At 41.3% G+C, this 144179-nt stretch overlaps 4 protein-coding genes across 4 annotated transcripts; 3 read left to right on the top strand and 1 right to left on the bottom strand.

Annotated features, from left to right (window-relative positions):
* Nucleotides 1-31920: 31920 nt before the first annotated feature.
* LOC310945886 (uncharacterized protein) lies at nt 31921-41614 on the top strand (the record flags this gene model as incomplete). Its single annotated transcript, XM_083912144.1, is given in 7 exon segments — nt 31921-31939; nt 34999-35637; nt 35729-35773; nt 35854-35910; nt 37284-38480; nt 39029-39329; nt 39331-41614. Coding segments are annotated over 7 exon segments (3522 nt in total). The 3' UTR covers nt 40595-41614.
* Nucleotides 41615-62499: 20885 nt separating this feature from the next.
* On the top strand, nt 62500-71379 carry LOC310946202 (GTPase IMAP family member 8-like). Its single transcript, XM_083912592.1, has 5 exons — nt 62500-62629; nt 64561-64640; nt 65117-65176; nt 67635-67694; nt 67886-71379. Exons 2-5 carry the CDS (start codon nt 64625-64627, stop codon nt 69709-69711), a joined length of 1962 nt encoding a protein of 653 aa, XP_083768718.1. The 5' UTR covers nt 62500-62629; nt 64561-64624; the 3' UTR covers nt 69712-71379.
* Nucleotides 71380-72367: 988 nt separating this feature from the next.
* Nucleotides 72368-77112, bottom strand: LOC310946059 (actin, non-muscle 6.2). The gene is made up of 9 exons (XM_083912347.1): nt 76995-77112; nt 75498-75622; nt 75258-75386; nt 74329-74439; nt 74144-74228; nt 73771-73932; nt 73465-73656; nt 73107-73288; nt 72368-72811 (listed from the first exon to the last, which is right to left on the bottom strand). Exons 2-9 carry the CDS (start codon nt 75618-75620, stop codon nt 72668-72670), a joined length of 1128 nt encoding a protein of 375 aa, XP_083768473.1. The 5' UTR covers nt 75621-75622; nt 76995-77112; the 3' UTR covers nt 72368-72667.
* An 18584-nt stretch (nt 77113-95696) lies between these two features.
* On the top strand, nt 95697-140989 carry LOC310945805 (multiple epidermal growth factor-like domains protein 9). The gene is made up of 6 exons (XM_083912017.1): nt 95697-96349; nt 105314-105518; nt 122469-122608; nt 126692-126841; nt 136592-136861; nt 138926-140989. The coding sequence occupies exons 1-6, from the start codon at nt 95809-95811 to the stop codon at nt 139447-139449; spliced, it is 1830 nt and encodes a 609-aa protein (XP_083768143.1). The 5' UTR covers nt 95697-95808; the 3' UTR covers nt 139450-140989.
* Nucleotides 140990-144179: the final 3190 nt, after the last annotated feature.

Here is a 144179-nt window from a genome sequence, read left to right as displayed (position 1 = left end):
TTTTGGCTCTACTTTTGAAGCACCGTCATTTAACGTTAAGCAAATGCCGAAAGGGTGCATTCTTTAGCGTAACTCGGGTTTAAAATCGGGTTCCACCGAGACTTGAACTCGGATCACTGGATTCAGAGTCCAAAGTGCTAACCATTACACCATGGAACCACAGAAAAATGTTCTTGACATGGTTGCCGAACAATGTCTGACATGATATCACCATGTGCATCATCAGTCCATGGAATGGTACATAAACGGCATACAATACCAATGACAAAAGAGATAACATGAATTAGCAACATTCACAGCCTACGTGGGAGCGAATCTTTCACGTAGGCTGTGGGGAATGGTAAGTCAGGAAATCGTTATTTTAAGAGACTTTTCATGATCAATGAACCAAGCAACAGATAGGTCCATTGTGTACAAACACACAGAAAGTTTCCACTGGTTGACAATGTACAGACTTACAAAGGTTACTGCGGTTACTGCTGTACTCCTTATCCTATATTTGGCATATATGCCTGTCTCGTACCATAAAAACATTTCTTTGCAAAATTCATGTTCATTCATCCGGACTCAAGTAACCCTACATTTTGTAGACATTTTGATCAATATCACCATTCATTCGTCACGGTATAGCACAGACATCTTGGCTCAACTTTTGACGCATTGCACCGTCATTTAGTAATCTGCCGAATAACCTTTCCCCCCGTCATTTAACGTTAAGAAAATGCCGAAAGCTTGCATTCTTTAGCGTAACTCCGGTTTAAAATCAGGTTCCACCGAGATTTGAATTCAGATCGCTGGATTCAGAGACCAGAGTGCTAATCATTACAACTTGGAACCAAAGGACCACATATTACACATAGTTGCCAGACAATGTGTGACATGATATCACCCTGTGCATTATCTATACACGGAATGGTACATCAAAAGCATTCAATACCTATGAAAAAAGACATAACATGGATTAGGCCATCCTGACTCAATAAACACTATGTTTAGTAGACTTTTTGATCCATATCATGATTCTTTGGTGATGATATAGTACAGAAGGGCACAAGAGAGGTGCATTTCCATTAGGGTAAACAACCGAAATGATGCGGGTCTTTCTCGCCTAAACGTCCCTAATGTGCACGTGAGTTGCTCGAACGTTTGTTGGCCCCATAGGAGAGCAGGGCACACTATGACCAAGACATCTTGGCTCAACTTTTGACGCAATGCACCGTCATTTGGGTCATGTGACCAAGAACCTTTTTCCCGTTATTTAACGTTAAGCAAATGCCGAAAGCTTGCATTCTTTAGCGTAACTCCGGTTTAAAATCAGGATCCACCGATATTTGAATTCAGATCGCTGGATTCAGAGACCAGAGTGCTTCTGTAGATTAGGAGGCTCATCTTTCACGTAGGCTGTGGGGAATGGTAGGTTAAGAAATTGTTATTTTAAGAGACTTTTTATAAACAATGAACCAAGCAACAGATAGGTCCATTGTGTACAAACACAAAGAAAGTTTCCACTGGTTGACAATGTACAGACTTACAAAGGTTTTTCAGTTACTGCGCTTACTGCTGTACTCCTTATCCTATATTGGGCATATATGCCTGTCTCATGACACAAAAACATTTCTTTGCAAAAATCATGATATGGGCAACGGTTCCAGTCAAAAACACTGTCTGTATGAAGTGGAATTTTAACCCACGCTTCTAGTGGAGAATGCAACCTGAAAGCAGCCCCTTGGAGCGCTCGGCCATCGTGTCTTAAGAAATCAACAGTGTAATGTTAGCACTCTAGAAACTAAATCCAGCTATCAAAGTCCAAATCTTTGTGGAACTCAAAAGCTTTTCTGAGTCAACATTGTGATGTGAGCAAAGGCTCACATAGAAAGCACTTGTTGTCAGAAGTAGGATTCGACCCACGCCTCCAGTGGAGACTGCGACCTGAACACAGCGCCTTGGACAGCTCGGCCATCTTGACTCCAAAAACACTAACACTATACTATATTTTGATCAATATCATGATTCTTTGGTGACGATATACTACAGAAGAGCACAAGAAAGGTACATTTCCATTAGGGTCAAACGACCGAAATGGTGCGGGTCTTTCTCGCCTAAACGTCCGTAATGTGCACCTGAGTCGCTCGAACATTTGTTTGCCCGATAGGAGAGCAGGGCACACTATGACCAAGACATCTTGGCTCAACTTTTGACGCAATGCACCGTCATTTGGGTCATGTGACCAAGAACCTTTTTCCCCGTTATTTAACGTTAAGCAAATGCCGAAAGCTTGCATTCTTTAGCGTAACTCCGGTTTCAAATCAGGATCCACCGAGATTTGAATTCAGATCGCTGGATTCAGAGACCAGAGTGCTTCTGTAGATTAGGAGGCTAATCTTTCACGTAGGCTGTGGGGAATGGTAGGTTAAGAAATTGTTATTTTAAGAGACTTTTTATAAACAATGAACCAAGCAACAGATAGGTCCATTGTGTACAAACACACAGAAAGTTTCCACTGGTTGACAATGTACAGACTTACAAAGGTTTTTCAGTTACTGCGCTTACTGCTGTACTCCTTATCCTATATTGGGCATATATGCCTGTCTCATGACACAAAAACATTTCTTTGCAAAAATCATGATATGGGCAACGGTTCCAGTCAAAAACACTGTGTGTAAGAAGTGGAATTTTAACCCACGCTTCTAGTGGAGAATGCAACCTGAAAGCAGCCCCTTGGAGCGCTCGGCCATCGTGTCTTAAGAAATCAACAGTGTAATGTTAGCACTCTAGAAACTAAATCCAGCTATCAAAGTCCAAATCTTTGTGGAACTCAAAAGCTTTTCTGAGTCAACATTGTGATGTGAGCAAAGGCTCACATAGAAAGCACTTGTTGTCAAAAGTGGGATTCGACCAACGCCTCCAGTGGAGACTGCGACCTGAACACAGCACCTTGGACCGCTCGGCCATCATGACTTCAAAAACACTAACACTATAATATATTTTGATCAATATCATGATTCTTTGGTGATGATATACTACAGAAGAGCACAAGAAAGGTACATTTCCATTAGGGTCAAACGACCGAAATGGTGCGGGTCTTTCTCGCCTAAACGTCCGTAATGTGCACCTGAGTCGCTCAAACGTTTGTTGGCCCGATAGGAGAGCAGGGCACACTATGACCAAGACATCTTGGCTCAACTTTTGAAGCAATGCACCGTCATTTTGGTTATGTTCCCCGTCATTTAACGTTAAGCAAATGCCAAAAGGGTGCATTCTTTAGCGTAATGTCCCTAACAGATAGGTCCATTGTGTACAAACACACAGAAAGTTTCCACTGGTTGACAATGTACAGACTTACAAAGGTTTTTCAGTTACTGCGCTTACTGCTGTACTCCTTATCCTATATTTGGCATATATGCCTGTCTCATGACACAAAAACATTTCTTTGCAAAAATCATGATATGGGCAACGGTTCCAGTCAAAAACACTGTGTGTAAGAAGTGGAATTTTAACCCACGCTTCTAGTGGAGAATGCAACCTGAAAGCAGCCCCTTGGAGCGCTCGGCCATCGTGTCTTAAGAAATCAACAGTGTAATGTTAGCACTCTAGAAACTAAATCCAGCTATCAAAGTCCAAATCTTTGTGGAACTCAAAAGCTTTTCTGAGTCAACATTGTGATGTGAGCAAAGGCTCACATAGAAAGCACTTGTTGTCAGAAGTGGGATTCGACCCACGCCTCCAGTGGAGACTGCGACCTGAACACAGCGCCTTGGACCGCTCGGCCATCTTGACTTCAAAAACACTAACACTATAATATATTTTGATCAATATCATTATTCTTTGGTGATGATATACTACAGAAGAGCACAAGAAAGGTACATTTCCATTAGGGTCAAACGAACGAAATGGTGCGGGTCTTTCTCGCCTAAACGTCCGTAATGTGCACCTGAGTCGCTCGAACATTTGTTTGCCCGATAGGAGAGCAGGGCACACTATGACCAAGACATTTTGGCTCTACTTTTGAAGCAATGCACCGTCATTTGGGTCATGTTCCCCGTCATTTAACGGTAAGCAAATGCCGAAAGGGTGCATTCTTTAGCGTAACTCGGGTTTAAAATCGGGTTCCACCGAGACTTGAACTCGGATCACTGGATTCAGAGTCCAAAGTGCTAACCATTACACCATGGAACCACAGAAAAATGTTCTTGACATGGTTGCCGAACAATGTCTGACATGATATCACCATGTGCATCATCAGTCCATGGAATGGTACATAAACGGCATACAATACCAATGACAAAAGAGATAACATGAATTAGCAACATTCACAGCCTACGTGGGAGCGAATCTTTCACGTAGGCTGTGGGGAATGGTAAGTCAGGAAATCGTTATTTTAAGAGACTTTTCATGATCAATGAACCAAGCAACAGATAGGTCCATTGTGTACAAACACACAGAAAGTTTCCACTGGTTGACAATGTACAGACTTACAAAGGTTACTGCGGTTACTGCTGTACTCCTTATCCTATATTTGGCATATATGCCTGTCTCGTACCATAAAAACATTTCTTTGCAAAATTCATGTTCATTCATCCTGACTCAAGTAACCCTACATTTTGTAGACATTTTGATCAATATCACCATTCATTCGTCACGGTATAGCACAGACATCTTGGCTCAACTTTTGACGCATTGCACCGTCATTTAGTAATCTGCCGAATAACCTTTTCCCCCGTCATTTAACGTTAAGAAAATGCCGAAAGCTTGCATTCTTTAGCGTAACTCCGGTTTAAAATCAGGTTCCACCGAGATTTGAATTCAGATCGCTGGATTCAGAGACCAGAGTGCTAATCATTACAACTTGGAACCAAAGGACCACATATTACACATAGTTGCCAGACAATGTGTGACATGATATCACCCTGTGCATTATCTATACACGGAATGGTACATCAAAAGCATTCAATACCTATGAAAAAAGACATAACATGGATTAGGCCATCCTGACTCAATAAACACTATGTTTAGTAGACTTTTTGATCCATATCATGATTCTTTGGTGATGATATAGTACAGAAGGGCACAAGAGAGGTGCATTTCCATTAGGGTAAACAACCGAAATGATGCGGGTCTTTCTCGCCTAAACGTCCCTAATGTGCACGTGAGTTGCTCGAACGTTTGTTGGCCCCATAGGAGAGCAGGGCACACTATGACCAAGACATCTTGGCTCAACTTTTGACGCAATGCACCGTCATTTTGGTTATGTTCCCCGTCATTTAACGTTAAGCAAATGCCAAAAGGGTGCATTCTTTAGCGTAATGTCCCTAACAGATAGGTCCATTGTGTACAAACACACAGAAAGTTTCCACTGGTTGACAATGTACAGACTTACAAAGGTTTTTCAGTTACTGCGCTTACTGCTGTACTCCTTATCCTATATTTGGCATATATGCCTGTCTCATGACACAAAAACATTTCTTTGCAAAAATCATGATATGGGCAACGGTTCCAGTCAAAAACACTGTGTGTAAGAAGTGGAATTTTAACCCACGCTTCTAGTGGAGAATGCAACCTGAAAGCAGCCCCTTGGAGCGCTCGGCCATCGTGTCTTAAGAAATCAACAGTGTAATGTTAGCACTCTAGAAACTAAATCCAGCTATCAAAGTCCAAATCTTTGTGGAACTCAAAAGCTTTTCTGAGTCAACATTGTGATGTGAGCAAAGGCTCACATAGAAAGCACTTGTTGTCAGAAGTGGGATTCGACCCACGCCTCCAGTGGAGACTGCGACCTGAACACAGCGCCTTGGACCGCTCGGCCATCTTGACTTCAAAAACACTAACACTATAATATATTTTGATCAATATCATTATTCTTTGGTGATGATATACTACAGAAGAGCACAAGAAAGGTACATTTCCATTAGGGTCAAACGAACGAAATGGTGCGGGTCTTTCTCGCCTAAACGTCCGTAATGTGCACCTGAGTCGCTCGAACATTTGTTTGCCCGATAGGAGAGCAGGGCACACTATGACCAAGACATTTTGGCTCTACTTTTGAAGCAATGCACCGTCATTTGGGTCATGTTCCCCGTCATTTAACGGTAAGCAAATGCCGAAAGGGTGCATTCTTTAGCGTAACTCGGGTTTAAAATCGGGTTCCACCGAGACTTGAACTCGGATCACTGGATTCAGAGTCCAAAGTGCTAACCATTACACCATGGAACCACAGAAAAATGTTCTTGACATGGTTGCCGAACAATGTCTGACATGATATCACCATGTGCATCATCAGTCCATGGAATGGTACATAAACGGCATACAATACCAATGACAAAAGAGATAACATGAATTAGCAACATTCACAGCCTACGTGGGAGCGAATCTTTCACGTAGGCTGTGGGGAATGGTAAGTCAGGAAATCGTTATTTTAAGAGACTTTTCATGATCAATGAACCAAGCAACTGATAGGTCCATTGTGTACAAACACACAGAAAGTTTCCACTGGTTGACAATGTACAGACTTACAAAGGTTACTGCGGTTACTGCTGTACTCCTTATCCTATATTTGGCATATATGCCTGTCTCGTACCATAAAAACATTTCTTTGCAAAATTCATGTTCATTCATCCTGACTCAAGTAACCCTACATTTTGTAGACATTTTGATCAATATCACCATTCATTCGTCACGGTATAGCACAGACATCTTGGCTCAACTTTTGACGCATTGCACCGTCATTTAGTAATCTGCCGAATAACCTTTTCCCCCGTCATTTAACGTTAAGAAAATGCCGAAAGCTTGCATTCTTTAGCGTAACTCCGGTTTAAAATCAGGTTCCACCGAGATTTGAATTCAGATCGCTGGATTCAGAGACCAGAGTGCTAATCATTACAACTTGGAACCAAAGGACCACATATTACACATAGTTGCCAGACAATGTGTGACATGATATCACCCTGTGCATTATCTATACACGGAATGGTACATCAAAAGCATTCAATACCTATGAAAAAAGACATAACATGGATTAGGCCATCCTGACTCAATAAACACTATGTTTAGTAGACTTTTTGATCCATATCATGATTCTTTGGTGATGATATAGTACAGAAGGGCACAAGAGAGGTGCATTTCCATTAGGGTAAACAACCGAAATGATGCGGGTCTTTCTCGCCTAAACGTCCCTAATGTGCACGTGAGTTGCTCGAACGTTTGTTGGCCCCATAGGAGAGCAGGGCACACTATGACCAAGACATCTTGGCTCAACTTTTGACGCAATGCACCGTCATTTGGGTCATGTGACCAAGAACCTTTTTCCCTGTTATTTAACGTTAAGCAAATGCCGAAAGCTTGCATTCTTTAGCGTAACTCCGGTTTCAAATCAGGATCCACCGAGATTTGAATTCAGATCGCTGGATTCAGAGACCAGAGTGCTTCTGTAGATTAGGAGGCTAATCTTTCACGTAGGCTGTGGGGAATGGTAGGTTAAGAAATTGTTATTTTAAGAGACTTTTTATAAACAATGAACCAAGCAACAGATAGGTCCATTGTGTACAAACACACAGAAAGTTTCCACTGGTTGACAATGTACAGACTTACAAAGGTTTTTCAGTTACTGCGCTTACTGCTGTACTCCTTATCCTATATTTGGCATATATGCCTGTCTCATGACACAAAAACATTTCTTTGCAAAAATCATGATATGGGCAACGGTTCCAGTCAAAAACACTGTGTGTAAGAAGTGGAATTTTAACCCACGCTTCTAGTGGAGAATGCAACCTGAAAGCAGCCCCTTGGAGCGCTCGGCCATCGTGTCTTAAGAAATCAACAGTGTAATGTTAGCACTCTAGAAACTAAATCCAGCTATCAAAGTCCAAATCTTTGTGGAACTCAAAAGCTTTTCTGAGTCAACATTGTGATGTGAGCAAAGGCTCACATAGAAAGCACTTGTTGTCAGAAGTGGGATTCGACCCACGCCTCCAGTGGAGACTGCGACCTGAACACAGCGCCTTGGACCGCCCGGCCATCTTGACTTCAAAACACTAACACTATAACATATTTTGCTCAATATCATGATTCTTTGGTGACGATATACTACAGAAGAGCACAAGAAAGGTACATTTCCATTAGGGTCAAACGACCGAAATGGTGCGGGTCTTTCTCGCCTAAACGTCCGTAATGTGCACCTGAGTCGCTCGAACATTTGTTTGCCCGATAGGAGAGCAGGGCACACTATGACCAAGACATCTTGGCTCAACTTTTGAAGCAATGCACCGTCATTTTGGTTATGTTCCCCGTCATTTAACGTTAAGCAAATGCCAAAAGGGTGCATTCTTTAGCGTAATGTCCCTAACAGATAGGTCCATTGTGTACAAACACACAGAAAGTTTCCACTGGTTGACAATGTACAGACTTACAAAGGTTTTTCAGTTACTGCGCTTACTGCTGTACTCCTTATCCTATATTTGGCATATATGCCTGTCTCATGACACAAAAACATTTCTTTGCAAAAATCATGATATGGGCAACGGTTCCAGTCAAAAACACTGTGTGTAAGAAGTGGAATTTTAACCCACGCTTCTAGTGGAGAATGCAACCTGAAAGCAGCCCCTTGGAGCGCTCGGCCATCGTGTCTTAAGAAATCAACAGTGTAATGTTAGCACTCTAGAAACTAAATCCAGCTATCAAAGTCCAAATCTTTGTGGAACTCAAAAGCTTTTCTGAGTCAACATTGTGATGTGAGCAAAGGCTCACATAGAAAGCACTTGTTGTCAGAAGTGGGATTCGACCCACACCTCCAGTGGAGACTGCGACCTGAACACAGCGCCTTGGACCGCTCGGCCATCTTGACTTCAAAAACACTAACACTATAATATATTTTGATCAATATCATGATTCTTTGGTGATGATATACTACAGAAGAGCACAAGAAAGGTACATTTCCATTAGGGTCAAACGAACGAAATGGTGCGGGTCTTTCTCGCCTAAACGTCCGTAATGTGCACCTGAGTCGCTCGAACATTTGTTTGCCCGATAGGAGAGCAGGGCACACTATGACCAAGACATTTTGGCTCTACTTTTGAAGCAATGCACCGTCATTTGGGTCATGTTCCCCGTCATTTAACGGTAAGCAAATGCCGAAAGGGTGCATTCTTTAGCGTAACTCGGGTTTAAAATCGGGTTCCACCGAGACTTGAACTCGGATCACTGGATTCAGAGTCCAAAGTGCTAACCATTACACCATGGAACCACAGAAAAATGTTCTTGACATGGTTGCCAAACAATGTCTGACATGATATCACCATGTGCATCATCAGTCCATGGAATGGTACATAAACGGCATACAATACCAATGACAAAAGAGATAACATGAATTAGCAACATTCACAGCCTACGTGGGAGCGAATCTTTCACGTAGGCTGTGGGGAATGGTAAGTCAGGAAATCGTTATTTTAAGAGACTTTTCATGATCAATGAACCAAGCAACAGATAGGTCCATTGTGTACAAACACACAGAAAGTTTCCACTGGTTGACAATGTACAGACTTACAAAGGTTACTGCGGTTACTGCTGTACTCCTTATCCTATATTTGGCATATATGCCTGTCTCGTACCATAAAAACATTTCTTTGCAAAATTCATGTTCATTCATCCTGACTCAAGTAACCCTACATTTTGTAGACATTTTGATCAATATCACCATTCATTCGTCACGGTATAGCACAGACATCTTGGCTCAACTTTTGACGCATTGCACCGTCATTTAGTAATCTGACGAATAACCTTTTCCCCCGTCATTTAACGTTAAGAAAATGCCGAAAGCTTGCATTCTTTAGCGTAACTCCGGTTTAAAATCAGGTTCCACCGAGATTTGAATTCAGATCGCTGGATTCAGAGACCAGAGTGCTAATCATTACAACTTGGAACCAAAGGACCACATATTACACATAGTTGCCAGACAATGTGTGACATGATATCACCCTGTGCATTATCTATACACGGAATGGTACATCAAAAGCATTCAATACCTATGAAAAAAGACATAACATGGATTAGGCCATCCTGACTCAATAAACACTATGTTTAGTAGACTTTTTGATCCATATCATGATTCTTTGGTGATGATATAGTACAGAAGGGCACAAGAGAGGTGCATTTCCATTAGGGTAAACAACCGAAATGATGCGGGTCTTTCTCGCCTAAACGTCCCTAATGTGCACGTGAGTTGCTCGAACGTTTGTTGGCCCCATAGGAGAGCAGGGCACACTATGACCAAGACATCTTGGCTCAACTTTTGACGCAATGCACCGTCATTTGGGTCATGTGACCAAGAACCTTTTTCCCTGTTATTTAACGTTAAGCAAATGCCGAAAGCTTGCATTCTTTAGCGTAACTCCGGTTTCAAATCAGGATCCACCGAGATTTGAATTCAGATCGCTGGATTCAGAGACCAGAGTGCTTCTGTAGATTAGGAGGCTAATCTTTCACGTAGGCTGTGGGGAATGGTAGGTTAAGAAATTGTTATTTTAAGAGACTTTTTATAAACAATGAACCAAGCAACAGATAGGTCCATTGTGTACAAACACACAGAAAGTTTCCACTGGTTGACAATGTACAGACTTACAAAGGTTTTTCAGTTACTGCGCTTACTGCTGTACTCCTTATCCTATATTTGGCATATATGCCTGTCTCATGACACAAAAACATTTCTTTGCAAAAATCATGATATGGGCAACGGTTCCAGTCAAAAACACTGTGTGTAAGAAGTGGAATTTTAACCCACGCTTCTAGTGGAGAATGCAACCTGAAAGCAGCCCCTTGGAGCGCTCGGCCATCGTGTCTTAAGAAATCAACAGTGTAATGTTAGCACTCTAGAAACTAAATCCAGCTATCAAAGTCCAAATCTTTGTGGAACTCAAAAGCTTTTCTGAGTCAACATTGTGATGTGAGCAAAGGCTCACATAGAAAGCACTTGTTGTCAGAAGTGGGATTCGACCCACGCCTCCAGTGGAGACTGCGACCTGAACACAGCGCCTTGGACCGCTCGGCCATCTTGACTTCAAAAACACTAACACTATAATATATTTTGATCAATATCATGATTCTTTGGTGATGATATACTACAGAAGAGCACAAGAAAGGTACATTTCCATTAGGGTCAAACGAACGAAATGGTGCGGGTCTTTCTCGCCTAAACGTCCGTAATGTGCACCTGAGTCGCTCGAACATTTGTTTGCCCGATAGGAGAGCAGGGCACACTATGACCAAGACATTTTGGCTCTACTTTTGAAGCAATGCACCGTCATTTGGGTCATGTTCCCCGTCATTTAACGTTAAGCAAATGCCGAAAGGGTGCATTCTTTAGCGTAACTCCGGTTTAAAATCAGGTTCCACCGAGACTTGAAATCGGATCACTGGGTTCAGAGTCCAAAGTGCTAACCATTACACCATGGAACCACAGAAAAGTGTTCTTGACATGGTTGCCGAACAATGTCTGACATGATATCACCATGTGCATCATCAGTCCATAGAATGGTACATAAACGGCATACAATACCAATGACAAAAGAGATAACATGAATTAGCAACATTCACAGCCTACGTGGGAGCGAATCTTTCACGTAGGCTGTGGGGAATGGTAAGTCAGGAAATCGTTATTTTAAGAGACTTTTCATGATCAATGAACCAAGCAACAGATAGGTCCATTGTGTACAAACACACAGAAAGTTTCCACTGGTTGACAATGTACAGACTTACAAAGGTTACTGCGGTTACTGCTGTACTCCTTATCCTATATTTGGCATATATGCCTGTCTCGTACCATAAAAACATTTCTTTGCAAAATTCATGTTCATTCATCCGGACTCAAGTAACCCTACATTTTGTAGACATTTTGATCAATATCACCATTCATTCGTCACGGTATAGCACAGACATCTTGGCTCAACTTTTGACGCATTGCACCGTCATTTAGTAATCTGCCGAATAACCTTTCCCCCCGTCATTTAACGTTAAGAAAATGCCGAAAGCTTGCATTCTTTAGCGTAACTCCGGTTTAAAATCAGGTTCCACCGAGATTTGAATTCAGATCGCTGGATTCAGAGACCAGAGTGCTAATCATTACAACTTGGAACCAAAGGACCACATATTACACATAGTTGCCAGACAATGTGTGACATGATATCACCCTGTGCATTATCTATACACGGAATGGTACATCAAAAGCATTCAATACCTATGAAAAAAGACATAACATGGATTAGGCCATCCTGACTCAATAAACACTATGTTTAGTAGACTTTTTGATCCATATCATGATTCTTTGGTGATGATATAGTACAGAAGGGCACAAGAGAGGTGCATTTCCATTAGGGTAAACAACCGAAATGATGCGGGTCTTTCTCGCCTAAACGTCCCTAATGTGCACGTGAGTTGCTCGAACGTTTGTTGGCCCCATAGGAGAGCAGGGCACACTATGACCAAGACATCTTGGCTCAACTTTTGACGCAATGCACCGTCATTTGGGTCATGTGACCAAGAACCTTTTTCCCCGTTATTTAACGTTAAGCAAATGCCGAAAGCTTGCATTCTTTAGCGTAACTCCGGTTTCAAATCAGGATCCACCGAGATTTGAATTCAGATCGCTGGATTCAGAGACCAGAGTGCTTCTGTAGATTAGGAGGCTAATCTTTCACGTAGGCTGTGGGGAATGGTAGGTTAAGAAATTGTTATTTTAAGAGACTTTTTATAAACAATGAACCAAGCAACAGATAGGTCCATTGTGTACAAACACACAGAAAGTTTCCACTGGTTGACAATGTACAGACTTACAAAGGTTTTTCAGTTACTGCGCTTACTGCTGTACTCCTTATCCTATATTGGGCATATATGCCTGTCTCATGACACAAAAACATTTCTTTGCAAAAATCATGATATGGGCAACGGTTCCAGTCAAAAACACTGTGTAATGTTAGCACTCTAGAAACTAAATCCAGCTATCAAAGTCCAAATCTTTGTGGAACTCAAAAGCGTTTCTGAGTCAACATTGTGATGTGAGCAAAGGCTCACATAGAAAGCACTTGTTGTCAAAAGTGGGATTCGACCAACGCCTCCAGTGGAGACTGCGACCTGAACACAGCACCTTGGACCGCTCGGCCATCTTGACTCCAAAAACTCTAACACTATACTATATTTTGATCAATATCATGATTCTTTGGTGATGATATACTACAGAATAGCACAAGAAAGGTACATTTCCATTAGGGTCAAACGACCGAAATGGTGCGGGTCTTTCTCGCCTAAACGTCCGTAATGTGCACCTGAGTCGCTCAAACGTTTGTTGGCCCGATAGGAGAGCAGGGCACACTATGACCAAGACATCTTGGCTCAACTTTTGAAGCAATGCACCGTCATTTTGGTTATGTTCCATTCATTCGTCACAGTATAGCACAGACATCTTGGCTCAACTTTTGACGCATTGCACCGTCATTTAGTAATCTGCCGAATAACCTTTTTCCCCGTCATTTAACGTTAAGAAAATGCCGAAAGCTTGCATTCTTTAGCGTAACTCCGGTTTAAAATCAGGTTCCACCGAGATTTGAATTCAGATCGCTGGATTCAGAGACCAGAGTGCTAATCATTACAACTTGGAACCAAAGGACCACATATTACACATAGTTGCCAGACAATGTGTGACATGATATCACCCTGTGCATTATCTATACACGGAATGGTACATCAAAAGCATTCAATACCTATGAAAAAAGACATAACATGGATTAGGCCATCCTGACTCAATAAACACTATGTTTAGTAGACTTTTTGATCAATATCATGATTCTTTGGTGATGATATAGTACAGAAGGGCACAAGAGAGGTGCATTTCCATTAGGGTAAACAACCGAAATGATGCAGGTCTTTCTCGCCTAAACGTCCCTAATGTGCACGTGAGTTGCTCGAACGTTTGTTGGCCCCATAGGAGAGCAGGGCACACTATGACCAAGACATCTTGGCTCAACTTTTGACGCAATGCACCGTCATTTGGGTCATGTGACCAAGAACCTTTTTCCCCGTCATTTAACGTTAAGCAAATGCCGAAAGCTTGCATTCTTTAGCGTAACTCCGGTTTCAAATCAGGATCCACCGAGATTTGAATTCAGATCGCTGGATTCAGAGACCAGAGTGCTTCTGTAGATTAGGAGGCTAATCTTTCACGTAGGCTGTGGGGAATGGTAGGTTAAGAAATTGTTATTTTAAGAGACTTTTTATAAACAATGAACCAAGCAACAGATAGGTCCATTGTGTACAAACACACAGAAAGTTTCCACTGGTTGACAATGTACAGACTTACAAAGGTTTTTCAGTTACTGCGCTTACTGCTGTACTCCTTATCCTATATTGGGCATATATGCCTGTCTCATGACACAAAAACATTTCTTTGCAAAAATCATGATATGGGCAACGGTTCCAGTCAAAAACACTGTGTGTAAGAAGTGGAATTTTAACCCACGCTTCTAGTGGAGAATGCAACCTGAAAGCAGCCCCTTGGAGCGCTCGGCCATCGTGTCTTAAGAAATCAACAGTGTAATGTTAGCACTCTAGAAACTAAATCCAGCTATCAAAGTCCAAATCTTTGTGGAACTCAAAAGCTTTTCTGAGTCAACATTGTGATGTGAGCAAAGGCTCACATAGAAAGCACTTGTTGTCAGAAGTGGGATTCGACCCACGCCTCCAGTGGAGACTGCGACCTGAACACAGCGCCTAGGACAGCTCGGCCATCTTGACTCCAAAAACACTAACACTATACTATATTTTGATCAATATCACCATTCATTCGTCACAGTATAGCACAGACATCTTGGCTCAACTTTTGACGCATTGCACCGTCATTTAGTAATCTGCCGAATAACCTTTTTCCCCGTCATTTAACGTTAAGAAAATGCCGAAAGCTTGCATTCTTTAGCGTAACTCCGGTTTAAAATCAGGTTCCACCGAGATTTGAATTCAGATCGCTGGATTCAGAGACCAGAGTGCTAATCATTACAACTTGGAACCAAAGGACCACATATTACACATAGTTGCCAGACAATGTGTGACATGATATCACCCTGTGCATTATCTATACACGGAATGGTACATCAAAAGCATTCAATACCTATGAAAAAAGACATAACATGGATTAGGCCATCCTGACTCAATAAACACTATGTTTAGTAGACTTTTTGATCAATATCATGATTCTTTGGTGATGATATAGTACAGAAGGGCACAAGAGAGGTGCATTTCCATTAGGGTAAACAACCGAAATGATGCAGGTCTTTCTCGCCTAAACGTCCCTAATGTGCACGTGAGTTGCTCGAACGTTTGTTGGCCCCATAGGAGAGCAGGGCACACTATGACCAAGACATCTTGGCTCAACTTTTGACGCAATGCACCGTCATTTGGGTCATGTGACCAAGAACCTTTTTCCCCGTCATTTAACGTTAAGCAAATGCCGAAAGCTTGCATTCTTTAGCGTAACTCCGGTTTCAAATCAGGATCCACCGAGATTTGAATTCAGATCGCTGGATTCAGAGACCAGAGTGCTTCTGTAGATTAGGAGGCTAATCTTTCACGTAGGCTGTGGGGAATGGTAGGTTAAGAAATTGTTATTTTAAGAGACTTTTTATAAACAATGAACCGAGCAACAGATAGGTCCATTGTGTACAAACACACAGAAAGTTTCCACTGGTTGACAATGTACAGACTTACAAAAGTTTTTCAGTTACTGCGCTTACTGCTGTACTCCTTATCCTATATTTGGCATATATGCCTGTCTCGTGACACAAAAACATTTCTTTGCAAAAATCATGATATGGGCAACGGTTCCAGTCAAAACACTGTGTGTAGGAAGTGGAATTGTAACCCACGCTTCTAGTGGAGAATGCAACCTGAAAGCAGCCCCTTGGAGCGCTCGGCCATCGTGTCTTAAGAAATCAACAGTGTAATGTTAGCACTCTAGAAACTAAATCCAGCTATCAAAGTCCAAATCTTTGTCGAACTCAAAAGCTTTTCTGAGTCAACATTGTGATGTGAGCAAAGGCTCACATAGAAAGCACTTGTTGTCAGAAGTGGGATTCGACCCACGCCTCCAGTGGAGACTTCGACCTGAACACAGCGCTTTGGACCGCTCGGCCATCTTGACTCCAAAAACACTATACACTACACTATACCATATTTTGATCAATATCATGATTCTTTGGTGATGATATACTACAGAAGAGCACAAGAAAGGTACATTTCCATTAGGGTCAAACGACCGAAATGGTGCGGGTCTTTCTCGCCTAAACGTCCGTAATGTGCACCTGAGTCGCTCAAACGTTTGTTGGCCCGATAGGAGAGCAGGGCACACTATGACCAAGACATCTTGGCTCAACTTTTGAAGCAATGCACCGTCATTTTGGTTATGTTCCCCGTCATTTAACGTTAAGCAAATGCCAAAAGGGTGCATTCTTTAGCGTAATGTCCCTAACAGATAGGTCCATTGTGTACAAACACACAGAAAGTTTCCACTGGTTGACAATGTACAGACTTACAAAGGTTTTTCAGTTACTGCGCTTACTGCTGTACTCCTTATCCTATATTTGGCATATATGCCTGTCTCATGACACAAAAACATTTCTTTGCAAAAATCATGATATGGGCAACGGTTCCAGTCAAAAACACTGTGTGTAAGAAGTGGAATTTTAACCCACGCTTCTAGTGGAGAATGCAACCTGAAAGCAGCCCCTTGGAGCGCTCGGCCATCGTGTCTTAAGAAATCAACAGTGTAATGTTAGCACTCTAGAAACTAAATCCAGCTATCAAAGTCCAAATCTTTGTGGAACTCAAAAGCTTTTCTGAGTCAACATTGTGATGTGAGCAAAGGCTCACATAGAAAGCACTTGTTGTCAGAAGTGGGATTCGACCCACGCCTCCAGTGGAGACTGCGACCTGAACACAGCGCCTTGGACCGCTCGGCCATCTTGACTTCAAAAACACTAACACTATAATATATTTTGATCAATATCATGATTCTTTGGTGATGATATACTACAGAAGAGCACAAGAAAGGTACATTTCCATTAGGGTCAAACGACCGAAATGGTGCGGGTCTTTCTCGCCTAAACGTCCGTAATGTGCACCTGAGTCACTCGAACGTTTGTTGGCCCGATAGGAGAGCAGGGCACACTATGACCAAGACATCTTGGCTCAACTTTTGAAGCAATGCACCGTCATTTTGGTTGTGTTCCCCGTCATTTAACGTTAAGCAAATGCCAAAAGGGTGCATTCTTTAGCGTAATGTCCCTAACAGATAGGTCCATTGTGTACAAACACACAGAAAGTTTCCACTGGTTGACAATGTACAGACTTACAAAGGTTTTTCAGTTACTGCGCTTACTGCTGTACTCCTTATCCTATATTTGGCATATATGCCTGTCTCATGACACAAAAACATTTCTTTGCAAAAATCATGATATGGGCAACGGTTCCAGTCAAAAACACTGTGTGTAAGAAGTGGAATTTTAACCCACGCTTCTAGTGGAGAATGCAACCTGAAAGCAGCCCCTTGGAGCGCTCGGCCATCGTGTCTTAAGAAATCAACAGTGTAATGTTAGCACTCTAGAAACTAAATCCAGCTATCAAAGTCCAAATCTTTGTGGAACTCAAAAGCTTTTCTGAGTCAACATTGTGATGTGAGCAAAGGCTCACATAGAAAGCACTTGTTGTCAGAAGTGGGATTCGACCCACGCCTCCAGTGGAGACTGCGACCTGAACACAGCGCCTTGGACCGCTCGGCCATCTTGACTTCAAAAACACTAACACTATAATATATTTTGATCAATATCATGATTCTTTGGTGATGATATACTACAGAAGAGCACAAGAAAGGTACATTTCCATTAGGGTCAAACGAACGAAATGGTGCGGGTCTTTCTCGCCTAAACGTCCGTAATGTGCACCTGAGTCGCTCGAACATTTGTTTGCCCGATAGGAGAGCAGGGCACACTATGACCAAGACATTTTGGCACTACTTTTGAAGCAATGCACCGTCATTTGGGTCATGTTCCCCGTCATTTAACGTTAAGCAAATGCCGAAAGGGTGCATTCTTTAGCGTAACTCCGGTTTAAAATCAGGTTCCACCGAGACTTGAACTCGGATCACTGCGACCTGAACACAGCGCCTTGGACAGCTCGGCCATCTTGACTCCAAAAACACTAACACTATACTATATTTTGATCAATATCATGATTCTTTGGTGACGATATACTACAGAAGAGCACAAGACAGGTACATTTCCATTAGGGTCAAACGACCGAAATGGTGCGGGTCTTTCTCGCCTAAACGTCCGTAATGTGCACCTGAGTCGCTCGAACATTTGTTTGCCCGATAGGAGAGCAGGGCACACTATGACCAAGACATCTTGGCTCAACTTTTGACGCAATGCACCGTCATTTGGGTCATGTGACCAAGAACCTTTTTCCCCGTTATTTAACGTTAGGCAAATGCCGAAAGCTTGCATTCTTTAGCGTAACTCCGGTTTCAAATCAGGATCCACCGAGATTTGAATTCAGATCGCTGGATTCAGAGACCAGAGTGCTTCTGTAGATTAGGAGGCTAATCTTTCACGTAGGCTGTGGGGAATGGTAGGTTAAGAAATTGTTATTTTAAGAGACTTTTTATAAACAATGAACCAAGCAACAGATAGGTCCATTGTGTACAAACACACAGAAAGTTTCCACTGGTTGACAATGTACAGACATACAAAGGTTTTTCAGTTACTGCGCTTACTGCTGTACTCCTTATCCTATATTTGGCATATATGCCTGTCTCATGACACAAAAACATTTCTTTGCAAAAATCATGATATGGGCAACGGTTCCAGTCAAAAACACTGTGTGTAAGAAGTGGAATTTTAACCCACGCTTCTAGTGGAGAATGCAACCTGAAAGCAGCCCCTTGGAGCGCTCGGCCATCGTGTCTTAAGAAATCAACAGTGTAATGTTAGCACTCTAGAAACTAAATCCAGCTATCAAAGTCCAAATCTTTGTGGAACTCAAAAGCTTTTCTGAGTCAACATTGTGATGTGAGCAAAGGCTCACATAGAAAGCACTTGTTGTCAGAAGTGGGATTCGACCCACGCCTCCAGTGGAGACTTCGACCTGAACACAGCGCTTTGGACCGCTCGGCCATCTTGACTCCAAAAACACTATACACTACACTATACTATATTTTGATCAATATCATGATTCTTTGGTGATGATATACTACAGAAGAGCACAAGAAAGGTACATTTCCATTAGGGTCAAACGACCGAAATGGTGCGGGTCTTTCTCGCCTAAACGTCCGTAATGTGCACCTGAGTCGCTCAAACGTTTGTTGGCCCGATAGGAGAGCAGGGCACACTATGACCAAGACATCTTGGCTCAACTTTTGAAGCAATGCACCGTCATTTTGGTTATGTTCCCCGTCATTTAACGTTAAGCAAATGCCAAAAGGGTGCATTCTTTAGCGTAATGTCCCTAACAGATAGGTCCATTGTGTACAAACACACAGAAAGTTTCCACTGGTTGACAATGTACAGACTTACAAAGGTTTTTCAGTTACTGCGCTTACTGCTGTACTCCTTATCCTATATTTGGCATATATGCCTGTCTCATGACACAAAAACATTTCTTTGCAAAAATCATGATATGGGCAACGGTTCCAGTCAAAAACACTGTGTGTAAGAAGTGGAATTTTAACCCACGCTTCTAGTGGAGAATGCAACCTGAAAGCAGCCCCTTGGAGCGCTCGGCCATCGTGTCTTAAGAAATCAACAGTGTAATGTTAGCACTCTAGAAACTAAATCCAGCTATCAAAGTCCAAATCTTTGTGGAACTCAAAAGCTTTTCTGAGTCAACATTGTGATGTGAGCAAAGGCTCACATAGAAAGCACTTGTTGTCAGAAGTGGGATTCGACCCACGCCTCCAGTGGAGACTGCGACCTGAACACAGCGCCTTGGACCGCTCGGCCATCTTGACTTCAAAAACACTAACACTATAATATATTTTGATCAATATCATGATTCTTTGGTGATGATATACTACAGAAGAGCACAAGAAAGGTACATTTCCATTAGGGTCAAACGACCGAAATGGTGCGGGTCTTTCTCGCCTAAACGTCCGTAATGTGCACCTGAGTCACTCGAACGTTTGTTGGCCCGATAGGAGAGCAGGGCACACTATGACCAAGACATCTTGGCTCAACTTTTGAAGCAATGCACCGTCATTTTGGTTGTGTTCCCCGTCATTTAACGTTAAGCAAATGCCAAAAGGGTGCATTCTTTAGCGTAATGTCCCTAACAGATAGGTCCATTGTGTACAAACACACAGAAAGTTTCCACTGGTTGACAATGTACAGACTTACAAAGGTTTTTCAGTTACTGCGCTTACTGCTGTACTCCTTATCCTATATTTGGCATATATGCCTGTCTCATGACACAAAAACATTTCTTTGCAAAAATCATGATATGGGCAACGGTTCCAGTCAAAAACACTGTGTGTAAGAAGTGGAATTTTAACCCACGCTTCTAGTGGAGAATGCAACCTGAAAGCAGCCCCTTGGAGCGCTCGGCCATCGTGTCTTAAGAAATCAACAGTGTAATGTTAGCACTCTAGAAACTAAATCCAGCTATCAAAGTCCAAATCTTTGTGGAACTCAAAAGCTTTTCTGAGTCAACATTGTGATGTGAGCAAAGGCTCACATAGAAAGCACTTGTTGTCAGAAGTGGGATTCGACCCACGCCTCCAGTGGAGACTGCGACCTGAACACAGCGCCTTGGACCGCTCGGCCATCTTGACTTCAAAAACACTAACACTATAATATATTTTGATCAATATCATGATTCTTTGGTGATGATATACTACAGAAGAGCACAAGAAAGGTACATTTCCATTAGGGTCAAACGAACGAAATGGTGCGGGTCTTTCTCGCCTAAACGTCCGTAATGTGCACCTGAGTCGCTCGAACATTTGTTTGCCCGATAGGAGAGCAGGGCACACTATGACCAAGACATTTTGGCTCTACTTTTGAAGCAATGCACCGTCATTTGGGTCATGTTCCCCGTCATTTAACGTTAAGCAAATGCCGAAAGGGTGCATTCTTTAGCGTAACTCCGGTTTAAAATCAGGTTCCACCGAGACTTGAACTCGGATCACTGCGACCTGAACACAGCGCCTTGGACAGCTCGGCCATCTTGACTCCAAAAACACTAACACTATACTATATTTTGATCAATATCATGATTCTTTGGTGACGATATACTACAGAAGAGCACAAGAAAGGTACATTTCCATTAGGGTCAAACGACCGAAATGGTGCGGGTCTTTCTCGCCTAAACGTCCGTAATGTGCACCTGAGTCGCTCGAACATTTGTTTGCCCGATAGGAGAGCAGGGCACACTATGACCAAGACATCTTGGCTCAACTTTTGACGCAATGCACCGTCATTTGGGTCATGTGACCAAGAACCTTTTTCCCCGTTATTTAACGTTAGGCAAATGCCGAAAGCTTGCATTCTTTAGCGTAACTCCGGTTTCAAATCAGGATCCACCGAGATTTGAATTCAGATCGCTGGATTCAGAGACCAGAGTGCTTCTGTAGATTAGGAGGCTAATCTTTCACGTAGGCTGTGGGGAATGGTAGGTTAAGAAATTGTTATTTTAAGAGACTTTTTATAAACAATGAACCAAGCAACAGATAGGTCCATTGTGTACAAACACACAGAAAGTTTCCACTGGTTGACAATGTACAGACATACAAAGGTTTTTCAGTTACTGCGCTTACTGCTGTACTCCTTATCCTATATTTGGCATATATGCCTGTCTCATGACACAAAAACATTTCTTTGCAAAAATCATGATATGGGCAACGGTTCCAGTCAAAAACACTGTGTGTAAGAAGTGGAATTTTAACCCACGCTTCTAGTGGAGAATGCAACCTGAAAGCAGCCCCTTGGAGCGCTCGGCCATCGTGTCTTAAGAAATCAACAGTGTAATGTTAGCACTCTAGAAACTAAATCCAGCTATCAAAGTCCAAATCTTTGTGGAACTCAAAAGCTTTTCTGAGTCAACATTGTGATGTGAGCAAAGGCTCACATAGAAAGCACTTGTTGTCAAAAGTGGGATTCGACCAACGCCTCCAGTGGAGACTGCGACCTGAACACAGCACCTTGGACCGCTCGGCCATCTTGACTCCAAAAACTCTAACACTATACTATATTTTGATCAATATCATGATTCTTTGGTGATGATATACTACAGAAGAGCACAAGAAAGGTACATTTCCATTAGGGTCAAACGACCGAAATGGTGCGGGTCTTTCTCGCCTAAACGTCCGTAATGTGCACCTGAGTCGCTCAAACGTTTGTTGGCCCGATAGGAGAGCAGGGCACACTATGACCAAGACATCTTGGCTCAACTTTTGAAGCAATGCACCGTCATTTTGGTTATGTTCCCCGTCATTTAACGTTAAGCAAATGCCAAAAGGGTGCATTCTTTAGCGTAATGTCCCTAACAGATAGGTCCATTGTGTACAAACACACAGAAAGTTTCCACTGGTTGACAATGTACAGACTTACAAAGGTTTTTCAGTTACTGCGCTTACTGCTGTACTCCTTATCCTATATTTGGCATATATGCCTGTCTCATGACACAAAAACATTTCTTTGCAAAAATCATGATATGGGCAACGGTTCCAGTCAAAAACACTGTGTGTAAGAAGTGGAATTTTAACCCACGCTTCTAGTGGAGAATGCAACCTGAAAGCAGCCCCTTGGAGCGCTCGGCCATCGTGTCTTAAGAAATCAACAGTGTAATGTTAGCACTCTAGAAACTAAATCCAGCTATCAAAGTCCAAATCTTTGTGGAACTCAAAAGCTTTTCTGAGTCAACATTGTGATGTGAGCAAAGGCTCACATAGAAAGCACTTGTTGTCAAAAGTGGGATTCGACCAACGCCTCCAGTGGAGACTGCGACCTGAACACAGCACCTTGGACCGCTCGGCCATCATGACTTCAAAAACACTAACACTATAATATATTTTGATCAATATCATGATTCTTTGGTGATGATATACTACAGAAGAGCACAAGAAAGGTACATTTCCATTAGGGTCAAACGACCGAAATGGTGCGGGTCTTTCTCGCCTAAACGTCCGTAATGTGCACCTGAGTCGCTCAAACGTTTGTTGGCCCGATAGGAGAGCAGGGCACACTATGACCAAGACATCTTGGCTCAACTTTTGAAGCAATGCACCGTCATTTTGGTTATGTTCCCCGTCATTTAACGTTAAGCAAATGCCAAAAGGGTGCATTCTTTAGCGTAATGTCCCTAACAGATAGGTCCATTGTGTACAAACACACAGAAAGTTTCCACTGGTTGACAATGTACAGACTTACAAAGGTTTTTCAGTTACTGCGCTTACTGCTGTACTCCTTATCCTATATTTGGCATATATGCCTGTCTCATGACACAAAAACATTTCTTTGCAAAAATCATGATATGGGCAACGGTTCCAGTCAAAAACACTGTGTGTAAGAAGTGGAATTTTAACCCACGCTTCTACTGGAGAATGCAACCTGAAAGCAGCCCCTTGGAGCGCTCGGCCATCGTGTCTTAAGAAATCAACAGTGTAATGTTAGCACTCTAGAAACTAAATCCAGCTATCAAAGTCCAAATCTTTGTGGAACTCAAAAGCTTTTCTGAGTCAACATTGTGATGTGAGCAAAGGCTCACATAGAAAGCACTTGTTGTCAAAAGTGGGATTCGACCAACGCCTCCAGTGGAGACTGCGACCTGAACACAGCGCCTTGGACCGCTCTGCCATCTTGACTTCAAAAACACTAACACTATAATATATTTTGATCAATATCATGATTCTTTGGTGATGATATACTACAGAAGAGCACAAGAAAGGTACATTTCCATTAGGGTCAAACGACCGAAATGGTGCGGGTCTTTCTCGCCTAAACGTCCGTAATGTGCACCTGAGTCGCTCGAACATTTGTTTGCCCGATAGGAGAGCAGGGCACACTATGACCAAGACATTTTGGCTCTACTTTTGAAGCAATGCACCGTCATTTGGGTCATCTTCCCCGTCATTTAACGTTAAGCAAATGCCGAAAGGGTGCATTCTTCAGCGTAACTCCGGTTTAAAATCAGGTTCCACCGAGACTTGAACTGGGATCACTGGATTCAGAGTCCAAAGTGCTAACCATTACACCATGGAACCACAGAAAAATGTTCTTGACATGGTTGCCGCAGAATGTCTGACATGATATCACCATGTGCATCATCAGTCCATAGAATGGTACATAAACGGCATACAATACCAATGACAAAAGAGATAACATGAATTAGCAACATTCACAGCCTACGTGGGAGCGAATCTTTCACGTAGGCTGTGGGGAATGGTAAGTCAGGAAATCGTTATTTTAAGAGACTTTTCATGATCAATGAACCAAGCAACAGATAGGTCCATTGTGTACAAACACACAGAAAGTTTCCACTGGTTGACAATGTACAGACTTACAAAGGTTACTGCGGTTACTGCTGTACTCCTTATCCTATATTTGGCATATATGCCTGTCTCGTACCATAAAAACATTTCTTTGCAAAATTCATGTTCATTCATCCTGACTCAAGTAACCCTACATTTTGTAGACATTTTGATCAATATCACCATTCATTCGTCACGGTATAGCACAGACATCTTGGCTCAACTTTTGACGCATTGCACCGTCATTTAGTAATCTGCCGAATAACCTTTTTCCCCGTCATTTAACATTAAGCAAATGCCGAAAGCTTGCATTCTTTAGCGTAACTCCGGTTTAAAATCAGGTTCCACCGAGATTTGAATTCAGATCGCTGGATTCAGAGACCAGAGTGCTAATCATTACAACTTGGAACCAAAGGACCACATATTACACATAGTTGCCAGACAATGTGTGACATGATATCACCCTGTGCATTATCTATACACGGAATGGTACATCAAAAGCATTCAATACCTATGAAAAAAGACATAACATGGATTAGGCCATCCTGACTCAATAAACACTATGTTTAGTAGACTTTTTGATCCATATCATGATTCTTTGGTGATGATATAGTACAGAAGGGCACAAGAGAGGTGCATTTCCATTAGGGTAAACAACCGAAATGATGCGGGTCTTTCTCGCCTAAACGTCCCTAATGTGCACGTGAGTTGCTCGAACGTTTGTTGGCCCCATAGGAGAGCAGGGCACACTATGACCAAGACATCTTGGCTCAACTTTTGACGCAATGCACCGTCATTTGGGTCATGTGACCAAGAACCTTTTTCCCTGTTATTTAACGTTAAGCAAATGCCGAAAGCTTGCATTCTTTAGCGTAACTCCGGTTTCAAATCAGGATCCACCGAGATTTGAATTCAGATCGCTGGATTCAGAGACCAGAGTGCTTCTGTAGATTAGGAGGCTAATCTTTCACGTAGGCTGTGGGGAATGGTAGGTTAAGAAATTGTTATTTTAAGAGACTTTTTATAAACAATGAACCAAGCAACAGATAGGTCCATTGTGTACAAACACACAGAAAGTTTCCACTGGTTGACAATGTACAGACTTACAAAGGTTTTTCAGTTACTGCGCTTACTGCTGTACTCCTTATCCTATATTGGGCATATATGCCTGTCTCATGACACAAAAACATTTCTTTGCAAAAATCATGATATGGGCAACGGTTCCAGTCAAAAACACTGTGTGTAAGAAGTGGAATTTTAACCCACGCTTCTAGTGGAGAATGCAACCTGAAAGCAGCCCCTTGGAGCGCTCGGCCATCGTGTCTTAAGAAATCAACAGTGTAATGTTAGCACTCTAGAAACTAAATCCAGCTATCAAAGTCCAAATCTTTGTGGAACTCAAAAGCTTTTCTGAGTCAACATTGTGATGTGAGCAAAGGCTCACATAGAAAGCACTTGTTGTCAGAAGTGGGATTCGACCACGCCTCCAGTGGAGACTGCGACCTGAACACAGCGCCTTGGACAGCTCGGCCATCTTGACTCCAAAAACACTAACACTATACTATATTTTGATCAATATCATGATTCTTTGGTGACGATATACTACAGAAGAGCACAAGAAAGGTACATTTCCATTAGGGTCAAACGACCGAAATGGTGCGGGTCTTTCTCGCCTAAACGTCCGTAATGTGCACCTGAGTCGCTCGAACATTTGTTTGCCCGATAGGAGAGCAGGGCACACTATGACCAAGACATTTTGGCTCTACTTTTGAAGCAATGCAACGTCATTTGGGTCATCTTCCCCGTCATTTAACGTTAAGCAAATGCCGAAAGGGTGCATTCTTTAGCGTAACTCCGGTTTAAAATCAGGTTCCACCGAGACTTGAACTGGGATCACTGGATTCAGAGTCCAAAGTGCTAACCATTACACCATGGAACCACAGAAAAATGTTCTTGACATGGTTGCCGCAGAATGTCTGACATGATATCACCATGTGCATCATCAGTCCATGGAATGGTACATAAACGGCATACAATACCAATGACAAAAGAGATAACATGAATTAGCAACATTCACAGCCTACGTGGGAGCAAATCTTTCACGTAGGCTGTGGGGAATGGTAAGTCAGGAAATCGTTATTTTAAGAGACTTTTCATGATCAATGAACCAAGCAACAGATAGGTCCATTGTGTACAAACACACAGAAAGTTTCCACTGGTTGACAATGTACAGACTTACAAAGGTTACTGCGGTTACTGCTGTACTCCTTATCCTATATTTGGCATATATGCCTGTCTCGTACCATAAAAACATTTCTTTGCAAAATTTGCAAAATTCATGTTCATTCATCCTACATCCGTTATGTTCCCCGTCATTTAACGTTAAGCAAATGCCGAAAGAGGACCCCTTCTTCCAGGAAGCAATTACAGCGTTTTTTGGGATTTGCTAACTTCTATCGTCGGTTCATCCGGAACTACAGCCAGGTGGTGTCCCCAATGACCAGATTAACGTTTCCAACTACTCCCTTTGTGTGGTCATCTGCTGCTGCTGATGCATTTCAGAGTCTGAAGAAGCGCTTCTCCTCTGCCCCTGTGTTGGTCCAGCCCGATCCCTTGTGTCAGTTTATTGTGTAGACGCTTCGGAACTGGAAGTGGGTGAGGTTTTGTTACAGCGAGCAGTGAAGGATAACAAGGTTCACCCCTTTGCTTTCTTCTCCAAGAAGCTGTCCCCGGCAGAGAGGAACTATGAAGTTGGGAACCCTAAGTTACTGGCCGTCAATCTAGCTTTAGAGAGGTGGCGGCACTGGTTGGAAGGGGCATAGACTCCGTTTGTGGTCTGGACTGACCACAAGAATCTGTCGTACATACAGACAGCAAAAGATTAAAGACGTATATTCAAGGAAGAGGAAACGTCAAACCTAATACCCTGTCCTTACAGTTTGGACCAGCCGAAGAGGAGGAGACTGGTACGGACCACATCATAGCCCCTTCCTGCGTTATGGCCACCCTCACCTAGATACGATGGTGAGACAAGCACAACACACTGACCCTGACCCCGGTGGTGGTCCACCAGGGTGTCTGTTTGTTCCAGCCAGTGTTCGCTCCCAGGTGCTCCAGTGGGGACACTCCTCTTGACTTGCCTGCCATCCCAGAGTCACCAGGACCCTCTCTCTCCTTCACTGTCACTTCTGGTGGAAGACCATGACTAAAGATACCCAGGAGTTTGTCCAGGCCTGCACTGTCTGCACTAGAGGCAAGGCCTCTCATCATCCTCCAGTAGGCCTTCTCCGTCCTCTTCCTGTGCCCGGTCGTCCTTGGTCTAACATTACGTTGGACTTTGTTACCCGTCTGCTGGTCTCCCAAGGTAAAGACACTATTATTACTATCATTGATCGGTTTTCTAAGATGGTTAATTTTGTTCCCCTGCCGAAGCTGCCGTCAGCGATGAAGACGGCATCTCTCTTGGTGGACCATGTATCCACCATGGGATCCATCTTGACATTGTTCCCGGATCTGGAAAGCCCTCTGCCAGGCTTTGGGAGCCAGTCAGCTTGACCTCACGTTACCACCCTCAGGCAGACGGAGAGGGACAATCAGGATCTGGAGACTGCTCTTCTTTGTGTCTGTGCCCGCAATCCCTCATCGTTGTCAACTGTCCTGGGTTGGTTATGATTAACATGTCTTTATCAGCAGGTTATGTACCACAGTCTTTTAAAGTAGCTGTAATTAAACCTCTTCTTAAAAAGCCCAGTCTTGATCCTGAGGTACTAGCCAACTATAGACATATATCTAACCTTCCTTTTCTCTCTCAAGATCCTCGAGAAATTAGTCTCCAATCAGCTGCATGACTTTTTACATAATACTGAGTTATTTGAGGACTTCCAGTCAGGATTTAGAGCGAATCATAGCACTGAGACAGCACTGGTAAAAATTACTAACGACCTTCTAATAGCTTCAGACAAAGGACTTGTCCCTGTGCTTGTTTTACTAGATCTTAGTGCTGCCTTCGACACTATTGACCATCACATCCTGCTACAGAGACTGGAGCATCTAATTGGCATTAAAGGAACCGCATTAAGCTGGTTTAAGTCTTATTTATCAGATAGATCTCAGTTACAAGTTAATGACAAATCATCCATGCACACCAAAGTCAGTCACAGAGTCCCTCAGGGTTCTGTCCTTGGACCGATTCTTTTCACCTTATATATGCTTACCTTAGGAAATATTATAAGGAAGCACTCAAATATGCATTAAGGAAATAAAAAGCTGGATGACCTGGCATTTTCTGATGTTAAACTCAGAAAAAAATGAAGTATTGTACTTGGCCCCGAAGGCCTCCAAAACTCAATAGCTAAAGATATTGTTACTCTGGATGATGTTGTGTTGTCCTCCAGCACAGCAGTAAGGAATCTGGGTGTTATTTTTGACCAGGATATGTCCTTCGATTCTCACATCAAATTAACAACTAGACTGCATATTTTCACCTGCGTAATATTGCGAAAATTAGGAACATTGTGTCTCAGAAAGATGCAGAAAAACTAGTCCATGCATTTGTTACTTCTAGGCTGGACTACTGCAACTCCTTATTATCAGGCTGCTCCAATAAGTCTGTTAAGAGTCTCCAATTGTTCCAAAATGCTGCAGCTCGTGTACTAACTAAAACAAATCGAAGAAAACTAATTTCTCCTGTATTAGCCTCTTTGCACTGGCTACCTTTAAAATCTAGAATAGAATTTACCTACAAAGCTCTTATTGGTCAGGGTCCGTTGTATCTTAAAGAGCTCATAGTACCGTATTGCCCGACAAGATCGCTGCACTTTGAGAATGCAGGGCTACTTGTCGTTCCTAGAGTCTCCAAAAGTAGAATGGGAGGCAGAGCCTTCAGCTACCAAGCTCCTCTCCTGTGGAACCAAGTCCCAAGTGTTATTAAAAATATAGACACTGTCCCAATATTTAAGAGTAAACTTAAAACTTTCCTTTTTGATAAAGCTTACAGCTAGGGCTTACAAGCCCTTAGCAATGTTGTTATTTTTAAGCTGATTTTGTTCTGCTTAATTATGCTGCTATAGGCCTAGTCTGCCGGGGGATAATCCTTTTCCTGATACTCTGAGCTTCTCTCCTCTCTGTTTGTATCATTCATGTCTCATCAATGCATATTACTAATTCACTTCTTCCCCGGAGTTGTTTGTTCTTTGTTGTCTTGCAGGTCTCTGCTGATGTGCTGTCGTGGACCTGCATGATGCTTCCTGCTACTACTATAACTATTAGTCATATATACTATCACTAGTCTAATAAACTATAAAAATTGTAGCCATAAAAACACCATCAGTAGTATGTCTCGCTGTATCATAGCTGTTATTGCCGCTACTCATCATTGATCATGTTTGCCACCATAATTATTATCATTGTCATATTCTATCACCTTAGCTGTGCTTGTTTCTACTATTCTGCTGTATTAACTGCCATAACATATAAGTCATATATTCACATTACTATAGATATTATTATAGTTACTGTTACGCTTTGGTTGCTTGCATCTCTGGAAGTGTATCTGTCTCTCTGTCTTTGTGTCTGTCTTTTTCTCTCTCTGTCCATCTGTCCGTCTTTTTTCTCTTTCTCTCTCCTTTTCTTCCTCCCCAACCAGTGCTCCACAGAGCTGGGTCTGTCCGATGTTCCTGCCTGTTATAGGGAAGGTTTTCGTTGCCACCGTACTCTACGGGGGAATTGTTGGGTCTATGTAAATCATAAATAAGTCATAGAGTGTGGTCTTTACCTACTCTGTAAAGTGTCCTGAGATAACTTTTGTTATGATTTGGCACTATAAATAAAATTCAATTGAATTGAACTTGACATGCGATAATGGAGTTGAAAGATTATAGAATGATATCTGCATATGTCCGCAGATAAATGATAACAAAAATAAAAATCGATATCAGACAATTACCAATGTCTTCCACCTCTTTTGCATTCAACATGGACTGTTTACCTGCACGCAAAGTAAGGTAAGGTTTGATTTATCTCCAGAGGTAGATTTAGTTGCAGTTAAGAAGAATTGGTTCCTTACACACACACACAGACAACATTTATGACATCTACAGAGAGAGTGACAAAGCAGCGACAACAGTGCTCCAGACATGGAAACATTAATAAAAACTATACAAAAATATATTACGGTTCTATCACAAGATAAATTCAGAATACGAGCCATCATGGCAGATACAAAAAACTAGTTCAGAATCAATAAATAGATTAAAAGGGCTATACAGTGTGAGAAATAACCAAAGATTGACCTACCTTATTTATCTATGATGTAAATCCTTGATTAGCATAACAGTCAAGCTGAGAATGAGTGCTGGGGGGATTGTGGATAGGAGTCACATGGGGGTTTGCAATTGGTGGGGTGGTCGTAAACACTGATAACATCCACTGGGGTCATAAACATTGGGTAGTGTGTTTTGGTTACTTTGATGTCATTGTGTCTGTAAGGAGCTTTGATGTAACTGTATAAATGTTGAAGTGACTTGAAGAGAGGCAGAGATTGTTGAGACCCGGCTGTTGGTAGACTCTCTCCTGTTATGCATACAGTATTCAGTAAAGACATGATTTGAGAAACACTGAGGACTCCAGAGAATTTCTTTCACAACAGTCCATAAGTTAATAGGCTGGTGTGTAGCCTATATACTATTTAACATTTTGACGGCTGAGGGAACAAAACTGCCTCTGTATCTCTTTGTTTTGGAGACAGGCATTTTGTGCATGTGTCCTGCAACCAAAGCCTGCTTAAATCTCATTGTTTAATACCACTATGGACACAAAATAAAAAAAAAAGCTTATGATATAGCTTATAAGATAAAAGCTTATAATGATTTGTACATTTGTTTCTGAGGCTTATGGTTCAAAATGTACAGACCAAAACTTAAAATTGTGCCACACTGGACACTGCACTCCCTTTGGTCTCCAGCAAAACACCAGCAAGTTTGAAGTGGATCAGACGAACACATATTTGAAGGACAAATGAAGAGAAACAGAGACTCCTTGTTTTATAGTTGTTACTATAACACTAATTTTTTGTTTTTGTTGATTGACAGCTAAGAAAAAGGACATGTTCGTTCTCACAGATCTGGCCCACAACATTAGAGTCAAGTCATAAATGAATTACTTGACTGATTGCCTGTCCCCTGCTCTCACTGTTTTGACCTGAAGAAATCCCCAGTGACTCACAGGGAAGTTTTAAATTGTTTCCTTTTGTGACGTACATGTTTTTGCGAACAGTGGAAGAATTTTTTAGGGTGTGAATGACAGGTAGAAATGTGTCCAATGCTGTGAGGCTGGTGTCTTATTAGATAACTCATGACTGTGCAGTGGACAGATGAGACATGGAGGGAACTACACCAGGTAAGACAGAGATGCAAGTTTTTTTTGTATGGCACACTTTTTACGTAAAGGAAATTCACCATAATGCATTAAACGGAAGCTAAAAGAATATAAACTTTCTTTAAAGGAAACGCAAAAGTTAAGAACAGGAGGGCACGATGACATGCTCTTTACAGCTCTGTGGTGCTGAATGCTGCCTCTAAATGGTGGATTAGGTGTGGTCACTGTGTCTCTTTGTGGTCACTCTGTCTCTTTGTGGTCCTTTTGTGTCGCTTTGTGGTCATGTTATCTCTTGGAGTATCTCTGTGTTTTTTTTTAGTAATTTTGCTTCCCTTTGTGGTTGTTTGGCATCTTTTTATGGTGTTATTTTTAGTTGCTTTGCGCCCACAGTAATTCTGTGTCTCTTTATGGTCATTTTGCATGTAGTTTTAGTCATTTTGCATTTCCTTTGTGGTCATGTTGGGTCATTTAGCATCTCTGGGATTGTTTTGTGTGGGTTTTGTGGGTTTCAGTTTTTCATCAACATCTTGTGAGTCTGGGCCCCTGACACTTTGGGCCCCTGGGTCTGTGCCCAGTAGGCCCGTTCAGCAATCCATCCAAACTTTACACTCACTGTGAACTGACAGAACAGAGAAACTGGATGAAGCCTGTTTAACTGGCTGTGCCTCTAGTTGTGGTGTTTTTTAGTAGCTTCCTTGTTCTTATTTTATTTATTTCATGCAACACCTCTTCCCAGAAGTGATTCTATTTTTAACACCCAAACTGTTATATAAGGTTAAAAAAAAATGTGTTTACCTCAAGATTTCATCTTATCTGTCAATGAATGACCCCCTTTCTCCAAATCTGCTGTCCAAGAAAATTATAGAGCTGGAGCAGAACCGCCAAACTACTGGTATAAATACCAACATGTTACATGAACCACACCTCAGGTATCAGTGTGAGAGGATGTGCTTTGTGATAACAAATACTTAACAGACTGTTTTTTAGTTGAAAGATGTGTTATTTGATAAGGATTAACCAAGGGGGCTCATAATTTCACAAAATAGTTAATCAGGTCTTTCTCGTCAGAAAAAGAGAAACAGCTCAGATGAAATATTCATACATGTGCATTAATTGTTTAATGAGGAAAAAGAGGTACACGCATAAATGTACAAATATGTGTTAGCCATGAAAAAGAAAAACACACACAAATGTACCATGAAAATAAAAACAGTGTGGCTATTTAACAACAAAAAAAGCACAGTCAGTAAACCTATTAATTCTTTTCTAGGTTCTTAGGTCAAAGTTGTTCTCTGATGGTTGAGTGACATCATGGCGACTGCAGCACCTGGTCAGTTAGACTTTATTTTCTCTCTGTCCACATATGACACACTTGATAAAAGAAACTGTCTGAACTATGTCTATGTTTAATCAGTGTTTGAAAGAACCCCTAACATGACTTGTGAGAAAGACAGAAAACATCTTTTCTATTGATAAAAGCTTTCAGTGTTGTTCTCTTCTCTCAATAAAGAAAAACTCAGTTCTGATGAAACTGATGCTATTGCTTCATCTAAGCTAACCTCTTTAAGAGCCACCATTGTTGAATGAGCGTTCGCCTCTCGCGTCATTGCCACCTCCCACTTCTCCCTTAATTACCAGTAGCTCCTCACAGGATGCTGATTGGTCAAATGACTTATATCTGAAGCAGAAATGCATTACTTGGAGCCTCAGAGTATGGATTTTCGTTTGACATGTGAAGCAAGAATTTGGCTGCTGTGCGAGGTAACAGAACCCCTGCAAATGTACAAAGTTATCTGGCCTCAGATGTTAAAGTCACATCTTTCTGTCAATGTTATCATCGACCAGCTCCTGGTCCATGACTTTTGACCTCAATCGAATGCCAATATTGTCTGTTTTCCAGTGTTCATTCAGGCCGTAAAAACTTCAATAACTGACTAATAAACTGAACTATTGAACAAAAGAGGAGAGGGGCCATCCGCCTAGTTATCAGCACACAGTTGAAAAGCCAGAATCATGATTGTATGGGGAATGCATTAAGTGCACATTGCATTGGTCACCTGCGCATTTGTGAAGGCTCCATGAATACTGAATAATACAGGTTTTGAAGCAGTATATGCTGCCAAGTGGACAATGTATTTCTTTGTGCCAAACCACATTCTGCACTTTTCCAGCAGCATGACTTCATAGCAAGCCTGATATCAGAAAGAATTGTCAACTAGTTAAACTACCTTAAAATCTTCAGTCTGACAGTGCGTGCACTTTAACTGATTTCCATGGAGGGGATTTGATTTTACCTAACCTATCCCAAGAGACTCCCAGTCCGAGCAGACTAACTTCCAGTTAAGTACTATACTAAGGTGAATAGGGCTCTTCTAGACTTTTTAAAATGTTATCGGACCGAATCGATCAGATTCTGATATTGAAACAAATCTTTTTTGCAACGCTCAAAGCTATTTATCCACTATTTCAAAGCCGTACCGGTAGTGCCCCATAAACAACAGAGTCGGCGACAAGGGGCGAGGTGAAGCCTATTACGTAAGCATGTATTAACAGACTTGGTTGTGATTGGCCAGTGATGTAAACACACAGCGTGACAACCATGGCACTGATTGGCTAATTGTTAACAGAGAAACTGTAGTTTTATGTCACCATGCCAGGCGATTCTGTGAACTCTGAGATTCTAAGGTTTGGTCCCAAGGAACTTAGTAGTAAGAGTCGTTGGTCTTAGGTCTACTGTGTGTAAAATATATTAATGATGAATGGATGTAAATGTCATTATGATGTTCAGAGACTTCAGATTAATTTACTTGGTTGGTTACAGTTGGTCCTTTAGGACTAGAGTAAATCATAGACTGGTTTGAAGGCCAACTTGATCCTAGGAATATGATTCTTCCCTATCTGGAAAGTTAGCCTCAAACTATTTTAAGATTTGCAACATCAGTGGTTTTCAAGGTCTTAAACAGAAGACAGATTTTGTCAGCCTACTTGAAGAAACTTTAAATTCCTTTATGATTGTAAATCGATTTGATTGTATTCCCTTGGATTAAGTATAATAATTATGCTTTCTGTTTTCTTTTCAGTGTCAGAGATGAGAGTTGTTCTGCTGGGGAACAGCTGGTCTGAGAGGAGTTCAGTGGGGAACTTCATAGTGGGAGGGACTGTGTTCAACACTGAGGAAGAACCAGTCTTTCTGAAAGTCAAAGGAAAGTGGGAGGAGAAAGACATTGTTTTCATTAACACTCCAGATCTGCTGCTTCCCAACATCTCTGAAGACAAACTAAGAAAACATGTGAAAAACTGTGTGAGACACTCCGCTCCTGGACCTCATGTGTTCCTTCTGGTTCTACAGCCTGAAGAGTTCACAGAGGAACAAAAACTGAAGCTCTGCAGAGTCCTTCAACTCTTCAGTGATCAGTCATTTGATCATTCATTAGTTCTGATATCAACACCCAGAGAGGAAAGCTCAGGTTTCATGGCTTCAAGTGATATGCATCCACCCTTAAAGGACATGATCAGAAAATGTAAATTCAGATACATAAGGCTGAAGGACATTGAACATCAAAAGCTGTTAACACGCTTGAATCAAATTGTAGGTAAAAATGGAGAGTATGTGAGATGTGATTCATTTGAAGACACAAAGTTTGCTTTAAGTGGTGATCATCAAAGTCTGAAAAAAAGGGAAATATCCACTGCTGACTTGGACCCTGTTAGACCTCCTGGTAAGTAGTAAATGTGTAACAAAAACAATGGGTCTCAAAAGAGTTAGAGCATTACGTTGACACTCATTTGATGGTGTGGATCATTTTGTAGGACGGAAATCTATTACGGCAAGTACAAGAAATGCTCTAACCAACTGTAAGTAAATTATTTACAAATAATCAACATCATGTACTGTGCATATGACTAATTGTATTGCTAATTGTTTTTTTTAATAGGGTTTAAACCATACACATCGCACAACCTATCAGCAGTGGAAAGCACAATGCACCAAAGTAAGTAAAGACTGTTTCATCCCATACTACCCATTGGCAATAAAAACAGTCAAAACATATAATATTACACACAGGACTAGGGGTGCAACGGATCAAAAAACTCACGGTTCAGATCATTTCTCGGATCAGTCACGGATAGGATCATTTTTCAGATCATCAAAAAAAAGACAAGACAAATAAACATAAGTTTGTCTATTACATTACTCCACTGCTTGTGTCAGTACCTGCGCAAGATGAGTGCCTCTGTGACTCTTGTAGAGGGGGCGTGTCTGGAGCGCCGGACTTCTCATCTCCCAGTCTGCTGTGATAAAGTGAGCGGTTATCGTCACATAGCTCTGCGTTCCCCTGGACGCATGGCCATGCTTGATGTGTTTCCACCATAGACTGTATAAAAAGTGGACCGCTGGGGTCCGTTCTCTCAACTTGATCCAATCATATTTAATTCTGGGAGCCGCCATCTTGTTGGACTTTGACTCCGCCTCATTTTCTCTTACCAAAAAAGGACATTGTTGTGACGTTGGGGGGGGGGGGGGATACGTCCATCTGGCTGAGGTTTACAGAATTTGCCATAATAGCTCCACCGTCCCGGAGCTAGGCTAACAGAATGCGTAAACAGGAGTGGGAGCCAATGTTGAGATTATTTTATGTCATGGAGATATGACCTAAACATACAGACTAGAATGTTTCTTGTACCAGGCCTTAAACAGGTTTAATGATGCTGTGAACAGTGGACACTCGTAGAACAGCAGTTTCCACTGTCATATGGCCACAGCGTCTAAACATAGTCACGGTTTTATCCACTAGCCTCTTTACTTCATCATTATACTTGACGGGGAAGCCATACAGGGGATTTAAATGATGCAGGGTGTCGAAACTCCTCCGTTGCTCCGCTCGCCATGACCACACTGCTCTTAACAAGTGTGTTAAGAGCAGCTTGGACTGAACATGCGCACAACTTATTTTTTCATGAATCAATCCACAGATCACCTGTGTGCCGAATCACTGATATTGATTCGAACGGATCACGGATCAATGATGATCCGTTGCATCACTACACAGGACCTTTTAATGTATTGGTTTTGTATGAACGCACACATGAGATACTATTAAATCTTTTACATTCCTGATAATACATGAAGTACTACAATAACTAATTCATGCTTTTCCATGCCTTAAGTAAACATGATCATTGTATCCTTACCAAAAAGTGTTACTCCTCCAGCTTTTATTTAAGGCCACAAGCTAACGCCAAACTTGAATAATTTTACATTTCAAGGCAGTTTTTTTAAGTCAGTTTGGTATGTTAGGGGCCCAAACTGAGTTTATTTCTAAGAGTTTGTAAACCCTCAAACAATATTCATGTTGTATTACAGCATCTGCACTGAGGATTGTACTGTTGGGGAAAAGTGAAGATCCAAAGACAACGATCTGCAGCTTAATCCTTGGTAACCAAGACCTTGATTTACAGAGACATACCCAAACTAAACACTGTGTGGCCATCAACGGAGAATGGAGAGGAAATCCTTTAAAAGTGGTGAAAACTCCAAACATCTTCAGTCTTTCTGTTGAAGAAGTTAGAGAAGAGATGAGAAGCTGTGTGAATCTTTGTCTCCCTGGACCAAATGTTCTGCTGCTGTTAGTGAAGCCTTCTGAGTTCACAGAGGAGAACAGACAAACACTGAAGTTCATCCTGAGTTTGTTTGGTCAAGATGCCTTTAAACACTCAATGGTCATTAGCACACACAAGGAAAATGAATCAGGTTTCTCTGTCAGTCGGCTCCTGAAAGACTGTGGAAGAAGACACTACATGATGTGTAAAAATGACCACACATTGTTAATGCAGAAGATTCAGAACATTGTGCAGGAAAATAAAGGAACCTTCCTCACCTTCACTGAAGAGATCATCAGACCAAAGTCAGAACACATCAAACCAGTTTTAAACCTGGTTCTGTGTGGGAGGAGAGGAGCAGGGAAGACTTCAGCAGCAAAGGCCATTTTAGGTCAGACAGAGCTTCATTCAGTCTCCAACTCACCAGAGTGTGTTAAACATCAGGCAGAGGTGTGTGGACGTTGGGTTTCCTTGGTGGAGCTGCCTGCCTTGTGTGAAAAACCTCAGGAGGAAGTGATGAAGGGATCACTGAGGTGTATCTCCCTCTGTGATTCTGAGGGTGTCCATGCCTTCATCCTGGTCCTACCTGTGGGTCCCCTCACTGATAAGGACAAGGAAGAGCTTAAGATCATCCAGAACACATTCAGCTTTCGAGTCACTGACTTCACCATGATTCTGTTCATTGTGGAGTCAGATCTTACAGCTCCAGATGTTGTTAACTTTGTAAAAAAAGACAGCGACATCCAGAAGCTCTGTCAGCGCTGTGGAGGAAGATATGTTGTTCTCAACATCAAGGACCAGCAGCAGATCCCAGAACTGTTGAACATGGTGGAAAAAATGAGACCATACCATGATGAGCAATGCTGCTATACAACAGAAACATTTGCATTTGCCCAAATAGAAAAAAATTCCAGATTACAGGCTGAACTGACGGACCTGAAAACAAAAAGCACAATCAGCTGTAAGTACTATACATATACATTTAAATAAAAATAATGATAAATCATCCGAAGATGGACCTATGTTTGGCGACCGTCCTGTAGGGTTGAAATGATGAATTGATGAATTATTGGGTCTGTAAATCATCTAGTCGTAAAGAAGACAACCAATGCCAGATCCATGCAGCGGAGCTAAGTTACAACTAGTCGACTAACGATTTGGAAACAGCAAGCTAGAGTTATTGTAAATATGACTGTGATTAATTTAACAGCATTATACCAACATGATGTTGCTCAAGTTATGTTCAGTCTGACTGTTTAGGCCAGTACTCTTTCACGGCCGGAGTGTACAAGCATGCAGGGGCAAGCAACAGGATCAGGATGGTGACTGCAGTTCACCAACAAAAAAGAGTTTTTTGAAAGTTACACAGAGAAACTTTAAGGGTTCTAGCTTATTACAGTTCTAAAATGTTGTTGGTTCTATCGTGTAAGTACGGTTGTATCTGTAATCATTCTTGAGTGTTACAGGTTTTAAATTGTTAAAGTCACTCCAGGTCTTCTTATTTCACAGGTGATGATGAGAAGCTGAGCCCAGAGTGTCTCAAGATTGTGCTGATAGGGAAAACTGGCTGTGGAAAGAGCTCTTCAGGAAACACCATTCTAGGAAGAAAGGAGTTTGTAGCCAAATTGTGCCAAATATCAGTCACCAAACACTGTCAGAAAGCACAGACTGTAGTAAATGGTCGCTCTGTCATTGTGGTCGACACTCCTGGTCTCTTTGATACAACTTTGTCCCATGAAGAGGTTAATGAGGAGATGATGAAATGCATCAACCTTCTGGCTCCAGGACCACATGTCTTCCTGTTGGTGTTACAAAGAAACATTAAAACTAATCAAGAAAGGCTTTGGGAAGAATTCTGAAAAGTTCACCATCATTCTTTTAACTGGAGGAGATGCACTTGAACGTGAGAAGCTGTCCATTGAAGAGTATATTGAAAAAGACTTTGATGGCTCTTTTAAAAAGCTCATTGATGACTGTGGAGGAAGATACCATGTGTTTAATAACCATCAGAGACACAATCGCAAACAAGTTGATGATCTGATAATCAAGATTGACACCATGGTGAAGGAAAACGGAGGCAGCTGTTACACTAATGAGATGCTGCAAGAGGCCAACATAGCTATAAAGAAAGAAGTAGAGAGGATCCTGAAGGAAAAAGAAGAAGAGATGAAGAGAGAGAGGGAGGAGCTTAAAAGAAAATATGAGAGAGAAATGCAAGAGATGAAAAGAAAAATGGATGAAGAGAGAGCAGAAAATGAACAAGAGAGAAAACTGAGGGACAAAAAACTTGAGGAATTCATCAGCAACGAGCATGACAGAAGAAAGAAAGAAAAAGAAAGGAGAGAAGAAGAAGACAGAATGATGAAAAGTCAGGAAAAAATAAAAACACAGGAGTGGGAGAAAACATTGAAAGCAATGGAGATGAAAATAAAACAAAACACTGACACAAAGCTGAAGCAGTCAAGAGAAGAGCTAAAAAAAGCACAAGACGCTTGGGAAAGGGAACGAAAAGAGTGGTGGGAGAAAAGAAATCAGGAAAATGAGCAGAGGAAACTGGAAGAATGTCGAATCATTGAGCAGGAAAAAGAAAAATATGAAAACGACAGAAAAGAAGAGGATAGAAAAAGAAAAGAACAAGAGGAAAAAATGCTAAAGGAATTGGAGGAAAACTATCTGATATGTCTGATTCATATAAAAGAGGAATTTGAAGAAGAAGCCAGAAAGAAAGCTGAAGAATTCAATACATTTGGGGAGAAATGTAAGAAGGAGTTGAAAGAGCATGAGAAACAAATGAAAGCCAAAGATGAAAAGTATGACATTCTGAAGGCACTTTCATCTCAGAGAGAAAAAAACCATCAAAGAGAAATCAACGACTTAGTGAAGTGTTTCGCCAAAAAAAGGGAAAATGTTAAAAAACTCAGTGACTTACTGAAACAACAGGAACAAGAAATGAAGGGGGTGGGAAATGTGAAGCAAAAGGAAAACCTGCAGGAAACGCATGAAAAACAAATAAGTGACTTGATACAGGTACTTCTGAAAGACTTTGACAAACCACATCTGTGTCGCATCTTATGAGACATTCTATTTTGTCGGCTTGGCATTATCCATCTGTCCATCATTATGGTCTTGACTGAGATGTCTCAACAACTATTGTGTGGATGGCCAACAAAAAATTTTACACCACAGGGGTCCCACTCTCAGAAGGAACGATAGCGGACGTGGAGGACAGTTACAAGTACCTTGGAATACCACAGTCAAATGGCAACCTCGAACAGGCAACAAGGAAAGCGGCAACTGCCAAATACCTCCAGCGAGTAAGACAAGTCCTAAGAAGCCGGCTCAATGGCAAGAACAAGTCCCTGGCAATAAACAGCTACGCCCTGCCAGTGACCAGATACCCTGCAGGAATAATCAGGTGGCCAAAGGACGAGATACAGAACACAGAAGTTAAGACCCGGAAGCTCCTCACCATGCATGGCAGGTTCCATCCCAAATATACGCACCCTGAGACTGTACGCGCGGCGTAAAGAAGGAGGCCATGGACTAGTGAGCGTGAGAGCCACTATCCAGCATGAAACATCCAAGCTCCATGAATACATCAAGGATAAGGCCCCCACGGATGACGTAGAAACATCTGTGCAGAGTATGGACTGGAAACCCCAAGATCCAAATGGGAAACTCCTTCAAAGATGGTGGAGAATGAGCGAGCGAAGATCCTGTGGGACCTCCAGATACAGACTGACAGGATGATAATGGCAAACCAACCAGACATCGTGGTGGTAGATAAAGCACAGTAGAAAGCCGTGGTGGTGGATCTGGCGATACCAAGCGATGGGAACATCCGCAAAAAGGAACACAAGGAACTTGAAAAATACCAAGGGCTCAGAGAGGAGCTGGAGAGAGCCTGGAAGGCACAGATGACAGTAGTGCCTGTGGTGATCGGAGCACTAGGGGCAGTGACCCCCAAGCTGGAGGAGTGGTTACAGCAGATTCAGGAACAACCTCGGACATCTGGGATACTGCGCAGAACCCTCAAGCTCCCTGGCTCTGGTAGAGGACCCGAGCTTAGAGAGAGGGTCAACCACCTGTGCACACACGGAGGGTGAGGAGAAGATTTTTTTTTTATTATATATAAAAAAGGAGAAATGGGGGTTCTCCAGGAATAAGCTGGATTTAGAGCGGCAAGGTGTATGGTGTGTGTGTCCCCGTTAAAAGACACGGATACAGGTGTCCAGGTTAGTCATGGATTTATTTGACTGTGTTCTGTAATAACAACACAAAGTAACAATCAGTACACTGTACATAATGACATGAATAAGGTTACAAATGACTGTATTCAGTACTCAAGTATATCCTATAAATATTAAAAACTAAACCAATCACCTCACGTGAGTCGCACAGACAGCATGACTTAGCTTATTAGTTATAACAACACACCAGCATAAGATAGCTAAACAATACACAATAACACAGAGTTAACATTCACTTAGACAGTTATAACGTCATTAGGCTCACCTTCTGGCATTTACACACAGTAATAAAACCAGGGAGCTGCAGTTGAATGTTGGAAAAGGGCGAAGGAGTTACACGTTATCTGGCGCTGTATCGAGAGAAACTAACATTCACAGCACGGCACTTCACACAGACCTAGCGCATTCACTAGCGTCAGAGCGGCAATGGTGCGGTCAAGAGCGTCGGACACATGAAAACTCGACGAGAAACTCAATACAACTGAACAGCATTTAACACTTAAACAACAGGGGCTTTCTAGCAATATATATGTATAAACTATACAGTATATACTGTATATATATAGTTGAAAAATGTATAAATGTTTTTTTTCTTCTCTACGGATTTGTTTGGAATAATTCGCCTGTTTTGCTGTTTCCTAAATGTTTGTGTAATTATTTACATTTTAGTAAGAAAATGCAGAAAACAACTGGAAACCATCTGATCATTAGAGAATATCTTTGTTTTGTTTTGAATATAAGAAAGAAGTTGATGTTTCAGTGTAAGTGAAATGAAATGAAAACATATGTCATTTGACCTGTTTTTCTCATAGGAAACATTAAACAAACATGAAAAGCATTTGTATTCCATTTATATTTATATCAATAACACCTGCCTGCTTCTATATTCGAATAAACACATTATCTACAGTGTTTGTCTTTAATGAGATCATGTCTGTCTGTGTTCACATCATATATATATATATATATACATATTTTTAAATAATGTTAAATATCTATAACATTCAGAGGGGCTGAAATAAATAGCCTCATGTGCATTTATTGTTACTTCATTGAAATAAAGTTAAGGTTCTATGTGTAATAACAAATGAAAAGTCTGTGAAAAATAACAATCCAATTTTTCTGAACCGACCAGGACCCACGGCCCATGGGATCAGCGGTGATGACTCACAAAATGTTGTTGAAAAAAACACACAAAAACAACCACAAAGATATTCATAATAACCACAAACACACAAAAGATACATACAAAGAGACACAAACATACAAAGAGGCACAAAACAAAAAGATCAGAATCAGGGTGGCAGGCCTTGTACATGTCTTTGCCCCAGGGCCCACTGACTCATAATACGTCCATGCGCAGATATTTCCAAACCTGAAAGAAAAAGAGTAGTATGGGAATCGTATGGAAATAGTGGCAACACTATTGGGATAGTGCAACAAGAGGAAGACTTTTCAAAATAAAAGAGGAAGAAATAGTGGAACCAACAGAAAAGTGCAAGTGATTATGTAGATTAAGAATTGGTCACAACAGTACACTAATACCCTCCTTAGACCGTTTAACGTACCCTCAGATGGTTATAAATATCTCTAGGGAACTAGATAGACCCATCTCTCTGTTAGAGGTGCATAAAGTGATCAAGTCTATGCAGAACAGGAAATCTCCTAGTCCCGATGGTTTTACAGTTGAGTTCTTTGAGGCTTACTTGATGCTATTAGCTTGCATCCTTATAAGAATGTTCAATGACTCCTTTACTGAAGGCAGACTGCCAGCAACCTTGTATGAGGCATCTATTGCATTGCTCCTGAAGAAAGACAGGGATCCTACCTCATGTGGCAGCTACAGACCAGTCTCACTTTTAAACATAGATTGTAAGATCCAAGCTGAGGTCCTCACCCTCCAACTGGCCATCTGACTTAGAAACCAGAATGAGTTTGAAGGCATTACTCATTTCGGTCTAGTCCACAAACTCTCCTCATATGCAAACTTATTTATTTCAAACCCCACCATCTCCCTCCCTTGGCAAGATCACGCCCATAATCCATATTCCCCTTTAAAACAACTGACAAGTGGTTCAAATATATGGGGGTGTTTATCACCACCTCCTTTAGGGACCTTTTTCAGAAGAACTTTCAGCCACTATCAGATAAATGCAAGTCAGACTTGTCTAGATGGGCGCCCCCCCCCCCCCCCCCCCCCCCCTGTCCCCTGCAGGCCAGGTTAATCTTATTAAGATGGTCATTTTACCAAATTTTCTTTATCTCTGTCAACACCTCCCAATTTATCTTAGGCCCTAAATAATGAATACTTTTTTTTGCTAATCTAGACTGTAGGTGGTGAACCCTTAGTTTGACGCTCATAGCACTTTTCCACTTGTCAACATCCAAAAAATCCATGAAGACCAGCTGGTAAACTTGAAATATTTTACTTAAAAAATGCAAGAAATAATACAGAAAAATGAATTGTCACAAAATTAAATATGAATCGTGTAATCACGGACTGAGTGTGAAAAAGAGCGAAAGAGAGAGAAAAACTCCCTGCTTGTCCTGACTAACCACCAAATTCATGTTACCCATATAACACTCGCAACAGTGTTATATTAAAGGTGCAGTCTTCGCTAAACAAAAATACATCTGTCCACAAAAATAGTAAAACCCAAAACATGAAGATATTGCTCAATTATAAGCAATGAATTGCCCCCCGGGGACAAATAAAGTTTTTTGAATTGAAAACCATATGTATAAAATGTACATTATGTAAATATTCTTATTCTTAATCCTTCTAACTACTACAAATTTCAACTTGGAGCCTACCTGCTTATGCAGTTTAACTCAGGTTATCTATAAAGTCTTTTCATACTTCACCCCATAGCAAATGAGGTCTTGGTTTCTACCCAGCTCAATTTAAATTTCCTCAGTTTCTTGAAGAAGACATCACTTTGTTATTGGGCACATTGGTCTTGGTGTTCACCATAACCTGACGAATAAACCCTCTGCTGTCAGGAAAAGTCCCCATGATTTTTCCTAGAGGCCATGAATTCCTGGGTGATGTGTCGTCGACGATCAGGTTCGAAAGCATGGTGTGTTACCCAGCAGATATGTAACATGGTTACTACTCATGCTGCCGATAAATGTCGTTGACCAACAGGGATTTCCAGAGGTAATAAAGTACATCGAGCCAGGGTACAATATCCCCTCCAAAACAACCATACCCACCCGCGTAGAAGCAAGCTACGCAAGGAAGAGGGCCGAGTTGAAAACACAACTTGCAACCGCGAATGTGGCCCTCACAACAGACTGCTGGACTTCCTTGACTACAGAAAGCTACATCACAGTTACATGCCACTACATTGAACCAGACTGGCAGGTAATGTCATTAGTCCTACTCACAGAGAGCAGGAATAAAAAAAATCACTCCTCAATAGAAGAATACAATACTATGCCCTCACTGGCATGGTATTGTATTCTTCTATTCAGGAATGATTTTTTTATGCTAGTGCTATTAATGTTTACAATGTCGCAGATGAGAGAATGCCCAATTTATTTTCATGTTAGGTAGCCTGTGTAATATTTTGATATTTTTTTTATTCAGAATATGTTTGATATGCTACCAAATTGTTATTCCCTGCCCTCAAGTGAGTGATAGAGGGATATGATTTGTATTTATTCTGCATATCATAAGGAAGATAGCACCCTCACCTCCCCCTCCAACTGGCCATCTGACTTAGAAACCAGAATGAGTTTGAAGGCATTACTCATTTCGGTCTAGTCCACAAACTCTCCTTATATCCAAACTTATTTATTTCAAACCCCACATTCTCCCTCCCACGGCAAGATCACGCCCATAATCCATATTCCCCTTTAAAACAACTGACAAGTGGTTCAAATATATGGGGGTGTTTATCACCACCTCCTTTAGGGACCTTGTTCAGAAGAACTTTCAGCCACTATCAGATAAATGCAAGTCAGACTTGTCTAGATGGGCGGCCCTCCCCCTGTCCCTTGCAGGCCAGGTTAATCTTATTAAGATGGTCATTTTACCAAATTTTCTTTATCTCTGTCAACACCTCCCAATTTATCTTAATGAATCTTTTTTTTTTTGCTAATCTAGACTGCAGTTGGTGAACCCTTAGTTTGACGCTCATAGCACTCTTCCACAAACATTGTAAATACCAAAACATGAAGATATGCTCAATTATAAGCAAACCATATGTAAACTGTATATTATGTAAATATTATTATTATTAATCCTTCTAACTACTACAGATTTCAACTTGGAGCCTACCTGCTTATGTAGTTTAACTCAGGTTATCTATAAAGTCTTTTCATTCTTGACCCCATAGCAAATGATGTCTTGGTTTCTACCCAGCTCAGTTTAATTTTCCTCAGTTTCTTGAAGAAGACATAACTATTGGGCACATTGGTCTTGGTCTTCACCATAACCTGACGAACAAACCCTCTGCTGTCAGGAAAAGTCTCCATGATTTTTCCTAGCGGGCATGAATTCCTGGGTGATGTGTTGTCATAACTACATCACCGGCATGTAAGTTTCTTCCAGATGCAGACCATCTTTGACATTCTTGTAGCTGTGTGAGGTACATTCTACACTGATGCTTCCAGAAGATTTCCGCAAGGTGCTGTCTTCAGTAGCATACTGGTCGTCTTTGTTAAATAGTGGTAACTCAGGCGTAGTCTTGAGCAGCACCAAGTGGTTGGGAGTTAAGGCCTCTAAATCGTTGAAGTCTGAAGACGCTTTTGTGATGGGCCTGCTGTTTATGACAGCCTGTGCTTCACACAGTAAGGTATGAAGACCCTCTTGATCCAGAAGTTGTTCCTTTACTGTGATGTTCAGAATTTTTCTCACTGAGTGGATAAGTCACTCCCAGCTTCCTCCATGGGGAGAACCTGCTGCAGGGTTGAAGTGACAATGAAAACCCTTTCGTTGAAGATGTTTGCCGATCTTGTTGGTGTTCCATTCCTTTATTGACACCTCGTCATCAACTGAATGAAAATTAGTTCCATTATCAGAGTACATCTCCTTCACTTGCCCTCTTCTGTAAAATAGTCGTCTGTAAAGAAATCTTCCGATTGCGCTGAGATGCAAACAATCAGTCAATTATCGATTAATTGTTGATAAGAAATTACTCGATTAAAATAAATGAATTACGTTTTGACCCCATAATTCCCCGCCAGTCCAAGTGATGGCGCGCTTGATGCCAGGCGTACTTGACACACGAGGAAACACAACCAAAGCAGGGCTCTGACAACAAAACAAACGAAAAGCGATACACTGACAAGAGGGAGAGGGCGAAACGGAATGCAGTACGGAGCCACTTCAAGTTGGTTGATGACGACAAAGACGGCAAATGCACAATATGTGGAAGTATTTTAAAGTACAACAACTCCACAACTTAGTTGAATCACCACTTAAATATGTCATGTTCAGCTGTGCTACAAGCAGCGAGTGGTTCTCAGCCCTCTATTCTAAAAAAAAAAATTCCCAGCTTGGGATCAATAAAGTATCTCTATTCTGTTCTACAATCACCACAGCGTTGGGGCGAAGGGTATGTAATTTTTCGAAAGCAGGGGGCATTACCCAGGGGATATGTAAAATGGTTACTACAGACATGCTGCCGATAAATGTCGTTGACCAACAGGGATTTCCAGAGGTAATAAAGTACATCGAGCCAGGGTACAATATCCCCTTCAGAACAACCATACCCACCCGCGTGGAAGCAAGCTACGCGAGGAAGAGGGCCGAGTTGAAAACACAACTTGAAACCGCGAATGTGGCCCTCACAACAGACTGTTGGACTTCCTTGACTACAGAAAGCTACATCACAGTTACATGCCACTACATTGAACTGGACTGGCAGGTAATGTCAGCAGTGTCGCAGATGAGAGAATGCCCAATTTATTTTCATGTTAAGTAGCCTGTGTAATATTTTGATATTTTTAAATTCAGAATATGTTTGATATGCTACCAAATTGTTATTCCCTGCCCTCAAGGGAGTGATAGAGGAATTTGATTTGCATTTTTTCTTTATATCATAAGGAAGATAGCATTTTATGTTACGTATAGACCTTTTCAAAGTTGTAAACATAAAAATTCTAAATGTGTCCAATGTAGGAACCTCGATAGGAAGTGCTCTCTTGTGAGTCCTTTGTGTCTGTTTTTCTGCTCAGTGTCACAGAAAGGGAGTGGGAGATAAGACGTTTTTTATACTTGTTTCAATGTGACATAAGGTGTGTTTTACAACCTCAAACCCTCCTAGGGTAATTAAAACCCAGAACTTCAGGATGGAGGACCTTTTATCCTAAATCAACGTCAAATCTGACCGCAATTTGAACTGAAGAGTCTGTCTCTGTTCTGGAGACAAAGGGACGTTCAGTGATAAAGACAAGAAACAGGACTTAGGAAGTTGGAAAAACAGTTAAAGTTCGCTGTTTCATCGCAACTGGCTGTTCAAAGACATTCTTCCAAATGTGTAACTGTGTATGCATTATTTGTATCTTGTTGTGATTATGTTTATGTGGTTTCAGAAGTGCAAAGTCTCTGTATAATTCCTTAAATATTATGTGTTTTAATTTTGGGGCGGAAGTAGCTCAGTCCATAGGTGACTTGGCTGGGAACCGTAGGGTCGCTGGTTCAAGTCTCCGTGTGGACCATGTATGGAGCGTGGACTGGTGGCTGGAGAGGTGCCAGTTCATCTCCTGGGCGCTTCCGAGGTGCTGTTGAGCAAGGCACTGAACCCCCAACTGCTCGGGGCGCTGGTCACTGGCAGCCCCCTCGCACTGACATCTCTCCTCAATTGCATGTATAGGCCCTGTTTGTGCATGTGTGTATTTCGGGTCTGTGTGTGTAGCATGTATAATAATAAGAGTGAAAAAAAAAAAAAAAAAAATCCAATTTCCCCGTGTGGGATTAATAAAGTAATTCTTCTTCTCTTCTTCTTTATACTTCCCTTTACTCAGTAATGTTACCTGTTAAAACTTCCTACCTAAAGATTTTGGTTAAATTGGATATCAGAATGATTAATAACGGAAAATCAACCAGAGATAGTTTAATCTTCCCTGTTAGAATTCTGGAATATAAAGCAGCTAATTCGTTCAGAACCAGAGGGTTGGGATAGGCCAAGACCCCCCTTCTCGCTCCTCCGGGGAGATAAAACAACACAGACAGAGATGTCTCACTCTCTTGCCCTCTTCACTTCATCCATAATTCACTTCTTGCCACACTTTTTTCTGCACTCACTCTCTCTTCATCTCTCTTCTCCCCCTCTTCTGCTTTCTGCGTTTTAGTCTTTCTTTTGTTTCTTTTGTTCAACTTTGTTGTCCAAAAGTTCGCCCGAAATGTTACTTTATATTTTGTTTTCTTGTTAAACTATTTTCGTTTATTAATCTTTTTATCGCGCAACTTTATAAGTTTTCTACGATATGTTTTTATCTTTTATAAGTATAGTAAAACCCCTCGTGCTGTCTTTGCCTTTTTGTCCGGCCGGCAAATTGCATTGAACTCGCGACACCAGCCCGCAGAACCGGTCAGAATTTTTTTTTCGCTAATCAACAAACATCTGCAAGAGGCAAGCCACGTGCAGAGCTGCAGCCACCTGAAGAGCTGTAATTCAAGCCGAGACGAGAGCAGACAAGCCCCGCGGAAACAACTATGCAGCCGACCCAGTCTACAGAGCCGCCAAACACCGGGACTCGGACCTACGGAACCTGCATCGGTACTGTAAGACGCCAAGGCGACTGTAATATCAACAGCAAAGTAAGGTTGGCCTCTTTCTACAACTCCTGGTTAAAAACGTTGGTGGTAATTAAATTCTGTTCCGAGTTCTGTGGACAGGCTAATTAGAGCCAGTTTAAGTCCGCCAGTAATATTATAAGCCACCCCCGTAGGCCTGAATCACTCTGGTCTAAAACGTTTTATATCCACATTTAACCCTTCGTCACTCATCTATTCAATGTTGCACTTTTCTGTATTATCCTTGCTAGGCAGTCAAATAAATGTTTATAGCTTTACGTCGTTGTGAGAGTCTTCCCTTCTGTGCAGAAATTGATGGTCCCTGATAAGGCTGTGGTACGAACTAACGCGTTCGAGACGAGACTGATAAATTCAAATAATCAATTACTTTAAATTACTTACAGATATTAAACATTCACCAAAGTTTAATAAACATCCTGTGTTATTTTGGTTTGGTGCCCTACTTTGAGGTAAATTAAATCCTAAATTTTAACGAGTCGAGTTAATCCATAATTAATTCAGCGACTAATATTTTCTAACCATAATAATGTAGGCTCATTCCCCTACACCAAGTTTGATTCCTCTTGCAGTGAATGTGAACGACATCAGCTGACAGGAAGTTAGCAAGGATCAAGGCTGTTGCCTAGTAATGGAATTCCATTCAAAATGTCTATACAGTTAACAACAACCTATTTAGAGGGAAATTCAGCTTCTCAGAAGAATTGGCGCTTATCAATTAATCGATCATCGATCAATAAGATGAAACAATTGTCAATTAATGAATTACTCGATGATTTTCATCACTAGTTGAGCCATGCATCTGTGTCAAGAGAAGATGCAACTTCCAAATGCATTGCTCGTATGGCTAGACATGTAAATGACACCATACCTCTTGATCTGTCGTCTTCCCCGTTTCACCAAGAATGGGCCGAAGTAGTCGACGCTGACTCTTGTGAATGGAGGATCATCAGGCACAGGCAAGTCTCTACATTTCGGCAAATCCGCCATGAGCCGCCTGCCAGTTGTTCCATGCAGTCTTTTACAGGCAACAAACCTGGAAAAGAACTTCCTGATGGCTCCATTTGCTCCAGGGATCCAAAGTCTTTGACGCAGTTGGGCCAACATGTGGTTCCTTTCGGCATGGGCTGTAATCTTGTGAATGCTTCTCAAGCTCTGTGATGTGTGAGTCCTTTGGCAAGATGGCTGGCTGTTTAGCAACATCATGCATTGCGGCTCGGCTCAACCTTCCTCCTACTCTCATTACTCCGTCTTACAACACTGGATTCAATTTAAAGAGTGAGCTACTTTTCTTCACAGTTGGATGCTCAATTAAAATTGCCAAGTCCTCTTTGAATCTTTGTTTCTGGCAGTATTTGACGATATGTGTTTGGGTTTCTTTCAAATCACATTTCAAGAAAGCCTCAACAGTTTGTTCTTTTGAGACTTGATCAGCCGGATTCAGAATAGTGTTAACGTACCTCCACTGAGAAGTCTAAGAGTGCTCCAGGATAGTTGAGGTCCTATTAGTGACAAATGTCTTGAATCTGGGGCTCTCACTGTTCAGACACTTTAGCACAACCGTGCTATCTGTCCAGAATATTGACTCCTGAAGTTTCAGTTCAAGCTCTTTCTTCAGGAGCTTGTCCATCTTGACTGCAACTGTAACAGCAGTCAACTCAATTCTTGGTATCGTTGGAGATTTCAAGGGTGCAACCCTTGCCTTTGCCATCATCAGAGTGGATTGCATTTCGCCCGCTCCACTGCGCAACAGCAAGTAGCTTTCTGTTCTGTAAGCATCTTCTCTTGCATCAGCAAAATAATGCAACTGTGCGAAGGCTGGTGCACCAAACTGTTTTGCTTTGATGCATCTGTCAACTCCAAAATTCTCAAGTTGTTGCAAACCTGAGACCCACTTCTTCCAACTCTTTATGACGTAAGCTGGTAAATCTTCATCCCAGCCGTACTTTCGCCAACATAAATCTTGAAGAATTCTTTTCATGGGCAATACAACTGGAGTGAGAAAGCCCAAGGGATCACAGGTTGAACTGACGAGGGAAAGCAGGCCTCTCCTTGTGTGTGGTCAATCTTTGAGATGGATCTTGAACTTGAACTGATCAGATTCTGCACACCACTGGGTTCCTAAAGCCCACCTCCGCAAATTGTCTTCGTCCAAATCCAGATTTTGAAAACCTTCAGTCGAAATCCACCTTTTACCAACATGGCCTTCAAGTCAGCACAATGGGTGAGTTCTGTGTCTTCGTCTGTAGTTGATCAGATCATAATCAGAGTCAGAAATAATTTAATAAACCCAGGGGGAAATTATTATTGCTAAAACTCCAGATATACAAACAACAAATATTATATTGACAACATATTTTTAAAAAACTCAAATTTAAATTAGCAGAAATTAATATTTACAGTAGTGAAATATATACAAGATCAAAAATACCAGACTAATTTGCAAAAGAACCGATCTGTCTGTGGTTGAGTCTGAATTACAGAGAGGAGGTGATAGGCTCTCCAAGGAATGCATTGTATAATTTAATGACAACAGGCAGGAATGATTTCCTGCCGCTCTGTGGTGCATCTGGGTGCGAGGAGTCTTCTGCTGAAGGTGCTCCTCTGCTGGGCCAGTGTTTCGTAGGGAGGGTATGAGGCATTGTCCAGGATAGACCGGAGCCTGGACATTATCCTCCTCTCTGACCCAGCTCCTCCCCCACGACATCACCGGCTCTCCTTATCAGTTTGTTCAGTCTGTTGGTGTCTGCGACCTTTAGCCCACTGCCCCAGTATGTGACAGTGAAGAAGATCACACTGGCCACAACAGACTCACAAAGCATCGTCCAGCAGATGTTAAAGGACCTCAGCCTCCTCAGGAAGAAGAGTCAACTCTGGCCCTTTTTTTAGACAGCCTCTGCGTTTCTAGTCCAGTTCAACTTATTATTGAAGAACACCCCCAGGTACTTATACTCCTCTACAGTGTCCACAGGGGCCCCCTATATGGAGACAGGGGTCACAGGTGTTTTCACCCTCCTCAGATCCACTATGAGCTCCTTTGTTTTAGTCACGTTGAGCTGCAGATAGTTCAGCTCACTCCAAGTGTCAAAATAACAACTTCCTCCTGCCCTTTGCATTCTACGATTTGCTCACAGCTCCCCGTAACTGCCCACAAGGTCTCATCTCATCACAAAGCCAAGCAAAATCAATCTGACAATGGCTAACAAGAAGTTGGCTGAAGATGTCGAGGACATAAAGAAGTCCTTGCAGTTTTTGTCACAGGAAATAACTAAAGTTTCAGAAAAGCAAGCATGTTTGATGGAACTTACAGATGAGATCAGACAACTGAAAACACTGATTCAAGAAAAGGACAAGCGAATTGAGCATTTGGAAACGCGGATTAATGATCTGGAACAATTTTCTAGAATGGAAGACCTTCTGATCTCAGGGCTTGAAATTCAACGCACCTTTGCACAAGCCGTAGCTGGGGACAGAGGAGAAGAAAATTTGGCAATTCCCACCACAAGTCCTGGTTTGTCTTCACTGGAGCACCAGGTAATCAAGTTTTTTGAGAGCAAAAACATCTCTATTGACAGTAAAGATGTTGCAGCATTCCACGCATTACCACAGAGAAATGGGAAAAGGCCAAATATTATCATTCGTTTTGCCAATAGAAAGCACAAAATGGAGGTGCTAAGGAATGGCAGGAAATTGAAGGGTACAGGTGTTTATGTGAATGAGCTAATTACCAGGAAAAATGCTGAAATTGCAAGACAGGCAAGAATTGCGAGAGAAGAGAGAAGAAGATACAAGACACTTGGACACGGAACTGTAGAATCCTGGTCAAGCTTAATGGATCTCCAGAACAGGCCAGAGTGATGGTTATCAAAGATATCAAAGAGCTTGAACAATACAAATGAATAAGTCTTGGAGGACCCAAAGAAAAACGGACAAGTGACAATGAACTGGATTTATTCAGGTCCTGACAGACTTAAATCAACCATAAACACAGTAAGGACAGAATCAGATCACTCTAGTCATGTAAATCTTCAACTCAAAAGGTTTGATTACACAGAGTTTAAACCGCATGATATACAGAATGATTTGGATCCAGAGAACAATGTGCTTGCAAAAATACAGAACAATTGTGAATATTATACACATGAGCAACTTGAGAAGCACATAACCACAAAGGATTCACTTTCTATTATTCATTTCAATTGTAGAAGTCTTAACTCAAATTTCTCTAAAATTCTAGACTTTTTGAAACAATCAAAACACACCTTTTCTGCAATAGCAATTTCAGAGACATGGATGGACAAGGAACAATGTTCCTTCTTCCAGATAGAAGGATATAACATGTTTTTCAGAAGTAGGAACCGTCAAAAAGGTGGGGGTGTAGCTCTATATATTGACCGAAACTTGAAAAGTAAAATAGTAAAAAACAAGTGCTTAATCATTGATAAAGTTATGGAATGTGTTACTGTAGAAATTGAGCTTGAAAAGTCAAGGAATGTCTATGTAAGCTGCATATACAGAAAACCTGGTTCATGCATTGATATATTTAGGGAAACAATGATGGATCTGTATGAGGGTTTATGCGAAAGAAAAATGGTTTTTGTATGTGGTGACTTTAATCTTGACTTACTGAATCCTTTAGAACTGCCGTCAATTACCGAGTTTATAAATACAATGTATAGTTTAAGTTTATATCCCGCCATAACGAGATTATCTCGAATAACAAGAAACAGTGCAACATTGATTGATAACATATTTTCTAATATTATTGAACATGAAATAACAAGTGGACTTTTAATATCTGATATATCGGATCACCTTCCAGTCTTTACAAAGATAGAAATGGTTACTAAATCCCATAAAGAAAAGAAAATGGTTATAATGACCAGACAAAAAAACACTGAGGCAATTAATAGACTTAAGAATGCTCTACTGGAACAAAACTGGGACAATGTATATTCAGATAATGTAAATACTGCTTATGAAGCCTTTTTGAGCTCATTTTTTAATCTATATAACACACATTGTCCCCTAATTAGTAAAGTAATCACTGACAAATTTTCTGGAAAACCATGGTTAACAAAGGGTATCCAAAAGGCATGTAAGAAAAAGAACAAACTGTATAAAGAATTCCTTAAAAAAAGGACTGAAGAAGCAGAGAGAACCTACAAAACATATAAGAACAGACTAACAAACATCATGAGAGCATGTAAAACAGATTATTATAGTGATATTTTGGAAAGAAGCAAAAACGACATAAAAAATACATGGAGCATTTTGAACAAATTAATTAAAAGAAGAAATAAGGAGTCCCACTTCCCTTCTCACTTTGAAATAAATTATGGACATCTGATCACCCAGCCAAACGAAATTGCTAATGAATTTAATAACTACTTTAGTAAAATAGGTTCTAACTTAGAAAAAGAAATACCAAACTACCATAATAAGGAGGATATCCTCAGCAAACTTCCAAAGCAGGAAAACAGTATATTCCTACATCTTACAGATGAAAATGAAATTCTTTCAATTGTGAAAAAGTTAAAAAGTAAAAAGTCATCAGACTCTGATGGATTGGACATAATTGATTTTGTAATAACTCCTATCACCTTTTTATTTAACCTGTCCCTGCAAACAGGAATATTCCCAGAAAGAATGAAGATGGCAAAAGTAATTCCGATTTACAAGTCGGGTGATATACACACATTCACAAATTATAGACCCATCTCCATACTATCCCAATTTTCTAAAATATTGGAGAAGCTTTTCCATTTAAGATTATATAATTATTTAGAAAAATATGACATACTCTGTGAGCAGCAATATGGCTTTAGACCTGACCGAACCACAACCTTAGCTTTGGTGGACCTAGTTGAAAATATAACAAATGCAATAGAACATAAGCAATATGCTGTTGGTTTATTCTTGGATCTTACCAAAGCTTTCGACACCGTGAACCATGATCTCTTGCTGAAAAAACTTAATAGATATGGGATCAGGGGTGTGGCCCTTTCCTGGATCCAAAGTTATTTGAGCAACAGATCCCAATATGTCCACTTTGATGGCACCGACTCAGAGACCATGTCAGTGACCTGTGGACTCCCCCAGGGGTCAGTGTTGAGTCCTTTGTTGTTCATAATTTACATTAATGATTTATGTTCGGTTTCAAAAACAATGCACTTTATATTATTTGCAGATGATACAAACATACTTTGTTGTGGCAGAGATCTAAAGGCATTATTTGAAGCTGTAGAAAATGAACTGAAAATATTGAAGCATTGGTTCGACTCAAATAAATTAACTCTGAACTTAAAGAAAACTAAATTTATAATATTTGCAAATCGTCCAATCAATGTGGAAACAAATTTAATTATAAACGATACAGAGATTGAACAAGTAAATGAAATTAAGTTTTTAGGAATAATATTGCAAAATAAGCTAAGTTGGAGAAATCACATAAATTATATAAAGGCAAAGGTTTGCAAATCATTAGCAGTCATTAGTAAGGTTAAAGAATATTTAAATGATCAAACGCTATATGTATTGTATTGTTCCTTGGTGCTTCCCTACATGACCTATGGTCTGGAGGTGTGGGGAAACACATACCAAACTAACACCAAACCAATCAGTTTGATCCAAAAAAAAAGGGCAATGCGACTTATAAATAAAGCTGGATATAGGGAACACACAAATACACTTTTCATCCGAAAAAAAGCCTTGAAATTCAAGGACTTGGTTTACTTTCGAACGGCACAATTTATGTTTAAAATAAAGAATAATCAATTCCCCATTCTGATTCAGAACCTGTTTCAGGAAAGGGAAAGTACCTACTGTATCTGCTGAGAGGGCAAGACGTGCTGAAAAAGCCCAGTGTTGGAACAAATGCAAAAATGCATTGTATTTCTGTTGTTGGAGTGAATGTTTGGAATGATTTGGCCATAGATTTAAAAGACTGCAGAACATTAATTTACTTTAAAACTGTTCTCAAGAGGAACATTATTCAAACATATGTTGATTGTGTTTCGCTGACAGCAGCAATAAATTAATTATTAGACTTTTTCTTTTTGACCTGTGTGTAGCTGCTACCTAAGTTTATGTATTTTAAAGGGTAGGCGCTATAAGCTTTAGCTTCTGCCTATTCCCTTTTTTCAGACCTTATACATTTATTTTTTGTCTGAAAATAAACTGAACTGAACTGAACTGATCTAATCCGGTTGTCAGCAATACCAATAAAATCTGGATACAGTTCAGGAAGCAGTATGGCTTGCACAGGGCTTAGATCCTTGCCCCAGTTTTGAATAACTATGCGTTTCTCCCTTCATGCACCGACCCTGCATTCCACATATGGTCGGATAAGGGCCTTAAAACGCTTAATGACTGTTTTTACGTCCTTTTTACAGCATTTATGTCGGACAGATACAGCCTGCCTAATAGCTACTTCTTTCGGTTCCTTCAAATGAGATTTTTTATCCAAAAGCAATTCCCACATTTTCCAAACCGCCCGCCTGAAGCTGAGATGGACCAATTCCTGTCTCTCAAAGTACAACACAAATGACTGATATCTGTCATTTATAATAAGATTTCTTCTGAGCCCAGTCCACACTGTCTCACCAAAAAATGCAGTGGAGGGACATTCTGAAACTGGTCCACTATTACAGTGGAAGGTGCTCCATAGAGCCCATTTCACCAACGCTAGATTGGCTACCCTAGTCACAGTGACTCTGGTTACCGCTGTAAGCAGTCCCCAACCAACCACGCACACATGTTCTGGACGTGCCCAAGCTTGCTGAATTTTGGTCCGATATATTTAAAACCCTCAAAACAGGCTCTTTACACAAATTTGGAACCCAATTCCCTGACCGCTCTTTTTGGGCTCCAGACGACACATTCTACTAAAATGAAAGCATGTTTCTCTACCGACTAATAATAGTTGGATACGTGAAATTTTACAATGTCTACAGTAAGAAAAGTTAAGGTTTTCACAGAGGGGATCTTTGACAGCATCACACAACTTGGGACCCACTGCTGGCTCTGAGTGCCTGGAGGGAGAGACCCCCCCCCCCCTTTTCTCTTTAATTATATTATATTTATTCACTTTTACCATTATTTAATTTGTTATACCCTATTTTGTCTCATTCAATTCAATTCAATTCAATTTTATTTATAGTACCAAATCATAACAAAAGTTATCTCAGGACACTTTACAGAGTAGGCATAGACCCAACAATTCCCTCGTAGAGTACGGTGGCAACGAAAACCTTACCTATAACAGGCATGAACGTCAGACAGACCAAGCTCTGTGGAGGACGGCCATCTGTCTTGACCGGTTGGGGAGGAAGAAAAGGAGAGAGAAAGAGAGAAAGACAAAGACAGACAAAAGACAGAGAGACTGACACACTTCCAGAGATGCAAGCAGCCAAAGAATAACAGTAACTATAACAATATCTATAGTAATGTGAATATGACTTATATGTTATGGCAGTTAATACAGCAGAATAGTAGGAACAGGCACATCTAAGGTGATAGAATATGAAAATGATAATAATTATGACAAACATGATCAATGATGAGTAGGGGCAATAGCAGCTACGATACAGCAAGACATACCACTGATGGTGTTTTTATGGCTACAAATTTTGTAATTTATAAGACTAGTGACATTATAAATGACTAACAGTTATAGAAGTAGCAGGAAAGGTCATGCAGGACCACGGCAGCAGGCACCACCATGATCAGCAGAGACCTACACACAGGACCACAGCAGCAGGCACCACCACCATCAGCAGAGACCTGCCCACAGGACCACAGGACCACAGCAGCAGGCACCACCACCATCAGCCAAGACCTGCGCACAGGACCAGGGCAGTAGGCACCACCAACATCAGCAGAGACAAGCACACAGGACCGAGGCAGCAGGCGCCACCACCATCAGCAGAGACCTGCACACAGGACCAGGGAAGAAGGCACCACCACCATCAGCAGAGACCTGCACAGGACCATGGCAGCAGGCACCACCACCATCAGCAGAGACCTACACACTGGACCATGGCAGTAGGCACCACCACCATCAGCAGAGACCTACCCACAGGACCACGGCAGTAGGCACCACCACCATCAGCAGAGACCTGCGAGACGACAAAGCACAAACAACTCAGAGGAAGAAGTTGAATTAGTAACATGCATTGAGGAGACATGAATGATACAGACAGAGAGGAGAGAAGGTCAGAGTATTAGGAAAAGTATTATCCCTCGGGAGACTAGGCTCATAGCAGCATCATTAAGCAAAACAAACTTAGCTTTAAAAATAACAACAAAGCTGAGGGCTCGTAAGTTCTAGCTGTAAGCTTTATCAAAAAGGAAAGTTTTAAGTTTACTCTGGTTTAAATATGGGGGACAGTGTCTGCCTCCAGAATAACACTTGGGAGTTGGTTCCACAGGAGAGGAGCTTGGTAGCTGAAGGCTCTGCCTCCATTTCTATTTTTGGAGGCTCTAGGAACGACAAGTAGCCCTGCATTCTCAGAGCGCAGCGATCTAGTCGGGTGATACGGTACTATGAGCTCTTTAAGATAGGACGGAGCCTGACCAATAAGAGCTTTATAGATAAGGAGAAGGATTTTAAATTCTATTCTAGATTTTACAGGTAGCCAGTGCAAAGAGGCTAATACAGGAGAAATATGTTCTCTTCGATTTGTTTTAGTTAGTACACGAGCTGCAGCATTTTGGACCAACTGGGGACTTTTAACAGACTTATTGGAGCAGCCTTATAATAAGGAGTTGCAGTAGTCCAGCCTAGAAGTAACAAATGCATGGACTAGTTTTTCTGCATCTTTCTGAGACACAATGGGCCTCATTTATCAAACTTGCGTGGAAACGGGCGCAGATCTGAGCGCAGAATTGGTAGTAGGAAAGGACCCACGTGTGATTTATGAAACATTCGTATCCGACCAATCTCAGCGTACGAATGAGCGGGCCTTGATAAATGCTGCTGCTGAATTCGATCGTCATTAACATGTTACGCCCCTAAATATTCCTGTTTCTGAGGCCTGGCCCACTGAGGTCAAACATGGAGAGAAGGAATGCAGGTTAGAAAAGAAACTTTTCCGACACACAGATCGGCATCCTGACATCCGAGATGGAGCAAAATAAAGCTGAGCTTTTTGGCAGTCTTAATAGTGGAATAAAAGGGGCCCATAAAAACGCTGTATAAGAATAACGGAGGTAGTCAAACCAAGGCAGCGCCCCACTGAGACCCGTGTGCGCCTGTGCGCACTGTTAGACAGGTGTGCCGTATTCAGCACCCCTGCCTTGAAATGCACCCCCTCGCATTATAGGTGATATTCTGGATCAGAAGGCTGTTGTTTCCACCTATAGGAGTAGTTTATTTACTACTCTACCGCACAACGCCGGCACTACCGGCGGGTTATTAGGTATTCCGTAAGAGGATACCTTTGTCATCTAGAAGAACCATACCAAGATGTTAATCATCTGATACCTTGTTTGATTTAATGCAATTTATCGAAGGTAGCCACGAACCGAGGAGATGACTCTGGCTCTGCAGTGCGTCTTGGTGCAGCCGCGCGCCAACACATTCATTCATTCATTCAATGTCGGGGTCGCGGGGGGCTGGAGCCGAGCTGTTTTGATATTTAAAGAATCGTGTGCCCCCCCCCCCCCCCCGGTCACCTGGACGCCACGTTTAAAAGCGACAGCTTGGCATCACAAATCACCTGTTCATTTATTTTATCGAGTGGTAGTTTTTGCGATTGATGAATGCGTAATCATTCATGGATGGTGCCTTCAGACGCACATGAGTACAATAAATCGCTCTAACCACAATTTTTTTATTTTTTTTATTTGTTTTAAGAATCCGTGTTGATCTGTTCTTAATATGTGACTGCTTATGCTTAATGACAACTGAGGTTTGTTAATTATTTTCAGACAGATTTTGCTGTGCTGCACCGCAAATACACAGGCTGAAATGTGCGTACACGACCTCAGACCAGACGTGAGATTTGATCGTAGCTCCCGCTCAAGTACAAATTGATAAATGCCGACGTTCGCTAGGAAATGGTCGTACGCACGTTTTTCTGCCGTACGTTCGTTTGATAAATGAGGGCCAATGTTCCTAATTACGCAATATTACGCAGGTGAAAATATGCAGTCCTAGTTGTTAATTTGATGTGAGAATCGAAGGACATATCCTGATCAAAAATAACACTCAGATTCCTTACTGTGGTGCTGGAGGACAACACAACATCATCCAGAGTAACAATATCTTTAGCTATTGAGTTTCGGAGGCCTTCGGGGCCAAGTACAATAACTTCAGTTTTATCTGAGTTTAACATCAGAAAATTGCAGATCATCCAGCTTTTTATTTCCTTAATGCACTTTTGAAATTTAACTAACTGATCGGTTTCTTCTGGTTTGATACGACAAATATAATTGTGTATCATCAGCATAACAATGAAAATTTATGGAGTGCTTCCCTATAATATTTCCTAAGGGAAGCATGTATAAGGTGAAAAGAATTGGTCCAAGGACAGAACCCTGTGGGACTCCGTGACTAACTTTAGTGTGCATGGAGGATTTGTCATTAACATGTACAAACTGAGATCTATCTGATAAATAGGACTTAAGCTGGTTTAAGTCCTATTTATCAGATAGATCTCAGTTTGTACTGAGTGCGGTTCCTTTAATGCCAATTAGATGCTCCAGTCTCTGTAGCAGGATGTGATGGTCAATAGTGTCGAAGGCAGCACTAAGATCTAGTAAAACAGGCACAGAGACAAGTCCTTTGTCTGAAGCTATTAGAAGGTCTTTAGTAATTTTCACCAGTGCTGTCTCAGTGCTATGATTCATTCTAAATCCTGATTGGAAGTCCTCAAATAACTCATTATTATGTAAAAAGTCACACAGCTGATTGGCGACTAATTTCTCGAGGATCTTAGAGAGAAAAGGAAGGTTAGATATAGGTCTATAGTTGGCTAGTACCTCAGGATCAAGACTGGGCTTTTTAAGAAGAGCTTTAATTACAGCTACTTTAAAAGACTGTGGTACATAACCTGCTGATAAGACATGTTAATCATATCTAATACAGGAGTGCTAATTAAAGGTAACACTTCTTTAAGTAACCTAGTTGGAATAGAGTCTAGGAGACAAGTAGAGGGCTTTGACGCGTTAATAGTAGAGGCTAATTTGTAAAGGTAAACTGTAGAAAAGCAGTCTCATTGTACCTTAATATTGTATTTACTCATGTTGTATATTATTTAATTAACTAGTTGTTTACTGTGACTATATCCGACTTAGGTTGTTGGAAGGGATAGTAGGATTCATTTTGGGGTTTTTCCTTTTTCTTTTTCACTTTAAAGCAGACGCATTATGCAACTGTTGTACTTTTTTTTATCCTTTCTGCAAAAATTCACTAAAGAAATTTTGGGGGGGAAAAAATATTCAATCACACTGGTTTAAATAAGACATTATTCTTTATAGGGAAAAGTAAACTTAGAAGCTTGTAGAGTGTGTAATAAAAAAGAAGATGCTGAACATGTAATTATGCACTGTAGTAAATTAGGAAAGAAGGTTGCAACAAAGGGTGAGAAAGGCAGGAGGAGCATGGAACACACGGTGTGGGACCCACAGAGAGGACTAATAGAGTTCCCAGGTAACGCTGGTTTGATTTAATTAGAATATAGCGGTAGAGTTTTTTTAGTTTAGTTGTGTTGTTAGTTTTCTATAATAGAATTGAAAGTGAAACTAGATCCTGTCCTACATACTCCGGCTCAGTAAGTGGCGGTATGCGTCTTTAAAGTAAGTATTGAAATCCGCCAGAAAACTCAAAGAAGAGGAAGAAGAAGAAGGTCAACTGATAAAAGAAATTATTAAAATTAAAAAAAAACGAAGAAGAAAATAAAGCCAAAAAGAAGGTAGAAAGATATGATTTGCCCGAGAGGGAACATTTTTTCTCCTTAGTTTGGTTATTTTTTTAGGCTTATTTGAGCATCTTTTGAATATTTTTGAAATAATTTTGAATATGTGGAGAAAACCAACACGACACTTTCTACTTTCACTTTCATCGAGACATGACGCAGCAACAATAAGCTGGTGAGTAAACTCGACAGAACTAAATACAGTGAAACAGCTCGGTGTCGCTTATTACGGATGTTTATGGATCAAACAAGGACCTACGTATTAATATCAAGAGAGTTGGAGTCTGTAGACTAATTCACCTGTGTGTGTGTGTGTGTGTGTGTGTGTGTGTGTGTGTGTGTGTGTGGAGTAAACTCGACAGAACTAAATACAGTGAAACAGCTCGGTGTCGCTTATTACGGATGTTTATGGATCAAACAAGGACCTACGTATTAATATCAAGAGAGTTGGAGTCTGTAGACTAATTCACCTGGTTCACCTCCGTTTGTGTAAAGCCCTTCTAGGGACGGGCATTGGAAGCTAACAGTAGCTCTAAATGATTTGATACATTCATAGATATACGTAAATTTTCTATGTAAATGTGTGTGTCAAAATTCTTGTCCCGTTACCTGCACTCAAAACTGTGACATGACTGACACGAGAAGACCCCCCCACCCCGTCTACAGGAACAACACACTCAAATTCAAAGAGTATACTAGCCATTTTGCATCTTCTTGTGGTGGTTTTGCATTTATGTTTATACATTTTGCATCTATGTTTATACATTTTGCATCTTTTTGTGGTGGTTTTGCATCTATTTTTAGTCATTTTGCATCTGTTTTTGGTGGTTTTGCATCTATTTTTAGTCATTTTGCATCTTTTTGTGCTGGTTTTGCATCTATTTTTTGTTATTTTGCATCTTTTTGTGCTGGTTTTGCATCTATTTCTAGTCATTTTGCATCTTTTTGTGCTGGTTTTGCATCTATTTTTAGTCATTTTGCATCTTTTGTGCTGGTTTTGCGTCTATATTTGGTCATTGTGCATCTTTTTGTGCTGGTTTTGCATCTATTTTTGGTCATTTTACATCTTTTTTTGGTGGTTTTGCATCTATTTTTAGTCATTTTACATCTTTTTGTGGTGGTTTTGTGCCTATATTTGGTCATCGTGCATGTTTTTGTGGTGGTTTGGCATCTATTTTTAGTCATTTTACATCTTTTTGTGGTGGTTTTGCATCTATTTTTGGTCATTTTGCATCTTTTTGTAGTGGTTTTTGCATCTATTTTTGGTCATTTTGCATCTTTTTGTGGTGTGGTGGTCAGCCCGACCTTATGGGCCCCTTGACCTGTACCTGGTAGACCCGTTCAGTGATCCATCCATGTCAGCTCGGATGTTCGTGAGATCATTGTAGTCTACAATTTTCTAACTTTGTTAAGTCAAAAGCAAGTTGCTTTTGACTTAAATTTCTTTGGAGTAACGATGACCTGGGCAAAGAGGAATACTCACAGGTGTTTTTTCAGCAACATTTTGTGAGTCAGGGTAGGCCCGCTCAGTGATCCATCCATACCTCCAGGCCTCTTTCACAGCACACATTTTGATCATCATCAATTTGTCAATCAATCTTTACTATTATTTGTCTTTGATGATCAGTACTTGAACTTTATTAATTTATTTTTTATTTTATTTGTTAGCCCAATTTTAAAAAAAATACACAAATACTGACAAAGAATACAAATAACATACAGTGCAGGAAGAGGCAGGAAACCCAGTGGGCTTATTTGAAGCCTCCACCTGAATAATTAGGAAACATATAGGAAACACAAAATTAACAAACAAAAAATAAAAAAATAAAAACTACATAAAGTAATAACAAGTTAATAGTACTTGCCAACATGAATGCTAGTTACACCTGTGCAGCCTCTCCTGTACATCAAAATGAGAGTGGTGCATATTCTTTCTCCCTTTATGAAGAATGCAGGAAGTCAAGTTTGTGCAACAGGAACCAGGTATTGGAGGATAAAGTTCAGATACCTAAAGGCTTCAATCATAAAATAACATGTTGCTAACTGAGATGACACAAGTGTCCTCCGTCAGGTGTTTTACCATTTTTGTTCCTTTTGGGTTTGCAGGGTTTGAACACTAACTGTTGGTCTCCAGCCGAGCTGCTTCTGGTGTTTTCAGCACAGTGACAGTATGGCAGCAGCTTTTGGTGAGTACAGTCAGACTTACAACAGGAAGATGCATCAACTATATGAATTTGTTCAGAGGTATGATTCATGTTCATCATATCTCAATTGTACGACCAGATGTGATCCACTAGATGGAGACACAGCATGAAATATGTGATGGCAGGTCACCATCCAGCGCTGCAACTGGCTGTGTTTTCTGGGCTGCTAACAGAAGTAATCACCATCATCACAGTCACATTGTGTGACATGACTTTGATTTGATCAGCAAAGTACACTTAAATCATTAATAATTAATTACTGATCATTTTTAATGATTGAGATAAAAAAGGACATGTCGTCCTATTCTGTTGTTAATAGACTTCTTTTCCACACCGTCTACTATGGTGTTTTTATGCTTTTAACATTTGCCAATGTATTTATTATTTCTACTGTCTCAACATTATTGAATTGACTAAGGTTTGATTGTATTAAATGTTATTTTTCTGTTTTCTTACAGAAGGAAACAAGGCGAGCCCTCTGACCCACAGCAGTAGCTGTCCGATTCTTCCCCCTTCCAGTAAATAAAACAATTTCTTAAAATGATCCAAATTTTGCTTGTGATAGAAAAAAGTTTCTGTTATTGGACCAATGGCACAGGAAAATATTTGCTTATAGAAAAATATGCTTATGACAGTTTCATGAATTAATGATTATTCAAGAGTGAGTTTCTTTGCTTCAAGATTTTTGCAGGTTTTAGTTGGTAATTAAAAGTATGTTCCCTCAGCTTTAACTAACTAACTAACTCAGACAGTGCAGCTACAGTTGAGGTGCTTTCTGTATTTTTGTATAAGATTTGTTGTTTGTATATCTGGAGTTTCATAGCAAAGATAATTGCCCCCTGGGATTATTAAAGTATTTCTGGTTCTGATTCCGATTGTAGTTATAGTGGGATCCTACCATGAGTACACACAGCACTAAGTCATCATAATCACCGTCATTCAAGGTCATTTCAATATATAACATCTTACTGCATTCAAAGCATACTTGTATCTGGTCAAACTCATTGTCATGGTGACCACATAGTGTGCAAATGCTGGTCCATCTGGAGGGCCACTTGGATTGAATCAACTGAAAGAGAAATCAGGCAGTCAAAGTAGTTTATATAAACATGATTCTGGATGATCTCTGTCATACAACCTGCTAGGTAAAGCCACAAACTGCATCAAGTGTCATGTGATGACACTGCAGTGATGACGTCTGCAGCCAATTCATTGCCTATGGTTTGAGATATGAAATATAATAAGCACAATATGATTTGTTATCGTCATTGACTTTCTTACATTCCAAAATAGTATAATAGTAAAAGTATTTTCATAAGAAATCAATAGTGTTTATCAACGCTGTGCCGTCCATTTCAGCCGGGAGAGAAGACATGTCTGTCCGAGTCGTGTTGAGGTCTCTGTGGAACTTGCACTTGTGAAATTTGGCTCTGCATCATAGCATCAATCTATGTACTGTGTATTCTGCGCGTGGATGCGTGCTCCGAACCCTGTAACGTGATAGTTCTGCACGAATAGACAAACTGTTACATCCATCATCTTCAACAGCTTGTCTCTAATGGCTCACACCCTGGACAGGACGCCAGTCTATCACAGGGCACATAGAGACAAACAGAGACAGAGAAACCATTCACACTCACACCTACGGGCAATTTAGAGTCATCAATTAACTTGTGCATGTCTTTGGACTGTGGGAGGAAGCCGGAACACCCAAAGAGAACTAACGCAGACACAGGGAGAACATGCAAACTCAACACAGAAGGGCCCCAGCCGGGATTCAAGCCCGGAACCCTCTTGCTGTGAGGCGACAGTGCTAACCATCACACCACCGTGCCGCCCCCAAACCGTTACAGCCCTACTTTAAAGTGCTTTAAAGACATTTTTCCCTTTCTGGCATGTCTTACAGCACTTAATAAACTATTTGAACATGAACAACTCCTCCTCCCTCCAAAGTCCCACCCTCTTTCCCCTGCCTGACCTCTGACGCTCCCTCCTCCCCCTGCACGTGCAATGAGAGAGAACCGGAGCGTACCACTGTCATGTGTCAGGCAACGTGCACCGGAATGCCTGTCAAAGTGGAACCTCTTACTATCAAATTTAGGGGAGATCAACCTAGCCCAAATACGCTAGTAGGAGGTTCCACTTTGATAGGCATTCCAGTGCACGTTGCCTAGTTGGAGGTTGAAAGTTCGGACTTCCCATGGTACTGGAACGCAGCATGAGCAGCGCAAGTAAAACCGTGCAACGGATGTCAGGCAGGAAGCTTGGCCAATAATTTTATTCAGACCGAATAAAGTGAGTCAGTGTGAGTGGGTTAAGGCACAAGTCCATTTACCATACCCATCCACTGCCTAAGTATGTTAACCACGATACTGTGGTCCACAGCGTTGAAAGTTGTACTGAGATGAACTGGACCAAAACAGAACACACCTGCGTCACCATGCATCAGGCTATCACTTCAGACTCTGAAAAGGGCTGTTTCTGTTGGGGTACAACTGACGGAAACCAGACTGATAAGTTTGTCAAAGCTATTGTACTAGTCTAATGAAGTTGTAAGCTGCTAAGAAACCATCTCAGCCTCTGGTAGTTGCTGTTGGCAACTTGGAGATAGACCTGTAGTTTAAAGGTCGCACAGCTCAAAGGCAAGTTCTGGATGGCTGCTGGTTCACTAATTAGGGTTATGTTTCATCATAACCCTGTTAGATTGAGTTTGTATCAGGTTAAGTTTGGTACTGGGTCATCTTCACTGCCTGAAGAGACCTGAAGTTGTATCGCTGCCTTAATATATTAGTTGTTGACTGAATCTGCTATGTGTTTATTAAGTTCTGGTTCAGCCCTAAGGTATCTGAATTTTGGGATAAAAATCTGAGTTTTTCCTGTAGATTATCCTTTTTTTAAGTCAAAGGCAGGAGCTAGCAAGAATCCTATGTACTTAAAGATTACATATCACTGAATCTCTTTTCTGTATCCCTGCAGTGACAGATGATCTGAAACCACTGGAGTGGAGCAGCAGCTTGGAATGGCTGCCACCTCACAGTGAGTTAAACTGAAGTAACTCACAATGAATCTTCTCTATCAATATCTATAAGTATCTGTGGGTTTAGACTTACTGAAGTCCACCTTAAAAAGTTGTGACTTCCTCATTGGTTATGAATCTAATTTAACCACATTTGTTTTGGACAAAGACTACACAAGGAGGTTTTTCTAAATCAGTGTTTTCTTTTCAGTGTCTGAGCTGAGAGTTGTTCTTCTGGGGAACAGCTGGTCTGAGAGGAGTTCAGTGGGGAACTTCATACTAGGACGGACAGAGTTTAACACTGAAGAAGAACCAGACTTCTGTCTGAAAGTCAGAGAACAGATGAAGAAGAAAGAAATTGTTCTCACTAACACTCCAGATCTGCTGCATCCCAACATCCCTGAACACAAACTGACAGAACATGTGAAAAACTGTGTGAGACTCTCTGACCCTGGACCTCATGTGTTCCTTCTGGTTCTACAGCCTGAAGACTTCACTGAGGAACAAAAACTGAAGCTCTGCCGAGTCCTTCAACTCTTCGGTGGTCGATCATTTGATCATTCATTGATTCTCATAACAATACCCAGAGAGGAGGGTTCAGCGTTGATGGACAAAGTTGACCAGCCCCTAAAAGACATGATTAGAATGTGTAAATACAGAAACCTGAAGCAGAAGAACCTTGAACTTCCAGAGCTGTTAACACGTTTGAGTCAAACTGCAAAGGAGAATAATGAAGAATGTGTGAGCTGTGATGTATTTCAGGATGAGGATGCAGGTTTGATGATGACACCAACGTCAGAACACGTCAAACCAGTTTTAAACCTGGTTCTGTGTGGGAGGAGAGGAGCAGGGAAGACTTCAGCAGCAAAGAACATTTTAGGTCAGACAGAGCTTCATTCAGTCTCCAACTCACCAGAGTGTGTCAAACATCAGGCAGAAGTGTGTGGACGTTGGGTTTCCCTGGTGGAGCTGCCTGCCTTGTGTGGAAGGTCTCAGGAGGAAGTGATGAAGGAATCACTGAGGTGTATCTCTCTCTCTGATCCTGAGGGTGTCCATGCCTTCATCCTGGTCCTACCTGTGGGTCCCCTCACTGATGAAGACAAGGAAGAGCTTAAGATCATCCAGAACACATTCAGCTCTCGAGTCACTGACTTCACCATGATTGTGTTCACTGTGGAGTCAAATCCTACAGCTCCAGATGTTTTAAGGTTTCTACACAAAAACAAGGACATCCAGGAGCTCCGTCAGCACTGTGGAGGAAGATCTGTTGTTCTCAACATCAAGGACCAGCAGCAGATCCCAGAACTATTTGATAATGTGGAAAAGATGAGAGTTGAGGGATCCACATGTTTTACAAAGGACATGTTTACCAAGGCTCAGATGGAGAAGGTTTACAGACTTGAAGCTGAATTGCAGGATGTGAAACAGAGGAGTGCAACGGCAGGTGATCATGAACATCAGAGTAGAGAGTCTCTAAGGATGGTGCTGATGGAAAAGGAAGAGGAGATGAAGAGAAAAGAGGAGGACCTCCAGAGAAAGCATGAAGATTTGAAAACAATGAAAAGGAAAACTGAAGAACAGCGTAAAGAAATTGAACAGGAGAGAAAACTGAGAGCAAAACAGCTGCGGGATAAAGACGAAATCATCAGCAAGGAGCGTGAGCAGAGAAAGAGAGAAAGGGAGGAAGAGGAAAGGAGAAGGAAAAAACAAGAAGAAACTCAACGACAAGAGTGGAGGAGAAAACTGGAAGCCTCTGAGAAAAAAGTTCAATCAGAAAGAGAGCAAAAGGAAACTGCTGAGAGGAGGCTGGAGCAGTTTAGAAAAGAGATAAAGAGAGATCGAGATGCCTGGGACAAGGAAAGAAGGGACACCTGGGAAAGAATACATCAAGAGGACAAACAGAGCCTAGAGGAGGGGAAAACAAACTATAGAAAGCTCCAAGAAGAGTACCGTCGTAAAAGAAGAAAATGGACATATTCTATGGTTGCACTGTTGTTGTTTCTATTATTTCTATTATGTTATGTTTTTCTGAGGTGAGCATACACACTACAGACAGTGCCACAACGAAAAGGCATTGATCTAGTCACCAGCTTCCAAAAGGACATCGCCTATGGGAGTCGCCATCTTGTCAGACTTTGACTCCGCCTCATTTCCTCTTACCAAAAAAAGGCATGTATGTGACGTTGGGGGGAGGGAGATACCTCCATCTGGCTGATGTTTACCTCCATGGAAAAGTGAGAGCCAGGGGCTAGTTGTCACTCAAGAGGCCACGCCCCTCATTTTTCATAAACTTTAACCTCCAATAAAATAAAAACTAGCCTGGTATAAAAAAAATTCACCCCCCTAGAATGTTTTTTTGTCCCAGGCCTTAAACAGGTTTAATGATGCTGTGAAAACGGCCTGTTTAACATGGGGGTCACTGAGAAACTGCTCTATGATGAAACCTGGTGGACACTCAGAGAACTGCAGTTTTTGGCACTTCCTGATTGGATCAACCAGTGTTGTAGCTTGATATTAAAGAAGCTCCAAATATAAATCGTCTTAAATTAAGTGGTCAGTTAAATGTCGCTGTGCGTTTAAAGGTTTAAAATTATAGGGCTGAGCAATAATTCAATATAATAATTCATCATGTCGTGAAAAAAATTATATTGAGATTTTGTATATGTAATTACATTGTCTAACAATAACTCAAACATCTGAGGGAATATCATTTGAAAATTGCAGTTTTGGTTTTCTGATCAAACTTTACATTACCACACAGTTCAATGTGATGAACATGGATGGGATTACATAACTCATAGCTCTAAGCATGAAAGCAAACATGCATGGGATTGTTTGGAGATGTGTGCTTTGCTGTTTCTTTAATATTGTATTTTAATACTTATACTGGATTTTGAATATAAGTTTTCCAGTTCTGCCTACATACATAAAGTTGATATATACGTAAGTTTAAACTTTTAGTAAGTGTAAACTTTTGATTCACTGTGAAGGATTTAGGGGGATCGATGGACAGAAATGGAATATGTTTATAATTATGTTTTCATTGGTGTAAAATAAAGTTAATATAAGCATGTGAATACAACTAAAATAATTAGATTTTATACAAAAATGTTTACATGTAAATATGTAAAATATTGATACATCCGTGCATGTAAGGCAAGCTCCCATTGTCTTTTTTACATGATTTTCTATTCTCTGTAGCCGTCTAGCTAGCTAGTAAATGTAACCCATGATGACTGGAGCCAAAAATGGGGATATGGAATTTGGAGCTCATACATTAACTAATAAAATAATACTGGATAAAAAAGTATATTTATGAAGCTACTGGTAGACAGGTAGGCTACCAAATGTAATGGTGTGCTATGTTGAATGAAGTGACACATTTATCTGGTTTGAAAGTTGTTGGAAACATTTCTAATAATGTGTAAATATAACGTAGTGGTGCATATTTTAAATATGCTGTAAACATAAAAGGATGCAGGTGAATGGAGGAGGCTTTAGTGCTGCATTTTTCAAAACAGTTGATAACACTTCGCCTCATTTTAATAAACTAGGTCCGACATTGCTTAATGTTCAGACATTTAAACTCCTTATCGCCTCTTTTCACTTCTTATGTATTTTTCCCTAGATTATGTCACCATCGTTTTTCACATTACATTGAGAGTCAGTAAACCGAAGACAAATTCCTTGTATGTGTGAACATATTTGACCAATAAAGATGATTCTGATTATTTTAAGATAGTTAACTTTTCTATATGCACTTACAATAAACCCAAGCATCTGCTGTGAAGAACATTCCACTCTGAGTACGGGTAATTTATTTTTTAAGTCTGGAAAGTGAAATGTCTAGAAATTTCGATCTATTGTATGAAATCATGCCCAATTTAATCTTTAATCACTTGATGCCTCAACTGAGACGAGATTTCGGGAATTGAATGTTGTATGTTTGCATCGAATTACGAGGCATAAACCCTTTGCATTTGTGGGGTGAAAATCAGTGCACTTTAAAATTAGTCTTGAATTACAGGTTGATATCTCAAATAATTTACAGATTCTTGCAAACTCTTTAAACCCCATTTTTATTGAATTGATTGGCTTGTAAAATCTGAACTGATTAGCCTATCAGTATTTCCTAAAGATCAGTGAAGTTTCTTGATGATCCAGACAATGTTTCAACAAACATTAGTTTCTAACAAGAGGGTAGTAGAGAAAATGCCAAAAGAGCAGCATACCACTGGACCAAATATGCAGAAGAATTGGAAGGTTAAAATAATGAAATAATTTTGACTGAAAGCCAAGCCATTCAAGTTGACCATCTTTCAGGGGAATACGAGCCATGACTAACGTGTGGTGTTACCTGCAGGCAAACTTAACCTCCACCAGGGGGCAGCTCCCCCTTTATATCCTAATATGGCACCTGATTAAGACAGTCTGTAACACTTACTGCTACTCATGAAGCTTCATTGCAGTGAACAAACAAAGTGATCCAGATAAGCATCTCAACATTAACTCCTCAGTTAAATGGCAGCTACACAAATGGAAGGGTGAAAAGCAAACTGAAACTATGTGTCCCTTGTATGAAGGCCATAATGATTTGCTTTGATGCAAAGATCTGTAGTGATAAGGATAGACCTTTTCTGTAACCTAATTAAAAACATGTACCACTTCAGCAATGACGACAATTATGTACATATCAAATGTTGGCATTTTATTGATCAGTAAACACTCCCGGGGAATATTGATACAGCTCGACATGGAAAGAAACAGATGCTCAGTGATAATACTTTTAGCTTTCTTTGACCAGAGTTACAGGAACAAGTTCAGGAGGTTCATCAGCCGAGCCGAGATATTAAAACGTAAACAGTAGTTGGATTCATCTTGTATGTGGCATTTTGCATCTTTTAGTCTGTTCACAAGATTAACCAGAGACGGTTCTTGTTGGATGGAACTGCCAGTTAACTTCCCGCTGGGGCAGAGGGGGACGTGGAGATTTCTAGAAGCACTTGCGGTGGACGATGGCAGGGCCTGCTTCGTCGTACTCCTGCTTGCTAATCCACATCTGCTGGAAGGTGGAGAGGGAGGCCAGGATGGAGCCGCCGATCCAGACGGAGTACTTTCTCTCTGGGGGAGCGATGATCTGGAGGTGAGGGGAGAGGAAAACGGGTAAGACTGGGAACACTGATGCTGGAATATTTCTTGAAATGTTGATCTGAGCAGTTCTCACTGCCGATTAATCTTCAAATCGACAAATGGTGCCAAGGATTTAGTCACCATTGTTAGTTGTGAGAAGACATTTTGCAGACATGCATCTTAAAGCGGAACTGAATGTTCCCTGTCGGTCAGAATAAACTATTGACCTCTACAAACCAATTAAGGGGACACGGGATGTGAATCAAGTCCTATTCATATTCATCTACATAACCTATAACTACCTTGATTTTCATGGTGGGTGGGGCCAGGGCAGTGATCTCCTTCTGCATGCGGTCAGCAATGCCGGGGTACATGGTGGTGCCTCCGGACAGCACGGTGTTGGCGTACAGGTCCTTACGGATGTCAACGTCGCACTTCATGATACTGTTGAAGGTTGTCTCGTGGATGCCAGCGGACTCCATACCTGAACAAACGAGAAACGTTAATGTTTAATTCAATTTCTTGAGTCGTCTGAAGAAACAAGATCTTTAAACGCATAATCGGTCAAGATATTCAGTGTAAACTGAATGTACTTCAGACCGCACTACTGAAGTGTATGAAAGATTTTCTAATGATAGTCTGTTAATGCTAGTTACCCACCGATGAATGAAGGCTGGAAGAGCGTCTCGGGGCAGCGGAACCTCTCGTTGCCAATGGTGATGACCTGTCCGTCAGGAAGTTCGTAGCTCTTCTCCAGGGAAGAAGAAGAACTTGCCGTCTGCATCTCCTGCTCGAAGTCCAGAGCCACGTAGCACAGCTTCTCCTTAATGTCACGCACGATCTCACGCTCGGCTGGAGTTCAAGAATGGAAATATTTGAGTTACAAAAACAAGATGCAAACATTCAGGAGCATTGCCTCTTCTAAGGTTGCACTTTAGAAATGGCCCAAGGAGGTAGGAGTGGTACCGGTGGTGGTGAAGCTGTAGCCTCTCTCAGTGAGGATCTTCATCAGGTAGTCGGTCAGATCTCTGCCAGCCAGATCCAGACGGAGGATGGCGTGAGGCAGAGCGTAACCCTCGTAGATGGGCACAGTGTGGCTGACACCATCACCGGAGTCCATCACAATACCTGCAAGACAAGAAAGAAAACACTTTTCTGGTGAGTGATCAATGACATTCATGGTTAAACACTGGAATTTGTTTGGCTGCAAGAGAACCAACGATTGAATGAAAGGGTCTTAAGTCCATTTTTGAGCAGGAAGCTTGTATTGAAAGCCTATTTGTGAAAAATTCAGGCTTTTAAGATGTTCCAGCTTAGAGAGACATGTTTGAGGTCTCACCTGTGGTACGACCAGAGGCGTACAGTGACAGGACAGCCTGGATGGCCACATACATGGCAGGAGAGTTGAAGGTCTCGAACATGATCTGGAAAAGAGAAACAGGCATCACTGTGGAAGTCAGGACAACTGAAGGGCCGTGCGAGCCTAAGGATAATGTTGAAAGGCTCAACTGATCTTGAACACACCTGTGTCATCTTCTCCCTGTTGGCCTTGGGGTTGAGTGGAGCTTCAGTCAACAGGACTGGATGCTCCTCAGGTGCAACACGGAGCTCGTTGTAGAAGGTATGATGCCAGATCTGCAGGACACGAAAGCTGCTTAGTTTGACAGATTAGAAAGCTTGCTGCTTTTCTGCTGAGGACAAGTGTGGCTGATGGCAGCTTCTTCAAGCTTTTGGATGTTTTCAGTAACAAAGTACATTTTGAAGTGCGTACTTTAGTAATGTTTAGATCACATTATCCTTCAACTGTACGACACTTTACTGAGCGATGAACTTTAGTCCACTACATGTTGTAGCTTCTTGCACATGAAGTCAGTATCAGTTTGAGCATTTTGATATTGTATAGTACTTAACACTGTGGTGTTGCTTTCTAAGAACAGAAGTTTTTTTTCCAGTTTTACATTTATGGATAAGGAGTCAATGTCCAACATCTCAAGTTCAGATGCAACATCTAATCCACAGATTAAAGATTCATATTATATTCACATTTCCTGCATAATTAGTGATAATATTTGACCTGCAAAGATGAACTTGAAGTTTAGGAATCCCAAACTTCAAAAAGGAGAAAGTCATTTTCTGTGTTTTGTTGCCTGACAAGGTCAAAACTCTTTCAGTATAGAACAACTTTGATGAGTCATTCTAACAATGAACATGCATACATTCAAAAAGTGTCTCTGGAGTATCGACCTCTTCAGACTTCATTCCCTTCTCAATGCACCTAAGCAGTAGCTCCCCTGTCTACTCCCACAGTGGCTGTGTCCAAACTGTCAGTGTGAACCTCCATCAACAAGAACAGAATTCAATTCAAAAAAACTTTATTTGTCCTCGGGGGGCAATTCAGGAGGAGAAGTTGATCTGAGCTCCAGGTGTGTAAACTGGATGTAAAATGTCCTCACCTTCTCCATGTCGTCCCAGTTGGTGACAATGCCGTGCTCGATGGGGTACTTCAGGGTCAGGATGCCTCTCTTGCTCTGGGCCTCGTCTCCAACATAGCTGTCCTTCTGTCCCATTCCCACCATCACACCCTGTACACAAACACACCCTTACAGTCACATGTTGCACTGCATTTATATATATATTTTTTTTTAAGTCATGAGATGCAGTGACGATCATGCTGCTGCTGGTAGTGATGGTACCTGGTGTCTGGGGCGACCGACGATGGAGGGGAAGACGGCGCGGGGGGCATCGTCTCCGGCGAAACCGGCCTTGCACATACCGGAGCCATTGTCAACAACGAGGGCTGCAACGTCGTCATCCATTTCTGAAAGGAAACATTGAGATTAATGCAACGTTCTGTTCATTTTCCCCTTTAATACTTTGTGTTCTTCTGTGGTGTCACATATTTCTGGTTAATCACTTGAAAATTGAATGAAATCATGTTCTTGAATTAGGCGCCAAAATGAAACTTGAGTTTTAAAAACAGCAAGAGAATCAAGTGATTACTTAGAAGGATTTCTAAAACTTCAAGTGTGCAGTTTTGGGGGAGGTTATGCAATGCTTTGGTGCCAGCTCACAGAATCTAAGGAGTACACCTTAGTGATGCAACAGCTTCCGGCTTGAGGAGTCTCGAGGTTGCACAATCCTCCCAGCACTGATTTTAAATATGCGGATGCACCCTGCAGCTTTCTCTCCATGTTAATATCCGTCCGGGCCAAAACTGAAACTATGTCCCATTAACTTTGTGCACATCTTTTACAGTCCTGACTGGAATGACAGTCGTTTTTTGGGCGTGGCGCGTCAAGTCGTCCAACCTGATAAACCTAGAGCCCATGTGACAGATCAGGCCCATCGCTTCAGGACATTTCAAAACAAGTTCAGGCAGAACAAACCACTCCTCCTTAGCAAACTCCACCGTCTCTGCGCTGTCTTTATAAAAGGCAATATATTAAAAGTCTTTATACTTCATAACTGCACCCTTTTTATGTCATGTGATGAGTCAGTATGAACTACAACCTCCGGTCTGTTACAAATCAAACATTGCATTAATGCAGGAAGTTTTATTTTGTGTGTGATGCAGAAAGGGAGCAGCCCTGCCCTCAGGACATTCAGACACTGACACATCTATTCTTTCACTCCCAACTGTTACAATGTAAAACTACAGAGACATATACAAATGATGATGACAATAATCAGAAAGCACAACATAATTATCCAAAGCCTCCTTTCTTTTAACTAAATCACCAAGACTTCCCAATAAAAACATCTTTATACACATCCATTTAGATCTCTCCCTAACCTCCGGATTTATTTCTGTTATTTCTAGGTTCTAGCCTAAAATCTAACCTTTGTTTTATTCCAATTTAAACTGCAGGTTTAGCTGATTGAGAGTCACATCCTCATACCTGCAGAGAGCTCATCCAGATTAACTATTTAGGAGAACAGCAGACACCACATACTTGCGGTATTTTGAGCCTGAAGGAAAACTTGGCAGCTTCTTTCAGAAAGGGTTTAAAAACAAATCTGCAGTTTTCAAAGTTGTCCAGAACCAAATAATCCATTTCTAAAGCAAACAAATAAAAAGTTGAACCTTCCTGTCACACACCTGAAGTGCTTCAGTGTTGATGAGTAAATGTGTCCTTTAATAAATCTCCCCTGCAGCAGTTTAGTTGCTGTGAGAATGAGCTGCTTCTTACCTGTGCAGGTGAGTTTCAGGTGTGTGTCGGTGAGTCTTGCGGGTGTTTCTCTGCCCCAGCTGTGCTCGGTGAGTGCGGGAGCTCGAGCCAAACCGCACCGGTTTTATTCAGGCTCGCGGGACTGTCTCGCCTTGTCCATAAAAGGTAACGTTCTCTCAGCGGGTGCTCTCATTGGTCCAGGTGAGCAGGATTCTCAAGGTTCTTTCAGCGAGCGCCATGGTTGGCTGGAGCAGGCATCTGTCAGGGAGGGTGGGGGCACGCGGAATTACGACCAGTTTTCCTAAAATACAGGGAAAAAAACCCTCAGGGTTTCGGGCTGTGATTGGCCCGTCAAACCGGAAGGGTGAGTAGAGATTTCCGATGTCTGTGTGGGGGTGAGGACAAACAGAACAACAAACTGTAAACCAAATGAACACTTGTATGTGAGAATACTTTCTGCTGCTGGAGAGAGGACAGACAATGTTTAAACGTTACGTTTGAAAGAGCGTTGGTCTGCATAAAGCTCTCTCTCCATGTTGGATTCTTTGTAAACTGTGTTTGGCTGAATTCTACAGAGCATGGACAGATAAGAGACAAACTGGGTCCCTGGGCACAGACATGCAAGAGGCCCCACCACCTCACCTACAGGAGCAAGACACAGTTTAACATCTTTTTGGTTGTTGTTTTGGCCTGTTTGTAGTCTTTTTACATTTCTCTGTAGTCTTTTTGCATCTCTCTCTGTAGTCTTGTTGTGTCTCTTTGTAGCTGTTTTGGTCTCTTTGAAGATTACTTTTTTGTCCCTTTTGTAGTTGTTTTGGTGTCTTTGATTATTTGTGTCTCTTTGTTGTTGTTTTGGTGTCTTTGAAGTCTTTTTGAGTCTCTTTGGAGATTAATTTTTTTGTCTCTTTGTAGTTGTTTTGGTGTATTTGAAGTTTTCTTGCATCTCTCTGTAGTCTTGTTGTGTCTCTTTGTAGCTGTTTTGGTCTCTTTGAAGATCATATTTTGTCTCTTTGTAGTTGTTTTGGTGTCTTTGATTATTTGTGTCTCTTTGTAGCTGTTTTGGTCTCTTTGAAGATTATTTTTTGTCTCTTTGTAGTTGTTTTGGTGTCTTTGAAGTCTTTTTGCATCTCCTTGTAGTCTTTTTGTGCATGTTTTTAGTTGGTTTGGTCTCCTTGTGGTCTTTTGTGTCACTTGGTAGTTTTTTTTTGTTCCCTTGGTGTCGCTTTTTGTGTCTCTTTGAAACTTCAAGTTTGGAATTTGGCCATCGCCATCTTGTTCTCTATCCTGATTGACAGGTGGCCGTGTAGCCCCGTCCTAAAGCATCCCCTGCTCCATGGTCTATTTGACTCTAAATGGGACCATTTTTTACTGAAGGAACATCATGCTTTATTGAAGCAGACTTGAAACTAGAGATTGAGACATAAACTCATTAGGAAAATGTTTACTGAGGAAATAAATCAAGTGAGGAGTTCAGGCTCATTTTCCCACTGACTTCTGTAAAAACAGACTTCTTTATGGAGCCAGAGAGGTCACCCCCTTAGTAAACCCTGCCCTATCCTTAACTTCAGACTTCTCCCAATACTTAGTGAAACTTGGTCTCATCTAATCTGAGAACTTTTGCAGAAAAGCACAGATTTCAGATTCCTCGCCCTCAGATTTTAGTCTCTGTAAACAAAGTGTAGTTTTGAGCAGAGAGGTGACTGCTGTGATGCTGTGGAATTCGGAGCAGCTGGCTAATTGTCGCCTGTTTACTGGAAGCCTCTACTTTATCCACCTGTCCTCAGACATCTGCTAACTGCTCAGTTCAGACCTTCATCCTCCTTTTGATTATTCAAAGACCTGAAGAAGAAAAAGATTTGTAATTTTCTGATTTTACTATAACCACTTCTGTCTACAATGTGTTCAGACATTTTACTGCAGTACAAATATTAATACCACACCGTGAATGTCCTGCATTTGAACTCAAGTAAAAGTATGCAAGTATTAATATCAAAATGTACTTCAAACAAAAATCTGTATAGTGCAGTAAAATGTTTTCAGATTATATAAGATATTGTGGATGAATATTCTTGCTGCATTCATTTGTAAAATGTCTTTTCCTGCTGTATATTATTAAGGTTGAGCTCATTTCAACTCTTTACTGTTGGGTAGTTTAAGCTACAGTAATGCATCATATTCTATAAGGTCATTCTGTTTGTAAAAGCCCCACCACAGCAACTTCCTGGTTGATCCAATAGTTTTCCCAGTGTCCACTAGGAGTAGTTTGCACAATAGAGCAGTTTCTCATTGACCCCATGTTAAACTGGCCATTTTCACAGCATCATGAAACATGTTTAAGGCCTGGGACAAAAAACATTCTAATCTGTATGTTTAGGTCATATCTCCATGACAACACTGAGGGGGGTGAATTTTTTTGTACCAGACTAGTTTTTATTTTATTGGAGGTTAAAGTGTATGAATAATTAGGGGAGTGGCCTCTTGAGTAACAGTTAGCCTCTGGCTCTCACTTCTCCTCGGAGGCTAGTTGTCAGGATTAGCATCATTAGCATGCTAATTCCGTCATCTCAACCTGGACTGTGGTTATTCCTTTGGTGGTGTTCCTATAGGTGACAAGATGGTTTGCTCTTCGATCAACTCGGAACACACCGTGTTAATGTTAGCTCTGTTATGCTAATTAAATAGCCGCACTTGCACCATGACTTGCAATACAGCCTGCCATCGATGGCACATACACTAGATGCTAATCTGGAGCACCAGGAGGATTCGGGCCGTGAGGGTCGGTGTTTTACAGTCTATGGGCATGGTACTGTGTTGAATATCAGTTTAAACCACCGATCATAAATGCTGCCTGCACATCACTCCCGGAGCCGATGTAATCTCCGCTGGAGACACGGGACTCCCACTCCCGTTTATCTAATAACATGTTGTTAGCCTACCTCCCGGGCGGTGGAGCTAATGTGGCTAATTCTGTAAACGTCACCCAGATGAACGGATCTCCCTCCCCCAACATCACATTGATTTCCTTTTTTGGTAAGAGGAAATGAGGAGCAGTCAAAGTCTGACAAGATGGAGGCTCCCAGAGGCAGTATGATTGGATCAAGTTGAGAGAACGGGCCGCGGAAGAGAGGCTACGTCCATTTTTTATTTTATTTTTCTATGTGTTTGTAGCATGGTCAAAATTCTATGACTGTTGGCCTCAAAATACTACAGCTTTTCCTCTTGAAAACTATAACTTTTGGCCTTGAAGTACTTATACTTTCAGTCTCAAAATATTACAACAATTGGCCTTGAAATACAATGAATATTGGCCTTCAAGTGCTTTGACTTTTGCTCTCAATCTTACGACATTTGATCTTGAAATACTATTACATTTAGTGCCAAAATACAGCCCCAATTCCAATGAAGTTGGGATGTTGTGTAAAACGTAAACAAAAATGGAATACAAGATGCTCAACAGCCTGGGTTCTCCGTTGTCATATTTTTGCACTTTCATCTTTTGGCCCGTTATGAAGCGCAAAATACAACAACGGAGAAACCGGATTGTTGAGCAACTGAAGTCGTTCATCAATCAAGAATGGGAAATAATTCCTCCTACAAAGCTTCAACAATTAGTGTCCTCAGTTTCCAAACACTTATTAAGTGTTGTTAAAAGGAAAGGTGATGTAACACAGTGGTAAACATGTCCCTGTCCCAGACATTTTGGAAAGTGTTGCAGGCATCAAATTCAAAATGAGTGAATATTTTCACTATGAATATTTGGACTTTATCAATTTGAACATTAGGGCGGTTGATGTGGTGGTTAGCACTGTCGCCTCACAGCAAGAGGGTTTCTGGTTCAAATCCCGGCTGGGGCCTTTCTGTGTGGAGTTTGCCTGTTCTCCCTGTGTCTGCATGGGTTTCCTTCAGGTTCTCCAGCTTCCTCCCACAGTCCAAAGACATGCAGGTCTTAGGTTAATTGATTACTCTAAATTGCCCGTAGGTGTGAGTGGTTGTGTGGTTCCTCTGTCTCTGTTTGTCTCTATGTGCCCTGTGATAGACGGGCGTCCTGTCCAGGGTGGCCCAGAGGAGGCTCAGAGGAGAATGGGCAGACTGGTTGGAGCTGATAGAAAGGCAACAGTAACTCAAATATCCACTGGTTCCAACAGAGGAATGCAGGAGAGCATCTGTGAACACACAACACCACCTACTTTCTAGCAGAGAGGGAACAGCAGCAGAAGACCACACTGACACTTTATTAAACAGCAGGGATGCCTAATGAAGTGGCCTGTGAGTGTATGTATAAATACAATAATGATTTGTCTGAAAGGTTGAATGTGGAGAATGAGCAGAACACCGCCATCTAGTGTCTCAAGATCGAAGTCGCAACAACAAAAAATAAATTTCAGCACTCAGGTTGCCAGGTTGGTCAGACCTACAGGAGACCAGAGTCTCTTTGAGCCTGTTTGGACCCATCCCCTCCGACAAATCACACCATAAAAACAAAGATTAGAGGAGTTTGACTAGGGTTGCCAACTCCCTGAAAAAAAAATAAGGGACACCTTATTGACTGGCCGGCTGCCTTCATTTTTCCTGGAATAATGAATCTTTTAAGCCCTTTTTTGTATATGTGAAGCGATTTGTTTTTTTTGTTTTTTTTTATTGTTTGACTCAAACCTGAATTGAATAAGATACATATTTGAGTGATAGAAAATATAGAAAAACATAGAAAATAAATAAATATCAGCATTTTATTATACAAAATAACAAAAATTTACAGAATAAAATAAACATCTTTCCTGCTTAACTTAACACTGTATAAATTAATACAAAACAAAACAAAGCAGAACATATTACACAATTAATGCAACAAGAAAAGTGCAAACAAAGTATGAGTAAAACACTTGTGCCTCAAAGGCCGTGACTGTAGCCTACAGTTGTAGTCAGTCTGTTTGTTTTTTCCATCTGTACTTCTTCTGAGCTCTTGCTGCAGCCACAAGCTGTTTGTCTTTCAGTGCCACAGAGTAAAACTCTGAGCAAGACATTTCATCATTTAGAGTGACAATGAGCTCTCCTTTAATTCATTATTATTCATTAGTGTTATTAATTTATGTATTAGTTTGATGTATTATTTATCTACCTAATGTACTCATCTAGCAATTGTACTTTCTTATTACACAGAAAACAATATTGTTATATATCTCTCCATACAATTCAGACATTGATTGTACTTTCCCATATTAACCTTAACCAAAGTGTTAAAATCATTATTTCCATACCATATCTGCCTCTGACGTTGCCTGGTGGACAATAAATTGGTCTAGGGTTCCCCTAGTTTTGGTTTCCCTTGTGTTTCTTGTGTGCCCACTGCCCACCACTGGAAGCCTGTTGCTTTAGGTCAGTCAGTCCACCATGGGCTATGGGTAAAGTCACAGCGCAGTGCACTTAATAGATGTTATCGTGCACTTTTTCCACCCATGTTTTTTCTTCTAACCATTCCTCTCGGTATTTTTGCATTCTTTTCTGTTTTTTTCTCAGAGGAGTAGTTACATTGCTGCTAGAAGATTTGCCGCCCGAGACCTGTAAAGCACTGTCGGCATCACTGCCCTCCATGCTGCTTTGTTGTCTTCCGGTATCTTCTTCGCAAGAAACAATACCAATGAGATGAGCGGGATTCTGGTTCGGCATACTCGTGTGTGAGTGTGCTGTCAGCTCATTGGTCACAGAGCAGGAGAGGCTGAGAATAAGTTTACCGTAAATTTTCTTATTAGGTGCCATTTATTCATTCATTCTATCGACATTTTAAATTATATTTTTGATTCTCACGATAATACGGGACAAAGTGTGCCCTTTTTCAGTTCAATGTGTGTGTTATTTCTGAATAAGGGGCGATTCCGTTTTTCAAGGGACTGTTGGCAAACCTAAGTTTGACTGACAGACTGTTAGCGTTAGCCGTTCCAGCTAAGTACAGATGAAAGTGATGTTAGCGATCAAGGAGAACCGTAGCCATGTGGGCGTGTGTTTGAATGGCGTTTCTCTCCTTTCTCTCAGTCCATGGAGTGAATGCTCTGCCTATAGTGACTCTGGTTGTTGCCCGTCTCCGCTCACTCAGCTGCTGGGACAAATAACGCCCCCTTCACTGAGGCTCTGAAGCAGCTGCAGGATTGGAAAACTCCAATTCACCAAGTGCCAGCCTACAGTAGCTGCACCCAACAACAGACAACCCTGGCAACCAGCAACGCCAAACAATATTGGATGCTACCATGGAAACACTACGGGACAGTCTTTATCCAACCCGTAAAAAAAAATTTAATATGTAAATTAATATATAGCTTTATGGAAAAGCTATACTTTCATTCTGTACCCCTCAAAACGCCCAGTGGGTGTATTACTTAAAAATATAAGTATAGCTTTTAATAAAGATTCAACATATTCACCCTTTATGAACCAACTGGGGAAGTTTCATGGTGATATCTATTCGTTAAAATATTTAACTAATAACCTGTAACCATTGTCCACTTCCAGTTGCACATCATATTTCACAATATAGAAATTGATGAAATAGAAATTGTTGTGCATAACTTTTAAGACATACGACCCTGTTGATGAGAACACGTTGCTCTGTTCTTCAGTCTGGTTTAGTTGCATGATATATTTTTACAGTGCACTTAGGTAGTAGCCCTCTCTATCTTAGCTCTGATTCTTTATAATGTAACACTGTCGACATTACAGTGCAGAGGTTCCTGTTATTGTGTCCACGCCCTGGACCTGCACAGACATGTCAGTACGTTCAATTACAGCCACTAAAATGCTCCTCTTTCACTGCTTTATATTTTCCTAAAGCAAGGACTGGAATTTTTTTTTTTTTTCTTGCAGACAATCTGAACACTTTTCCTTCTTTTTTAACCTCTCACTCAGGCCGCACTTGATGCAGGATTTGAGGGTGTTTCCTGAGTTTCCTTTACAGGTTTCAGGGGCGGAGGGCGGTGCTGGCCACGCCCCCTGTGTATCAGACCTCAGCTTCTTCCCATTGTGTCCTTGTAAGGACTAAACTGCAGCGGAAAATCCAAATGACACACCTGCTGCTGCCGAGGGGAAGTTGGGTTCACCGCTGAACTTCACAGATTACTTATATTTTTATGCTTTTACCTGAAGGATGCAGGAGGCCGAGACTTGAGCAGTTGTGGAGGGTCTGTTGAGAGAGACCTATAAAATGAGAATGTGTGCAGCATCTTTCAAGTCCTTAAAAGTACATTAAATTAAAATAATAAAAAGATTACTTTAACACTGTGAAGGAAAGCCAGTCTTAATGACGAATGTGAATATGAATTTTACTGTTAATTCTTGTTTTGATCACAGAACACTGAAAAAATTTGGTTTTACTTTGAATAGAGTACCTTGACACAACATACCTTATATGGACTGAAGTGCAGCTGATAGACGGTACACAGCTGGTCCTACTGTACAGAACTGCAGGTTTACACATTTACCTGAAGAATGCAGGTACGAGAGGCTTCTGATTTTACACGAAAAATGAACAATAACATGCAAAATAATGCATGAAAGATAGAACCAGACTGACATAATGACTGACGTGTTGGTTTTAGTATCTGCATCGATGTGATCTGAAATGTGCTCATATGAAAACACTTTAGGTTAGCACCTCAAGGGTCACATGTACATACATTCATTTTATTTCCTTCGTTTTCCTGTGATAACAAGATAATGTTCCTCCTTTTTCCCAAGATAGCGAGATATTTAATTTGAGAGATAATGATTGAAATGTGATAGGCCTGACATGTCATGTCTTGTAGTTGGTCAACTCTAAAAGTGAAATTCCAGCGTAAAATCATCCCATGGTCGTTTTTTTGGCAAATACAATCATCAGATAACCACTAATACTGCTGAAAATAACAGCAAACCTCTACAGCAGCATGAGAAGAGTCCCTACACATAAAACAAAGCACCAACAACGTAGTTAGTGAAACCAGAGTTTATTAAAGTGTTTTTTTAAAGACTTACCTACTGGCCCCTGTACCAGCTCCTCTCATAGTAAAGTCCATTCCAGTGGATTACCAAAGTCAAACCCAAAGGAAGGAGCCCATTGGTGCTTTGTTTTCTGTGTAGGGACTCTTCTCATGCTGCTGCAGAGGTTTGCTGTTATTTTCAGCAGTATTAGTGGTTAACAAAGACATTTAAATGCCTTCATTATCTGTAATAGCAAGGCATAAAGCTATTTCATGTGTCAGGCCTTGATTTAAGAGATATGTGATGGTGATTGATATTCTCCTGCTTCTCTGATATTGCCGGTTTAAGCATGTAGACCGGACAATGTAATACACTGAATGTATGATAATATTTAAGTTAATAGTTTTAAAGAACAGCCTTCTGAGCGCCACTTTGACCCGAATCAAAAATGCACAAAGAAAGTACTGCACTTGTACTTCAGTTTTTAGATACAGTACTTGTGTATTTCAGTATTCTGCAACTTTCTTCTCCTTCACTACATTTCAGAGGTACTTTTTAAGCCACAGCTGTAGTTACTTTGTATATTATAAGTTGTAACACGGAGAAATATTGAACTTTCAGATACATTCTTATAGTTTACCTCATTTGACCTGCTGCAAAATGCAAATGCATCCGTAATATTCCAACAATATATATATCTGTCTTGTATCCATATTAACATCACCAATTCCTCATAGATTTTTTCTGCTTTTATTTCCTTTCTTTTTAAAATAAAGATGACAGCTAGCTCTGTAGGCATACATGTGCAAAATGACAGTAATTCCCTTTCATCTTTTGTGATTTAACATTTGATGTTTTCATTTTGTATCTCTGAAGGTTTACTTGTACTGTAGTATTTTTACAGGGTGATACTGCTGCATTTACTTGAGTATCTGAGTACTTCTTCCACCGCTGAATATACAACAACACCCTAATCCTAACGTGAAGAGGTGGGAGGAGATTTGCAGGCACTAAAGAGGGAGTGTACAGTATTTAAAAGTACCCGAAAGTAAACTAGTATACAACAGAACAGATCAGAGTAAAAGTCCCTGCCAGTTCTTGTTTTTTCTGAATCCAGAATTACTCGTCGTCCAGCTGCAAGATACTGGCATTCAGGATTTAGTGCAGTGAAGTCACAGCACCCGTTTGCCTCTGCTTGCTGGTTTCACAGCCCTGACCTGTGATCACTGCCCTGGAGTCAGGCAACACCGACATTGTCCGCATTCTCCGGCTGGTTCAGGCCTGTTTGGGGAGCCAGAGGAGTGTCAGTCAAACCACATGAATAAACTGCAAGACCACAGAAGACCAAAAAAGGTGTTGCACACAGGGGAAACTTCCTGGCTGGATGGGAATCCTCCGTTTGTGAAATAGATTTGTTTTTTAATTATAAGTAACAAACGTGCAGAGACTTGAAACCTGCAGCAGAGAGATAATCTGTCACAGTCTGCCTTTACTGTTTTGTTAAAGTACAGGGTTGTTTTGTGTTGATGTAGAGCAGAAATGGTCAGAGTGGAAGAGGAATTGTTGACTGAAGAGATTAAAAACAGGTTTCAAGTCTCTATAAGCTGATTTACATTCTAATGAAAAAAAGGGACGTGAAACTAATGGCTGCAGAAGGAAGGAACAACTCATTTGGAAATATAAAATGGTTAGCAGTACATCTCAGCTGCACTCCAAAACTCTAAATTAATTAAATTAAAACATTAAAGTGGTGAACACAGTAATACATTATTAATTATAACACAATAAAATATATGATTCTGAAATTATCCATTCTGCATAATGAGAGTGTATTTTTATTATTTTATTTAAAGTTTTTAAACAAGTAAACCTCTCTGGTGCCCTCTACTGGCAGAAGACTATACCACTGTTATGACAGAGTCTTGACGTATCTGCAGAAGCTGTCCTGATAAAGTGTAAACAGCATCCCATTCTTTAATATGAATATCCTATTTCTAAATCAGCCTGTGAATGTTCTTATTTGTCAGCTCATCGTTATCCCCAAAGCAATTTCAGTCAAAAGCAACTGGACTTGGTTATTTGTCTAGGAAGACGTTTCACCTCTCATCCAAGAGGCTTCATCAGTTCATGTACGCTTCTGACCAGGCTGGGACTGGACCAGGACCAGGACCAGGACCAGGCTGGGACTGGTCCAACTAACTGGTGTGGAGGTTTTTAACCTCTCACAGGGCCAATGATGTCACTGGAACCCTTTGTGCTCCAGGTGCCAACGACCGTAAATAGAGTGACAGTCATTGGTGGGAAGTTGGTTTGGACTTTGTTAGTGCTCTATTTGGTTAGAACAACAGTCGTTGGAGTCACAGGAGGCCCTTTGTGAACAGTTGTTCTTCGAGGTTAGATTGTTAAATCTGTCCTTAGGATGTACTAGTCCAGGGGCGGAGTGGGACACAAAAATCCACCGGGACAATTCTGACTGCACCGGCGTGTGTGCGTGTGTGTTTGTGTCTGTCTGTGTATGTCTGTGTGTCTGACTGACTGACTGACTGACTGACTGACTGACTGAGCAGACCGTGATATGATGACACCGCCCCACTGAGGAGGAACTATGAAGAACTCAGCTCAAATGTTTTGCTAATTCTCAACTATGTCAAAGCTTGACCTAACCGTTTCCCTGTCAACTCACCTGCATCACTAGTTGATGCCTGGTTGTTTCAGAATGAATCCGTGATTTTTGACCATTTTGATGCACTCTCCTCCAGCATCTGCTTCTTCTTCATTCTGGCCTTTTCAGTCCCTCCTTTTTCCTTTCTCTTCTTGCCCTCCATCAGGCTTAACTGAGCAAATCAAACACGCAAATCCGATTCCTTTTCCACTGTAAGAAAATTCTCTACTCCAACCTTGGCCTCTTTCTCTCTGTCTGACAGCCGCTCATTCATCCCCATTCGTTCATTGGATAAACGCGGAGCGATCATTGGAGCGATACGCACATCCAATTTCTCATGAGGCTTTGCTTCGACCATTCTACATTAATTTATGAACAAAAAAACAAATTCAATCATTGGCCATTTGATATTTGTGTTCATGAAAGTTATGTAACGTCTGAATCAAAATAATTAGATCAAGATAGGAGGCTAAACAAAAATCAGTAGGCTGGATTAATGAGAGTGAGTCTGACACTGTAGCAACCATGATGGAGATGTAGAGACACAACAAGTGTTAGATATAGTGGTTGGACTCTCTGTCTCTATGGTTTATAAAGATTTCTGAGGTTTTCACAGGAACCTGCTTGATTCTGAAGAGTTGTAACTCAATAGGCTGCACAGAAGTCTGTCGGTTCACTTGAGCTTATTGGCCACCGGCCGACCGGGAAGTCGCCCGGTTGTCCCGACGGCCACCCCACCCCTGTACTAATCTCTGTCTGAGTGTGTAACTGGGTTTGACATACACAGTGATGCAGTGTTTGTTGAAGATCCTCCTGAGTTTCTCTGATACATACAGAATGACTATGTTGTTTCTCTTGTTTTCTTTTTCAACCACTTTGGTTTTCTTTCTGGAAGCAGCTGCTGTTCTCACAAAGGTCCAGCTGGGGTAGCCACAGGTCTCAGGTGCTTGCGCTCTTTCCCTTTGGCCTGTGAGCTGGTGGGTACGTTATCAGCTCTGTGTTGCATTGTTCTGATAACTCAAAGCTTGTGTTCTAGGGGGTGGTGGGAGTCAACAGTAGATATTGATCTGTGTGTGTGGGTTTTCTGTATACCCCAATGTGGAGGCTTCTGTCATTCTCCATATGGACGTCACAGTCTAAGAAAGGCAAACTGTTGTCCTTGACTTCTTCTCTGGTGAACTTGATGTTTCTATCCACAGAGTTTTATGTGTTCGGTAAAAGTTTGAACCTCTTTGGATTTGATTTTAACCCATGTGTCGTCCACATTTCTGAAGCAATGGCTCAGGGTTACTCCTTTGAAGGAGTTCAAAGCCTTGTCCTCTACCTCCTCCATGTATAGATTGGCCACAATAGGGGATACTGGTGAACCCATGGCACAGCCGTGTTTCTGTCTGTAAAAAATGCTGGTTTGAGATTTGTTTGGTTGTGTAAGGAGTTGTCCTGTGTGAGCCACTCTCTTACTGTGGCCAAAGCCTCCATAGTTGGAATACAGGTGAACAAGGAAGTCACATCGTAGGATACCATGGTTTCATCTGGATCCATTTTTAAGTCTCTGACTTTGTTCACAAAGTCTATGGAGTTTTGGATGTGGTGTGGGGTGTTGCCCACCAGTGGTGCCAGGATATTGGCAACGTACTTGGCAATGTTATAAGTGACAGAGTTTATGCTGCTGACAATGGGCCTGAGTGGGGCCCCTTCTTTATGGATTTTTGGGAGTCCATATTAGCAGGGGGTTGAGTCCTGGGGGTAGAGCCTATAATATTGTGATCAGTCAATGAGCCCTTTTTTTTGTAGTTGCTGTCGACACTCTATAACCTTCTTTTTGTAACCGCTGGTAGGGTCTCGTTTCAGAGTTTCATAAGTGTTAGAGTCACTGAGTAGTGCAGAGATCTTTGCCTGGTGATCAGTTGAGAACAACTGTGCATTTCCACTTGTCTGCTGGAATGATTGTGATGTTGTTGTCTTTGCTCAGTGCTGTTACTGCTTTTCTCTCCTCAATGTTGAGGTTGGGTAGGAGGACCTTAGCTTGGGACAACGCTGGTGACACTTTTAATCTTAGTTGTTCAGTCTCTGTTCCCGTAAGGTTCTTTTTCTTTATAGCAGATAACCTTACTGGAACTGAGGGGCATGTTAAAGACAAATCTATACATAAAAGCAACACCCATTTAAATCTAGATCGATTGTTCACCAATCGTCATAAATCCTGAATGCTTTGTACTATATATATACTAATGCAACCCCATTTGGTGGACATGTGTAGAGCTAACATATTTAGTGCCATTTGGCCTAAAGGTGGTGCTGCAGCAGCATCTATCTACAAAGGGGGGAATATGTCTGTCTGTGTATTTAAGCATGTTTGACTGACCTCTGCATATATCAATAACTGTTTATCCAAGACTTCACACTTGGCAGGTGTATTCCTGAGGAGCCAATATTGATTAGGATGTCAACTGAAAAGCTCTGAACAAGCACACGCTCTGAATGGGCAACTGCTCCCAAAAGGCGCTGCACTTGTTTCAATAAAAGATAAACAGTAAAGATTGCTGTTGCTACTTAACGTGTGCACCTGAGGGCATAGACAGGTAGTCACATACCTTACACACATAACTCTAACGGATCACATGTGAACAGCTATGAGGAACTCGAAACAGAAGAAGCCACTCAGGTTTGCCACTACATTTTGTACTGTATGACATTATATAGATTGGAATGTGTTGACCAAAAAGAGATACTAAGATGTGAAATGATTTCCAGTAGAGATTGTGGGATGTGTTTGGGTTAACCCTGGAGAAAAGATGCCATCAAAAATCTATCTTCAAATACATGATCAGCATTGCGATGAATTGACTTACTGTGGGTCTCTGGGTCCAGGTGTGTGAATGTCAGCTGGTTCTCTGGGTCCAGATATGTGAATGTCAATGGATTCTCTGGGTCCGGATGTGAGGATGTGAACGGGTTCTCTGGGTCTGGATGTGGGAATGTAAACAGGTTCTCTGGGTCTAGATGTGTGAATGTAAACAGGTTCTCTGGGTCCAGATGTGTGAATGTAAACAGGTTCTCTGGGTCCAGATGTGCAAGTGTAAATTGGTTCTGTGGGTCCAGATGTGTGAATGTAAACAGGTTCTCTGGATCCAGATGTGTGAATGTAAACAGGTTCTCTGGGTCCAGATGTGTGAATGTAAACGGGTTCTCTGGGTCCAGATGTGTGAATGTAAACGGGTTCTCTGGGTCCAAATGTGTGAATGTAAATGGGTTCTCTGGGTCCCCACTAGTGTAGTACTCCAGTAACATTTGTGACGAAAAGAGAGCTGAGCCGGAAGACAAAGCTCTCGATTTACTGGTCAATCTTCGTTCCTACCCTCACCTATGGTCATGAAAGCTGGGTCATGACCGAAAGAACGAGGTCGCGGGTACAAGCGGCTGAAATGGGTTTTCTCAGGAGAGGGGTTCCCCTAGAGATAGGGTGAGAAGTTCAGGCACCCGTGAGGACATCTTAGTAGAGCCGCTGCTCCTTTGCATTGAAAGGAGCCAGTTGAGGTGGTTCGGGCATCTAGTAAGGATGCCCCCTTGGCACCTCCCTAGGGAGGTGTTCCAGGCACGTCCAGCTGGGAGGAAGCCTCGGGGAAGACCCAGGACCAGGTGGAGATATTATATCTCCACACTGCAGATGAAGATGAGTGAGTGAGTGAGTGAGTGAGTGAGTAACTGAGTATTTCTACAGTGTGGTATTGCTACTTTTACTTAAGTAAAAGCTCTGAGTACTTCTTCCACCACTGCTTTTATATTATCTATACTATCCTGGGGATCGTTTACATTTTATGTGGCATGGGCGCCATCTTGTGGAGCCCCTGCAGAATTGAGTTGTGCGCCCCAAAACTGGTTTCCCAGTTTCTTTCTTGGTTAGTGTTAAAGTTCTTACAAAGTCCGCTAAAACACGCGAATACGTTCAGTTTTTAGGATAAACCTTTTGCATATGTTTTTTAAATGTTTTACTTTGTTGTAAATTATTCTGTGACCATGTATGATGACCATGATACATGTATAAGTATTTTAAAGAGTGATTTATAGATATTAATGAATTACAGTAACTAGCTTGATCGTTCCATGACTCATAATTTCATTAGAAATCAGTGTAACCTGTAGCATTAAGCTTAGCATTAGCAGTAGTTAGCTGGATTACTTTATCGTGTGTTTTGAACCAGGAGTGTCATTTATTTTCAAATTCAGTCTGCTATTAAGGTTGGACGTGTTTTACGTCCTTAAAGTGATATTCTGGCGTAAAATCATCACAGGCTCTTTTTAGGCAAATGCACTCATCAAAGAAGGCATCGGGACAATTCTTTCCGTGCATGAACAACTAACAGAGAAATCCGGGACAAGGAAGGATTAGCTCGGAGTGGCGAGTTGAACGCACAACCAATTCCTCTGTGTACTACTGACTGAAAGTTGTGTTTTTAGCCATAATTGATTCCACAATATTTTATCATGTTTTATTGAGGTGCATATTCACTGTGTAAGCAAAAAGAATGTTTACACTTTAAGTCAAGTTGCATCTGAAGGAAACTCAAGTCCTCACTGAATGGAGAGCTGCAAATGAAAACCTCTTCTCTGACCTACAAAGATCATTCAGAAATGGAAGTGACTAAGATTTTCTGCATGTGTTAGTTTGTGCACGTGGAGTCGTGTAGAGGTAAGTTCAACATCCTTCCTTAAATATTCATGTGTTAAACTGTCTTATATCATCTTGGGAAACCATATTGCTCCTATACAACCGATCTAAACAACATCTAAGGCTCTTCTGAATTTGTGTTTGTGCAGACGTGTGAAACGTCATTGGCCACTGCCAAAGTACTTTGTTTACATTGATCCAAGTGTCGTCCAAATGCCCAGACACAATCTCACTTCAGCCATCTCATCAAGGATGCTCCTGGGACGTGACCCATCTTTTAAATTTACGCTTGTCAAGTATCCCAGAATGCATTTTCTGAGGGAGGGCGTGAGCCAGCCTCATGTAAGTTATCATTTTTGTATTCTAATCGTTGTTGCTTTTAGTTTGCAGATTTACTTTTGAGGATTTAGTGTTTTCACAAGAAATTAACCGTTTGTATTGCAATTGTTAAGATTGCTTCATAAAAATAAATGCCTACTTGAAAATTTGCTGGATTTGGAGATGTAAGGCCAGCCCAACTAGGTCAACCCTAGAACAGATTTACCTCAGCATCCTCTTTGGTAATTGACCAGTGGTCCTAGTGTCTCTGTGTTGTTTTAAAAATACATGTGCATCATTGGGAAGACAACATTTTGTTTCTGAGTTAGAATGTGTTTTATTGGTGCTTTTGAATAGTATATATGTTATGGCTGTTATATATTTATCATGGCTTAACATTATCATACGCTCACGCTGATGAAATCACTCTACAACCAACTAATATGGTCAAGGAATCCTTTAAAACAATAAGTGCAGCAATACAAACCACCAGGATAGGTTACACGAGACTGGCAAAGGATTGTTGGGTTGCTAAAATCAACTTTGCAGGGACTCCAACAGATGGCGCCTGTGCCACAAAAATTAAGATCTGATAAAAAGAAATCCCTGTGTCAATAGTAAAATATTAGTGATTAATAAAACATGAAAGTAACAGTAGTAGTAGTATGTGGATGTTTTAAATCTGCTACTTTTGATATTGTTGTATTGTGATGTTAAATGAGTAAAATGGACCCTCCAGAATTAAATGACACAATGTCTCTGCTGCACTCTGTTCAGCTTGAACATTTACTTTCTATCGTATTGGACGCGTGTGGGAAGACTACGGTCAAGCCAGCCGACCCAGTTTTTTGATGTATGTGTATATACTAGCCATTACAGTAATAGCGTCTCAGAAACTGTTTAAAAAATTCGTAGGTTGAAAGACAGCCAATAAAAGCAAATACTGTCAAAGGAAATGTAAGGACTTTGTAATATGTACTTTCAAAATAAAAGCCCAACAACTTGACAAATGTAAGCCTATGCCATTAGATTTTTTTTATTGGAATTTTGAACAATGCCCTGTTTCCAGACACTAGTTCAATTTCAGGGTTTTAGTTCACCACCCCTCAGTGTGACCCAGTAAGATCCAAGACATTCTGATGTATATTTTCAAATGAAAAGCCCACCAATGATTCAAATATGAGACATATTATATACAATTTTGGCTCTATAGGACCTTTTCAAAGAAGTAAACATAAACATTCTAAATGTGTCCCAGTTTAATTCCTCTTGCAGTCAATGTGAATGACATCAGCTGACAGGAAGTTAACAAGGACAAAGGCTGTTGCCTAGCAATGGAATTCTATGGAAGTTAATCTGTGTCATCAGATTTTGAAAAAAAAAAAGCCATTGAATTTCTAGCACTGAATATTTCTTCATTGAAAATATGTTTTGACTCTGAATTTAACTCTTTATTTTTCAGTGTTCATAAATCCAAGGTTCAAAAATGAAACATTGAGAAATTCAGTGTTAAAAAATTCAAGGCTAAAAAATGTAAAGTTCATCACATCTCATCTTCAACCACTTAGCCGGGGTCGGGTCGCGGGGGCAGCAGCTTTAGCAAGGGACCCCAAACTTCCCTTTCCCAGGCCACATTAACCAGCTCTAACTGGGGGATCCCGAGGCGTTCCCAGGCCAGTGTGGAGATATAATCTCTCCACCTGGTCCTGGGTCTTCCCCGAGGCCTCCTCCCAGCTGGACGTGCCTGGAACACCTCCCTAGGAAGGCGACCAGGGGGCATCCTTACTAGATGATCCTGAACCACCTCAACTGGCTCCTTTCAACACAAAGGAGCAGCGGCTCTACTCCGAGTTCCTCACGGATGGCTGAACTTCTCCCCCTCTCTCTAAAGGAGACTCCAGCCAAAGTTAAAAAAATTAAAAGTTCAAAATTTCAATATACAAAATTCAGAAGCAAAATACAATGTATGCAATGTAAAAAAAACAGCGAGAGACCCCCGTAGAGGCTCACTTCCATGGTCCACCGACCAGTCAGAGCCAATACCACAGTCTGCTGCACGGAAGCATGGTGGATCACAGATTATTATGTTTCTATAGTCATAGTTTTCGGGGGGAATTAGCCGACTAGCAGCCACTCTTGTCGGAGCTCTCCGTGGGTAGTACCTGGAGTCTACTGCTCTTCCTCGGTTCCCCGGATATCAACACTGACTTTTGCAGCTGAATTTGGCATGTTGATTTTTTTCACTTTGAATTTATAACATTGCATTTTGCTTCTGAATTTGGCATTTTGAAATTTTTAACTTTGACATTTTTAACTTAATTTGTTGATGTTGATTTTTTTAACACTGCATGTTTTAATGTTGAATATTGGAACGTTTAATTCTTTAACCTTGAATTCATGAAAACTGAAAAATAAAGAGTTATAGTCAGACTCAAAACATTCACATACATATTTCCAATGCATACATATTCAGTGCTAGAAATTCAATAGCTTTTTAAAATTCAAAACCCGATGACACAGATTTACTTCCATACCCTAGTGAAGTAAAACTACCTGTCCAGGTGAGCTTTCACCTGCAGCAGAGGGATTTGCCTGATTTAACCCAGGTAAGTAATTAGTAGTAATTAAGACGAATGACTTTTCTAACTGTGATTCCAAGAAGATGGATTCGTAGGCCGCAGATGTACCCACAGCAAGTGTGAAACCGTAGACCACCAAGTCAATGGCGCTGGAAGAAAATACAGAGGCTCGGGTTGGACCTTTCACTAAAAAGTCCAAAACATGCTGCCCCCGGGCCTTTCCATGGCGGACGAGGACACTGTCTGATGTATATATGTATGATACCACACTACAACATTTTATCTTCAAGGAACATTATCGTTACAAAATATGCAGCCACAACTCACTCGGTTTGTGAATGGAGCCGCTTATGTTTTGATTATTGTCAGAGGAGTGGGGCCGTCTGATCATTTCCAACGTAGCGTGTCTTATAGGATGTTACGGAGACTGTCCAATCAGCGAGCGAGGAAGCATCCTTGCGACGCTCCCATTGGCTCTCGAGTCCGTCAGTCTCAGGCGGCCCCTCGGTAGGTTGCAGAGCAGGTGAAGTGTTGACTGTGGTTCATAGGGCAACACACAGCAGCGTACGCCGCCGGGGACTTCAATGGTGGAGTACGCGTCCATTCAGGGAAAGGTCTGAGAGAGACCGCTGCTGGGGCTTACATGGAGAGCTGAGACCGAATATGAGGTTAACGACCTTAATGATGTACATATCTTCGGTTCTGCTATTTATTTTCTATGTGTATATAGGATTTTCTGAAGCTGCACCTCGCATCAGCCCCTACGATGCGTCGCCTATCTCCGACACCTGGGAGACCTTCCACACCGACATGCCTCGTACTCTACCCGAGAGCAGGTTCGCTCTCGGGCCTCTAACCGGACTCACACCGTCGCCTGCTATTGTTTCTGGCGGCCCGACCGCTGCTAGCTCTGTTTCTAAAACAGCAACCACCTTCCAGCCTCCAACAACGGACCCGACCACCACCACCACTTCTACTACCGCCCCCGATACTGGCATCAGATCCGCCACTAAGGAACAAATACCAGTGCCGATCTCCAGATTAACCGGCGCACGGAAAAGATCCACCGATGCACAAACATCACTTTTTGCTCCGGAGAAAATGCTGCAGACCATGGTGTCCATGGTTTCACAGCGCACCGCAAACGATGCCTGGGCAGCGGATAACGTCGGCACATCTGTTACCTCAATAGAGAACAGTCAAGGTGAGTGACGTTACCTTTGAATCTAATAGCTCCCAGGAGCAGTGAAAACGGCCCCATAATGAGGTCTATGGGCTTATGTACTGTAGCTTTTGTAGAGGACGCTCTGTTAAAAGAAAGGATGGAATATGATGTCCCTTTCTGCACATTCATGCTGAGAAAAGCAGTGTAAAGAGGCCACCCGTGTCTGATATAGGCTGCCAGAAGGATCCTAGTGGTCGCAAGGTGGTTTTGACGCAGAGAGCGACCGAATAAACCAGACTGCAACAATGGGCAGACCCCTCCGACTGCACGGTGTACCCCTGCAAATAATCTCGAAATGACAAAATCCTAATATCCTAAGAAAAAAACACGAGTCATGCACATTTGTCCGATGTGCATTTTTCTGTGTTTGGTATATTCTGCTCCAGAGGGCTTTTATTCTAGGATGTGTGTGCCACATATTACAGTGGGCCGGGGAAGGGGGGCTGCGAGGGTGTGCAAGGTTGATCCTGTTTTTGTTCAGTCAATTTATCCAATCCGTCAGTGCACAGAGCAGCCACACACAGCCCTGATCCCTTTGTGTTGGACCACACATGTTTGATATTGACAGGAAATAGCAAGAAGCCGCTCAAAGAGCTGCTTCATCTCTCCTTTTGTTGTTTGCATGGCATACACAGAACAGGGCCTTTCAGCCAAAATGGCCAGGCAGGCCGAGCCATGAATGAGCAGATGACAGTGGAGCCCCTCCTCTCACACCTCACACATCCCCGTACCCATGTGGATGTGTTGTTCTCCAGCCACCACAGCAGCAGAGGCTGAGGGATCCGCTACAAAATGCTTCTTTAACGGCTGGAAAAGTCTGCTGAAGCCAAAGGGGTGGGTTTGTGCTGTTCCACATTAGGGGACAGGGCTTATTGATTCTTCCTAAACTCCATTTGATAGAAGATGAATTATATGAAGGATGTATAATAAAAACGGCTCCAAGTGTTCTCAAAATCTTTATTTCCAATATTGTCTATTGACACTAGGACCAGCATGATGAAAGTAGACCTGTTCTGTGTGGATTGTGCACCGGCTATGATAGGTGCTCTCAGGCTGCTTACTTAAACAAATAGCTTTATTAAAGAACATGTAACAAATGTACACTGGCGATCAAAATTAGAGAACACATTATAAATACTTAATTTATTCTGAAATACTGTTATTTTTTATTGTTCATAATTTGATAGAATATCCTCTGTGTCTATACCTCTGTTGTATGAGCATGTTTTCTTTTTTATAACCAAGGCACTTCAACAAAAACCTTTTATTTAGTGAAAAAAAACAGTGATCAAAATGAGAGAACAGTGTTCATTGTGTCAGAAGAGAAGATTTCAACAATGTTTTCTTCTCTAGGATTCAAAAATGAACAGGAAGTGTAGAGGCCACAGCTTTGAATGACTTCAGCACATCTGCATCACTAGTTTCTCACACTGCTCTGGTTTGATCTTGGTCCATTCTGACTCAGTCTCTTCCACAGTTCACTAACTGGAGTGGGTTTCTTACACATTACTTTGATGACAAGGATTTTCCTGAGGTTCTCTATGGGGTTTAGATCTGGACTGTGACACTTCCTCCTCCAAATCTAACTGACTTCTTTACACACTTTGTTTTCAGTCTTTCCCCATCAGATCCAAATAAATGAACTTTAGAATTGTCATGTCATGGTTTGGGGATGTTTTCTGCATGGGAACCTCCTCCCCCTGTCACGCTGCAAAACAGGTTAATCGTATAGCCCGAAGAAAACATTGTTGAAATCTTCTCTTCTGACACAATCAACACTGTTCTCTCATTTTGATCACTGTTTCTTTTTAACAAAATAAAGGTTTTTGTTGAAGTGCCTTGGTTATTTAAAAAACATGCTAGTACAGCAAAGGTACAGACACTGAGGATATTCTATCAAATTATGAACAATAAAAAAAAAACAGTATTACAGAATAAATCAAGTATTTATATTTTTTTCTCTGATTTTGATTTCCTGTGTATGTGGATTGTGTACTTATAGGACTCTACAAAGGTGCTCTGAGGCTGCTTACTTAAACAAATAACTTTATTAAAGAACATGTAACATTATTATACAATTTATTTTGCTCAGGGGTGAAAGCAAGAAATGATTTGTTGTGTATTGATGTATTGAATTGAGTGTTTTATTAAACCCTGCCAATATTCAACCAGAAACAGAAATTTAATCTTAATAAACATCATGTTCAGTATCAGTCAGCAGCAGACTATTTAAATAAAGAATAAATAAAAATAAAATGATTAGCTAAACCGTACTGTATGTTCAGTATCGGTTAATTGTTGCTCATATAAATAAACTAGTTATATGACAACATTTCCAAAGGACCCAAAGCATAGTTTTCTGTATTATTTGTTCTGTATAAAAGGTTTTCATATGGGCAAATATCCGAAAAACGTACATAGATACCGATACTACTGTGATTGTGACTGTGGCTGAATAGACACTTCATTATTTTTCTTCCATCTAGTTATTACTCCATGATGCCCCTAAGCCAGAACATTAAAAAAACATAAAGTCCTTTTTTATTTCATATTCTGACTGATGTTGCCCCCTCACACCAGGGCTCCAGTCCAGTCATGTTTGTCTACATTGACTCTTTGTTCTCCACACTACTGCCTTCCTGTCAGCATTAAACCAAGGGATATGAGGAGGATTAATGTTTGGTGTGTTATGGTCACAAAAGGCTGGTTCTAATGTTGAAGAGGAAGCAGAGCCACGGTTCAGATGATCTACCCAGTAACATAAATCATGCATCGAGTTAAATATATCCACATATGTTCAGGTGTGATGCTTGTGAGTAGATTTTAATGGTGTATTTTATGTGGCGCTGTCATCCGTCTGAACAGTTATGGCATTATTGCATTAGCCTTTTTTTTTTTTTTTTGCAAAAATGCCAAACTGATGTCAGCTTCTCAGTTGTGATCTGCTGCTTTTCTTTGTCTTATGTGACAGTAAACGGAATATGTTGGGGCACTATGAAGACGTTGGGCTTTAGGACATCGTTATGGCAGTTTCCCACTATTTCTGACATTTTATAGACCAAAAGATGAAATGAAAAAGTAGGGCAATTTAATCGATAATGAAATAATTGTAAGTTACAGCCCTACTATCAGTCAATAGCTCAGTATTGCGAATGAACAGAGCTAAAATGGTGGCGTGTTGAGGCACTTCCCGTTGTAATCAGTCAGTGGTATATATCGGCCTTTTTTTGGAGCCTTAAGTCAAAATGAAATCTGCACCCTTGTGTGAGATCATACATAAACGCTTTGCAATAACTTACTTTGAAAGCATCTCCAGGAACCTCAGTGCATTCATTGTTCTAAAGTCCACTTGCATGATAACATCACGTCAACAAAGGCGTCACCTGAGGGAACGCCCCGCCCAGCCACAGACATGCATTCTCTGGCGGGGCAGGGGCCCTGCAGACAGACATGCATATGGTGTGATTTCACATCTTTTCCTCCTTTGAAACATCTCAATACTTTCTGAAAGCTGATAATGTGGTTCGACGGCTCAACCGAAACTGAAAGTACAGAGAGTGTTTCCATGCGGGGGTGCTTCCCACCTCTGTTGTTCCCTCTATAGCATCGCAGACAGGCGAGCAGTGGATTGGGCGAGAGAAGAGCATTGAGACGTGACTTGTTCTGAACAGCCTGCCGCTGCCTGTGTCTGAATACCAGCCATGCTGTCACACCACTTTACAGTAGTCAGACTGACAGGAGAGAGGTGAACTCTGCCTCCCCTCGCTCCCTCTCCACCACACACAGGTCCGTTCCTATATACATCAAACCTGTTTTGTGGCTTTAGATCACTACTGAGCCCCTGTCCCACACCTGGAGGAAGCTTGCAGTGTGTGCGGTGATAAGCATTCAGCTCTGCAGGATCTCACACATTCTCAGGCGTGATCTGGGTCGACAGCTCTTCGGCGGACTCCACTGCAGCGAAGGGCCTGACCGTACACTCCACAGGCTTGCATAACCACGGGCCTTTCTTAGTTACATAAAAGTCCAAGCATCACTGGAAGAGGAGCTTAATCTGAGTGGGACGCCAGGACAGGAATACATTTGAATTCAGCTGCCCTTTCCTCTTTATCTAATGCCTCATTTCCCCTGCACGCTTCAGCTCCACTCACTTTTTGTACCAGGTGCTTTTCTCTATTTCATTTTCCACTGCGGATAATTACTCCTCTGTGTAGGCGGGATGCTCAGTTCATCGCCACAGTGACACTGCTTGAAACTCCCTTATCATATTCAATGCAACACTCTGTATCCTTTCATCGGCAAGGAACATCTGCACTTCGTCAACTGTACGCCACAGTTTTGCAGGCTGGATGTCCTGTTCCTCCACTGTTTTAACTCCAACTTCTCGTATTGGATCAGCTCATTTTGAACCTCAACCAAGGTGATACCAAAACAAGTACCTGGAACCGTCCAGTACTTTAGCTGATGTGTTTCTCCATGGCCTCTGCTCTTTAGGACACTAGCAGCAGGTCCTGAATGAACACAGATATTAACCCTGAATCACTGAAGTAAATATTGGACAACCTTTCACCTGTCACATATGTCTAGATTACTCTGACAGTAAAATGAACAAACTCACTCGAGATCTGGGAACAAAGCTAAGCTAACACCAACTAACCAAGTTTTGGAAAGCAAATATGGCTATTAGCTGTGTAGATATCTAATGTCGCTAAATAACATATAATTACATGATGCAAAATGTAACTTTTCATCTTTTTTTTTCACAAAATGGTCATAACACTTTCAGGTGAGGCCGCGTCCACATAGACATTACTTATAGAGACACTGTATACCATTTCATTCCATTGGTGCAGCCTGAAGTCCTTCTTTAATATCAAGAATCTTTGGTAGCACATGCACCATGCAGTGGAAATGCGTCTTAACTGTTAGCTGAGGTATTGTGTGCAATCGTTTAAGTTGCTCTCCTGTCCTGTCTGACTGTCGGTCTGCTGAGCACAGAAATGAGACATCGGGTCGGGCATTCAGCCGTCTCACGCCACACCTAAACTGGGATCAGATGAATAATAGATAACCACTCAGTACTCTACGGGGTCACCCACATTTCTGTCATTTTATCCTCTGGTTTCTTCAAGTGCACCAGGTTGAACTGTAAAAAATGCTTCATTGGCCACACAGCAGGACTCAGTTTATCATGAGTAAATCTGTTTTCAAGAAGCATATTCACCCAAACCTTGAGGAACACCACTGAAAAACCATGCTGTGATGTTTGGAAATGTATGCGGGAATTTCATTTTTTGACAATTGGGTGGCGAGCACAAACCCCCTTATTATGAATATATGTAGAAAGCCCTCCGTCTTCTGAAAGCTCTAGGTCTCTAGTTTGTGGTTGTTGTGGAAAGTTTCATGAGGCTGTGATTATCCTAAAGGTCACAACAGCTCATGAATCGGCTGAGCTCATTGAGCATCATTTCCAGTCAGGCCAGTTTATGAAATTCAACACTGTTCATGGACCCTGGTATGCAGAAAAATTCAGATTCTTATAGAATAAAGTAACTGTACTGCATGAGAAAATCTGCATGTTTTTGCCTGAAACTGTCTGGGTTCATGGGTACCCACTAGAACACATTTTCCCTCAGATATCTTGAGGCCAGAGGTCAAGCATGGGCGCCTTTACCTCTGCAAAATTTTGTCTAAATTTGGTCCGTTATTCAGCTCCTTCCTTACAAGTTAGCATGACATGTTGGTACAAATGGATTCATTAGATCTATGTAGTTACCAGTATATTATACACTGAGCGTGCTACAGCCTCTGGAAGACAAAAAGCCAGCGCCATTGGAATGTTCAGAGGTAAATGATCATTTTTAATTTAGGGGCGCTGAGATAATTGAGGTGTGCTTGAGCAGCCCTAAAAAAGGGTCTGATATCGCTGATATGGAAGCAGTCTCATGACTGGAAAGGCGGCTTTTCTGAATTCCTTGATGGGTGAGAGGAATATGGACGAGGAAAGTGATTAAGCAAGCACTAGCTTAAAGTTGTACTCTATCAGATTTCCATCTATTTAATTGCCTTTTAAGTTAATATTTATCAAAGAGTAAGTTAAAACAATGGTGATTGATCATGTGACCCACTAATGAAAGCCCTTGATGCCTTTTTTGCCAAGTTTTCCAATAGAATAGAAATACTTTGTTGGTCCCAAGCTGGGAAATTGCAGGTGTGTGTCTGTGGAGACATTCGCTCTCTAGATTAAAAACAAGCCGCCATATTGGTGACGCTGCTGATAGCTGTTGGTCTGTCTGCCCAGGTCGTCACCAACGGCTATGCTGCGTTTACTTGTAATCGTAAATTTGAACTTCGGAGTCAGGCTTGCAGTAAGAAAAGAAGTGTTATTAGAGCGGTGAATGTGCTTCAATTAAGTTTACAAAAGAGCAACAAAAAAATGTCAACACACATAGTGACCGTGAACGTGACAACATTGAGGCTCTGAAAGATCAGGCTCACCTGCAGTTACATCTTACTGCCACAGAGGCCGCTAGAGACAACGCATCTCAAATCGTATGTAGTACAAGTTTAAAGTGAATGATAATAGAAGGAAAGTTGCACTGGGCAGCTCCCAGTGTTACTGTTTCTTGCTTTATTTCCCTGCACTTACTCAGCCCTGAAAAAGGATGTCACAGTTCCGGTGTGTGTAATTACTTGATACAGAGCATATTGAGTGGTTGTAAGCGGCGATCATGTGTTTATGTTAGTGACATATTGTGCGAAACATAATGACTTCACCATTTCCATGTAGTGCATCACTGTTTCTATTGTGCAAATTCAAAGGGCAAAGGTAAACCAACCTGGAGCTCACACCCAAACAGGAAACACTGTCTGTAATTTGTAAGGTGAGACTGCACATTCTCACGTCAACTAGGATGTCACTGGAAAAGAGTACTGAGCTGTGTTAACCCTACCTGTTAAATGGTTTTAATTAAGGATAATGTAGCTCTTTGTTTTTCATTGACACATGTATTTTATTTCTAATTTGTTTGATAAGGACAGGAACAATAAACATAGACAGACTGAAAACAGTTATCCAATGCAATTATCATAATATTTACAGCGGATGCTAGTTTGCAGCACCTGTCCCTAGAGGGTGTAGCCATAAACAGTAGGGATAGGAATCTCTAACCAGTTCCAGTTGAGAACCGATAACAAATAGGAACCAGAATCCTACGACTCTGTGCTTATCACTTCCTTTTATCAGCGCTGCCATGTATTTCTTACAGGTGCGCATGGCAAAACAATGACGTCAAACTCATGTGACTACACTGCTCGAGACTTAGTGTCTAGACTAACAATAAGGAGTCGTGGTGGGGAGGAAGAAACGGTCCAAAGTTTGACGTTCCAATAACATCAGCTCCATGCATGCAATTTCTTTGTTTGACTCAGTAAACCTAAATAAAAACAAAAGCTGTTCAAATATTCTCTTGTTTCATCTGCATCGTGTTCACATTCAGATAATAAAACTGTTACATTGGTGCTGACCTTTTTGCCCCACGCAAAATAATGATCAGTAAATAAAAAGGGAATCAATGACTGGATTGGTATCAATAAATCTTATTAATTCCCATCTCTAATCGCAAGAATACTCCCCTCCATATGCATATGACAGTACTAAATTAATACTATATATTTAAATATATTTGTAACATACAATCTGTATGATCAGAATATTCTGCAAACAAATTTGAACACGTCTGTAATTGCCATGACTGCTAATGGCACTAAGGTTAGGTAGCCTTGCCACTGAATCAGACCTGCATGAAACCAGTCTCTATGGCTTGCAGACACTAGATAAAGATGTTTAGATATTACAGACTTGAGTCCATTATAAATAAAACAGGACACTACATAGACGCATACAATACAAGATGAAAAAAACCCACCATCTTACCACCATCACATGCAGACACCTACGATACCTAAGTATTTTGTGTCACTGTGTGTAGCTAGTACCGCTATGATGCTATTGCTTGCCTGGTTAAAGCCCCTGAACCCCCACACAGGTGTTTTCAGTTACCCTGGTTGATTGGACCTCTTCTCAGGACTGTGTGGGTGTGTCTACTGTGATTGACTGACATCTTCCTGAGTCTCCTGTTAGCTTTGTTTCACCTGTAAATTCTTAGTAGTAGACGGACATTTATGACCTCATAAATTCCCATCAAATTCTCAACAAAGTACCGCCCATCTTCAACCCAAGCAGAGGTCGAATAAGCCAGAGGAACTGAAAACACCTGTGTGGGTGTTTAGGGGCTTAAAGTCGACACTTGAATCTATACATGTAGTTTCTTAGAAGAGCATGAAGAGTGGACACATTACAAGATACAAACATATGACTCACGCTTGTCCATGAAATGCATCATTGTAAGCTACCAACAGTTTTCCGATTTTTGCTGCTCTGTACTTGCACCACAAGTGTGCCTTGTACAGTGTAGTACAAGATGATCTGAACAAGGCTATTTTTACATCCTCTTTACACTTGTTTCATTTCCTTGCAAGCATATTGGCCTGTACGTAGAGTTTACAACACTGACATTGAACGTATAGACTGTAGTGTGTGTTGTATTTCCATGCAGAAGGATTTAAACGATGAATCAATTGCTGTAAATTCAATTTCTGTCTGTCACTAAATGGACCAATTCAATCAGTGTTAATTTAATTTAATTTTTTTCTATGTAGCTAAAGGGATAGTCAGTTTGTCAATCAATCAATTTGTCCACATTAGTTAACTTTAAACAACAAAAACGGCCATCACATAAAATCCATATGACATACAATAAACATATAAAGAAAGCTCAATTGTAAATACCCATGTATTGTTCAGACTTTTAAACACATCTCATGCAGTATTTCCCATTTCTTGTCTCCCTCTCCCTGCGACACCCCTGTTCTTCCACACAGAGGGTCTTTGTAACTGCAGCAGTGGTGGCGAGGGGATCTTGGATCCGGACGAGTGTGATCAAAGCACCGGTCAGTGTTCGTGTGTGCAGGGCTACAGCGGTCTGCAGTGTGAGGACTGCGAGGAGGGACACTTCACCAACGGCACCAGCGGCTGCCTGTCCTGCGCCTGCGACTCCTTCGGTGCAGTCAACCACCTCTGTGACAGGTCAGGCTGTTTCCCTTGCTTTTTCTAATGTTTCACATGCAGTTACATGCCCTCTGGTAGCCATGTGGGAGGGAGGTGTGTATTTGCTGTGTCAACACACTGTCATTGAAGAGACCTTGTTAATTTCTGTGCTGTATTTTGGCTGGAAGATGGTCACCTCAGTATCCCTCCAGCTCTGTAGCCCATTGATTTAGTTTAGAGTACCATGTCAAAGCTTGCATCAACCTTGTTTCCAGTAGCAATAGCTAGCTGAGTTAGCTGGACGTGTAAATGGCAGCTCTTTGCTAACATCACAACTTTATAAGGTTATATTAAATCAGATGTTGGGTTTGCAGCTTGTGTCACTGCCTCCAGGTGGACAAAAAAAAAATGAACTCAGCTTTGATCAGCTCTATCTGTTCTTTTCTTTTTTCCTGGAGCCGTAAAAAAACTGTTAAAGCTTAAAAGACCCAGTGGTGACAAAGGTCTACTGTTGCTTTGCCTTATGTCCCATGTGTCTCACCTGAAAGGTGGCACTTGAACACACCGCAAAGACTATAGCTGATGACCAACTAACACATCCGTTTTGCTCCTAAGCTGAATTCATCATTCAAAAGGAAACCAGAAGATCGACAGGACAGATTCAAGACACTAGTTAGCCAGTTAGCACATTAACAACACAACCTGATGGTGAAAGAACAAATTATATTTACTGTGCGCAATTAAACAATAACAATTACGCTGTTTCTGCTAAGAGGCTCAATGGATAAGAAAAATGATGTGACCTGATCAGAATAATATATACATCGATTTATTTAAGATCATTTTTTTTGGCAGTTTTCCAAGCCTTTAACATGTAGGACAGACAGGAAACGGGTCAGGAGAGAGAGAGGGGAAGACATGTAGCAAAGGGCCACAGGTCGGAGTCGAACCCACAGCTGCTGCCCCGAGGACCTTCAGCCTCTTTACATGGGGCGACTGCTCTAACCACTGTGCCACCAACTGCCCCTGATATCATAATATTAATACATATATACATAAGTTTGTTTTCCATCTCTGAGCCTCTTGACTTTCGCCATTTGCTTACTTTCCTCACTTCCGTTTCTCTTCTTGTGCACTGACTGAACTGACAATCCAAGAGATTTCTTTCACCAACCGACTCCCCGGCTCAGACACTGATTCAACATGATGAATCATCCAAAAAGCTGCTGACGAAGGTCGATTTGTGCCAATGGTGCGGTGCACACCGCAAAACTAGGGCGACAGACACTCACTGTTGGCCCAACTTGGACCGAAAGCTGACTGTCGACATGGTGTGTCCCTGCCTTATGGCTGAGCCTTCCACTAAATTTAAATCAAATCTGATGACTAATGAGAATGAAAACACACTCTTGTTGGTGATTGTAAAATGAGGTAGTATATTGAGGAGATAGTTGGTACGTTTTGAATATATTTCAATTCAGCCGGTCTTTGGAGCTTCTGGTGTCCATAAGAGGAGCTGTAGTTTCAGCTGCACTAGCATTAGCTATGGCTAGTAGTTCCATATGGACTCATACATCTTTGCTCAGTAACCGTGTGATTAGATGGAGATAACAAAACTGTGTGGCAGCCCAGCGTTGATTTAGGGTACGTCCACACGATCAAAAATGGCATTTTTTTCCTCTGTCGTTCTTAAAAAGTTTTCCGTCCACACAGACTCGACTCAAGAAATATCTGTGAAACCAGTGAAACTGACTCTAAACGCTGTAGTACACATGCCAGGCCTGGTTGTGGTGCTGTAACTGCCACAGAAATACACCAGCAAAAGAGAAGAAGAGACGGGGAGACGTTGTGGAGAATCTAAACACCGGAGAGTCTCTCTCCAAATCTGGAGACTTCCCAAATCCTCCTCCATCCTAGAGACAAACGTGTCCCTGTTTCTGGTGTTAGTGGAGACTTTGGTGCTGTTTTGGACTCTGATGCAACAATCACTCTGCAGTTAGTGTCCTCAACGAGCAGAGGGTGCTGCTGGGAGCCCCTTCCCCGTCCCAAAGCACTCAAATGCGGGCACTTTTCTCTGGATTTAGAGACTTTTCAAACGATACTAAAGTTGTGGAAAATGTGGCTCCACGGGCCCTAAGAATCAGGTGTGAAGATGGTGAAGGTAGCTAAGCTTACAATAATTGGGATGGTTTTGAGTGTTTTACTGGAATATCTCTGCTGTTGAACCTGCATAAAAGCATGTAATTTGATTTATTTTGAATGTAAGTGTTTGACTAGACAAACGGAAACCTTAATTGTTTATTTAATAGTGAACACACACTGACTGATCTCAAGCCTTCATGAGTAAACGAGAAGCATATTGTGACTATTCTGCAGAGCGTGGGAAAAACAAGGCAGCTGATTATGTCACTGTGATCTAGATTTGGAAATGAATCCTGTTTGTTTTGAGCATTAGAACAATTTCAGCTATCTCTCATACATAGCCTGGTGTTGTGTGCATTTTCATTACAAAGCCAGACATGGCCTCTGGAAGCTGTGGTGTACCTGTAAAGTGTCTGCAGCTTTTTTAAGGAGTGCTATCTTTAGCAGCAAAATTGTTGTGGCCTTCCAAGCCCAAACAGACTGTCTGTTGTGAATTAGTCTTTGTAATCTCATAGAGACTGAGACAAGATGTTAATGTGCTCAGCTTCGCTCAGATGTTATGTTCATCATAACACCCTAGCCCTGCAGAATCATTATTCTGCCCAAGTGAGGCCGTTATCCCGCAGACCTCCCTGAAGGCAGCAAAATGTTCAGACCAGCTTGCTCCTCAAATTGCAAGCCAGAAAACACATGACGGATCTTACTTGCCGTTTCTTCGCAAGTCAAAAGAGCCGTGACTTAGAGGAAAAGCACAGACGCTATTTTTACCACTTTCCTTACCCACACACGCAGCTTTTTTTCCAACTGTGAAAAGGAATGCGGATGCTGTTCAGAAGCTTGAGTCAATGTCTAATGTGCAGAGGATTTGTGTTGTCATGCTCTGAAAAATACGTCACAGCTTACATAAACTAAATCTTGATAGGTGTAGTCATCCTTCACTGGGAATACAGTTCAATATGAAGCCTGAAATGCTTTGTCTACAGTTCAGTGGGATGTAGGTGAAGGTGCAGGCAGGAGGGCTATTTCAGAGCTCGGAGCTTTCACGCAGTCATACAGTACTTCTTAGACAGTCTGAGCCCAGCCCGGCCGCTGCCAACCCTGCTAGCCTAACCTAGCCCCCCTCAGGAGCTTATCTACTCTGTGAGTTACACAGATTAGCCAGCTTTCCTACCCCCCCCCCCCCCCCAACCTGCTGCTTAAGGTATCTTTCCCATTAAGTAATGAGCAGTTCAGCCGTAATAGAGCCAGTCAGTGCTAGCGATAGTCCACTGCTACAGAAAGCAATGCAATGGCTGCAAGCTGCAGAGAACTCTTGGTACCTTGAGTAATTCAACACAGTGGTTTTTACTGTCTTCACACTGCCAGTGAGATGAAGAGGATCTAGTTGATGTCATGAAAAAAATGTCACAGTCAATGATATATCTAACATGTCACCATACCTTGTTAACCCTCCAGTTCATTTCTCATTTGTATCATTAGAGCTAAAATTAGAACGGTCTAACTATGGTATAAAGCCCGATACATGTGAATCTGTCTGTCTGTACGTATCTTAAGAACTGTCCATCTGATCTGCTGTATGGGTCTTCTGTTGGGTATCCAATGGAGGGCAGTGTCGGATTTTGGTGTAACTTGACCAGATGGTGGCGCTATGACAGCAAACTTTACGTTTTGGTCTTTAACTTTTGAACTGTCAGTCACAGAAAGACAATATTATATATCGTGGATATCCTGCATTTGGTGGGTACAGACAAATCTATCCACAAAAGCCACGTCCAATTTGGTCCAGATAGATCTTCCTCCATTTTGAATTGTGTCCAAATGTGTTTTTTCAGTACTCCCAAATCATGTCATATCTCCACTGACACTTTGTGATATTAAAACCACATTTGGTGTAGATATGATGTTTGAGTGCCCATGCCAAATTTGGTGTCATTTGGTAGGTGGCACTCTAGCAGCACCGTGCGTGTGTGTGTGTGTGTGTGCGTTTCACCTATCTACAGAACCGTCATCTGATCAACGCGGTGCTTTTCGGGGCAAAGCAATTGGCTCGCTCCAAACGGGCACGTATCATGTGCGGTCACTCTGACTGGGCACACCCCCGACAACGCTTGGGTATACCAGGAGTCAAGCAGATGGATAAAGCATTAGTTGAAACAATGAACATAAAACATGATGCATGACTTGACAAAAGTATGTGGAAATGTGAACGTTGCTGCCGTGTTTGTTGCCATTCCAAAAAGAGATTATTATTTGCCACTTGTTACTTGACCACTAATACCACCCACAAAACCGTGTGTGCGTGTGCGTGTGCGTGTGCGTGTGCGTGTGCGTGTGTGCGGGTGCGTGTGTGTGTGTGTGTGTGTGTGTGTTTTGTCCTTGTTGCTCAAAAAAATGAGCATGTACAAAAATGTGGAACCTGATGTGGGGATTTGCTCCCATTCAGCTGCATCAGAGGTCCAGCACTGACGTTGGGTGAACATGTCTGGTTCGGCGTTCCAGTTCATCCCAAGGTGTTGGAGGAGGCTAAGGTCAGGGCTTCAGCAAAACAAAGTGGGAAAAGCATTTTTTCATGGCGCTGCCGTTGCACTCAGGGGCATTGACATGTTGAAACAGGAAAGAACTTTGGGTAGTATTGTCCAAAAGACCATTTTAAACATTGGTCATTAAGATTCAGGGCCACAGGAGATACAAAGCCTCATAGTGTAGGACACATGCGGCTTAACCGGAGCAGGATAGCAGCAGTGATGGCCTTAAGCTGCATGGAGTGATAATTTACACTTCAGCTGTGATTTCCTAATGTTGTAAGATAAATGGCGGAGCCTCTAATTTATCCTCAGAGAAGAGCTGACTTGCTTTCATGATTTCACTCCATCATTCTCATTTACCACTGTTGTGATATCAGAAGCGTTGACGGGCTCACACTGGTAGAAGCAGGTTCACCTCCTGAGAGCTGACTGACAGCGCAGCACGAGGTACCAGCTGGAGACTTCTGATTTTTAATTCACAAAAGCCAAACAATCACACATGTGCAGCTCAGTCTGAGCCTTTAAGAAGTGTTTGCTGTGATGAAGCAACCCCACAGTTTGTCTGAGGCATCATTACTTCTCCGCAGAACAATATATAGCTCAAAGCCACACTGAGTTCCCTCTGAAAGGCCCTCTTTTCATGTGAAAACGAAAGATGTGCTGTGGTTGCGACGTGATGCCGACTCTGCTGCACGTACTGGGCACATTTTTGAGTCACTGTTGTGTGCTGGTGCATTGGTCTGGATAGCTGGCCAAATTTAGATCAGATATTTCCAGGACCGACTTTAATAGAAAACTTATTTTCAGCTTTCTAAAACATCAATGTAAATGTCAGGATTACTTAATCAAAGAGCAAGACTTTCTCTCTATGCAAATATTTTGCACAGTCATTCAGCAGAATCACACAACAACAGAAATACCCTACGAAAGATCAATTTGTTCTCTTATATAACCTCAACGAAGCACACTGTACAGAAACCACAAGACTTGTTGTATTTTTTTTAAGATCACTCAGTACCCTCAAACTATGGATCAGACTTGATTCACTTCAAAATGAAACCACTTTGCATTTGGACAGGTACATCAGCGAGGAAATAAACTGTGTTCGTGTGTTCGTGTGTTCATGTGTTCATGTGTTCGTATGTGCGTGCGTGCGTGCGTGCGTGCGTGCGTGCGTGCGTGCGTGCGTGCGTGCGTGCGTGTGCGTGTGTGTGACCCCATAGAAGAGAGTAACACATGAGGCCACGCCCCCATTCCGGTGAAAACAAACTAAACTAAATATAAATCCCGCCTCAATCTGTCCTGATTTCTCCTATTTTACGTGAACTGGCATGGAAACCAACCGTGGAGAAAACTCTAAGAACACATTTTACATGCACAAATACACTACATAACATACTAAAGGACAAGAGAAAAACAAAAAAGCTTAACAGGCCCTCTTTAAATGACTTATTTTCAGCAGTCCAAAGGATTTTATTTACTGCTAAATGTAGTTTGACTCTATAATTCCTGTTATTCAGTGTGATATTCACAGTTCTTGCCGCACTCGTGATATTTTGAGTCGAGTAACGCTGCAACGATGAATCAATTAATCAATTAGTTGCTAACTATTTTCATAATAATAACAAAAAAATTCCAATAAAGTGAATATTTTCTGGTTTCTTTCCTCCTGTGATGGGAAACTGTATATATTTGAGGGAAACACTGATCAACATTTTTCACCATTTAACAGACCAAACAACTAATCAATTAATGGAGAAAATAAAGACATGTGAATGGACGTTGGGGAAAATGGTTCATTGCAGCCCTCTATTTGAGTGAATCTTTTGTTACTCTACATTTTCCTGTACAGAGTTGACTGTGGTGGCTGTTGGATATGAAGACATACAGCTGTGGTTTGGGAAAGGACTGATGATCAAATACAGAAACAGGAATAAGATCTGGGTAATTAGAGAACATAACTAGTTACGTGTTGTGTGGTCAAATTGTAAATCAACAGCGTACATTTTCAGTAGGGAAGTGAGAAAGTGACAGGAATAGCTGGACACAACCCCTACCCAATGCTAATGAGGTAAAGGCGTTTCCAAAGTTCACCCACCCGAAAAGCTTCTCTGGCCCCTTAAATAATGATCATAATAAAACATTTATTTGTTGCACAATAAATGACAACAAAAGCCAAATAAAAACTAAACCTTAATAAGAGGCTACAGTCATGCCATGTGTGAGGCTGTAATATGCTAGGGTTAGCATGCTAACATGCTAAGAATTCTAATGCTATCATGCTGATGTTTTAGGTAATCTTTTACCATGTTCACCATCTTATTTTAACATTAAACACACACTAAATCCAGAGTACAGCTGATAGGAATGTCAATGTTTTGCAGGTATTTAGTCATAAATCAAAGTATTGGAAAAAGTGTTATTTTGCCCACATGTTGGGACTAGTCGGAAAGTCAGAGAGTCAACAGCGTCATTAGGGTCCCTCCTCCTGTACACCATGTACAGTATTTCATGGCTGGCCACTAGCACTTCCATTTTGTCAACTAAGTGATCTGTAGAATAACTAAATCTTGTGGTTTCTTAAGATGTGCTCATAAGTTTCGAGGAAATAAGTCATTCAGCGGGCAGCACGGTGGTGTGGTGGTTAGCACTGTCGCCTCACAGCAAGAGGGCTCTTGTAACTGCATCTAAACAACCCTAATGAGATGTCCTCCTCTTGTTTGCTTATAATTTGGCATTCTGCCTGCAGCCCTCCTACCAATCATGTAATGTAAAATGGACACACACTGTCACTCAGTTTGTTGGGTTAGGTCATGCCAATATCGGACCAAAGCAATGCATTAACCACTTGTATCTGTCACAACATCTGTGTCAGTGCTGAATTTGGGTCAGCTCCTGTGGGCATTGACTGTACAGCATTTCATTGTACAATAACACATGAAAGGTGCCACAGTCTGTAATGAAATATTGATTCTGGGGGCAGATGTTTCCGCCTCTGTGTCACTGCAGTGGATGCATCATCACCATCAATGTATCTTTACCCTGCATCGAACGTCGTGTCTGTTTGGTGTTCTTTCATTTGATTTGCTAAACAGTTATATGAATACCGGGTTCAATTACTAGAAAAAATACTTAAGTGTTGTGTTTTTACCCTCTTGTTATTTTTTGGTAGCAGTGCGCAGGTACCCTGATTGATTGGGATTTTATGTTTGTGTCGTGCACATGGAGTGCCCTACTCTCATGGGTTAACAAGACAGCAACATTTCACTACAAAGTTAATTTACAGCTTGTTCAATAAAATATACTGCCTTATCTCCCAGGCTTGACAAATACAATCTGCTTTTCCTCCTGAAGCACAACTCAAATTTTTCAGTCATACAACCAAAAGAAATCAGCGTAAATGGAGGTCATTTTTCGTAAAACGTACCTCCCTTATGTCCTTGAACAGTAATGTTCCTGAGAGTAAATGTGCACATAGAGATATTTTTCTTTTATCTAAATTATGCTTCACATAAAATTCAACATTGTAGCTATTTTACATGAGACATTAAGTCTGTAATTTTGTTTTACACCATATATCAACCGACCATTTTTCAGTAACCTGTTCTGGATAATGAATGGTAAGTCATTTTCATGCAAATTTAATCCCATTTGCCTCAGTATGATCAAATTGAATATTTTTTTAGTGGGTCTGACATCTTCATGTCTATTCCAAAATCAAAGCATTTAACATAATGTCATGAATGATGTGTGGAGGTTCCCCTCCCTTATCTCAGAGGTATATTTTATATCAAGTTTCTTGGAAAACATGAAAAACCTGTATTCATCATTTTGCAAAAAAAGGATCCAACATTTGTTTGATCATAGAACGACATAAATCCCCCAAAAAAGAACCTCTACTTGCACCGGAGCCTGTCTTTTGTTTTGCGAAAATCCACAACGCCTGTATCATCCTGTCCACTCAGGGCAGAGCTGACCCCTCCTCCCCCCTCGTGCATGTTACAACATCACAGACACACACCTCTAGGCATATGCTAAATTATGTTAGTAGTTGTTATCTATGCTGTTTATTAATCAGAGAAGAGACGGGCGCATTCACAGGAATCTGGTGCACGCGCACTGACGAGCACCCGATGAGCAGGTGGAGGAGCTTGGAGGTAGAGGGGGGGCAGGAGATTTGTAAACATTTTAAATTTATAGCGTGCTTTGTTTTCTTTGTAGGGACTCTTCTCATGCTGCTGCAGAGGTTTGCTGTTATTTTGAGCAGTATTAGTGGTTAAAAAAGACTCTTTAATGCCTTCACTGTACTGCCCCCAGCTAATCATTGTTAGCCACGTACGGCTGTTAGCAACTGTGTGCGACTCTCTTGGATTTCTTTGTTAATAGTTGTTTCACGAAAAAAATTGTCTCGATGGCTTATTTGATGAGAGTATTTGCGGAAAAAAGACCCTGGGATTTCACTTGAATGCTGAAGTTGGTAACTCTCTGTAAAAAAAATTATTTAAAAAAATATATTTTCTAAAACTGTCACTATATCCTGAAAGCACAATGAGAAAGACGATCTGTGAAAAAGTTGTGTCTCTCTGTACCTCCATCTGCTGTTCCTGTCTGCTCCTAATGCCATCTGCTAGATTCCACTGCTCCTGACCATCAACTCATCAGAGCTGATGGTTTTCTGGCAGTGTCAATAACTGCGGTTAAATTCTGATCAAACTGTGTTATGGATAAATATCCTGTTACTGTGTTGAATATTTCTGGCATAGTGTTTTCAGAAACATGTTTTAGAGCACCGTTAAGCTTCACAATATATTGATAAGATAGTTTGTCCAGCTGGTGGGCGGGCCTTGGGGCTTTTGGCCCGACTTGGCCACAAACTTTCTCATTTTTCAGCTAAACAGTACACTAAAATATGCAATACAGTAACAGAATATTTATTCATATTTAATCAGTGCTGCCTAGTTGGACCAGGGTTCAGAGCAGTCCCTGACATTGGGCAGAGCCTCTTTGGCTCTGGTTGGATGTTGTAGGTCAGGCGCAGTGGAATCTAGCATAAATGCAGATTGTGTTTTTTGGAGCAGCGACACTGGATCTATTTATTGACCAAAAACTGCTCTGTCCAGTGACTGAATGCAGCATCTCTGATTTTCTATCCACACAGAAGTTTTACTGTCAACAAAACCCATATGACTATTGAATGGATTTGTGAGTAGCACACTAACAAGATACAACATGTAAATCAAACAGGTTTAAAATCATTGGAAGTGTTTTTCCACTGACATCGTACTTTCCCATGGCCTCCAGTCTTTGTGCTAAGCTAGGCTAAGCTTGTACTGGATTCATAGAGATGAAATCAGGTTTTTTCATTCATCTTTTTTTTTTTTTACTTCAGTGTACACTAAGAAACACCACCATTGAGACACACTATAAACTGTTACCTCTAACAGAATAACACATTTCACATCTGACTCAACAACAACAACAACAAGCCCCAAACCTTTGGACTTGTTAATTTGAAGATTTTTGGCAGTTTTTCAGTGTGAGCATGTTCCATTTAAACTTCATAACTTCTCAAACCTGGCTCTAACCACACCACCACAAATCCATTATATAATGAACATCACAAGCTAGAAGACATTCCTGATTTCACATTCGACAACATGACTGATATGTCATAGCCTTTGTCTGAAAACCTTTCCTCTCCTAAATATGTGGACTCTGGCCAGCAGAGTCTGGCATGAGAAGAGATCACTAGGTTCTGCTGTCCTGTTGCTTAACACACCCTTTAAGGATTTGGCCACACACCCAGCAATGCAACTGAACCTGCTTAGTGTAGTTCCCTTTTTTATATTTGCCAACCATTCACCTCTTGGTGATTAAACTGGCACCGACGTCGCTGTCGCAGAGAGGATGTTTACGACTGTCTGCTCTTACCCGACACATGTTCCATCCGACGGCCAGTGCTTTCACTGACAGCAGCAGAATGGGGTTAAGCTTTGTCGCCCGTGTAATACTGACCTACTTAACATGCAGATCTGACGCAGAGCGGCTGGGTCAGTGCAGTGAAATCACACCAAAACAATAACAACCCCCTCCTCCTTGCCAAGATGGCACAAATTAACACCAGGATTACTGATCACTGAGGGAGAAGGTTTGGGCATCTCACAAGCCTCATCTCTGCATCCAAGGTAACGACATGTCCTCCAGTTCAACAGTGACAACCACCCTGGGTCTGGTGGGTTTGCAGGCTGCATATTAGCTGACATTATGAGCTGCTCATAATATCTTTTTTTGTTTCCACATCAGACAGTACTCTTAAATGGATGCAGAGTTGTTACCAGATGGAAGGGGTCCCGTCAACCACATAAGTAGTGCATTTACAGGTAGTCAGTGCATTTACATGTAGTTTAGAAACCCGATTATATTCCGGTTAAGGTCATACATCGTGTTAATGCCGTATCCCGGTTAACAGACCTAGAGAACTCCTTTAGTACCCCGATAATTCATGCATGTAAAAAAGCTTTCCCGATCACTATCGGGTTTTGCGTCTGCGCATGCTCCGTGGGTTGTAACTGCCCCTCCCCACTCGGTGGCGGTGGCTTTACACCCGGAAATAAAATAAACCAGGAAGCAATGGCGCCTCCGTCCAGAAGGTCAAGTTAATTTGATTTAATTTTAGTTTCTATACAGCACCATATCACAACATAAGTCATTTAAGGATGTCTTTCCTATAGAACTGGTCTCTTTTTATTCAACAAAATAGCCTTATGTCATTTATCTTATTTATCTTATTTACAGGACGGCATGTTATAACTGTCTCTACATGGGCGCGTGTTCACAATTCTCCTCTGCTCTCTGTATTGTGCACGGCGGAGTTTCGCCCTGATATGCGTGCACGCACAAACACAAATAACTGCTGTCAAGAAACTCCTTTAAGTATGTGTCGTGTCCGTCGACCACTCTAATGTGTAACAAACTGAAGCTAAGTGAACTACTATGTGGCTTTAGGATAAAGATAAAGATGACAGATTGTGCTGCTTTGCCACAGGTCAGTGTCTGACTGACTGCTAGCCAGTAAGAGCAGAGAACAGCTCATGGTGGTTCATTAAATAAGTCTTACAGCATGATTTATTTGGTGTATGCTCATTTCATCCATTGACTTGATTTTCACAGCATTGGAGGGTTTCCAGCCTCAATCATAGAGATATTCTCATTTATATTACAGCTCATTGTAAAACTCAGAACCAGTCTTTACTTGGTCATTCTATAATAGGGAATAGTGATTTGCTGATTGTTTCTGCCCCTAATTTCAGGCGTCACCACAGAGATGACTGGGCACAGGTTAAAGGTTTTATTTTTGAGGGAAAAGACATTTTTTAATGGCAGTGGCTTTCCTTCCCAGTATGCATGATGTTGCACAGTATTCCAGCCTGGAAAACTGCAGGTTTCACCATGCTTTGAATCTTTATCAGCTGATGATGAGCAGGGGGAAAAAGTGATAAACTGAGAATTCACTTCTTCAATCTATTCATTGTGTGTCAAAAAATTGTGACCAATTTGAATTCCTGGATCCAAACGTGATGTCACAAACCTAAAGAAATTCAGTTTAGTATAATGGCTGTGAGGCCATTGAGCAGGGCTGCTTTATGGAGGTATTGGATATATATCATTTTTGCATTAATGTAATGAAGTAAGAAGGAAATTGTATTTGCTTATCAGGACTCTCCTGACTAGTTATATTTTATCCATCAACAATTTCTTAATTGATTTTGTATAGAAAATCAAACATGCATACTGTAATGGTGGGTTTTCACTCCTTGTGGCTGAAGATGTAGAGACCCTACTTATTGAGGACCAGTTGTACCAGCATTTACTTGAAAAAAGTAAGCATTATAGACAGTATCACTGTTAACGTTACTGTATGCAACATCATTCCTGCCAGTGTTTGTACAGTGAGCTGTTGGCAGAGACAGTGCAGTAACTGCTTTTAGCCATCCCAGGCCGTGTGTTTTCCAGTGTCTATTGTCTGGCACACGTGCTACTTTGTTTTCAGGTCACACAAGACTTCAATGCAGGTCAGCACAAGCAGCATGTGCGGTTATGTGCTGAACAGAAATGGTGGAGAGACCCCGCCCATCTGGCATGAACCAGCGCTGTGCCCGTGGGCCTTTTGGAGCGCACCCTGAGATAAAGAAAGTAGACCAGATACAAGCATATAAAACGTTATTCAGATCTTCCTGCACCGTTATTATTCCAAAATATTCTGCCATTAGTGTTTTGATCAATGATTGCTTTGATCAGAGTAGCCTTCTGTTGCTTAAACAAGAATTCAAGGATATTACTGCATAGATTTGAATGGGTTTAATAGTTTATCGCAGGCCGAGAAACCCTCAAGTTTCATAAATAAATTCACATCGGTCACACAGCAAGGAAAAAAAGGGCAAGGAATGGCTCCTTCTGTTATGAAGTTATTTATGAGGCAGGTGACTCAAAGAATCGGTGAGGAAGAAACAGTTGCTTGGTATTTTACACTTAACGTTTACTTACTTTCTTCTATATGCTCAATTAGAGATTAACAATAAAACAATGACTTAAAATGTTTCTTTAAAGGAGCAGTTTGTAGTATTTAGAGTTGTCTTCGCTCTGGCTCAGAGTGAAAACGCATTTAGCCTTAAGCCTGTGAATGTTCTCATTTGTCCAGTTCATCGATCCCAAAGCAATTTCAGTCAAAAGCACCTGGACCTGTTTTTTTGTCTAGGAAGACGTTTCACCTCTCACCCAAGAGGTTTCATCAGTTCATGTACGCATCTGACCAGGCTGGGACTGAATAACCAAGTCCAGTTGCTTTTGACTTAAATTTCTCCGGTGGCATATATTTTTGCTTCACTCTTGTACAGTGGGAGGAAGTGGAGCCATGTCCATCTTTTTATACAGTCTCTAGTCTGTGGTAAAGCAATAGAGGATTTTGATATTTTCAAAAAATTCTGATACCAAATATGTACCTTTCTGTGCAATTTCTTTAAGAATTTCTTTAATGCTGATGAATATCTGCAGTTGCACATGATTTTATGTTATGGTGGCATTCAAGTCAAGCACGTTACAGGGAAGCGTTTTCTCTGTGACAGTTGGACATCATCTTTCTGACTTATTGCATTAGGGTCATGATGCTCTGCGTGCGTGCGTGCGTGCGTGCGTGCGTGCGTGCGTGCGTGCGTGCATGCGTGCATGCGTGTGTGTGTGTGTTGTCCCCAGCAGTGCCCATGCCCCACTGAGCATTGCCATGGGCCTCTTCATTTGCATTAAGTGCAGTTGTCTTAACAAAGCCTGGATTGTGTGAAGACCCACGCACACTCATGGAAAGTGCTCCCAGTCACTCTTAATTTACTTCAATTGTTTTGAAGTTATTGTCCTCAGATTATGTTTATGGGTCCATTTTCAGGGTTTGAGGGCTGATCAGGCTTGACTTGGCGTTGTACTTTGCCTAGGAAATATCTTGTGTATGAATCACACTCCCTCATGTATAAATGAGCATGCCTCTACTGTATTTAACAGCCAGTTACACAGGATGGTAAGAGAGTGCTAATCCAACACAATAACAAATGAAAAAAGTGTGTGTAGTTTTATTTTTGCTAAAGAGCTCAAATGGAATTGGATTTAACTTAGCGGGAGCATTCTTGAAAGCATTATCCACTGCGATCTCCTCACCTGAGAGCAAGCATACTGTTATGTTATTATGAAAACACATGAAGCCAATAAAATGCTTTTATGTTCAATACTCTCCAGAGAACAAAGTACATCCAAGAGGACATTATTCGTGATGATTCAGCCTGCTAGCTCCATGGCTAAGTCAGTGATGTTTGTTCAGCCATTATCACCATAACGGCGATATCCCTGTGGTGGTTGGTGATCCGCAGTCCCGTCCATTGTGACAGTCTCCTAAACGCAGAATCTCAGTTACATTTTTGAGGACATTGCGGGTTTATTGTGTGTTTAACTGTACTCAATATTGAACAGTTTCATTTAAAGAATTGTGACCATGATACATACTTATCGGAATGTTTTACAGTGTAAATATCTACTTGTCATTGCTCTCTTGTGGATAAACTCTGATTGTTGATGTTGATTTAAGAGTCATTCAGCTGCCATCACTAGGATGAATACTATAGGATAAATTCCATAGATTGCTTATTTACATAGTGACACCTATGAGGAATAAATATTCATTTTGCATCTTGGAGAGACTGTCAGTTCAGTCAGTCCACAGGATGTTATCCACCTTATTGTTGGGGTGAATTGTAAAAATGGTTACGGGTGATACGTCCGGTGAGATAGCAGATGTATCAGTAAGCTAGTTATTCCCAGTGGCTACCTATGGTGGCTAATACTGCGTTGTATTTTTAACAGCCATTTAAAGTGATAATTCAGGTTTTTGAATTATGGTTGTATGAGGTACTTCTCCATAGTTACGCACTAGAGAGGCAGACAGTACCTACGCAGAAGCTAAGCAATGTACTACTGTGGACAGCTAAATGTATTTTAGACACGTTTAAAAACGGCCAACCTAATAAATCCATATCAGTTTAAGTGTACGCTGTATTTTGAACATTCAATTCAATTCAATTAAACTTTATTTGTCCCCGGGGGGAAGTCCTTTAAAGTTTCCCCACTTTGCCACTGCCATTAGAAAGCCGTTTCTGACAGGGAACTGAAGCTGTAAAATTCATCTTGTGAAAGCTACCAGATTCCATTGACAGAAATGGTCATTTTACCTTGCAGACACAGGGGTTGATGGTCTACCTCTGCCTACATTGGTTAATTCGTCTGTTAGCTTTGTTAGTTCCTAACTCTTTTAAACCCCAAAGTCACACAGAGACACAAGCTAACTATACGATTGGGGCAGCAGTGGACGCCAGCCCCGCTTTTGTTCTGATTTTAAATTACCCTTTTTTTGGTGACTGATGAGGGTGGAACAAAAGCTTCAGTTCCCCTGTGTAAACTTACACAGGTAAAGTGATGAAAATGTTTTAAATATAGCATAGACTTAATCTGATATTGTTTTTTTTTGGTGGCAAAAATGTGTTTTACTGCTTTCTGTGAGCCGTCAGCCATCTGTAATCTATGATCCGTAGCAACAGAGTCAAAGTATTTAAAAATGTTTGTGTTCCTTCAGGTCATCCTCCATCCCTCAGTAGTTGAAGGCAGATGGTTGACCATATGATCCTGTTTAAGGTGTTACAGCTGGTGTGTTTTATTTCCCAACCACTCTATAAAAGAGGATTAGCGTACCATGGAAAATGCCGGATCTGGTTTGCGTCGAAAAACTGCTCCTGTAGTCCACGCAAGTGTAGGATGACAACTCTTTTTAATAGACTTAAATAGATTAACCACAGAATTAATTATGAATTAATTTGACAAATCAAATTTAAGAATTTAACTTAACCTGTTACAAAAGGCACCACGCTGGATTCTACAGGACTGTGTAAATCTTTGGCGAAGGGTTCAACACCTGTTAAAGTAGTCCAGAAGAATACTTATATCAGCTTAATTTAGCGACGTATTTTTATCAATTATTTGATCAATCTAAATCTAAACTGGATCGTCCGTACCAGAAACAGTGCCCGTCAGACTCTGCATAGAAGAGAACACTCTCACAACCACATAAGGTTACACACATTTATTGACTTTAATGATAAGGATAATACAAGAAATTCAAGAGGTGATGCAATATTGATTTAAACAGGGATAAGTGGATCAATGGAAATCTGACTCAGTAGCCCAAAATGGTCTCGCAGTAAGCAGGTCAGCAGAGGAAGTCCTTTTGGCTCACCCGAAGTTCAGTTCTGGTGCCTGGCTCTGTTCGCCTGCAGGCTCGGGTCAACTGGCTGGGGAAGTTCTGCCGTTCTGCTCCGATAATAATGAGCCTTTCGATTGGTATCAAAAAAACTTTGGAGGTGATCTCCTCTTCCCCACGTGTATGGGAGTGAATGGGTGAATGTGCTTCCGGGCACAGGACACAATACAAACTGGGCAGTGCTGCAGTAGCATGCTTGGCCGATAAGAACATGGCATACGATTAGAGCTGAGGGGACCTGCTTCATACCTGGAACAGATTTCTAGAAAGCAGATGGCTAAATAGGAGAACCTGCAGGAAGTGTGGAATCACCACAACAGTCTGGACATCAGCTGCCATGACTGCAGTCCAAAAAGCAAACACACACACACATGCAGCTCCAGTCACATCTCCGGCTTGTTGTTCTGTTGCAGTAAATGAAATGTTCTGTATTTAGTACACTATTGATTTTGTCTTCTACTCTGCCCCTTTCAGCTCAGGGATATGTGTGTGCAAGACGGGAGTGTATGGACCAAAGTGTGATGAATGCCACCCAGGTTTCTTCCACTTCAGCAGCACTGGCTGCCGGCTCTGCCAGTGTCAGAACCACACCAACGTCTGCCATCCACAGTCCGGTGAGTCACACGATGTTGGTTTTAGATAGGGTCGCAGCTAATCGAGTAGTCCATCGATTAGTTCGAGCAATGGGATAATAAAATGGTTATTTAAGTGCAATAGAGAAAATGTTGAAAAGTTGTCTCTTAAAATGTTACTGGTTTCCTTAAAAAAAAAACTTACTGCAAATACATTTAAATGAATATACCTGCTGTATTGGACTGGTGTATTTAAGGCTGCATTGCTACTTAAGTTACACCACCTGATAATTTGTTTTCAGTTGTATTTTATGCATCACTGTAAAGTACAGTATGTGTGTATATCATGTGTGTATATTCAATTAAGTTTGATTACAGTGAATAGAGTCAGTGGGTGTGGGGCAACCTTCAGCATAGTCAGTAAACACACACACAGGCATACATCTAAACTAACAATTACTTGGATTGACGTTTATGCCAGCGCTACCCCTACGCTACCATGTGTCGGGCGTGCACCAGGCAGTGGATGCATAAAGTGGGAGCTTGCGGTTGAGATGTTGAAATTGTGCTTTTATAATAGGCTAAATAAACTTAACAATGCACACACTGATCAGAGTTTTCCTCAAGTTTGAGCTTGAAGCGTTCCTAGGTTCCTAAACTTTTGATTGTTTCAGTCGTTTTCTCGACAGTTTCTCCTCTTCTTCCTTCTTCATTGTTTACTCTCTCCTGCTCCATTTTGCCCTTCACGCCGCCACCATCTTTTAATTACCTTCCATGCGCAATTTGGTGCTCTGTATATAGTTTGTATCAAAAGCAGCATTGATTCAAAGCCTTTTTGCCTCAAGGATTTTTAAGATCTATTTGATCTCAAGGAATCATTTCAGCCCTAATGTTAGACTGATGCACAGTATCACTTTGCGAAAGTAAAGTACGCACAATTTCATTTTCTTAACATTTGAGAATTGAATAAAATGGTCAAAAATCTCTCCATATTTAAATTTTTTGCCCCAAACTGTCTGGAATTATCATAAAGTGGACATGCCTGTAAAGAGGAGACTTGTGGGAAACTACAGAACACATTTTCATTCACATATCTTGAGGTCAGAGGTCAATGGACCCCTTTGTAATTGGACATGCCAGTTTTTCCATCGCCAACATTTGGCGTAACTTTGGAGCGTCATTTAGCTCCTGATAAGCTAGCATGACATCCCTTACGTTGTCTACTTTCATGTGATACAAATATGTTCACTCTAGCTTAATAACAGAGCCATCTACAGCCTTTGAAAGGCAGTATGTAGGCCTGGGCCTCCTGGTGGGCCACTGGATCATTTAGGGCTATTGCACCAGGCCATATTGCAATTTTGATAAAATTGCGATGGACTGTGCAGCCCTACGCTACGTTAATGCTTCAATAGTAACAATGTTTTAAATGAATGTAATGTCAGGTCTGCTGTTTTAATTCGACTCTCCGTTTTGACAACCATCTGAGAAAATTTGTATCATTCAGACACCAGATGTCTCTGGGATTTCTCAATAGCCTTTTCTCCTCTAAAACCCTGAAACAGGGACAGTACGGATTTATTGGTGCCTGTATCTGCTCTTTTCAGCATGCAGTTCCTTTAGAAATGGACTTTGCATAAGAAAGCTGAAGCTCAGCTATCCAGTATTTGTCAGTAAAATTAACAGTTCCTCATTAAAGGTTGAATCTGGAGAATGAGCGGAACACCACCATCTAGTGTCTCGAGATCGTAGTCGCAACAACAAAAAATAACTCCAGCAGTTGGGTTGCCAGATTTGTTTCCAAGTGTGTCAGCGATCAGCCTGCTCTGCTCCATGTCAAGTGATGAATCATACAGGGTAACGACTCATTTGGACTAATCAATTCATTTTAAAACAGTACACTAACAGTCTTCAATGTCTTTCTTTGAGTGGTGTTTAAAACCTGGAGACCGTAGTTTCCAGGACACCAGAGTCTGTTTGAGCATGTTTGAAACCATCCCCTCTGGCAAATCACACCATAAAAACAAGGATTAGAGAAGTCTGACTGACAGTTACCGTTAGCTGTTAGCGTTAGAGCTAAGCAAAGATGAAGGTTAGCTTACCGATCAAACTTCATTTCACCCAGTGCCAGCCTACAATAGCTGCACCCAACAACAGACAACCCTGGCAACCAGCAACGCCCAACGCTGTTGGCTGCTACAATCAAACACAACGTGACAGAAAGTCATTGTCAAACCCCTCAAAAAAAGTTAAAATATTAATTCAGACTAAATATATTTTTTTATGAAAACGCAATACTTTCATTCTGTACCCCTCAAACACCCCATGGGTGTATTATAGTTAAAAAAATAAAGCATTAATAAATATTCTATATATTGAACCTTTAATGTAACTCTTTAGCCTTGTGCAAGTTAAAACCTTGGTACTCTCACGGACGATAATCTGCTGGGTGTATTTAGAGACTTTGGCAGTACACAAACCCTCCAGTTTGTCTAAAGTAAATATTTACTGTGGATCCACAAATGAAGTGTAATTTTCAGTTGGTAAAAGGGAACTTGAGGAGACCAGAATCAGTAGTACACTAGCTATCAAATGTTAAAAATGTAGAATACCACAGACCCAGTATTCCGGATGAACAGTGTGATTTAGGGTGGATTTCTCCTCCTCTGTATCCTTGATCACATGTAAAGGAGGATTGTTGCTCACCTCCCAGCAGTCAGGCTTTGAGACTAAACCTCCAGCTAGTGACAGGCAGGGGGAGGTGGAGGGGGGCAGGAGCAGAGTGCTGTTGCCTTGCCTAGGCTTAGTGTCCACAGAGCCGTGGATTAACATAGCTCAGGTTCTACAGCTCTCGTTAAAGAATGACCCTGGCCTCTCCCCGTCTACACAAGAACACATTGTGCAAATGTAAATTATACAGTATCCCACACACTGTGGACTTCAGATAAACATGACAGAGACTTGTCATTTCCAACAGGACGGAGGCAGATCGTCCCAACACTGACCCATTGTTTTCAACTGAAAATAATGTCCAAAAGCGGACGAAAAGAATGCAGAGAACATTTTAGAGATTCAGTTTATTCTCAACTTTCTACAGTTTGATTGTGCACATGATTCATAAAATTGTGGTGTTAGGAAAGCTTCAATTTATCATAATAAGCTCATCACCATATCATTTAAGATGTGTGAAAGCTGTTATTTCTCATCACTAGTCCACAATTAGGTGTAGGGAAGCACTTTTCTCCGGGCGAAACCCTTCTTCAACCCACTATTCCACCTGTAATACGTAGGCTTTGATACAGTGACTCTCAGTGAACTCATTAGCAGCTCCTTAGTTGAGCCTGCAGACTCTTCCACAGTTGAAACCGCTGTTACACAAATATATAGCAAGCAAGGCAGCCTGTGGACTGGTCATGTCTACACAATCACTGAACAACAACAACTGAACCACACAGAGACTGAACTCCAAACATAACACTTGCACAAATACTTCAAATGATAACAATTAATGACTTATGTAAGTAATGAGATTAAAGCAAACTCATAACTTAAAGGTTGAATATGTAGAATCTTTATTAAAAGCTATATATATTTTTTTAATCTATACTCCCATGGGGTGTTTTGAGAGGTACAGAATGAAAGTATTGCTTTTCTATAAAAATATATATATTAAGTCTGAATTAATGTTTTTTTTTATAATTTTGACAGGTTTGACAATGACTTTCTGTCACGTTCTGTTTACATTGTACCAGCCAATACGGCTGTTAAGATGTGATGTAACGCCGTGCTGAGCCTTGTATTCCTACAACACTGCAGTGCCGTGTTCCCCGTTGTTTGAACAGATCTGAGTTTTTAAAAAAACAACGTAATTTTAATTTTTACCTCTTTCTTATCAATGAAATAGATGTCTAACTGACCAAAGAGGTGATCGTTATTGTTCACATGTTATGTATTTTGTTTTAATGGAGCATTTTGACCCAGAAATCATATTTTGAAAGGGTGTTAGGTCTGACTGAACAGTCTTAATTTCCACTATAAGGACTGTAATGACTGTTATATAACATATCTCACTTTTAGAGTCAACTGTGTCCCTGTAATCATGTGACCTTTTGTTCTGTCCTCCAGGAGTGTGTCTGAACTGTGAGGGAAACACGCAGGGATTCAACTGTGAGGAGTGTAAGCCTGGTTTCTACCGCAGCCCTGGAACTGCCCTGACCGAGCCCTGTGCCCTGTGTCCCTGCTCCAACTCCACCTCCAGCGGCATCTGTCACACTGGTCAGTGCTCAATGCTCACAGCCACACATCAGGCAGTTAGTTCAGCATCTTATCCGTTTGTTGCACTGGCTTAATATGCACCATGTTGTGTGTGCACTGTTTATGAGTACTGTCATTTATTTCCCTCAATCGTTGAAAGAAGGGCTTTCTGTTTTTCCATCCTGGGGACATGGATGATGTCATAGAAATTTTCCTCTGTAAAACATCACTGTAACAATGCCGTAAATATCTCAACCTGACATTGTGCTGTACCAAGCTAGTTTTTATTTTATTGGAGGTTAAAGTTTATGAATAATTAGGGGTGTGGCCTCTCGAGTGACAGTTAGCCTCTGGCCCTCACTTCTCCTCAGAGGCTAGTTGTCAGGATTAGCATCATTAGCATGCTAACTCTGTCATCTGGACCTGGACTGTGATTATTCGTGTGGTGATGTTAGGCCTACTATAAGTGACAAGATGGTTTGCTCTTCGATCGACTGAACCAACAGATGGTTTAGGAACACAATGTGTTAACGTTAGCTCTGTTATGCTAATTATATAGCCGCACTTGCACCATGACTTGCAATACAGCCTGCTATCTATGACACATACACTAGATGCTATTCTGGAGCACCAGGAGGATTCGGGCCGTGAGGGTCTGTGTTTTACAGTCTATGGGCATGGTACTGTGTTGAATATCAGTTTAAATCATAGACCATAAATACTGCCTGCACTTCACTTGCCGAGCCGGTGTAATTTCTGCTAGAGACACTAAGTGCTGTGTCAGTCTCTACCCTCTAAAAAACCCTTGTCCCATTACAAAATTTTAAAAATGATTTCCGTTCCCTCCCGTTTTCAGAAAATTATCTCAACACTGACTCCCACTCCCGTTTATCTAGTAATGTGTTCTGTTAGCCTAGCTCCTGGGCAGTGGAGCTAATGTGGCTAATTCTGTAAACATCAGCCAGACGGACGTATCTCCCTCCCCCCAACGTCACATCAATTCCCTTTTTTTGTAAGAGGAAATGAGGAGCAGTCAAAGTCTGACAAGATGGCGGCTCCCAGAGGCGAATATGATTGGATCAACAGGCCCTGACGGAGAGGATACGTCCATTTTTTACAGTCTATGGGCAGGGCGCCCCCCTAATATAATGGTAGGGAAAACACTGGAATATTTTCACCACATTACCTGTTTGCCAGACAGGTTTTCCTCCAGTTTCCACAGAAGTTTCCCCTCTCTCTCTTTCAGCCAAACTATAACTTTTAAGTTATCAAATAATCAGACCCAGCTAAGAAATACACTGGCACATAACCCCATGTTTAATTGCAAAATGATGTTTTTGCACTTCAGCTTTTGTATGAATTAAACAAACAAGTAGAGGTGCTGATGGGTGAATTTTGTTTGTTTGTTTTGTTTGAGCCTGGCCAGTTTCCAGCATTTGTACTCAGCTAAGGTGCTTGATGTAGTTTATATTTCATTTTTCTCATCCAAGTCCCTAGCAGAAAGTCAAGAAGCATATTTCAATCAATTAAATGTTGAACTTTTCTTTGAATGTCTGTAAGTTCGAAGCCTTGAACTGTAGTTAGAGTTTGTGTCAGCTGTGGCTGGTTAAACCCATTTGTTTAGAGTCGTCTGCCAGCACTTCAGTCATTACCAACTCAGTCCCACCACAGACAGTGTATGGAAGTGAAGGTAAAATTCAGTTCCATTAGTGAGAGGATGGCCTTTCTTTTGTGCACCCTTTTACATGAATTGTTCATAAATCAACACGCCTCAAGTGGCGTGGCCCTGCAGCTTCCAGTCTGTCTTGGTTTAGTGGTGCAGAGAGATGATTTACATAGTGTGTGTGGTGACTGATTCTGCTCTGCACACCACACAGACTGGAATTCTCACAGCCTGTTGCCTAGCCCCAGCCTCTGGGTTGGCACACTTCATGAGTAGCTACGTGAGTACATTTTATGCCCAGGGTTTTGTCTTTGTGTTTCTATTTATTTACCCAATAATGTTTTGGTTGTGGTAAAAAAATAATCTCCCAAACTTCCAGAACCGTAAAGTGCTTTCGATCTCTATTTCAAAACAGTGTGGGATTAACAGTGACCTTCCTGTTTGACCCCAATTGTTTCACCTCCAGGCTGCTGCTACCCTACTTACACAACACGCCCAAAGGTCTCTCTTGGGTTTAGATCTGGGTTGAAATGCAGTCACTGTCATATTCCTAAACCACTTCAGTTCTGGCTGAAATTTCAATTTCCAACAGCTTAACTAAGCATGAAGGGATGCACCTGGTCCACTTTAACGCTTAAGGTACCAAAGAAGCTCAATGTGAGTCAATAAAGCCTTTCCCAAATTAGTACACCATCAGCCTGTGTTGTGTGATGTAGGCTGTATTCATGAATTCATGAATTCATGTTACTGCCTGCCACTGGCATGTCACAGCAGACACTAGAATCCATCAGAGCAGGCAGCATTCTTCAGATCTAATCTCTCATTGGAGAGAAAACGTCTACTCTGCTCCCTCCACTTCATGCATCCACCGGCTGTGTGTGAAATGCCCCTCTGCAAACAACTCATTTACTGAACTGGTGTCAGAAAGCCTCAGTTATTCTGGTTAACACTACGGTTTCCATTAAACCACACATCAGATACACAGCAATTATGTTTCTATACCCAATATAACCCAGTTCTCAAGTAACCTGATTGAGTTCATGTGAACAGCAATAACCCAGTTAAGTTCATTAACATTTCTCATCACTCCTGTGCAGTGTTTCCCATACATAGACCAATATGTGGCGCTGCGCCACAGAATCAACACCGAGCGCCACAAATGGATCCAGGTTTTTTTTTTTTCACGCAATATTAAAATGTAAATATTGTTGCGTTTACTTTGCATTGCACTCTTTGTCCTCATTTCTCCTCATTCTCTCTCTCTCTCTCTCTCTCACACACACACACACACACACACACACACACACATACACATTCGCTACGGCCTGTTTTATCGGAGGTTTGAGCCCGGTTTTGTCTTTTAGAAGTGAAAGAAGTTGTGTATCTTCATCCACTGATTTCCTGTCCTACGCGATGTCAGTGACACAGGCTGGCAGCGGTGCAGAGCAAGTTATTACGTAGATCATTTCAGGAATAGCTCAGTATGCTACAGTGGCTAGTCTATGTGTGTGTGCCGGTGAAGAGAGATGGAGGATGAACTCAGAGCAGACAGCTGGAGCTGCTGATGTTTTAAGCATGGTCGGTTTGTTTCTGTAAACAGCGCCTCTGCTAACAGAATGGTGTTCATCATGTGTACATGAATATGAAAAACCTGAGTTCTCTGTGCTCATGTTAACACTATATCCTGAATATGATCATAAGCCTCATGAACTGGATATTCATGTCCATGTAAACGCTCTGTGTGAATGTGCAGAGATCTCAGCTTCTGAAAATATAGATATGCTGATATTCCTTAAAAACATGTCAATTTCAATCTACAAAAATATACAAACTACACAGTAAGCATAAATTTGTTGATGACTGTAACGGTGAACTTCCATGGGTGCAGCATAAAGTGGGAGATGGTGTTTTCCTGTGCAAAGTGTGCAGTACATGGTGGTTGGTTTGTTGTGGTCACGATGAGACTAGTAAGGAGTGTAAGGAGTGTTAGCATGTAAGAGACATCACTTACTAAAAGGTGTAATTAAATTATACTCATAATTGTTCGACTTTTGTTTTTATTCGGGCAAGTGAACATGACATTCGAGCAAGTAGAATATGAACCCCTGCTTTAAAGAATTAAGATTGAGCTGAATGATTATAAACAACGCCAGTCTCCCTTCCCTGCAGGACTGTGGATTTCAGAACGTTTTGGCTGAAAGTCATCGTGCTATCTATCATCGTCTGTTGTCAGTGTCTGTACAGGGGAGAGGTCAGAGCCCCCGCCCCTATTAATATTGTGTTACCTGATCAGTCAAAAAGAGACTAAGTCCAATTTCAAGACCTACGTTATGCCATGTTGTGTGTGTCTTCACCCTTTCGTGGTTTGGGTTCATGTTGGAGACATCACACTATGACACATGGCTTAGATCATAGCTTATCCATGTCGAGCAACTCTTGAACCCTTTCTGCAAACCGCCATTTGAGATTTTCCATTCAGCATTGCATCACTGCATTCAGTTATTCCTAATCATGTCCTCTCAACTTGCCCTTCCCCTTTCTGGACCAATCATCGGCAGCGTTGCCATGTCCTGACGGCTCCCATTGGCAGCGGCTTGCATGGCAACACGACATATAGATGCACTTAGGCTGTCAGGTTATGTTTACCCCTGCCAGAGGCCGCAGTGGAGGTTGTGCAACATGGAAGGGAGGGGAAGGGACTGGAACCAGGCTGAGCTGAGCTGGGACAGCATGAGCACAGCTGGGCCATTTCAGCGGCAGTCAGGCAGCAACAGACTGGGGGGATGGGAAACATCACAGTCTCTGTGGTGCAGCTCTTCCTACGGTGTTTCTGTGGAAACAGAGGACATGATCAGAAATCTGCTCAGGATGGTGTCCACAGAGAGCTGCTCGTGTGTGTGTGTGGTTTTGGATGAAAATTTGAGCTGGAAAGAAAAGCAACCTCCAATTAGAGGTTGCCCTAGCAACAGTGACAGATGAGAAGATGCCACAGTGCAGTATCATGGCTTCACACTGATGGATAGATGCTTTGTAAATGTGCTGAGGAGGCCTGTTGCAGTAAATGAATAACCCTTCACACTGACACACGGAGAGGTGAAATGGAGCATTGCACCAGTTCAGAATGTGGGTCACACATATTAAATCATTCATGTATGATTGTATCTTTACTCAGTGGTACAGGATGACTGGGTTCATTCACTTTACTGAGGTTCATCAAATATTTGTATTCATTTTTTATTTGTTGTTTTTTAAGTGTTCTTCAGACAGTGACGGCGTGACCAGCAAATTGGAGGACAATGGTTAGCATGCAGGTCAGGTCCTCTGGCCCACACAGCAGCTCATGTTTCCTCCTGGTTATATAACCCAGCAGGCCGGCTGCCTTTGAACCCTTAGCAGAGGTTAAATCAAGCTCATCAGGAGCAGCCTGCACTGTGCTGGAATACAACACGGTCACGTGAACACACTAGATAGAGACCAACATCTAGGCCATTGGAAGGCAGATGTCTGTGTCTAAATCATTCAACACTCAGAGCTGTTGTGGAGTGAGAACCGGAGTCTAAATGAAGAGCATCAGTGTTTCTACAGAGCTGCAGAGGAGGGTAGTTAGCCGTTTCCCATACCAGTTAATACGTACCCAAACGATTTACCCATCTTTGGGAAAATGCTTTAACTTTCCATAGCCAGAGTGGAGTGTCTTCCACCACATCCTTGTTATCCCAGTGGTTGGAGAGCCCATACTGATGCAGTCCCAGCTGTTTCCTAAGGGCTAACACCAATCATGATTCTCTCCCAGGCGTGGCTCCAGGAGGGGGCCCCGGTTTCCCTAATCCAAGTGAGCTGGCTATGTCTTGTTTTGGCCTTATCATAAGGTAAAGTATATGGGGAGAGACCCTACCAGGTGCTATAACCCTTACCAATATCCAGATCTAGTTGAGGTGGTTTGGGTATCCCGAATGCCACCATGTAGAGGTATTTTGAGTTCCTCCCAATGGGAGGGGACCTCAATTCAGTTTTATTTATAGTGGCAAATCGTGACAAAGTTATCTCAAGACACTTTACATATTGAGAAGGTCAAGACTACACTCTATGGCTTATACACGATTTACAGAGACCCAACAATTAATAAAATTGTAACAATTGAAAAATATGTCGTAGGACATATACTGACCAAAGATAAAGCCAAGATCCCTTACAGTGGTACCATCCAGAGTAACAATATCTTATGATATTGACAAAACAAGTACAATAACGTCTTCAACACTTTTCTCCTTTTTTGTTAATTCTAAATGCTGGAGTTGGTCTTTATCCCGAAAACATGCTAATACTAATTTAACTCTTCCTTCCTGCTGACCTGGCTAAATGTCAGGGCCAAAAAAGACGCTGCCTCCACCGATAAAGATTACAAGTTAGAAACTATTAGTTTAGCTTGAACAGATATAGGATCTCAAATAAGATGAATACCTTACACCCAGAGAGGTGGAGTAAAATATTACCATTCCACCAGTGCTGTGGCGGCCCTTGGTGGACGAACTTAATGCCGCTGCTCCGACCGGCACGGTCACAGGGATTCCTGCGACGGTAACTTCTTCTATGCAACTGCATGGAAGAAGAAAAAAGGAACAGAACATCTGATGACACTGGATGATACAGCCTCTCTGGGGTCATCCAGGGGTCACAGATGACATTGTTGGTATACATACTCGAACTGCGCATGTGCGAAGGGAATATTCAGTGCTTTAAGCACCCCCTCTGGCAGTCAGCAGGGATGAAATTGAACTGCTTTTGCCTGCACACTGGTTTACCTTTCAATGGCCATGTGTTGTGACAAGACATTTCTACATACCTAAGGTTTGTAGAGACCTGTTTCTTATGTAATACAGTTTGTTATCAGAAGTTTTCCCAAGGGGCCATGCTGAGGGTAGTGCTCTGTTCTACCGTACTTTCTGTATGACATGTTAGGAGGTGTTGTGGCATTATATTACCAGAAAAGAAATGACCCTTAGAGACAATGTACATGTGTTGCTGATGAAGGATGGTCCTTAGATGGAACTGGGATCAATTCAAACTGCATCTGAGCCTTAAAAACTTCCCTGTTAGATCTTATTAAGCTATGATGTTCACTTGGGTTGAGATCTGGTGACTGTGAAGGCCATAGCATCATATTCACATCATTACATACTCATTAGACCTAAAAAACCTAACCCTGTCAGGCAAGCTTCACCCACTGAGTAATATAGTAATGGGCCAAGGCATGAGATAGAACAGCAGTTTCTGTTTCCACTGAGATCCACAGAGGACAGCCTCATAGCAAACCCCAGCTCCCAGATCAATACACTGTCATATTGAGCCACCTAGTGGTGCAGTATTAGCTGTTTTTGATTTGGGATTGACTGTTTAGTGAAGAGCATGCACGTTTGAAATAAATACTAGAATTGAACATTTAAACTACCTTTTTACAAAATAGTTAATAAAACAAATGATTTCACTGACTTTATTTGTGATGCATGCTAACTGACATATCTGCCACTGACATATCTGTCTAATTTGAATCCATCCCATAATAATCTGGGCTGGTTCTAACGGCAAATCAAAGATTCCCAACAACACCAAGTAAATGTGGTCTCCAATACAGTAGACCAACAGAAAAACATTTACACAATTATAATAGATTTCTTTAGGGAATGACAGTGTAGTACAGTAGTAGTGATAGTAGTGGTAACAGTAGGGCTGGGCGATAATTCAATGTCATAATTTTTCATGTCATAACAGAATCGTACGATGATTCACAATTATGTTGTCCAAACTGACGATCACAAGCCCATGAACTACATGTTTTTATCCAATTACTCTGTATGTGTGAATGACTGTAAAAGTCAGTCTGACCTGTGGCCCTTTGCTGCATGTCTCCCCCTCTCTCTTTCTTACCCCATTTCCTGTCTCTCCTGCATAATAAAGGCTTGAAAACTGCCAAGAAAAGAATCTTTAAAAAATATATATATATTAAGTTGTATTTATTTTGCACTAAAATTCTTAATCACTCACTCATCATAGACCACTTATCCGGGGTCGGGTCCCGGGGGAAACAGCTTTAGCAGGGGACCCCAAACTTCCCTTTCATGGGCCAATTTAACCAGCTCTAACTGGGGGATCCTGAGGCGTTCCCAGGCCAGTGTGGAGATATAATCTCTCCACCTGGTCCTGGGTCTTTCCCGAAGCCTCCTCCCAGCTGGACGTGCCTGGAACACCTCCCTAAGGAGGCGCCCCGGGGGCATCCTTACTAGATGCCCGAACCACCTGAACTGGCTCCTTTCAACGCAAAAGGATGGCTGAACTTCTCACCCTATCTCTAAGGGAGACTCCAGCCCCCCTCCTGAGGAAACACATTTCGGCCGCTTGTATCTGCGACCTCGTTCTTTGGGTCCTGACCCAGCTTTCATGACCACAGGTGAGGGTAGGATCGAAGACTGAACGGTAGATCGAGAGCTTTGCCTTCTGGCTCAGCTAAAATTCTTAATACATGAGAAAATACTTTTCATTTGTCACATTCACATACTGTAATACAATGCAAAATAGGCTTTGCCATGTGGTTACTTCATGTTGATTATTTTTTTTAGGAAATTACCAGAAAACATTCTATTGTTATTGAGATATGAAAAGACTTCAGTCTGGAAACCAGATGAATCTGCCAAACTTGTTCTGGCAGGTAGGTCTGGCCCTTCTCCCATACATACAGATTTCCAGTAACTTGACAGTACGGACCAATCACAAAGACAATTACTGACAGCGTCACTGTCCAGTCTGCAGGTCCATTGAGCGCAGTCTGTCAGGACCACAAAACTTTTTGAGGAAGTTTCTTACCAGGGGTGCAGATCCGATATCAGAATAGGTGGGAGACACAAAAGGGTTTGTTTTGTTTTTTTCCCTGTATGCAATTCATACCATGCCACCATAAATCCCAACTTTGTAGAGGCTCATCATATCATTCAGAAAGTACTGAACATGGAATAATTTCCTGTTCTTACCTTTCTTGTTAATTGTTAATTAACAGCCAACAGAGTATCACTGCTTACTGAACTTTTATATTAGTAAATCATCATTTTAACTGTTATATTAGTAAATTATCATTTTAACTTTTATATTACTAAATCATCATTTACTGAACTGTTATATTAGTAAATCATCATTTACTGAACTGTTATATTAGTAAATCATCATTTTACTGAACTGTTATATTAGTAAATCATCATTTTACTGAACTGTTATATTAGTAAATCAGCATTTTACTGAACTGTTATATTATTAAATCATAATTGTAACTGTTATATTAGTAAATCATCATTTTACTGAACTGTTATATTAGTAAATCATAATTTTACTGAACTGTTATATTAGTAAATCATCGTTTTAACTGTTATATTAGTAAATCATCATTTTAAGGTTCTTTAAGGGTCTTCATGTAAAGTCTCCTCAGGCCCAGCTCTTCTCTCCATCTTCCTTTCCTCTCAGTGTAGGGGACTACTTTATGCATGATTCACTGATATGGATGAATATGAAAATATGAACCCTTTTTTAAAAGCCTGCTGATCATCAGCGTCTGTGTAAGAAACCACAGGTTCATTTGTGTTGTAGTGGAGCAGAGCAGAGATGGATGTGGAGTCAGAAATATGTTTGTCAAACATTATTTTTTCCATCATTTCAATCATTTCTGTTTAGATGTGAATCTAAAATGTGAAGAATGTGAAGTCTGAAAATACATTTGTTCAAGTTTAAATACTTTAGGCTATTCTATTTTTAGGGTGTTTTACTTTCCCCTCCAGGATCTGTACCCACGTTTCTTACCCACTAGAAACATTTTGGTCTGCACCATCAATAACACTGTTTGGAAATTGAAAATGAACTGAGATGACCCAAATGTGTTACTTGACAGGAATACAGCAGAATATGTTTTCTAAATGTATGTGTTTGCATTAGGTGGAAGCCAGTGCAGATCTGTCTAAAGTCAAACTGTTCTCCCCAACAGTAATAGTCCAGGAGGGAGACCAAGCTTCAGGTCATCTGTAGCATTAGCAAAGGTCAGGCTGATGCGTTGTTTGTCTATTCCTGTGCAGATCCCAGTGGCTCCCCGGTGTGTGACCAGTGCCTTCCCCGGTACAGCGGCCCACAGTGTGACCAGTGTATGGCCGGCTTCTACAAAGCCTCTGGGGTTTGTGTTCCATGTGACTGCAGTGGGAACGCAGACCCTCAGGACCCCGCCCAGCTGTGTCACCCTGACACTGGCCATTGCCTGCGCTGCATCAACAACACCACGGGGCCTCAGTGTCAGATCTGTGCTCCAGGCTTCATAGGGGACGCACGAGCACATAACTGCACCCGTCCAAGTAAGAGAAGCCCACAATCTACTGTCTAGTTAAACATGTGATTTCATTACATACTTAATACATACATACATTTTCATTTGCTTTGCAAGGAAATTATGGTCATGGACACATGATTGTCTGGCCCCTCTTAGTGAATTAGTCGACTAATCTGTCCTTATGGTCGGAGTCGACCAAGATTTCTTGAGTGATTTTTATGCTTTTTTTATGCTGAATGACTTATTTCCAGGAAACATATGAACACATCTCTGAGACACAAGATTTAAAGTTAAAGTTTTACAGATCTGTCGATTAAATCTAAAAAAAAAAATAATCACAGATGGTACAAGTCGACTAAGGCCTTCTTTATAGGAGGACAGCTCTATTGCATACAGTTAAAAACTTCTTAAGAAGTATATTCAGACATGCCAGCCTGCAGTTTAAATCCCTGTCTTTTTAAGTACGGCCTTGTTGGTGCTACTCAAAGCAGTATAAAAGAGGAACATGTTCATTGGTGTGCTGCCTCTGGCAACAGCTCGGAAACTCATCTTAAAATAGTAATAGACCTTTTCCCCCAAGAGACACTTTGACTTATCATATCAAGAAAAGCACCGGTGGAACTAATAACATTAACAATGGATCCGCTCCATTTGAGTCTTCCTGCTAAGCTAAGCACAATGCTGGGGCTCTGAAACTGGCAAATCACTGACAGAACTGACAGAAAGATTATGTATAAAGTAACTTACTGTAGCATATGTAATGCATTTATAAACGACCATTCAGTGTTGTACATGCATGATACTATCATCAAAGCTACTTTTGAAAGATTTAGTTTTAAATAGAGGAGGAATCAGCAACCAGGCTATAAAACCTATGTTCACTTATTCTGGCTTAATAGAACTCAGTGTCGTATGTCCCAGATGCAACACAGCTAACCGAAGAGCCAGGGAGATTAAAAAAAAAGCACAGGTGAACAGCAGAGAAGACAACCACAGTCATTCAAATCACCTGTGTCCATCTGCTTTTAGTGTGCAGGGTCTTTAAAAGGCATGGATAGCAGTTACACTTTGGTCATATAGGTTCATTTGTACAATATTAGAATGCAATTGTTATAAAAATCCAAAAAATCTATCTTCCAGTCCATTCACAAATACTGAAATGAGTAGCAAATAAGAGCTTTACGTTGACAAGCACGCCATGTAAGTGAGTGGATCAGACTGCAGCCATTAATTACAGTTTAACTTGTGAAACTTGTGTTACTATGTCTTAATATAATATTATATATAATAACTTTTATTTGTGTAGCACCTTTAAAAACAGCAGTTTACAAAGTGCTTTGACAGCACAAATCAAAATACACATACAGGTATATACAATATAAACAAAACGAATAATAATAATGATAATAATAATAGTGAAATCCAGTAGGGTACAACATAACCATATTTACACATCATTGTATAGAAAGAAGGGGCTTCATTAATGGACAAAGATAATTATTATTAGCCTAAGATGCTTGCAAAGAAAGATAAAAGTACGATAAAAGACCATATTGCAGGAAGGCAGGTCTATAAAAACGAGTTTTAATAAGTGATTTAAAAGAGGATGCTGATTCAGCGAGCCTCAACTCTATTAAATCACTCTATTTCTTCTATAAAGCAGCGTTTTAAGGGGACATAAAGCCTCATACACATACCTCTTTATGTTGCATACAATACTAAGCTCTTTAAATAACAGGTACTGACATCCGTGTATCTATACATTATGTTTTCATGTTAAACATACATGTGAAAGACACAGTGGCTACCTTATTATGACAGCATACGGGCTGAAAATCATTACCTAATTGTAAAAACAAGAAAGCATCAGGTGCATCTACGCTGAGAGGTAGTTGTCTCTTATTAACACAAGGTGTCACTAGTTACTTGGTTTGACATCAACAGTCCGGAGTCTAAAGCAGCGTTCTGTTAGTTATTCAGTAATTACAGACTGTCAGCACGGTGGCTCGTGAGGATGGTGAATTTAACGAAGCTGTGAAACGAAATCTTTAAATGCTCACTAACGTTTCCATTGCTTTTCTCTCCTCAGCACCCCGGCTCATTCCCACACCAGCAGCAACGACAACAAGAAAGCCCCCCACGTCGACTACATCTGCCCCCTCCACCACCACCAGCACCACACTGACCTCCGCCACAGCAAGAGGCGTCCCGGCTTCCACATCCAGCAGCAACACGAGCACTGTGTTGAGCACGACTGCCACCACCCAGGCCCTGGTGACCAGCCTGAGCAGCCCCACCGACAACACCACGGCGGCCCTAACGGAAGTCTCCTGGACGCAGTTCAACATCATCATCCTGGCCGTCATCATTCTGGTGGTGGTGCTGCTGCTGGGCTTTGTCGGAGGCGTGTACACCTACCGGGAGTACCAGAACCGCAAGCTCAATGCCCCCTTCTGGACCATTGAACTGAAAGAGGACAACATCAGCTTCAGCAGCTATCATGACAGCATCCCCAACGCTGACGTGTCGGGCTTACTGGAGGACGAGGCCAACGAGGTGGCGCCCAACGGCCAGCTGGCACTCACCACGCAGGGCAACTGCTACAAGGCTTAGAGCTCCGTCCATCCGTCCCCAAACTGGACACCTAGATTTAAAGATGACACAAAGCTGCTGGAAAAAGTACCAAATCCAAAGCTCCTTATGTATGACTGCTTGTTGTTTTTAGCTGCTGGTCTTGTGGCACTTCACAACACTCGAGATTGAGCAGATGTGAACAAAGATACGGAAAAGAGACGCAGAGTTTCCACTCGAAACGTTTTCCCTTTTTGATATGATTTTTTGTGAGGAATGAGCGATGAGTGAAAAGGGTCCAAAGAAAAAAGTGTTTGGTTGTTGTGCAGATGAGTTAGGTAATCAGCACGGCGTAAGACAGGTGCGCTGCATACACCTGTCAGCTGAAACAATGACCCTGACGCCGCTTAGAGGACTGACAGGAGCCTAGCATTTCAGATATTTTTAAAATGGACTTTTGACTGTTTAAGTTATAACTGGATCGCTCACTCAGTGATCTGAAACGGAGACAATGATTGTTATTTAATGAATTTTTATTCGGTTCTTATTTATTGGTTGACGTTTCATTCTTGGGAGAAATGCTGCACATGTATGGCGTGTTTATTCATGGTGTTTTTATCTTACGTGCTGTCCGATGGTAATTTGAATTGGCCAATATGCTTTCATGTATAGTTTGTGTGTTTTGGAGAGAATAATAGGGGAAGGTGAAGTGTGCTGGCACAAGAATTTGAAATGACCTCATCTTTTTCTTCATAGCTACCTGTTCTTTGTTCAAGCGTGCCAGCTCACCTGAAGTATCTACGAGGAGTGTTTCTTTTAAGGGAACAACAAATACCATTTCTTAACTCGCACCACTTGGTACTACTGCAGCGTAGTGACGCATAAACCACCGCCATCCACAGGTATTTAAGATCTTATCTGCTCTTTGCTGCCTGCGGCCTCACCAAAGGCTGAACAAACCATTGGGGAAATGTTTCATATTTTTATCAGATGAGATCGTTTCAAACATAAACAGTATTTTAGTATTCACACTGTTGTCATGGAGCGAATCCAGCCTGCACATGGTAATATTTCCTCAGCCTACTGCTCATTGTTATTACCCACAATCAAGTTGCATCGGCTAAAATGGCGAGTTGCTTTAAATTGGTGTGCTTCAAAGCTTCCCACCTGATCCTGGACATGGATCCCATGTTTTCTGTGTTGTCGAGGCGACCATCGTTTGGGCGCACTTCATTTTGCCACGGTGAATGAGTAAAGCTAATTATGGAACTAACTCCTCAGGTACTGGCTCTTTCCCTAATGCGATCACTGTAAATATGATTATTGTACAGATGAATGTGAATAGTAGCACTATTATTGTACAGGTAGAATACTGTGTGTACACTGTCACTCAACAGGCTCCCGAACGTTGCAGCCAGCCCACAGCTTTTTCTATTTTCCTTTCTAATTCTCACTGGACTTTGCCATATACTCCGCTGCTGCACTCAAATGCACCACCCAGGACTCAAACCAAGACTAAAATGATGTAAATAATATCCCAAAATCAGAGCTCAACTCTCAAATAAAAATGGGTTTAACTGTGGTCTCTGTGTTTCTCACATACCTGTAATCACTGCCACATCAACACCATCCTCTCTGTCTGTTTTAATGAGGAGAATGAATAATGAAGTCACAGATCATAGCATTTAATGCATTTTAATAAAAATGGAAGTGTTTAGTTTAGCCATTTTAGTCCTGACCCTTACTTTGGGAAAGACTGTTCTACACATTTTTAACACATTTTATTTAGAGGTCGACTGTACAGTATGGGTTTATCTAAGGCCGATGCTGATCTTTAGAAGTCAGGGAGCTGATGGCCGATCAAGGATGCTGATTCTTTTTTTCTCTGATAAAATATATCAGTTTTCATAATAAAAAAAATAACCAAAAAAATTATACCGGATTGGATTTATCAGCCATTTTAGCAACTATTAAAAAACAAAAGAAATTGAAAAGTTAGTTTTTTATCATTCTAAAGTAATGTATTCAACATTCCATTACAATCTAATATTATATGTACAAAACACAGGTGACTGAGTGAATTTGGGGAATGTTTATAGCAGCCTAAGGTACATGATAGTTAATAGTACAGGGCTAAAAACCTTTCAGTCATCTTCCCAAAACTGTCCTGAAGCATGTCTTCTGTTTGTTTGTGACACTGTCACAAGGCAAATGGGCGTGATCTAAGTGAGTGAAGAAAATAAATAATAGTAATCACAATTATAACAACTTTGTCTGACTCAAGTCTATTTATACAGCACATTTCATACGACAGGTGCAGTTTACTCACATTACGTGCTCTGCGTGCGTAGACATGTGTGTGAAACAAAAAAAGTTACAGTCCAGTTTTACAAGATGTTGCAACATATTGTTGGTGTTTCCGCTCTCACACCCAAAGAGTCGTTGCACTTTTGACAAACATTATCAGCAACAACTCTTAATAAAGTGCAATCCCACTTTTGAATGTTTGGTTTTCTCCGCCATAGTTCCTAACAGAGACTTTGTGTGGCAAGCTGTTTTAACATTTAATAGCTAGACTGGATATATATTGCAGATGCCTGTATTCTTACATCACTTTTGTCATTCATAGCTTTCAACTCTAGATAGAGATGAACCAATTCAGTTTTTCCGATCCAATAGATACCTGGGCTGAGCATAACAGCCGATACCTGATACCTATCCGATCCTCCTGTTGACTGAATGAAGAGTATACCTGCCCATGTGAGTGAAGGCATCAGCCTTGACATAACATTTAGCCTTGTTAAAAAAAGGTAACACATTAACACAGATATGAATGTCCATCCATTTATCTTCAGCTGCTTGTCCCTATCGGGTTCGCGATCCCAGCTGACATTGGGCGTGAGGCGGGGTCCACCCTGGACAGGACGCCAGTCTATCACAGGACACATAGAGACAAACAGAGACAGACAACCATTCACACCTACGGGCAATTTAGAGTCATCAATGAACCGAACACCTGCACGTCTTTGGACTGTGGGAGGAAGCCGGAGAACCCGGAGAAAACCCACACAGACACGGGGAGAACATGCAAACTCCACACAGAAGGGCCCCAGACCAGCCCGGATAGAAACCAGGAACCAGGAACCCTCCTGCTGTGAGGCGACAGTGCTAACCACCACACCACCATGCTGCCCAGATATGCATGTACTTAATATTATTATTATCAAAGAACACAGTATACATTAGCAGCAAAAAGAAACAGAAAAACCCTTCCATGTAAAGTGCACTGCAAACAGAATTTTTAAATGGAATATAAAACCCTAACAGGTGCTGCAAACATAGAATGCTGTGTATGATATTAATAAAAAAGAAATGACTGGATCAGAATGTTGGATCGGCCTCATTCATCTGATATCTGATCCAGCTCATAAGTCGATATCACAGCAGATATCTGATCCAGCTCATAAGTCGATATCAGAGCAGATATCTGATCCAGCTCATAAGTCGATATCAGAGCAGATATCTGATCCAGGTATCGGAACAGTGCATCTCTAATTCTAGATATCCATAATTACATTTGAGATATCTAGAATGAACATTCTGCTTATCTGTAATGTCATTCTTACTAGGAAAGACTGCCATTTCAGATATCTGTAATCAAATTGTTACTAGTCATAATTTTAATTTCTGATCTTGACTTTCCAAAATACGTCTGAAATGTTCTTTTTGATTGGGAAAAACTGAATTACAGATATCTGCAAAACAGATCCAGTCTAACTATTAAAGGTTAAAATGGCCACGTAAACATTTGAAGGATTTAAAGATAACTTAAACTGTATTTTGACAAGGAGAAAGAAAGTTTGAGTTATCTAGAAACATAATTTTGACTTGTCTGAATGTGATTGTGGCTGCAGGCTATCGTTCTGACGAGTAAGAATACAGTTGAGACGGTGAGAAATGCTTAAGGGATATCTAAACTCTAGCTACAGATAGGAGTGTAATTCTATGAAATGTAAAACGCCGTACTATAGACTCATTCTCTGCTATTAAAACAGAATTGATAACATCAATAGCGCGGTGTAATAATAATAATAATAATAGTAATAATTTAGCCCATGTTTCAGTAGGCAGCTCCCCATCCCTAGGGTTAGGCTACAGCTGAAGGCTCACTTTGAACAGGACTAAATGTCTGTCGTGGTCCAAGTAGCCTGAGGTTATTCACATTTTCTCTCTAAAAGTAATATTTGGTAATTTAACAATTACATTAACAGTATATTTGGGGAGACCGGGGATGGTTGTAACAATTTTTCCAATCTACGAAACACCTGATTCACACTTTGCATTCTGCTTGGTTGAGTCCTTACTCCTCACGTGAGCCGTAGCACCCTGTGGCAGTGTGTTTATAAGGAAAACAAATCACTTTGAGGTCAAAAAGTTGAAGGTTAAATATGTAGAATCTTTATTAAAAGTGAAGAATTAAAAATCAATGTGTGAAGTATAGTAATCATGTGTTAGCATGTGTATTAGTAATGATTAATAAGAAGTGTGATAATCAATGATTCAATTAATAATCATATGTTAGCGTGTGTATTAGTAATGATTAATAAGAATGTGATAAGTGTGATTATTAGGTATGATCATTTAAAGTGTGATAGTGATTCTAATTTCAAGCTCAAACTTTTCTGTTCCCAGCAAAGCACATAAACTTTGATTCAATCTGTATCTGCTTTCTCTGCACAGGAACAAGTCAAGGTCACAAAGACAAAGAACTA

This window comes from Echiichthys vipera (genome assembly GCF_963691815.1).
Source record: "Echiichthys vipera genome assembly, chromosome: 4".
Taxonomy (NCBI): domain Eukaryota; kingdom Metazoa; phylum Chordata; class Actinopteri; order Perciformes; family Trachinidae; genus Echiichthys; species Echiichthys vipera.
The sequence above is the reverse complement of the archived record's forward strand: the minus strand, read 5'-3'. Positions and strand labels throughout refer to the sequence as shown.

Excerpts from the sequence above, each read along its gene's own strand:
- LOC310945805 (XM_083912017.1), top strand. The coding sequence starts at position 95,809 with ATGAGGTTAACGACCTTAATGATGTACATATCTTCGGTTCTGCTATTT. Across the intron at positions 126,842-136,591 it reads CAGCGGCATCTGTCACACTG|ATCCCAGTGGCTCCCCGGTG; the intron begins GTCAGTGCTCAA and ends ATTCCTGTGCAG. Across the intron at positions 136,862-138,925 it reads ACATAACTGCACCCGTCCAA|CACCCCGGCTCATTCCCACA; the intron begins GTAAGAGAAGCC and ends TTCTCTCCTCAG.
- LOC310946202 (XM_083912592.1), top strand. Across the intron at positions 65,177-67,634 it reads TCCGATTCTTCCCCCTTCCA|TGACAGATGATCTGAAACCA; the intron begins GTAAATAAAACA and ends GTATCCCTGCAG. Across the intron at positions 67,695-67,885 it reads GGAATGGCTGCCACCTCACA|TGTCTGAGCTGAGAGTTGTT; the intron begins GTGAGTTAAACT and ends TTTTCTTTTCAG.
- LOC310946059 (XM_083912347.1), bottom strand. The coding sequence starts at position 75,620 with ATGGATGACGACGTTGCAGCCCTCGTTGTTGACAATGGCTCCGGTATG. Across the intron at positions 74,229-74,328 it reads ACAGGGAGAAGATGACACAG|ATCATGTTCGAGACCTTCAA; the intron begins GTGTGTTCAAGA and ends TCTCTTTTCCAG. Across the intron at positions 73,289-73,464 it reads CTTCCAGCCTTCATTCATCG|GTATGGAGTCCGCTGGCATC; the intron begins GTGGGTAACTAG and ends TCGTTTGTTCAG.